Source organism: Cryptomeria japonica, chromosome 11 (assembly GCF_030272615.1).
Source record: "Cryptomeria japonica chromosome 11, Sugi_1.0, whole genome shotgun sequence".
Taxonomy (NCBI): domain Eukaryota; kingdom Viridiplantae; phylum Streptophyta; class Pinopsida; order Cupressales; family Cupressaceae; genus Cryptomeria; species Cryptomeria japonica.
Window position 1 is genome coordinate 156945259 of NC_081415.1, and position 144179 is coordinate 157089437.

The following is a 144179-nucleotide window of genomic DNA, read 5'->3' on the forward strand; positions in this document are numbered from 1 at the left end:
AAGTTATTAACTCATTGAAATTCACGCAGAAAAGAGTTAGTTATTAACCCAGGATTAAAGTTAGTTACTAAGCTGGTTATTCTGGGAAGCCTATAAATACAAGGCTATTTGTAATGTAAAGGGGGGAATCTTACAGAGTGGGAAAACTCTGCAAAATTTTGTAGAGAAACTAAGTGAGATCTTTTGATATTCATACCTTTGACTAAGGGGTTTTTGAACTTGTATATTTTCAAAAACAATAATGAAGAATGCATTAAGTTCATGTGTCTTGAATGTATTCATGAGTTATTGTTGCTAATTTTGTGTATGTTGAATTAGTGATCCCTTTATGTATTGGTGAAATCCATTGATGAAACACATCATTTCATGGTATCTTGATTTGCATGTGCTAGTACAACCTATCTCTTCATGTGTCCAGGTTTATTGTATTTCTTTCATCATTGTTGCATGGCTAACCTTTTTGGTGGTAACCCCTTTTGTGATTGTTATTATTTATGGAATCCTATTTGTTGTTCGTATGTCTTCTAGTAGGGTTTTTGTTATTAATCTTGTTTAAGTTCTTTGTTTTCTCCTTTATGTACTTTTAGGTTAAAAGTACACGAAAATCATAAACACCCCTATCATACGAGGGAGTTGCCCCTCTCAAAGGAAGATCGTGTTTCACAGAATGATCTCTCCAACTATTGGAACATTTGTCATTGCTTATCAGGAAAACAGGGTCGGTTTCAGGTAAACGACCGCAATGACAAATTTGTTTACCAACAAAATAGAACCCAAAGAGCTTCTAGATAAGTTGATAACTGTGCCAGAGAAGGTTGAATGACATTTGCATGTGATTCTTTAAAGATAAGAGACATGAATACTTGTTTTTCAAGTGAATTTTCCATCAACAAAGCAAACCTTTCTGACACCCTACTTCAAGCCTTCCTCTGCACTCCCTAGCTTCCAACCTCTATAGATGGTCAAGTAGGTCCCAAGGAGCCTTCTTCATCACCTCTCATGAAGAATTCATTGTTATTTTCAGCAACAGTTACACTTTCTTTGCGATCCTTTACATTGAGTAATGCATCAACATCTTCCTCCTTGAGTCATCCTTCTTAACAAACCTCTATGGTTAAATGTACTCTAAATCAATTAGAGGTTTTTCATCTTCAACGGGCATTGTCATTTTGAATCCTCAAAAGAAAAGTTTCTCATGATATTATTACAAAATAGGGTTATTGGTTTCTTGTTTGTAAAGCTTAGGAATTCATAAGGGGCCTTTATTGAACTTTCTATTTTTAAAGGCCAACCTAGTACAAATCCAGAAACCACTATGTATTTTTTGGCCTTAAAGGAGGATATATTTGATTTATTGCTTGCTTATTAAAAATTAAGATATATACCCTTTGCACATACCTTTCATGCTGATCAACAAACATCATATAATCCTCGCTACTAGAATATGTATACTGTTTTGATCCTTATATTGGATTCACAGTCTAACAAATCTATTCAAATTTGAAAAATGACATAAGTATTTGAGCACCTAAATACCTGAACTTCAGCACTTGTTCTGTAAGTCCTCATTTGCAAATGTAGGATTTTAGCAAATAACAGAGGCCCAATTGTGCATGCTTGAGCACTAGATGCATCAAAGATTCACAATTAGAATAGGGATCATAAATTGATTTACATGAGCTCCATTTGTTAACACGACTTGTGAAAGCATATTTATAATATTCAATATATTGTACTATTATATGTGGCAGGACATCTACATCTGAAGATTTATTATTCCAACCATATAATTTCTTCTTATGATATTTCTGCCTATTGTGGTTTTGATATGGGTGAGTTGTACACCAATCGATAGATCATTCCAGGATAAATACAATATAGTCCCTAGTTTTTTCAACATCAACATAGCTTCATTGCCCATAGTCCTAGTATTAGCTCTATTGCTAGTAGGATTACATTAATAGATGAACCATTCTACAATACCTGGAATTTTCTATAGCTTAGATACCACCATTGGAACAATAAAACTATACCATGACTGTTTGGAGTTCACATTACTTTTCATGTAAAACTTGTCATGCAGATCTTTTGTAAGTGTTCTTGCCTCACAATCTCCAATTCTTTGCTAATCATCATTCATTAGATCCTTGAGCTTCTTTCTGATGCCCACTTGTTGCATTTATAGTTGCTTTGTGTGATTTTAGTCAACCTGCATGTGACTGTAGGATCTTCTGTGTCTTGAAATGTTAATTTCATTTTAATTGAGTTTGAGGAACTCTTCTTGTTATTTATTCCCATAAAACCTTGAGAGGAATTTGCACTAACATGTTTTATAGCCCTCCATACTTTTGTAATTTTGTCTACTCTGGACTTTGTTAGCTTGATATTTTCCAAGGGTGAGTCTATTTTTCCCCTCTTAGTCTTGATTCTGAAATGTCAACTTTTCCATTTGAGCTCATTGGGTTGATTTATTGTATCCTCTAAAAAGATTGGAGCCACCCCTTCAATTTTACCATGCATGGACAACACACAATAATGCAGACTTGAATCAAGAACCCAGTGAAGGGTTGTTGATTCAAGCAAGTCAATTAAAGATCAAAAGGGATTACAAGAACATAGTAACAGAATTCAAATAAAGATTATGCACCTTGTTTAATCACATGTTATGCATGTCAAGACTACCATCGAATTTGACGTTTGGTGAATGAACACATACTGACTTTGTGTGCAGAAGCTAATTGGAACTTATGCTTAGCCAAGATAACGATCTGATTCCAATATATTTGGTTTATTACTTATTAAAAAAATTTGTTTGGTTGGGATTATGATTTGTAATCCATTTGTTGCTACAAACCTTTTAAATGTTGAAGCTGGAACTTCTATATCATTTGGGAATATTGATTTATTAGCAATAAAAAATTATGTCATGTCCCCTGCACACAAATACTATAGAGTCACTTAACTCTAATAATAAAATGTTTTTAAACACTTTTATAATACCATTATTAATTATTTAATAATATTAAAACATAATATATCTTGAAGCCAACTTAATTTAATAAATTATAATGGTAGTTCATTTTGACACCAACTCAAAGTTGATTTTGTGCGCACCAACTTCCTTTCAAATGTGAAGGTTGATTTAGTCTTGTATGGATTGTCTCAAGATACCCTAAATGAAAAAAATTGTGCTACTCTTACAGTAGCCTAAATTAGAGATGAATATTTTTTTCAAATTGCATAAACTACACAAAGCTAGCAACTAAAGAATTCATCCTGAACAACACAAACCCCGATTATACCCAATTGTTTACTAAATGCAAGGATGATTCTAAATATAATAACAATCAACAAAACGAATTTGTGTCTTTGTAATATGCGTGGAAACCAAATCATGAAGATTACTAAGCATTCAAATTACAAAAAAAATCCAGAAATTTATAATATTCAACTTAAAACAAAAAATGTTAAATAAGCCGATGCTATTAATAAATAATAAGATGAGAGTAAAAGTTTCTATTGGAAAAACATAAACCACAACAACAAAGGGGCTATAGCTTGAGTGACATAGCACAATCAATGACAAGCCCTAGGGCACTTATCAAAAACATCTTATAGTATCACCCATTCTTAAGCGTTCAAGTGTCATACATAATTTTTTAGAGCATCAAATTAAAGCACTCTATAAAGGCCAATGGTGGATAATGTACATATAGTTTTATCCTCTCCTTATATAGCTATCTCTATTTTCGTACCAACATCAAAGAGATTAAATGTTTTCCATAGAGTACATTTTCTTATATAAATATATTTTTTTTCTTTGGTTAGCCTATAATTTTCAGAATGGAAATCATGGATTTCATTTGAACACACATCTTTATTTCTCTAAACATCTGAAACATTTCTCAGAACTTGTAAATTTTCTTAAAATTGATTAATATTGAAATTTTCATATTTTTTGTAAGGCAGTCTTCAATATGTATTACAGAGTAATCCATGAACAAACAAGCTTTGTCAAATTTCAACTTTGACAAATAAGAATGTATGGATTTTGCATTCTTTGCATGATTTAGATCAGTTATGATATCATATTTCTTTATTTAATTTTGCTCCTTGTCTTGTTCAATTTCGTTTTCAAGGTCTATTGTTGGATAGGTATCATTGTTATGTTCTGTGGCAACTTGGTAATTTGTTCTTTGTTTGCATTGAATGTTGCAAACCATGTTTTATGACCATGTAACAATGTTTGTTCATTAGTTCTGAAAGGTACAAATAACATAAGTTTTTCTCTGCAGTAGTTCTCATGATCAATATGTGGATTGTATCTTACATAGCGTATGATCTGTGGCTTTCTCCTTTTTTGTATCTTTGTTGAATTGCTGGAATAGAAAGCTGTATATTCAGCTAGTGATAGTTTGTCAAAAACAATTGGTCTTTGTGTGTATTTTTCTATTGCAGATGTGTACATAATATTTTCAGAATTATCTTGTTGTCTTGCCAATAGCTTAGGGCTTTTCAATATGAAAACTCTATTGTCTAGTGGTGCAATATTTATGAAAATAGTTTTCCTCGAACATTTACGCAATGTCAATGAGAGGGCAATGTGAACAGCTTGTCGACTGGACATTTGTTGATAGTTAAGCACTGCATTACCTAGTTTTCATATCAACTGTATCTTCTCATCCTAAACATAAGTGCATTGTTGTTGCAATTGGCGAAATGCAAGAGATAATGATCTATCTTGTTTTGTCATATATGAACAACAACAAGATGCTGCAGCATATGCATCTAATATAAATTGTGTCTGTATTTGCATACCATAGAGCTGGCACATGCCTTGCAAATGAATTTATCCAAATATCAACTGGGTGTCTTTCTAGCATCACAATTTTCGGTGACAATGTTGATTATAACATTCCGATGTTTTTTTGCTTCGTCTATCTCAAATTCTTGCAAGAAACTGTCAAATATAGTTTCCTTTGTATAGTGTTTATTTGCAAATTGCTTAAAGAAATTTCTTGCTCTATCTTTCATTGTAGTATTAGCAATTGGCAAGGGCCCTAGTATTGTTGTTCTTCTCATGGGGGGCAAAGGGAAACTAAATCGGCAGCTGGAGGTTTTGTACTTTTTACAAGTTTTTGTATGATGATGTGTTTGCATTTTGACAAGATTTGTATCAAGCCATGAGGAATCACATGAAATATACTTGCCAACAAAGTTTTCCGTTTCAGTATCATTGCAATTTCCATATATAGGTACATTTTTTATCCATAGCATAAAATGCACATGTTCATTTCCTCGGTTTTGGAACTCTGTGACAAAAAAGTAGTCCAATACTTTTCCAAATAGCTTATCATTTTTTGACATCATTTTCTGAAATGCATTTGACCCTATGGTTGAAGTAGCAACTGCAAAGTACTAGATTTTTCTTGATTTCAAAGTCTAAGTTCTTATCTTTTATAGTTTCATTGTTCTTAGTCTCTTGTGTGGTAGATATATGTTGCAATGCTTTGCACAATGGCTCCCAAAAGTGCTCAGCACTTGTTAATGTTACGAAAAAAGTTGGCGGTCCTAATTGTCTTATCATTGCAAATATATTTTTACTTGTGTTTTCTAAATAGTCAGGAGATGTCCGAATAGTCCTTAATGATTGAAAGCCCAATGGGGATCGCAATATTTTTTCCAAATTAGCAGGACTATGGACGTCCTTTGCAAGCATCTTTTTACCTTTCAATTCAGCTTTCCTAATGCAAACCCATGCTAGGGAAGATATTTGTTGGATAATAATTTTAATGGCTTTGAAAAAAATATTTTTTGTGTGTGGCAAAGTCATTGTCTTTATGCATGAGCTCCCATTTTGCTATTTTTTGATAGGATAAATTTTTGGTAATATCAATTGGTCGAGCAAGCCCATAAAACAAAGTTGGGAAGTTCATTTCTTCTGAGTGCATATCCTAGAAAATACCAAGAGGTTTTCAACCTTCAGATGGTGCAATTTCAATTATAGTTGTGTCTAGGTCTTTGATTGCATGTGCCTCATTAAACCAATGTATTAGTGATTCAAATATGGGTTCTTCGTCATGTTCAAACATGTCATCATGCATATCTATTTCTATTTTAGTGTCTGTGCATGTGTCTTTTTTGCTTATAAGTAGAGCTTCCCAGTCTTTATTTATTGAGATATTATCTTTTGTATATAGTGGTGTTTTGGATAAAACCTGTTAAAACATTCATTACGTATGCAGGCCTAACATTGCCTTGTGCATATGCATTTTCATATTGCAGCTTTTGTTTCAATTTGACTGCAATTTTTCTAACTTCATCTATTTGTCTAGGCAATGCATGTTGAACCTTATCAAAATCCACAGGAACATTGATTATTGTGCCATTCAAGCCATATTGTGCTCTTTTATATCCTAATTGTCTGATTTGTGCAAAAGCAATATGCAAAGAAACAAGTCTTTCTTCTAGAGATGTCAAAGAATGGACAACATTTATTCATGTATTGCGCCTTATGTTCGTCGGGACAGCGAAATGAGGGATTTTGGCATTTGAGCCAGCTTTTATACATTGTCTGCAAATGGGTTCTCCTATTGTAATTCTTTTCTTGTTGGTTGCAATAGGGAGCAAAGAAAAGGCATTAGCAAATGCATTGTCTGCTTTGCATATGTTTTTATGAAAATGCAACATCTCACAAAGAGCACATGATTGAGTAGTTGTGTCGTTGATGCTTTGCAAGTATATGTTAACAAATTTTTGGATTGCATTATTATGTGTTTGTGCATGTCTATGCTTCTTTACTTGATGGCTAGGTCTTGTCTTTCATAATAGAAAATGTTTACCTAGGGTAGATTTGACATTTTAAACAGTTGGAGCTTTTGGTTTTGTTGTGGGTGGAAATGCATTAGCCTAGAAACATGTGGTTGCATGATTTGCAATGTTTGCTGTTTCAGCTGCTTGTTTGTTTGTTGTGCCTTTTTGTTGCCTACCTTTTTCACGTATTACTGCTTTCTGACATCGCAATGAGCGAGGTATTTCCAAATTTGTGATATGAAAAGTTGTGATTCTTTCAGCTTGTGTGCTTGTTGCAAAGGAAGTAATTGTATTCTTTGTTCCAACATTTTGTGAACAAGTCCGGTAAGATTCATTACAAAATATTGGTTCAAGTGTGCATACATTTGGTGACAATTTTGTATTTCCTTTAAGTGTAGGAGGTGATGCAAATGCAGATGCACTTGTCATAACTTGTACCAAAATAGGTTGTTTTCTATGCATATCACTCGTTAATTGTTGTTTTGCTTGAAGTGGTTCATAATGACAATGACTTGAGCTATGTTCAAAGAAAATCAAGTTAATGTTTTTTTGGGGTTCAATACAATTGCAATAGACCTTGTCTTTGGGTTGTGGAACTGCTTGCCATACATATATAGCTGCATGGAATGTGTGTAAAATCCATAATAAGCTAAATTCAGAACCTTCAAGACTGCTTTCCATATATGGTATTCCAATCTTAGAAATTATTGATTGCAATTGTAGAAGATGATTGTTGTCTACTATAGTAGGTTGGCCAAACATATCGAAACATGCCAAGGCAAATTTGTTTTGTACTTTCAATGCATTCGCTAAAGATTGAGCCATAAATAATCGTAGCGCAATTGCATCAAATCATTCATCAACTAGGAAAGCCACAACAGTGAACATGCTTTCCCCACATGCAGTAGCAAATGTAGGAAATCGACAATAGTCCAAGTGTGTCAAACGCATGAGTAGTTGTGCTCCAAACATAGTCCAAATCGCAATTTGTAATTGGCAATTTTGGTTGCATGTTTTGGATACAATTGTTTGTGCTTATTTTCAAAAAGATGGGCTCATAGTGCCCAATAGTTGGATTTGTATCATGGAAAAGTATTGATATTATAGGATGACATCCATCTTTATTGAAATGCAAATACAAGTTCTTGCATGTTAGAGACCAAATGCATATGGGCATGTTTAGCCAAAATATATCACCCCAAAGTCCAACTTCACTGTTGGCATTGATCTCTCTTGCATAAGGCTCATTCTTCACAAATATGTGTCTATGTCATGTATGTTATGCAAATCGTACAACATTGTTGGGTGTAATTCATGCTCAAGAGAGCTCAAAGCTGTTGTACAGCCATTGTGAAGGCAATGCAAGAAAATGGTTCACAAGGCCATTGTGAAGTTCAGTAGTTGTATATTGACAATGAAGCAAAACATGTACCGTATCAAATAAGCAATCACCTACTTTGTAGTTGAATGATTCAATTCAAAAGCATTGTGTATTGTTTAGAGCTTCGTCAATAGATATGTTTTGTGGTTGATCATGTGTTTTGTATGTTTCTACTACAATTGGGTTATGTGACACATTTTGTGCCTTTTGAAATATGTTTGTAAAGTTGTTGAAGGTTGTTAATTTCTTTCTTCAATTTGGCAATTGCTTATATATAGACCAGCCTGATGTAAGTTGTTGTGAGATTCGGTCCAATATGCCATGTACTTGAGCTTGCCAAGAAATTGCACTTGACATAATAGTTTTTGGAACAAACTTAATTGAGCACCATTCTTGAATCTTGTCTGGGTTGTGTAGTGGCTAAGCTATGGCTTTCAAATCACTTGGTTTTTAGCTAAACAGTTACTAATGTGCAAGTTGTAATTATTACTAGTAGAAAAACTTTTGTGTTGTAGAGTATGATGAGCTTAGGCATTGACAATGCAATTTTGTTTTTGCTTTTTAGAGTGCCCATTGCGTGTGGCATTTTCCCAGCTTTTGCATGCATTTACAATACACCCTTTAAATTTATGAGATTTCTCCATTTAAGACATTTTCCTTTTTGCATGCTTTTGCATGTGGCATAGTTAAATTTATGAGATTTCTCCATTTAAGACATCTAAAAAGAGTCACATGCATTTACAATACACCCTTGTCATTTCTATGTTAGTGCTAATTAAATAAAGTTCATATTCGCTATCTTTTCCATTTAAATTTCCCATTTATAAGTCAATACATACTTAAATCACGTTGAATACAATATTTCTAAACTAGTTATTAATTAATTCAGCATAAGCTTACTTGCACTCTTCCAAAGACACAATGTGTCACAAAACTCGCATATAGTAGAAACATACCAATCCCATGACTTTTGCAATGTACGGTATGATGAGCTTAGCTATTGATAATGCAGTGCTGCTTTTTGCTTGCAGGGTTTCCATTGCGTGTGGCATTTTAGTGCTAATTAGATTGAGCTCCAATTTGCTTTCTTCTCTATTTCCATTTCTCATTTTGTAAGTTAGTACATACTTAAATCACTTCCAATACAAGATTTCTAGACTAGTCAACTAATTTTGCAATATGCTTACAAACATGCTTCCAAAGACACAAAATGTGTCACATAACCTAGTTGTAGTAGAAACATACAAAACACATGATCAACCACAAAACATATCTATTGATGAAGCTCTAAACAATGCACAATGCTTTCGAATTGAATCATTCAACTATAAAGTAGGTGTGTAGTACCCCTACCGTAATCGATCTCTAACCTTGGTTTAATCTTGATTAGTTATCTTAATATAATGATTATTGTCAGATGTTTGATTTAACGCATAGCTATTGATGTGGTTTTCACTCTAGTATATGCTAGTCGGTTAGTGTACCTAGTTCGTGGTATCAACATTGAGCTAACGCTTTCATTAAGTTATTATAAATGTATGCATGTATGATCTTTGGTTGCAGGAAATTTCAGGTACCACGCCGCATGAGTGCGAAGTTCGTCTTCACCTGGATTGCAGGTTTGAGTGTACCTTTTTAATCCTTAGAGTTGGATTAGGTGGTCGTAAGACCCTAGTCGACCTTAGTCATGCTCAAGTGAGCATCGTCAGTCGTCGTCGGTGATCCCTTCTTGTTTGGGTTTGCGAGTCGTCTGTTTGGTTGACCTTCTCGGTTTGCGTGCCTGGTGTGTTTGGTTAAATCGATTATTTATTCCTTAGTAATTATTTTGATTATATATGCGTTTGTGCAGTGAAGATTAATGGATTAATTAATCGAGTTTTCGTTATGCGATTTTCGTTGATATTGGGTTGCTCGTTTTTAATTGTGAGTAAATTCGATTTAATGACTGCTTTTGAATATTTAATGCATCTTGATTATGTTGTTGAAAAAGATAGTTTGGTATTTAATCGCAATAGACGTTTAGTTTGGTATTTAATCGCAATAGACGTAATTGCTTTCTGTTGGATTCTGAAATTTGAAAGATTAAAATTCAGTTAAATGAGGAAATCGATTTTTGATTTGAATAGCAAGTTAATTTGTTGCTAGCTAGAAAAGAATTAAATTTTGAGTATTATTTGTAAATAAAGAATTTTTATTCCAAAAATGGAATTTTTGGGTCAACTCTTCCATATAACCCAAATTTGGGGAAAAATGGAAGGATGGACAAATTGGGAGAAGACTTTGGTTGGGAAGAAATTTTGGAGATTTTGGGAAGGAATGATGCTGGATCTGGCAGGTGGGCTCTCCTTCAGCCATTCCAGGATTGCGTATTAAGGTAGGATTCCGAACTGCCTTTCTTGTTGCCAAATCCAATCTTTGATTGCTTTCAGTTTTAATTTGGATTGTGGGTTTAAATCCATGTTTTAGCTGTGTTCTTCAAGAAAATGCATGGCTGTAGCATTATGTTAAAATGGATTATCTTGCCAGGTCTGGTTTTCTCTTTGTTTAATAAAAAAAAAATGAATTCATTGAGGTGTGTTATTCCTCATGGTTGTTTGGGCGTTTTGTTTTTGAAAGTTTCGGACTGTGTTTTAAATTTAATAGCGCTGTGTTAAACGCTTTTTCATCGAACTGTATATTTTTTTTAAAAAAAGGGAGGGGGATTAATGTTATCATACTGTGCGTGTTTTAATCAAATTTATTATCAAAAACCCGAGCTGGGCGAGTTGTTTTAAACTGGGTTTTGGGGTTTCTTTTGATTTGACTCCGAACTGGGCGAGCTTTTAATTTAAACGAGCTGTGTTTGGGGTTGGAGGGCAGGGAGCGGAGCTCCACCCGCTCCTCCCCCCTTCCCCCGCACGTCCTCCCCCTTCTCCTCAGTTCCCGCCCCACGGTGGTTTGCGATGTGCGTGGCCTGCGGCTCACGGCGGTGGCCGCAGGGCGCCGCGGCACCTGCGGGCACCACCGCGAGCGCCGCCGCCCCTTTCCCTTAGCTAGGGTTAGGGCACGGCCGCCTCGCCTTGGTTTTATTTAAATGCGTTTTCTTTGTTTTAAACGCAGTTCTTTTTAAAATTGTTTTTTTTTAATGTTTTTTTTTAGTAATTTTAAAAAAAAGCATATGATATAAGTAGCATTTTCAATGAAAGATGTTTTTTTTTAATGTATTTTTTTTTAAGCTCAAAAAAAAATATATATAACGTTTTTAATACTATGTAATGTAGATTCTGATGTAAGGTTTGATATCAAATTGTGAATATGTTGGGTAGATCAAATGTGTTATATTGGAAAGATCTTTTTGAGTTTAAACGTACTTATTGCCTATATATATTGTTTGAAGAGTTTAAGGGCATAAGTCATCTGGAAAGGTTAGAAATGAATAATTAACCTTTGATCATTAGAAAACTGAAACGATGTGCTTTTGGGAATGATTATCTTCCTTAGATTCTCTTTTTATATTTTTATTTCCGTAATCCGTATAATGCATCTGGGCTTGAAAATACGAATTTGTAGAGATCAGTTTTAGACCAGTATGTTAATGACGTTTGATTGGAGATTAAATATCTTATTTTGGTTGATTAATGGTTGTCTGAGATTTATTAATATAATTTGGTTTAAAAACTCATTATGGCTTAAATTGCCTATTCGATGCTTTGAACCTTAGGAGTTAGAAAACCAAGAACAACATACCCCTTGATGAGGTAGATAACTGTAATCTGTTTTAGATCTTGTAGAAAACTTGATCGATTCTAATGTTTAAATCAATTTGAAGAAATATTGTCTTTTCTGATTATTGCCTTGCGAGTTTAATTACTGTATTCGCTTTAATTATGAAATGGCATGTTTTGCTTTGTTTAAAAGGACCCTGTCGTATGGATGATTTGGTGTTCCTGTTTCAGTCCTCGATTCCGAGTTGACTATTGTATTGTGGTAGTGTCGTTTTGATCATATCCTCCTTGTGTGTGAGTCGAATGATGATTGTGTGAGTCGTGTTTGACCAGATGATTGTTTCTCTCTTCTTGAACTCCGTTCGTCTGACCATGTGTATTCCTTGGTTTGAGTTCGATGAGTATAGTCTAGTGTCGTATGGGAAGTGGCTTTCGATTGGGGGCCACGCCCAAAGTGGTTGCTGGGTAACCCGTCGAAAGTGAGTCTAATAAGTGATAACCTATCAGTAGATTAGAATGTAATCTCTAAATAAGATAATGTGCCTCACACATGGGACGAGTGCTATCATAGATTTGACATGCTGTGAGAAGGCCTGAAATGGCAAACCATCTTCCTTGTCTTCGCGAGAGGATGCGTGGGTCCACATGAGGCTTGGATGGGCCGGAAGCTCGGATTAGGTTGCTAGGGTGACCCAGTGTATGGGGCCGGGACCTATGAAGACTTGCCATGGTATCCATACCAGGTTGTGTGATGACACTTGTCCCTACGTTCGCTAGTGTGTTGTTGTTTTGTCCTGTTAGGAGTACCTTTGTGAGTCGTCCTTTTGTCTTTGCCCTTGTGAGTGTCGGTTTCATGTTAGACCTTGGGTGGTGATGGCTCAGTTTTGTGGATGCTCTCCTGGACTCTTGTTTTAGCTTTGATTATGTTCAGCTGGATCCTGTTCTTTTCAAGGATCGTTTATGTATTAATTGACCGATGTGGTCGTTTGTATATTGCTTATGTATCGCCTTGATGGCTGGATTGTAAATGGTGTAACCTCTTGTATTCTTAACCTTATTAATTATCAGAGGGGTCTTGCAGTTGAGCAGACCCGGAGATGTAGCCCTTTAGGGGTGAACTCCGAGATCATTATGGTGTCATGTGATGTATTCTCTTATGTTCCTTTATTCAGCTTTATCATGTATGTTTAGCTTATGTTAGAATGGTTAAGTGGATAAATGGAATTAACTATAAATGCTTATATGCAATTCTTTCTTGAATGCCATGTTGATCGAATGCGTAAGTGTTTTAGATGAGATTATCGTAGATGCTAGTATGCAATCGTCTTTTAAAATGCAATAAGTTGGTATATGAAAAGAATGTAACTTAGAGTAATGAATTATACTCAGTTGTTGTTAAGGAATTTAAATATGCTTGGAAAGATCTCTTATGTTATGATGAAATCCTAGTGTATTAGAATGTTAGATGTATGGTTTGTAATTTTAAATGCAAAGCTTGAATGAAAAATTATGAATGGATCTTAAAGGATGAATCCTTGCTTGTGATTTATATTTCCATCTCTTGAAAGAAAATTATCCTGATTAAGAATTATCTCGTTGTTAAGATAATTAGCTTATTGGATTAATTGTGTGAGTAAATTGATTTGTGAAATTTAAGTAATCTCGTTGGGAAACTCTTTAGGTGCTAGTTGATGTCTTCCGCTATGTAATCTGAATCTTCGATATCTTGTTGCATCTTATGTGTTGTAACTTTAAAAAAAAAAAAATTGCACTCTATTCTTTTGTTATGGCTTAATCCCTTCGGGGTTTCCTGGCGGGGCATTACAAGGTGATTGCTTATTTGATGTGGTACATGTTTTGCTTCATTGCCAATATACACCTACTGAACTTCGCAATGGCCTTGTGGACCATTTCTTGCATTGCCTTCACAATGGTTGTACAATAGCTTTAAGCTCTCTCGAGCATGAATTACACCCAACAATGTTGTATGATTTGCATAACATACATGACATAGACACATATTTGCGAAGAATGAGGCTTTTAGCAACAAAGATCAATGCCAATGGTGAACTTGGACTTTGGGGTGATATATTTTGTGTGCAATGGTTAGCGCACTAGCTAAACATGCCCATATGCATTTGGTCTCTGACACGCAAGAAATTGTATTTACATTTCAATAAAGATGGATGTCGTCCTACAATATCAATAGTTTTCCATGATACAAATCCAACTATTGGGCACTATGAGCCTATCTTTTCGAGGATGAGCACAAACAATTGTATCCAAAACATGCAACCACAATTGCCAATTACAAATTGCGATTTGGACTATGTTTAGAGCACAACTACTCATGCGTTTGACACACTTGGACTTTGTCAATTTCCTACATTTGCTACTGCATGTGGAGAAACCATGTTCACTGTTGTGGCTTTCCTAGTTGATGAACAATTCGATGCAATTGCATTACGATTATTTATAGCTCAATCTTTAGCGAATGCATTGAAAGTACAAAACAAATTTGCCTTGGCATGTTTCCATATGTTTGGCCAACCTACTATAGCAAACAACAATCGTCTTCTACAATCGCAATCAATAATTTCTAAGATTGGAGTACCATATATGGAAAATGGTCTTGTAGGTTCTGAATTTAGCTTATTATGGCTTTCACACACATTCCATGTAACTATACATGTATGGCAAGCAATTCCACAACCCAAAGCCGAGGTATATTGCAATTGTATTGAACCAAAAAAAAACCTTAACTTGATTTTCTTTGAACATAGCTCAGGTCATTGTCATTATGAACCACTTAAAGCAAAACAACAGTTAACGAGTGATATGCATAGAAAACAACCTATTTTGGTACAAGTTATGACAATTGCACCTGCATTTGCATCACCTCCTACACTTAAAGGAAACACAAAATTGCCACCAAATGTATGCACACGAACCAAAATTTTGTAATGAATTTGACTGGACTTGTTCACAGAATGTTGGAACAAAAAACAAAATTACTTCCTTTGCAACAAGTACACAAGATGAAAGAATCACAACTTTTCATATCACAAATTTGGAAATACCTCGCTCATTGCAATGTCTGAAAGTAGTAATACATGCAAAAGGTAGGCAACAAAAAGACACAGCCAACGAACAAGCAGCTGAAACAACAAACACTGCAAATCATGCAACCACATGTTTACAGGCTAACGCATTTCCAGCCACAACAAAACCAAAAGCTCCAACTGTTTCAAATGTCAAATCTACCCTAGGTAAACATTTTCTATTCCGAAAGACAAGACCTAGCCATCAAGCAATGAAGCCTAGACATGCACACACATAGAATAATGCAATCCAAAAATTTGTTAACATAGCAAAGCATCAACGACACACCTACTCAATCATGTGCTCTTTGTGAGATGTTGCATTTTCATAAAAAACATATGCAAAGCAGTCAATGCATTTGTTAATGCTTTTTCTTTGCTCCCTATTGCAACCAACAAGAAAAGAATTACAATAGGAGAACCCATTTGCAAACAATGTATAAAAGCTAGCTCAAATGGCAAAATCCCTCATTTTGTTGTCCCATGGAACATAAGGCGCAATACATGAATAAATGTTGTCCATTCTTTGATATCTCTAGAAGAAAGACTTGTTTCTTTGTGTATTGCTTTTGCACAAATCAGACAATTGGGATATAAAAGAGCACAATATGGCTTCAATGGCACAATAATCAATGTTCTTGTGGATTTTGATAAGGTTCAACAAGCATTGCCTAGACAAATAGATGAAGGTAGAACAACTGCAATCAAATTGAAACAAAAGCTGCAATATGAAAATGCATATGCACAAGGCAATGTTAGGCCTGCATACGTAATGAATGCTTTAACAGTTTTATCCAAAACACCACTATATACAAAAGAGAATATCTCAATAAATAAAGACTGGGAAGCTCTACTTGTAAGCAAAAAAGGACACATGCACATAGACACTAAAACATAAATAGATATGCATGATGACATGTCTGAACATGACGAAGAACTCATAACTAAATCACTAATACATTGGTTTAATGAGGCACATGCAATCAAAGACCTAGACACAACTATAATTAAAATTGCACCATCTGAAGGTTGCAAACCTCTTGGTATTTTCCAGGATACCCACTCAAAAGAAATGAACTTCCCAACTCTATTTTATGGGGTTGCTCGACCAATTGACATTACCAAAAATTTATCCTATCAAAAAATAGCAAAATGGGAGCTCATGCATAAAGACAATGACTTTGCCACACACATAACAAATATTTGTTTCAAAGCCATTAAAATTATTATCCAACAAATATCTTCCCTAGCATGGGTTTGCATTAGGAAAGCTGAATTGAAAGGTAAAAAGATGCTTGCAAAGGACATCCGTAGTCTTGCTAATTTGGAAAAAATATTGCAATCCCCATTGGGCTTTAGATCATTAAGGACTATCTGGACATCTCCTGACTATTTAGAAAACACAAGGAAATATATATATGCAATGATAAGACAATTAGGACCGCAATGAAAGATAGAGCAAGAAATTTCTTCAAGCAATTAGCAAATAAACACTGTACAAAGGAAACTACATTTGACAGTTTCTTTGAAGAATTCTAGATAGACAAAGCAGAATACATGAGAATGTTACAATCAACATTGTCACGGAAAATTGTGATGCTAGAAAGACACCCTGCTATTATTTGGATAAATTCATTTGCAAGGCATGTGCCAACTCTATGGTATGCAAATACAGACACAATTTATATTAGATGCATATGTTGCCACATCTTATTGTTGTTCATATATGACAAAACAAGATAGATCATTATCTCTTGCATTTCGCCAATTGCGACAACAATGCACTTATGCCTACGATGAGAAGATACAGTTCATACGAAAACTAGGTAATGCATTGCTTAACTATCAACAAATGTCCATTCGACAAGTTGTTCACATTGTCCGAAAAACTGTTTTCATAAATACTGCACCACTAGAAAGCAGAGTTTTCATGTTGAAAAACCCTAAGCTATTGGCAACACAACAAGATGATTCTGAAAATATTATGTACACATTTGCAATAGAAAAAGACACACAAAGACCAATTTTTTTTGACAAACTATCACTAGCTGAATTACAACTTTCTATTCCAGCAATCCAACAAAGATACAAAAAAGGAGAAAGCGACATATCATATGCTATGTAAGATACAATCCACATATTGATTATGAAAACTACTGTAGAGAAAAACTTATGTTATATGTACCTTTCAGATTTAATGAACAAACATTGTTACATGGTCATAAAACATGGTCTGCAGCATTCAATGCAAACAAAGAGCAAATTACAAATATTAAAAAAAATGTTTAAAGTTTCAGTTATTTGCAATGTGGTTGTTTTCGTGCAACATGTTAGTAGGCCATGAATAGCTAGCGAAGGATAGCATCTAAATTTTGCATTGAGCAATTTAAGATGTTCAAGAGTCCTATCTTTTGTTTCTTGGAAGCAAAGCACAATTGCTGCAAGCAAATCATAGTCATGGGCTATTTCTTGTGTGTGCAATTCAAAGCTACATGTATTCAAAGAGTATATAATGATCTGGTTTGACGGTACTGAAGAAAGGCTCTATTGGAGTTTCCATTGCGCTGAAGTTCGAAGACGTTGCATTTTGTTGTCCACTTTTTGATATACTTTGTAATTTGAGTGTTGCAATTGGTGCATTAGGTAAAATGATTCGATGTTTCTTACACGTGACAAAGCAGTGTAGACAAGACCATGTTGATAGACTTTAGAAGGGTCAAAAGCAAGTGTGTCCATTCTCAAGCTCTGTGCTCTGTGGATTATTTGTGCACATGCTAATTGGAAAGGGAATTGTGTTCGAGTAGCTATTTTTGTACTTGTTTTGACTCTTCTACCAATTCTCATTATTGGCAAAATATAATTTTTGTATAGACTTTGCATTCTTTGGTGACTCAATTTCCCAATTGCAAAGTCATTGAATTGAATCCAAACAATACTTCTTCCTCAATTGTGTGCAATTGGAAAATGTCATCAGCACCATTGACCAATCCATCTTGTGTATCGAGGTTGCCAACAATTAGTTCAACCAAAATTCCTGGCTTTACAAAGATTGTGCCATGTAGTGATGATTTATCATTTTGGAAGTGGGTATTGTCAATGGGAGTGTCTTTTTTATCCACGGCCTCCAATACATAAATCTTATTGGGCAAGTAGTTTAACATTTTCTTGTTGTGCTCATCGACTATTGAGTTTTTTTTAAACAAGTATGGAAATCTTGGATCATTTGGAGGAGTCTTGTAACATGTTGTATTCAAGTGGGAGATGTCTTGATCAGTATGATGACAAGTCCTGACATAGTTCAATATGGAAATGAAATGTTCACTTGTTTCTCTGACTATAGTGTGTAATTTGAAGCATGTGACATTATCAAGCCAAAAAGTCGTATGGCATTTTCTCATTATTTATTGTTGGTTCTTCAAATATCCAAGCATCACATACAGGTTGTGCTTGGTACAAGTCACCAGAAAATATGATATCAATATTGCCAAAGGGTTTTGTTGGTGTGTGTTTGATTTGACAGAGTCTTTTGTCAATGTTGCACAACATTCTAGAGCCAACTAGTGAAGGCTTGTCAATAAGTAGAATTTGTAGTTGCTCAAGTTTTTTGCTTAGCCTATCGAGTGTGTTTGAGTCCAAAGGTAGCAATTTTGAAGAGTTGCATGGTAGATGGAAGATGGAATGTGCAGTAATGCCACCTACATTAAATGCAACTTTTCCTGTGGAAGCTACAATTATGCCTTTCATCTTGAGTGGGTCACTATCTAGTTGCTTATCATAGAATCGATTCATTGCTTCAAAAAGCACTTTAGCTATAAAAGTTTTGCATGTGCTAGCTCCGCCTGTCAAGAACAAGTATAATGGATTTTGAGGTGCAAGTCTTTTTGTCATTAGTACATCTTTTAGTATTGATTGTTGTTCTTTGTTCAATTGTCTTCGTAGCTTGAAATATTCATGGTTACTAAGCAAAAATGGATGGGCTATTTCTGAGAATTATGATTCCAGCCAATATCTTTTTAAAGCTTTTCATTAGTTTGGCTTATTCTATAAAGTTTTAAGCAGAGCATTGCAATTAAATGTTTAAAATTTCCTAGACCTCAAGCATGAATGTTTGATAGTCTCAGAAAATTGTGACAGAAAATTATATCAAACCTCTTTTTTGGCATTGTTTTTGGTTAAATTCAGCGTGTATATTTTCCTTTCTGAATAGATGCACTCAATTTCCCCTTTCATGTTCTAGCATTGGTTTCTATTGCAGAGTTATGAATCAGAATTGATTACAGATATAAATATATAATTATTTGCCTCTTATCACTTTTAGACTTAAAACAGAGAGGACAATGTAGGCTTTTCCTGGAATTTGTCTTCCTCCAAATGGTCTGCTTGTTAGAATGTCACACTCAATTCTCAAACGTTTCAAAGATTATGGGAAGTTATACCTACGTAAATTTTGCATCAGTCTTAAATGCATAAGTAACTTGATCAAGTAGGCCATCCAATCAACATCATGACTGCCTGAGTCATAATCCCACTTAGTAATAGGACCAGTTATACGCAAGCTTCTGTTTCTACTTCTTACAACTACTTGAATTCAAAACTTTTTTCTGTAGATAGCCTGCACTATCAGGCCCACTTTCATTTTGTGGCATCTTTGGTAGGAAAGGAATCATAGGATCTTTCATGATGTGACGTTGGTTGTCCAACAATTATGGTGGAAAATTGTTTGAACACTTCAGGAGACTGTTTTAGCTAAGTATGATCTTTCTAGTGCAATGGATCCTAGTGATGTGGGTATTTCTACAAGGTTGAGTTTCTCTGCTCAATAGATTGTTATGTCTACTAGTGTGAATGTAGACAACCAAATCGAAAGATTAATCATGTGGGATGATGACTTTGTCCTCCTCAAGGAGTTATGAAAATAAATATTGAAAATATTCTAGGGGGAATCCTGTGCATGTTGGTATTGGAGGTATTGGTAGAGATAGCATTATTGAAGCTCAGTTTTTCTTTTTCATATATAAAGGGTTTCACATAAATAACTTCATGGAGGCTCTTGCCATTTCATATGCTATGGAGAGAGGATGTTCTCTTGGATGGACACAAATTATTTCTGAATTAGATTCAGAAATGTTGGTGAATATGTTGAATGAAAAACAATTGGATGCTAGTAAGTGGCATTTAATTGTAGTTATTTGGAAGATTCTTAGCCTAAGTAGCTCTTTTCACTTTGTTGCATTCTCTCACATTCCTTGAGAATGGAATTCAGTTGCAACTTGTTTGGCCAAATGGGCATCTAAATGATTTCAGGGTTGGGATGTTGTGGATAGAGGAGATTTTCCTTTGGATTTATCTCCTTTTTTCGATCAATTAGATGTGGAACATTGGGCTGATCAATTGGTTGTTCTTTGTTGATCCGTTGACCATTTTTGTTTCGTACTTTTCTTCTGTGATTAATAAATTTTTATTCCTTGTGTGAACAAAAGAAGAAAAGAGATCTATAGTTAAATAAAAATTGATATTTTCTTATATATATGAATAACTTAGAGTTGATAATTTAAAATTTATTTGCCATGGTAAGATTGGTGAAAACCAAATATAGTAACTTAACTCTCCAATCATATCAACGTCATGTTATTTAAGTTGTGGTTTTGCATGAAATCTTTTACTAAAGTGAAGTACCTACATAATTTTTAGATTATTAAATTATAATAAACTTGAAAAAATTAATTAATTGATAAAAATATAAGAATACATATGTAAGAATATAAATCAATTTAACTAATTTCTTTTATATCTCAATAAATGTATCTAATCTGTTCATCCCATTCATTGAAATATAAGAATACATTTGTAAGAATAAAAATCAATTTGACTAATTTCTATTATATCTCTTAATACACGTTTACAAACATGTTTGTAAGTTGTTCGCCCTAAGGACATTTTTTTTATTATAGTCGCATGGGATTGGTAGTATTATTGTATTTTATTATTATCAGATTTTAAATATTGACAAATTTTAATACAACTCTGCACAAATTCGTCCATTTAAGTGTAGACATTGATGAAGACCAATTCATCCATCTCTGTATCTCTCTCCTTTAAAGAAGCATTTTCTTCTTCCCAGTCACAAAAAAAGGATAATTCTCATTGGATTAAATACGGTTGTAAAGTTGTTTGGATGTAGCTATGCCTCCTGTAGCAGAAGGGTTCTCGCATGCCGGATAGAGAAAGATATTGAGTTCGAAACTGTGTCTGTTGATATAAATAAAGGGGAGCAGAAAAAACCAGAGTTCCTGGCCTTACAAGTAGGGTACCATCCTTATAATTTTTGGGGGGGTTCATGGTTTTAAAATAGCCGATTTATTGAGTTATTTTGTTAGTAACTTTTATATGTATGATGTATTATGTAGCCTTTTGGAAAAGTTCCGGTTGTCCAGGATGGAAGTCTCATGTTTTTTTGGTAATGATGTCAGTTTTAGATATGTTTAAGCACTATATGGGTAGTCTAAATTCTAGACTATTGGTTTCAATTTGATATATTCATTTTTAATCATAGACATGATTTGGCTTACGTAGATTATCATCTTCCATGTGATATTCTTAAAGTTTGTATTCAAAACTTATGCGAGTATCTTACATAGTTACTTTCCTGTGATACATTTATTGTATGTGTTCAAAATTTAATGGTTAGTATTTCTATCATTGATATAATCACTGTATACATATAGATCTGATCTGATCTGATCTGATTTTGGGTGGTGTGGATCTGAGTTTCTATGAACTGGGTATGTGCAGAGTCAAGGGCTATCATAAGGTACTATGCTGAAAAATTTGAAGGACAGGGAACTTGTCTGCTGGGAAAGACTTTGGAGGAGAGAGCATTTATAGATGTCACGGTAATTGCATTTGCCTGGTCTTCAACCTCAATTGTTACAGGTTGTGAGGCATCTTGGTTGCTAGTCATAGGACTAAGTTCAGGTGCAAGAGTCGCCTTCTTCAACATATATTCATGAATCTATAATGAATGAAAACAGTTTAAGCCATTAAACTAAAGAACTGGAAGGTGTGTTACAATATATGCAAAATCATAAACATGAATTCCCAAAAAATGTTACTAAGTCCAAACGTAAAATTCAAAAACTGCATTAAAACAAACCTCATTAGTTTCTATCGGTCTGAGTTCCCAAACTTTGATGGATGAATCCGGGACTTAATGGCAAGAGCACTCCTTTCTTCCTTACTGTAATCAAGTGACCCAATAGCTCCCTTACGTTTTGTTGGCAAGAATGCAATAATAGCCACCAATGTAGATCAAACTGCGAGAATTTTATTACATTATGAGCAGATGCATAGCAAAACATCAAACATGACATAACACTTCAACCAGTGACTACATTGTCCAAAAATTAATAGTTATGAATCATTATACCATGTCAAGCATCTTCCTTTTTAGTTTCTTCAAAGCAAAAGCATTGAATAGTGATCTAACAGACTAGATTAAAAAGAAATATCCCCATAAGGTAAAGATAAATATTGGACAATTCATTTGATTCATAAGATCATAGAATTGCTTCAAAATTTTCACAAACTAGATTATATCATAAAAATACTAAAAACAAAGAGTATTGCATCTTCACCCAAACTAATTAAAACCTTGATAACCCTCACATTACCTTGGATATTCTGGTACAACCACATTTATAACTTTTTCTGCCATCGTAAAATAAATATTGAAATTATATTTGATTTAGGACTCTCGAGACTCTTGCAATTGCTCTTGCTGTATATATTCTTTATCGTCATTTTTTAAGCTGCTTATGAACTTATTATTGTACATTTTATTCTTTGCAAAATTTTAATAACATCTTCCTTCCCCTTCAATGTATTTGATACATTTAACTTCATGTTAGGAAGCCCATTACATGCAAGTATTACATTTATTTTAATAAAGCTATTTCATTTTATTGATAGGAACAAATAAGAAATAATCAAAAGCTACATTACTAGGTACTGTCAAGAAGGATCCCATAATTGTACTGATATCGTTCTAGTACTGGTACCCATAACTGAACTACAATATCCACAAGCCTGAAAATTTAGGAGTTCTTTGGTTCCGATAAAAACCCACAAATAGTGGACTTATAAGGCAAAATAAAGAGTAGTCATGGTGGTTAACTTTAAAGTAGATATCCATCCCTATCCTATATTTAATGTTGGTTTTAAGCTTGAAACTTACTTATTCAATGGAAATAGGCAAGATAGGATAGATCAAATGCAACATATTCAAATTTCAAATCACTTATGCATATGTCTTTAGGAGAAAAAAAGGTTCAAATAGAAAATATTGAGGAAAATTAGTAGAGAACTCTAAGACAACATGAAGTAAAATGTAATAAAATCAATATGAAGTTTCATTTCTTTAACATATAGAGGAAGGAGAACTTTCCCAAATAACAGCTACAAGATACTAGTGCATGAGGAAAAGCTTAAGGTAGAGCACCTTATTTAGATTGTCATGCTTCAATATCATCTCCAACTCAGAGTTAATCTAGAAGAGAAACATAAACCAGAATCAAAGACATATATGTCTTCTAAAGATTTGAGGCACATGATGTGAGATCCTTTTGTATTATAACCAAATCACATTTTATACCACTACATACACTATTGAACATAAGTTTTTTAGAGTCTACAAAATAGATTAAGGAAGTTTGTAAACCCTACTATGTCGGGGAAGAAGAAATTCAGATCTGGAAAAAGGCTTTTATATCTAGATCACCTAAATTTAAATTAAGAAATGAACTAAGTTCAACAGAAATTGCTCGGAATTGTAAATATGAACTAGGATATACATCTGAATCTAGAATTATTTATAGAGTACAACTATGAACCAATGACATAAAACTTTGTTAACTGATGAAAAGTACAAGTAACTAGCATTTAATTTGTAATTAAACAGAATTTAAAAAAAAAAAAAACTTCATCTTGAATATAGAAAAAGTTGATCAAAGAGTTGAAGCCATTGGCAATTCCGGTGTAAGCTCAATTTGTAGCTTTACTCAATAAATTGTTAGTGGTTTTGATCATTGTTGTTGTTATTGTCATAGTGTATTTAATTGCTCAACCACGTCATATTGTCTAACAGGAGAATGTCAATAACTTTTCACAGTCATAGAGCTCATGGAAATCATTTAGTAGAGGAAAAACCATCAATCGCAGACATGTCCGTTGGTCTGGACAAAGAGTTTTTTAAAGCTCTACTAACAGTTGTGTATAAAGCAGAGCAAATGCAAATTGTGCTTGAGTGTGTTTACTTGTTAGAATTCTAGGAAAATGAAAAAGGTGGGAAGAATTGCCCAAATCATTAGGGTTTAGAAAAAGGGCTGAAACTAATAAAGCACAAGTGATAAAGACACTCATGAAGAGCCTACGAAGAAAAGGAGACTAGATTCTACCAAGGATCCACAAATCATGATAGAGGCATGCTAGCTAGTCATTTTATCACTTAATTTCATCCAAGAATTTATTGAGTGAGATCTTTGGTAATTGTTGCAAATATTAGGAAAAATCTTGGCAAGGATGGGAAAGGAAAGCTTAATCCCATTTTTCTTGAGGAAAGGCCTAACCATGTAGGTTTTGGGTACAAGGGAAGAACAAACATAGATTAGAGAAAACTCTAGTGCTGCCTATACATAAGTAGCTTTGATGGACAAGGATAACAAGCTACATCTACATCAAAACCATCTCAAACCCAACAATCTAATTGCTTATTGAGACAAGAAGGTGACAACTCATACTTGAAGCATAAGCCACCACGTTAGTTTTGCCACTGACATTTTATACCACAAATGTATCTTTGTAAAAGGAGATCTATTTGACATTGTTATGGGATAATTTGTCCTGAGATTTGGTATATTTCAGTGCTTGTATTGTGAGGCGCAAGCCTTACCACTAATGACCCCTCACCATGTTGAATATTGGATCTCTCCTTTCTTCGCCCAACAGATTGGAAGGATGAAGACAGTGCAAGGAACGGTGATTGATTGCAAACAAACAACTTAAAATCCAATTCTTGAGGTCCAGTTTTGGAGGTAGAGATAAACCTTTGGGTTCTGAATTCCTATAAAAGGAATGTGTTTGCACATGAAACTAATATTTTTTAAAATCCTCACCTGCATGCAACACATAATATGTTAATCGCCAATTGCCACCAAACACTACTGTTTTACCACCAACTATCCTATATGCATCTATGTCCCCTCTTGTTTTGAAGCCTTGAAACAACTGCATTCTCGCAGAAGCTGAAAAATTGGCGAATAGCTTTAATCTTTAAAACTCTACAATCGAAAGTCTAAAAAACTTTCTTGCCATTTTGCAACCTAAAGAAATGTGTTTTCTCCAATCAAAAGTCTAAAAAACTTTCCCGCCATTCTGCAACCGAAACAGAGGCCAATAATAGAGTGCCAAAAAAATTTAAACTAATACTGGCCTTAACAAATATGCAACTTAACTAAGGCAACTAGCATCCAAAAATAAACCGTGGGAAATACTAATTCCTGATTGGCTATTCATGCTCAGTTTAATCAATGTTTAGGGACTTTGCCCCTCCGCTATAGTTCCATGCATGGCTGGAACTAATAATCCACAAGTAGTGAAAGATATTTGATAGTTGATCGTACCTTCCAAGGTGTTAGTATCTTATTTGGCATGTGTTTGGCATTCTGGGCCATTATAGTGAGTTGTTATGTAGTCAATATTTGAAATTAGGGAATTGAGGATCAGGGTTGAGGATTAACTCTTCCCTCTTAAGGTATGCAAGGCTTTAGATTAATAAGGATGATGGCACACCAAGAAACAACTATTGAATGAGGAAAGTTTGATAAAGGAAGGGCACTCAAGGAAGAGTTGTTAAGCCTAACTTAAACATGGTATCGAGGTTAAGGGCCAAAAAAATGTATTGAGGAATTGACAGACCTTGGGGAGTTCGAAGTGCCTTGCAAATGGTACTTGGGGATAAAGGCCCGTAACTTTGACAAGAAACACTAGAAAATATTTTATTATATAAAAATAAATTGGATTGTTTGTCCAACTAGAATGAATAGGAATCAGAGATCTTATTGATTATCTTTACTATAAAAACTAATAGACAATTTACCCTGCTAGAATGAATAGGAATCACAGATCTTACTATAGGTTATCTTTACTCAAATAACTAATGGATTGGTTTCCCTATCTGAACATCTGAACAAATAGGAATCATAGATTGTTTATATATAGACAATTGATTATACTATGATAATAATAATATAAAATAGCCATCTAACTTTGAAGTTGTTAGCCCTGGTTTATTCATCCTTACTATTATTATCTTTGTTGCTTTTTAAATGGCTTACTCGCTATGCCATTACGATGATAATAGTAAGCAACACCTGTTAGATCTATGATGTAATTCAATGTTTTGATAAAATTAGTATAAATTTGTAGATAATAAGTTTTAGATTTGACCACTTCAAAGGATATTTTTCTCTTATTTTTTTTTTAATTTTTCACACTGTGTTTTATTTTTCTTGAGAATAAATATTTTGATTTGTGTTAATTTCTTATAGATTGACTCATATTTATGTTTCAGCCATTCATGGCACTAACATTGGATTCATGGGTGGGCCCATTTCTCATGTTGGTATTAGCACTTCTCACAAGCCATTGACAACAGAGGATTACTGAGTTGCATCATCAACTTAGGTTTTTCTTTTTGCCCTTTTTGTTTTCCTTATTTAAAAACTTAGGGTGTGGAATTTTGTCTTTTGCATGTATTTTTATATTTATTTTATTTTATTTTAAGTACTTTTTTGTCAAATTGTTATGATTGACGATCAGCTAGTAGGATTTTCCATGGATGGTACTAATTACAAGGAAGTTGCTATCATTAAAGTTGATGTGTTTGGTGAGGTTGATGTGAATGATTAAACATGAAACCTGGTATGTACATGTGCTTGATGTTTAGATTGTTTTCATGATCACTTTGTGTGACCACCATGCTTTGTTCTGTGTGTTTTTTGTTTATACCCCTCTATGATGAACTTTTAAGAGTAATTTTACAGATTTGGGGTCTTTAATATTGGTATGCATTTCATTACTTTATTTTATTGCTTTGAATATATATGAACTACAATAAAAATTGAGATTGATAGATTAAATCATTTATGTGATAATTTATTACATTATAATATTCTTTCCCTTATATCTATAAAAGATGTCCAACACACATCTATTCTCTCTAACAGATTGAAAACCCTTTTAAAAAACATTTCTCATGTTAACTATGATACAAATAAAATTGAGAGAGAGAGCCTAATCTGCAACAAGTACTCCCTTGATCATAATCTAAGCAAGCAATAACAAATTCAAACATGTTTATTTTTATTTTGCAAAACAAAACTTATCTTGCAGTTTGCAATGCTACAAATATCATTTACATTTAAACTCTCTAAACACTCGTTCAAAATAGTTTTCAATATATTTGAAATTGCAACAAAGAAAACTCTGAAATTAGCCCATAATATTTGTCTACAACAAAACTCTCTATGTCATGAAGTATTAAGAAGGAAAACTGTTGTTCTTTTATTGAAATTGGAAGGAATTGTTGATACAAATCTGAAAATGCTTCTAAAATTTGCGTTACAATGTTCTTCATCTTGAAAGAGCCTAGAAAAGCTACAATACTAGATAAGAGAAGAAAATAACTAGGAAAGAAGATAAAAGAATCCTTGAGAGTAACTGAAGAGAAGCTGATGAAGAACTGTTTGTGCCTCTCCGAAGTGAGCTCTAACTAATTGTCCTTTCTTGCTTCTATCTTTATCTTGCATGATTTATTCATCCTGGGTCGAATTTGGTGAAGAATGAGATAGAGAAAGGCCTATAATAGTTGCAAATGAGAGTTTGTGGGCTCAAACCTCCCCTTGACCCCATGCATTATCCATGTGGCCTCCTAAACCGATGACAAACTATTGCATTATCTTCCAAAATCCCATTTTCAAGCCTCAAATTGAAAGCTCCACCTTTGCTTCCAAATCTGATCATGAACTGATTGTCCGATGCTATCAAGTGGTTGCATTATCCTTGATTTAATGAATGATCTAGGAGCTTGTTGACTTAACCTAGAGTTTGCTTTTGTCTTCTTTTCTCTCAACACTCTTAAATCATTGTCTTTATACTCATTATAAGGCTATGGAATTTCTTTTAAACCTTCTTTTAATTGTTGGCAAAAAGATAAACTAAGATAATATGAGTGTCCCTAAGAGATTTCTCTAAGAAATGGCTTTTATTGGGACTGTTATAACAATATTGCTACTCTATACCCTAGAAGCCTTGTCTTAAATCTTTTCAGTAGTTTTGATTTTGCTCTCTTGTCTTTCTCTCTATCAAAGTCATTGTCTCCTCTTGATAGTACTCCCCTTGCTAGGTATACCTTGAATGGACTGCATCTTTCTTCATTCCTTCATTGTCTTCATAAAGAATGGTCACGGTATTTACTCTTCATTGGTGTCTTTTTCATGTGCCCTATTAAATCAACTTCTATCCTATGTCGCCTGGCTCTTTCTTGTTGTCATTATCATGAGGTCCTTGCTTCTATATTTGCATCATGATATTGAACTTCTTTGAAGTTTGGTAAAGAAAACATCCCTAACCCCTGAATGCTCTGTGACCTTCAATAGCTCTGGAAAAGATACTAGGACAGTGGTTGTTTGCTTTGTTCTTTTAGATTGAATATGGCTATCTCTATTATCCTTTAGACCTGTTGTCACTACTTTGTCTTTGAAATGACTATCCTCTTTATCTCATGCCTTAGATCTAAGGTTAGGTATGCTCACATTTTTGAATTCAGCTCTTTTGTCTTGTAGAAGAAACACTGTGATTTGATAGAGATGTTTTTGCTAAAAATTGATAATCCCCTTAAAGCTTGTGACTGAGCTTTTGAAGTATTGTGTTTTATACATTCTTTACTTGAGCCTTTTTTATGGATAGGCTGCCATTAGGGACTATTATGATTATTAAAGTAATCCTACTTGCTGCTAAAAGGGCTTATCGAGGCATTGATTGCAATGATCTGTGACTAAATTTTTTTTCTCATCTATCTGTGTTCTTTGTCCATTTAAATGCTTAAAACACTTTCACAAGTCTGGTAATTCCTTTGTAGAAGGTTTTCATGGCCCTGAAGTTGCCTTTGTTCAATGATTTGGTGTTACTTTGAGGTTTTGATACTATGCTCTGTTTATTTGATAGTGATGTATCTTTATGACTGTGTATGTAATGATCGTTGATGAACATTTTGTGTTATGCCTCCATGATATCTAGTACGATTGATTGTGTTCTACCACAAATGCTACAATAGTATCTTTATAATGCATCCTCTTTAATATACACCATATACATTAAACTATGACTTCAATCTTTATATCAAATGATTACCATGTGCTCAATCCTTTATGTTCACTGTCAATCATCAATGTCATGAAGTGTACCTTCTTCTTAGAATTGTCTTTTTGGGGCTTTTTATGACTAAGGCTGCCTCTTTATGCCTTGAGAATGAACTACTCTTTACCTCTTTGGATGGTGAATTCTTGATACTTGGGCTCTTAAGCATTAATATTTCTGAGACAAATTCACTCTTGTATTTACTGTTATTGCTTATTCACTTTCAAGTCTTCTCTTTAATCATGAAGAAATTCATTGTCACAACTTTTATATACTGCTCTATTTACTGTTAAGACCTTGCCTATTTTCCTCTCGAATCTATTATTTATTTCAAAGAGACTAAAAAGGACTGCAACTTGATAGTTTTATTGTCTTTTCTTGTAAAAAATAAATGCATACATGTCATTTGACACCTACCTCTATTTTGTGAATCATCTCTGCTTTGTGTATGTTGATTAAGATTAGCATTGGCCTTGTGATTCTTGATGTTGCTACAACCTTTATTCATTAGCACCTTTGGTATTTTAATCTCCAATTTACTTAAATAAAATAAATCAATTCTGCTATTCATCTTTCATTATGATCTAGGGCTTCTCATTGTATACTACTATGATAAACTTCTTTATTGGGTTGTATCATAGGCACTCTATGTAGGCTGCTCACACAACCCTTGCCATTCACATTTGACCTTATCATACTATCTTTATGACTTTATCACTGTATTTTCTCTTTAATAGTGACTGTGCGAGGTCTAGAACAAAACTCTCTGTGTCATATAACCATTGTGAATGAGTATTAATGCTTGTTTAATATCCTTGGACTGACTTTATAGCCATATATGCCTTGAAGTTGATCCTTTTATCCTTTGCTTGAGATTTTTTAGACTTTGAGGGTTGCAACTTTCTCTTTATTTATTGACTTGATTCTTTTTGATGTTATGTTCTTTGTGTTGCTACTACTTCGTGAAATCATGAAGAGACTGTTACAACTCGCTTCAACAACTACAATTTTTCTTAATACATGTAGCCTTCAAGTATATAACAAATCACATTACTGCTAGGATTATCCTCCGTTATGTTTGGGACAAAATATTGCTCTGTATCCTTATCATTTCACTGTGAAGATGATCCATCCTTGATCACATCTTCTTTTTTGACAATATTGACTACTTATTAATGCTCTGTTTAAAAATGCAACAACAATGAACATTGTTCAACTCTTCATTCTTTTGATATAGATGTTGCTCTCTTTGTTTTGGGTAGGGTTATGTCATTGTGTGCTCAAAGGATGCTTTTTTTATAGTGATATATGTGCTTTGTGGACTAGAATGGGTTGTGCTATTGTTTTCCTTGAATAAGTTGACTCATTGCTTGCCAGGGGTTTTCCTTTCATCTTTAATGGTTGCCTTTGACTGTCATTTATCTGTGTACATCTCTGATTGGACTCTCTTTTTCTTGTAGAAGCTTCATATGACTATCTTCACCTTGATCTTGATGTGCTTGTATGTGGAGGCTTGGAAATAAAAAGATGGATTGTTATTTGCTCATGACTTTAAAAAATTATCAGCAAACCTGCCCTATTCCTATGACAATCTAATACACATAGTTGCAAGAAGTAGAAACATAAGATTACATATAGATAGTCCTATTCCTATGACAGTCTAATACAAGTTATCAAGCATTCTTTCCTTCAAGGATTTATACTGTCAAAGGTGTGAGTCCATATTTTAAAACATGTGAACTACTATTCAAGAAATTGTATTCATTCTCTCTTCAATAAATTTCATTCATTCTTTATCATAGATTTTGGACTGATTTTCTTTAAAAACATGGAAACAAAGAGGTAAAATCATCTATATATATGCAAAAATTAATCTTTGTCATGAAACACAAAGAGTGTGTGAATGTAAAAGAAGAACCTGCCTAGAGCTTGCTGAGCCTTTGCATGATATGGTCCTTTGTAGTTGGCACGTGGCTTCTCTTAACCTTTTCATGTAAACTCCTTCATTGAAGAGGCTAACTTCACGCTTAAACTCTTTGAAGTAACCATTTGACTGCTCCTTCATTTTATGAATGCTCTCCTTTACACATCACCCATTATATAGATTAGATGACTGCCCTTTTGTGAATCTTAAGATATTTATTTTTTATGTTGTAGTAGATATGTGAAACTTTGCATGAGAACCTACTCTCAAAAAGACTTCATTCTCATTAAAGAACTCAAAGTAGGCATAAAATGAAGCCCTAAATGCATGCAAAATTGTAATGTACCCCCTTTTGGAATTTATCTTAATTTAGTCCTAAATCAACAATTCTAACTTAAAATGAGATTTGTAATACATTCATAAATATAATTTAATGGATTCTAAAGACATTTTTACTATCATAATGCTAAGAATAATTTTAGAAGATGGAACTTATCTTGATAACTTTCCCTGGTTATGCTGATCATAAACCTCCCCCATAAAATGATTATCATCTTCTTACAAACTGCTCTAGAACCCTTACAATCTCCTCATAAACCTTTCATAAAATTCCTCACTATCTACTCCTATATTATATATTGATTTCCATATGCTCAAAAATCTCTCATTGCACAACTTGTTTCACCCTTCAATGTGGAGCATCAATATAGTATTGGGTCCTTCTAATTGGTGATATGAACTTCTATGACAGAGTCTTCCTTGATCGGTAACGTCAACTCCTCATGCATCCATATTTGGTATTTTTGTTGGCATCCTGGTGCATTCAGATTTGAATTAAATAAATATATAAACTCTTCTACCCATTAGAATGATATTGGTGTCTCTTAAATAAGAATCGAAAATATGTGAATGTGAACAATTGCCCTCACGACATGAGATCACATCCCATATGAAAAGCTAACTGATGTTAATGATTAGTTAATTAAATTTAAGCATTTATTATCTTTCCTTGGCCATGAATGAGGGAATGCTTCTACATGTACCACTTGTTATTGATGAGTATATTTACTTATTAATTATAATCTGATGTTCATAATTAATCATACGATCGGTCTTTGGGTTTGATAAGGCATATCGATTGGTTTGATGCTGCCAACTACAATGTTGATCTATACTTTACCAAGTTGATTATTATTTTCATCTTATAGATGTCATCTTAGGGAATATATTGGTTTATTAGTTAGATCGTTCTCAATGATGATATTAACCTCCATTTCCCTTGGTCCCTCTTGGTGTGTTTGTGTGTGTTACCTGATTAATACTTGACCTTGTCATGAAGAAATCATACCTCTTCATGGTAATCGATGTTTATTATCCATATATTATGATTCGTGTTTTTCCTAGCATTCTCCACCATTGACAAATGAGAGTTGGTTCCTAATATATCTCTGCCCCTCAATAGAATGGTTGCTTGAGAGGGATCACATCTCTTCCAATATCCATCGCACCTTTTAATTATTTATTGGTTGGATATCAATCATCGTTTGTCTCCTTGACTAAGTCAAATCTAACTAGTTTTGATTACATTGTTGCCTTGTCAATATTCCAACGTTGTTTATTGTCCTCTACCACCTCATGTTTGCTAGTATATAACATTCATTCTGAAATGTAGGTATTCTTCCTTTCATGATACGCTACCTTGTGAATCCACTCTTGTTGAATATCAATGTCTATTGTTGAGGGGACAACCTCTAACACCAACAATTTGCTTAATATTTGATATAATAATTAACTTTATTTATTGATCAAAATGAGTGTGATTCTACTATATATTATTTTTTTATTGAACATTTTTTTTTTCTAAACTTATTTATTATTATATTTGTTTCTAATTACATTGTTATGGGAATGAATGTTTACTTATTTATTAATTATTGATCAATTATAGTTACACACTGTTATTGATCAAACATTTAAATCACTATTTTATTAATATGTAATATTTATTTATAATATTTTCAAATATAATATTAATTAATAAATATTATTAAATAATAATATTTAATAAATAAATAAATATTTAATGATTTCAAGTAATCATTTGTTGATAATTTTTATATTAATCAATAATAATTATTTCATTTAGGATATAATAATGACCAAGGAGGGGAAATGACAAAAAATGATGGCTTTCAACTCCAACTTCCCTCCAAATCTCAAAAGATGCTTTTTTGCCTTTATTCAACGTAAAAATACATAAATTTGGAGAGTCAAAGCTTTTAATCAAAATGAGGAGGAAATTTGATGTTTATGACTTGATATATAGGGACTAAAGGTATTTTGACTATAATTTTTTACTCGAAGGAAAAAAATAGGTAACAATTGTTTTAATGTTATTGTTGTTTGGGACTTTTGTTCAGGTTCCTATGCCCTTTCATTCATGTTGCTCTTCTTTAAAATTAGTTGGTTTTTGTTTTCCCATCAATATACTGTAAAACTGATACAAACTCAAAAACTCAAAAACAACTTGTCAACAAAATATATCCATCAAAATAATATCTCTAATATCAACTAATACCAACATTTATATCAACCGATTTGACTATTATACCAACTTAACAGTAAACATTTTCAATCTTGTAAACATCAACAATGCTTAATCAAATATCAAATAAGATCATAACCATAAAAAGCATTCACCACTTGACATAAATATTTATACGTGGAAAACTCAAATAGATAAAAACCACGATGAGATGAGACTCACAAGGATAGCTATTTGAACTCTTATGAAGTTCGCTCGGTTAAGAGCCAAGCCTGTTAAAGTTTTACAATAAGTTCTGTTAGGAACTAATTCCATTCAGGAATCACCCGATTAGAGGATTTTACAAATATGCCTTGATAAAAAGCACAATACCGTGTTAAGAGTAACCTTGTTGAAGCATTTGAGAATCCAAACTAATGGACCACCTTGTTAGAGGATTTAGAAAGTAACCAAGCTTGTTAGAGTTTACCTGGTTAAGGGATTTCAATCTCTATTATGATTATTAGAAAACAATAGGTTTTTCTGATCTATCTAAATAACACTACATCTGCTTGATCAGATCCTTCTTAAGCTTCAAATCTGTCTTTACTCAAATTTCAGATCCATCCTCCTTCTAGGCGATCTCACACTCAACTAATTATGCCAACTTTGCCTATATTAAATAAAACAACATCATCGACCTTAAATACAAATCGCAATAGATCGGCAATAAAAAAAATAATTCTCATCATCGAGACTACAAACAAGTCATTACAATCTTGACTATTAAAAATCATAACAATCTCTTCACATTTAACAAGAAAATTTCAACCGCTCCATGATCACCGCTTCATCAGATTTGTAACTCATCGCTTAGCATTTGATGCAATCCACTTTGCTCCTTTCCAAGACAATCAAATGTGTCAAACTAACTTGAAATCATCTTCATACAGTGACCACATGTGTCACCATCATTACCACTTGATCATCAGATCTTAAACCATCAAACTTGATCGGTAGAGTTTAACAAAAAAAAGGACAGTAGGGTTCACCAGTTACTGAACATAGAAAGGTTTAACCTTATACACCGGTTCAACCTACAAACTACCATATACCGGTTTACAACATCTTCCACAAAGTTTATCATACCAGTTGCAATACAAAAGCAATAACAATAATAACATCGACAATATCATGAATACCATTCACCGGTTTAATTGACATCAATGACAACATATCATTAATGTAATCTTTATGCAAAATGGCAACAATCTGAAAATGCCAACAATCTCCCCCTTTGGCATTGATGGCAATACCAATATCAACACCTTTGATTTGTTGTTGTGAATAGTGAATAGGAATCTTGATTTACATACCAAGTATTCACCATGCCCTTGTTTGTCATCATCCTGTCGTTGGTTCACCTAATCAGACACATAATTATTCTCCCCAATCACATAATTCTTCTTACTAGTTACCAGTTACATAATTCTTCTCCCCCTTTGCCGACAATGCCAAAATCAAAGTAAAAATATGTAATATCAAAATCTCATTGTGCATCAACAAACTGCAACTTGATGCTCCCCCTATGGAATACATCCACTCCAAAAAACCATCAATCCATAAAAATTCTGCAAGTAGTTCAGGGACTGATGCCATCAGCGTCATAATCAACTGACCTCATGAAGAGGCACAACCCCTAGTTGTCTTCTAAGACACTTAAATGTAGTCTTAGGCAGAGGTTTGGTAAAGATAACTGCAAGTTTTTCCTTGGTTGAAACATGTTCTAAGATAACATCTTTACTTTGAACTTTCTCCCTTAAGAAATGATACTTCAATTCAATGTGCTTAGTCCTTGCGTGCAAAACAAGATTTTTTGAAATATTAATTGCAGTAGTGTTATATCACAAAATCTTGATAGGTTCTAAGATCTTCATCTTAAAACCTTCCAAAATGTGCCTCATCCAAATAGCTTGTGTGCAATTCATATAAGTTGCTACATACTCCGCTTCAGCAGTAGATTGTGAACTACAGTTTTGCTTTTTACTACTCCATGAAACTAGTCTTCCTCCTAGAAAGAATGCTCCATCGGTAGTACTCTTTCGGTCATCAATATTTCATGCTCAATCAACATCTGTGTACACCCGCAAATCAAAATTTCCTCCATATGGATACCATAACTCATAATCAACTGTACCTTTCAGATATCTAAAAATTCTCTTGGTTGCTATCAGATGTGCTTCCTTTGGATTCTTCTGAAATCTAGCAACTATACCAACTGCATGGGCAATATCTGTTCGACTGTGAACAACATAATGTAACTTGCCAATCATTGACCTGTATTCTTTCTCATCTACAGACTTAGAAGCATCATCATTGGACAATTTACTACCTGTAACCATTGGAGTTCCAATTGGTTTACAGTCACTCATGCCAAAAGTTTTCAAAACTTCTTTCACATACTTAGACTGAGTAATGAAAATACCATTCTTCATCTGTTGTATCTGTAAGCCTATGAAAAATTTAATTTCCCCTACTAATGACATCTCAAACTCATTCTTCATTTCTTCAGCAAAACTGTTGATCATGACATCATTACCTCCAAATATAATGTCATCAACATATACTTCACTAATCAGTATTGTATCCCCTTCAGACTTGACATAAATGTTGTTGTCACACTAGTTCTTGCAAAGCCTATCTTCATCAGATGTGTATGAAGTCTTTCATACCATGCTCTGGGTGTCTGCTTTAATCCATACAAAGCTTTATGCAACTTGCATACCATGTCTTCTTTATCAATCAATGCATAACCATCAGGCTGCTCTATATAAACCTCTTATTCCAATATCTCATTCAAAAATGCAGACTTAACATCCATCTAGTATACCTTGAACTTTTTGTGAGTTGCAAATGCAAGTAATGTTCTGACTCCTTCCAGTCTTGCTACTAGTGCAAAAGTTTCTCCATAATCCTCTCCTTTTTCTTGTGCATAACCTTTGTAGACTAATCTTGCCTTATTGTGAACTACAACACCATCCTCATTCAACTTATTTCTGAGCACCCATTTAGTACCTATGACAGTTTTGTTTATCGGTCGAGGTACCAAGGTCCAAGTGTTGTTTTTCTCAATCTAATCCAATTCCTCTTCTATTGCCTTAACCCAATGATCATCACCAAAAGCTTCCTTAACACTTCTTGGTTCAATGGTGGAGATCATGCAAGAGTTCTCTCTAACTCTTCTTCTAGTAAGTACTCCAACATCCTTATCCCCAATAATATGCTTAGGACTGTGATTCAGTCTCACATATCTAAGAATAACATGATCATTCTCCTCAGGTTCAACTTCTTCATCATCTTCTTCTTCTGAAATTATCTATTTCGGTTGAACAAGTACATCAAGATTTTCCTTACCAATTTCAGATTTAACTGAATCAGGTTCCAAAAACAAAATGCAAGGATCTTCATCCTTTTTCTTTGAAGTTCTTCCTTCTGAAATTTCAGGACACATCTACACGAACATCAACACTCTCAATAATTCTCTGAGTTCAGTTGTTGAAACACTTGTGGGCCTTACTCTTAGTGAAGTAACCAAGGAATATGCCTTCATCACTTTTTGCTTCAAACTTGCTTATGTAATCACCTCTTTTAATAAATCATTTACTACTAAAGATCTTAAAATAACTAACATTAGGTGATCTTCCATACCAGTATTCATAAGGTGTCTTGTCCTTACCTCTTTTCACTAAAACTCGGTTCATTGTGTAGACCATTGTACTTACAGCTTCTCTCCAAAATGTTTTAGCCATGTCTCCTTGTATCAACAGTCTTAACAGCTTCAACCATTGACCAGTTGTTTCTCTTTGCAATACCATTCTGTTGTGGTGTCCTTGGTGCAGAAAGTTGTCGCTTGATACCATTCTCATCACAATTCTTAGTGAACTCCTCAGAAGTGAATTCACCACCTTGATCTACTCTCAGACATTTAATCTTTTTGCCACTCTCTTTCTCAGATAAGACCCTGAATGCCTTGAATTTCCCAAAAGCTTCATTCTTATCTTTCAAGAATATGTCATCCTTGAACAATCATTAGTGAAGATCATGAAATATCTATCACTTGACATGCTTCTAGTTCTTATTGGTCCACATAGGTCTGTATGAACCAAATCTACCAAGTGCTCCGTTGAGAAGGACTTGCTCTTGAAGGTAGAAGAAGTCATCTTCCCTAACTAACATTCCTTACATAGAGCATTAATCGGTTTGTCTATCTGAGGTAGACCTCTTACTGTCTTAGATTTACTCACTCCAAATTCTATTGTTCTCTTTGTTGAACTTAGGACCTGCTTTCTTCATCATGATCTACAGGATATTTTCCTCAAGCTATTAGGCTTAGAGATCTAAGAGTACCTGAAACCGCTCTGATACCAATTGATGATATGATGAAGTAATAAGTATCTGGTAGAATACTGAAAGGTGGGGGGGGGTGAATTAGTATACTGCAAAACTGATACAAACTCCCAAACTCAAAAACAACTTGTCAACAAAATAGATCTGTCAGAATAATATCTCAAATATCAACTAATACCAACATTTATATCAACCAGTTTGACTATTATACCAACTTAACAATAAACATCTTCAATCTTGTAAACATCAACAATGCTTAATCAAATATCAAATAAGATGATAACCATAAAAAACATTCACCACTTGACACAAATATTTATACGTGGAAAACTCAAATAGGTAAAAACCACAGTGAGATGAGACTCATAAGAGTAGCTATCTAAACTCTTCTGAAGTTCGCCTGGTTAGGAGCCAAGCCTGTTAAAGCTTTACAATAAGTTCTGTTAGGAACTAATTCCGTTCAGGAATCACCCAATTAGAGGATTTTACAAATATGCTTTGATGAAAAGCACAATACCCTGTTAAGAGTAACCTTGCTGAAGCATTTGAGAATCCAAACTAATGGACCACCTTGTTAGAGGATTTAGAAAGTAACCAAGCTTGTTAAAGCTTGCCCGGTTAAGGGATTTCAATATCTATTGTAATTGTTAGAAAACAACAAGTTTTTCTTATCTGTCCGAATAACACTACATCTGCTTGATCAGATCCTTCTTAAGCTTCAAATCTATCTTTACTCAAATTGTAGATCCATCCTCCTTCTAGGCAATCTTACACTCAAATAATTCTGCCAACTTTGTCTATATTAAATAAAACAACATCATCGACCTTAAATACAAATCACAATAGGTCGGCAACATAAAAACTAATTCTCATCATCGAGATTACAAACAAGTCGATACAATCTTGACTATTAGAAATCATAACAATCTCTTCACATTTAATAAGAAAATTCCAACCACTCCATGATCACTGCTTCATCGGATTTGTAACTCATCACGAGCTTAGCATTTGATGCAATCCACTTTGCTCCTTTCTAAGACAATCAAATGCGCCAAACTAACTTGAAATCATCTTCATACACTGACCACATGTGTAACCATCATTACCACTTCGATCATCAGATCTTAAACCATCAAACTTGATTGGTAGGGTTTAACAAAAAAACGGACGGTAGGGTTTACCGGTTACTAAACATAGAAAGGTTTAACCTTATACACTGGTTCAACCTACAAACTACCATATACCGGTTTACAATATCTTCCATAAAGTTTATCATACCGGTTGCAATACAAAAGAAATAACAATAATAACATCGATAATATCATGAATACCATTCACTGGTTTAACTGACATCAATGACAACATATCATTAATACAATCTTTATGCAAAATGCCAACACAATCGATAATTATAAATAATCCTCGCAACATAAGCCCCATTTTTTGCCTAAACTCCTTTTTGGCCCCAACTTGGCAGTAAGTAAAACTAAGGTAATGCGGACAACCGTTGGGTTGGGTCACGGGGATACTCTAGAGGTAAAAAAAAAAAAACATAAACCCCCTTCCTTCGGCTCAACTCCTTCTTGACCCCAACTTGGCAGTAAGTAAGACCAAGGTAAGGCAGACAGACATTAGGCTGAGTCGTGGGGAATGTTTCTAATTTAAAAAAAAAATATTAGCCCACTTCTTAATAGGCCAAAGTCATTCTTTAAGGTTTTTGGACATCTCGTTTTTTTTTTGCATTTTTTTTAGATGTTTTATTTAAGAATTTTTTAATTTTGATCTCAACACTAAATTTAAAAATTACAATTCTGAAAATAAATTTTAACCCCCTTCCTTCGCCTCAACTCCTTCTTGACCCCAACTTGGCAGTAAGTAAGACCAAGGTAAGGCAGGTGAGCCTTGTGCTGAGTTGCGAAGATACTCTAAAAGTAAACAAAACATAAGCCCCCTTCCTAATGTTTTATTAATATTTTTAAAAAAGATATTAGTTGTTACTAAAATAATTATAAATAACCCTCGTAACATAAGTCACATTCTTTCACCTCAACTCCTTCCTAACCCCAACTTGGCAATAAGTAAGACCAAGGTAAGGCAAACATGCATTGGGTTGGGTCATGGAGAATGCATCTAATTTAAAAAAAAAACATAATCCCCCCTTGCCAAGGCCATTTTTTAAGGTTTATGCCTCGTTTTTTTTGCCTTTTTTTTAGTTTATGTTTTATTTAAGAATTTTTTAATTTTGATATCAATACTTAAATTTAAAAATTACAATTATGAAAATAAATTTTAGCCCCATTCCTTCGCCCAAGCTCCTTTTTGACCCCAACTTGGCAATAAGTAAGACCAAGGTAAGATAGACAGGCCTTGGGCTGAGTCATGGGGATACTTTAGAGGTAAAAACAAACATAAGCCCCCTTTCTAAATGTTTTATGAATATTTTTTAAAAAAATATGAATTGTGACTAAAATAATGCACAATTGATAATTATAAATAATCCCAACTTGGCAGTAAGTAAAACCAAGGTAATGGGGACAAGCATTGGGTTGGGTCACGACGATATTCTAGAGGTAAAAAAAACAAAAAACATAATCCCCCTATCTTCGCCTCAACTCCTTCCTGACCCCAACTTAGCAGTAAGTAAGACCAAGGTAAGGCAGACAGGCATTGGGCTGAGTCGTGGGGAATGCTTCTAATTTAGAAAAAACATAAGCCCCCTTTCTGATAGGTCAAAGTCATTCTTTAAAGTTTGTGTCTCATTTTTTTTGCATTTTTTTTAGATTATCTTTTATTTAATATTTTTTTAATTTTGATCTCAACACTAAATTTAAAAATCACAATTCTGAAAATAAATTTTAGCCCCCTTCATTCGCCTTAGCTCCTTCTTGACCCCAACTTGGTAGTAAGTAAGACCAAGGTAAGACAGACGAGTCTTGGGCTGAGTCACAGGGATACTCTAGAGGTAAAAAAAACATAAGCCCTATTTCTAAATGTTTTATGAATATTTTTAAAAAAGATATTAATTGTTACTAAAATAATGCACAATCGATAACTATAAATAACCCTCGTAACATAAGCCACCTTTTTTAGCCTCAACTCCTTCCTGACCCCAACTTAGCAATAAGTAAGACCAAGGTAAGGTGAACATGCATTGGGCTAGGTCGTGGAGAATGTCTCTAATTTAAAAAAAAACATAATCCCCCCTTGCTAAGGCCATTCTTTAAGGTTTGTCTCATTTTTTTGGCATTTTTTTTAGTTTACGTTTTATTTAAGAATTTTTTAATTTTGATTTCAACATTTAAATTTAAAAATCACAATTATGAAAATAAATTTTAGCCCCATTCCTTCGCTCAAGCTCCTTTTTGACCCCAACTTGGCAATAAGTAAGACCAAGGTAAGGCAGACGGACCTTAGGCTGAGTCACGGGGATACTCTAGAGGTAAGAAAAAACATAAGCCCCCTTTCTAAATGTTTTATGAATATTTTTTTTAAAAGTATGAATTGTGATTAAAATAATGCACAATCGATAATTATAAATATCCCTTGCAACATAAGCCCCATTTTTTCGCTTCAACTCCTTCTTGACCCCAACTTGGCAGTAAGTAAAACCAAGGTAATGCGAACAAGCGTTGGGCTGGGTCGTGGGGATTGCTTCTAATTTAAAAAAAAAACATGAGCCCCATTTTTAATAGGCCAAAATCATTTTTTAAGGTTTGCATCTCATTTTTTTGCATTTTAATTAGTTTATGTTTTATTTAAGAATTTATTAATTTTGATTTCAACACTAAATTTAAAAATTACAATTCTGAAAATAAATTTTAGCCCTCTTTCTTCACCTCAGCTACTTTTTGACCCCAACTTAAGAGTAAGTAAGTCAGATGGGCCTTGGGTTGAGTCATGGGGATATTCTAGAGGTAAAAAAAAACATAAGCCCCCTTCCTAAATGTTTTATGAATATTTAAAAAAAAGTATGAATTGTTACTAAAATAATGCACAATCTTAATTACAAATAACCCTTGCAACATAAGCTCATTTTTTTCGCTTCAACTCTTTCTTGATCCCAACTTGGTAGTAAGTAAGACGGACAGAGATTAGGTTGGGTCGTAGGGAATGCCTTTAATTTTTAGAAAAACATAAGCTCCCTAATTAATAGGCCAAGACAATTCTTTAATGTTTGTGTCTTGTTTTTTCGGTATTTTTTTTAGTTTATATATTTTTTTAATTGGTAAAAGGACGAAGCCTGAATATTTTATAAAATTATAAACAGATTACATTCTCCACTCAATGCGAGCGTCAATAGGAAAGAGCAGAGAGAAGAAAACCTTCGGCTTTGCTCGGGACTTTTATTCCGGATCTATGATTCTGAAACAATTTAAATGATAGTGTCCCAATGCATGGATACATTTTACAGCATACTACCTACAATCTTTGCAAGGACTTCCTCCTTTATCTTTATACACGGGCTTCTAGTTAGTACTGCTACCCGCACAATCAAATCTCAACACAACCCTGTAGCATACCACTTCATAATTTATCATTCTAAAAGACATTTCATATAAAATAGAATTATCTTCACTATCCACTATTGCTATTACAGCCTAGGCATCTTTTATATTGAGACATCAAGGAATTCACTTTAATGTTGACTGCAAGACAAAAGATTACCCAGGTTACAATAACCTTGTGACAGGTGGCCTTACCCCATCCCCATTTCAGGAAGATACCTCTTTCAACATAGACCAAATGGATCAATTATATCATAGATGAATCAATTATATCAATTAAAAGGAAAGAATACGCTACTCCCCTAAAATATCATAATCATAATTTTTCTCAAGTTCCAGTCCCGTTAAGTTTCTGCATACAGAAGATATCCATTCCTCTCTACAACTGATATATTTAGCTTAATATATCTATTTATCTGTATGAGTATATTTTACTATATGAAGACTCTGAGTCCCAGAATTCTTGTAGATGTGGAAAATAAGAGTGAAAAGAAGCAATTGATCCTACTTATTTTAGACTTACAATGTTTCCTTAAGAAGACCACACCACAGATCAAAAGTGAAACCTTAGGATATATTATATTTCAATCAAAATTAGCCAGAATGTACCCTAAAATTTAATGTTAAAGGACAAGTGAAATATCTAATTCTAAACCCTGGACTTCTCCCATAAGGCTCATCAACTAACAACCTATATCTAATAGGCCTAAAAACCCATCCCCGGGTCTCTAAACTTACCTTAGACTTAGCCAAAAGAAATGTCTATAAGGGAGATTCTTCTCCCTTCCCATTGTCATGGCACCCGCATGTAGGTGCGCAAGTGATGACCAATCTGGAACCCATTCTACAAAGCACCAAAGCTCATCAAATAATAGGCTAAGAAAAATAAAACATGTCAAAGCACCTCTGCAAGCTAGCAAGATTGCTATAACCTGTTAATCGACCCTATATATAAAGGAACTGGATCCATGCCAACCTGCTAAAATACACAAAATCATTAGTGTTTACCACATTTTACCCGTTATAACCTCCTATATTAAATCAAAATATAACAAAATTTACTAAGTTATCGATCAAAAACTCCCCATCACCCGCATATCTGAGTGCAAAGTTTAACCATATAAACTAGCTAAAATTTACGTTCATACTAATATCCTAGCCTATTAGTTTAAAAGTCCATATACCATACTTAAGCTTAAATATCAAAGTTCTTTACTACCTAATCCTTATTCTTCCATGTCTGGGAGATCAACAGAAGGAGTCACCTTGTCCGAAATCATTTCCTTAGCCAGATTGTCGGAGATATCACCAGCTTTTGCTTTCCCTTTGACCCACGTGGCCTTAATAATTATTGGAGGTATTACCTGGATCCTGTCAATTGGAATGGTTGGCATATCCTTTGGGACCGCATACCCTTCCTAGTTTAGATACTCCGCCCACCAATTTGTATGAGGGGGGTCCTTGATATGATTCCAGATTAGCAAAAACTCTGCATTCCTGCGAATGATGGGAGTTCTTCCCTCAAATAGTGCTTCATTTTTAACAATCAAAATTTGTCTTTTTTGTATGTTTGTCCCCTTATCTCCATAATCCTACCCTGCAATTCCTTCTTAAATAAATATAGACCCAATAAGATCACCTCACTCTTCTAAAATCCTACCCTTAATAGTATTGTCGAGAAAATGGTTGGGATGTCGCAGTTAACACGGTACGTGAATTCATAGCTAAAGAATTCCTCCCCCATAATCTCCCTTGCAACTCTAATCGTGAAATCATCTACCTCATTTAGGATTCTCCACCAGTGTTCCAATTTGATTTCACCTCTAAGTGTCATAAGATGATTATCTCTTGCAAAGAAAACCTTAATGTTTGATTCCATGGCTCTGAGCTTACTCACGCATACCGATTTTCACTGAGTTTTAACTGCAAGGTCCTATCTTATATTGTCGTTCATCCATTATGATTCATGTAAACCTGTCCTCCATCGAACTCAGAGGTCTGTCAATTAATAATTAGATCGAATTATGAAAATTTGAGCAATGTGCCTCGAAAAATATCAGACCTTGAAATGAGTATAAATGCTACCTAAGCCTTACCTTGGAATGATAACCATCGTCAATTGCCTTATAATCATTTCCTCTAAAATAGATTTGAAAGGAATGCAGCTAGCTATGATGCAAGAGGTGATGTTCTCAAGTTAAACTCCCACCTGGCCTTAATAAATGGCAAGAGTTTAAATATGTCATTAAACTTAAGGTGTTGAGATATATAATCTTTGTCCACCTACCATGCCTCCTATCTACAAACCCCTTATAGATCAAGGAGCGAAGGAAAAGGTATGGTCTTTTCAATCTGTAAGGCTACAATCATGATGTTACTATTAATCTATGTAGGCACCATCTACTCCCATATTAGCTAATTCATTAGCCTTAAAATTACCCTCACGGAAGATGTGATTAAATATGATCTTCTTGAAGGCCTTGCCCAAATTTAAAGCCCTGCTAAGCAACGCATCTAGCCTCTAGTTTAGAATGGATCATTTTCTCATAGCATTGATTACAATGATCAAATCCCCTTCAACAGCCAATTTCTCCACTTCTGATGCCATGCACATTTCAAGCCCTTCCACTAGCGCCATGAATTATGTCCTATTGTTAGTTTCAATTGTTGGCATATGAATTTTGCGCGGCCTTAATAATTATTGGAGGTATTACCTGGATCCTATCCATTGGAATGGTTGGCATATCCTCTGGGACTGCATACCCTTCCTTCTTTAGATACTTCACCCACCAGTTTGTATGAGGGGGGTCCTTGATATGATTCCAAATTAGCAAAAACTCTACATTCCTGCGAATGATGGGAGTTCTTCCCTCAAATAGTGCTTCATTTTTAACAACTAAAATTTGTCTTTTTTGTATGTTTGTCCCCTTATCTCCATAATCCTACCCTACAATTCTTGCTTAAATAAATACAGACCCAGCAAGATCACCTCACTCTTCTGAATTCCTACCCTTAATAGTATTGCCGAGAAAATGGTCGGGATGTCATAGTTAACATGGTACGTGAATTCATAGCTAAAGAATTCTTCCCCCAATAATCTCCCTTACAACTCTAATCGTGAAATCATCTACCTCATTCAGGATTCTACACCAGTGTTTCAATTTGATTTCACCTCTAAATGCCATAAGATGGTTATCGCTTGCAGAGAAAACTTTGATGTTTTATTCCATGGCTTTGAGCTTACTCATGCATACCAATTTTCACTAAGTTTTAACTACAGGGTCCTATCTTATATTATCGTTCATCCGTTATGATTTGTGTAAACCTGTCCTCCATCGAGCTCAGAGGTCTGTCAATTAATAATTAGATCGAATTATAAAAATCTAAGCAATTTGCCTCAAAAAATATCAGACCTTGAAATGAGTATAAATGCTACCTGAGCCTTACCTTGGAATGATAACCATCGTCAATTGCCTTATAATCATTTCCTCTAAAATGGATTTCAAAGGAATGCAGCTAACCGTGATGCAAGAGGTGACGTTCTCAAGTTGAACTCCCACCTGGCCTTAATAAATGGCTCCCACGTGACCGGGAAGAGATCTAGAAACCTAGAAAGCGGGGAAATTAAGACACCACTATATAAACATTTCAATATAACTTTATACTATCTATAAAGTTCAAAAGTTTTAAATTCGTATATATATCAACAACTATGTATACATATATATGCACCTATCTCTGTATAATTATATGTATATATATATTGTATTGTATAATTATATATGCACACACACACACACACACACACACACACACATATATATATGTTTAAATATGTCATTAAACTTATGGTGATGAGATATATGATCTCTGTCCACCTACCATGCCTCATATCTACTAACCCCTTATAGATCAAGGAGTGAAGGAAAAGGTATGGTCTTTTCAATTTGTAAGGCTATAATCATGATGTTACTATTAATCTATGTAGGTACCATCTGCTCCCATATTAGCTAATTCAACAACCTTAAAATTACCCTCTCGAAAGATGTGATTAAATATGATCTTCTTGAAGGCCTTGCACAAGTTTAGAGCTCTACTGAGCAACGCATCTAGCCTCCAATTTAGAATGGATCATTTTCTCATAGAATTGATTATAATGGCTAAATCCCTTCAACAACCAACTTCTCCACTCCTGATGCCATGCACATTTCAAGCCCTTCCACTAGCGCCATGAATTTTGCCCTATTGTTAGTTGCAATGCCTACTCATTTATCTCTCCGCGCCACCTCAGTCCCGTCTAAGTTGTGAAGACAACATCCAATGTCAGCCTGTCCTGGATTACCTCTGGAAGCTCCATCAAAGTTTAGCTTAAACCATCCATTCTTAGGTGGTTTCCAAACACAAGTTTCCCTTTTTCCTTTACCTATCTTAGGCCCTGGTCCAATGTAAGGGGGAATCTTCAAGCCATTACAGTGCCCCCTCATCTTTTCATCCTAGAAGGACATATTTGCCTTCCCATGCCAACTCTTCATTACTTTGTTATTCAAAATTTCAATAATAACAACTTCTATTTTATTAGTTAGTTGTTCCCAACCCAACTTTTGTCCTTTGAAGAGTCTCCTATTTCTTTCTTTCCAAAGTTCCTAGATGACAATAGATGGAGAAATGATCCAGAGACCTCCATACGAACACTTAATGTTTCTTATAGGCCAATCTTGAAACATGTTCAAAACAGAGATTGATATTGTTGAACTCCACCCAAGTTTATTATGAAGACAGTTCCAGCATTGAAGTGAGAAATCGTAGGATAATAATAAGTGATCCACATTTTCCTCCTTGCAAAGAGGGCATCTGCTTGGGCCTTCATAACCCCATTTTTTAACCAGTCGACAGTAAGGACCCTATTCTGTAGGGCTAACCAAGAGAACAATTCTGCCTTTTGGAGACAATTTTTATCCCAACATAACTTTAATGGAATGTCACATTTTGGTCTTAGCTATTTTCCAACAAGGAGTCTATAGCCCTCCTTGGTGTTATAGCTTTCGGATTTGGAGCGATCCCACACTAGTATATCATGGCTAAGCTGAAAAGATATGGCTCTCGATTCTAGGATTTGAATCAACCCATCTTTCACTCTAGTCAGAATATCTATGTTATCCAAAGATTTCCATCTCCACTTCTTGGTTATGCTTCCATCTTCTACTTCAATATAATTTCTGACATGTTTTCCCCATCTATCTTCCAAGAGGGTTTGTGTATATTTGAAATTAGCCAACTTGTTGATTATCGGATACCTACCCCACGAGTCTGCCCAGAACAAGGCCTGGTCACCCTCTTCTAGATTCCATGTGAGTTTTTCCAAAATAATGCTTCTGCAATCAAACATGAAGTTCCAGATGCGTGACCCCCTTGGGGGGTTAGTAGTTCTAAAGATGCTCTCAGGGTTGATATTATTCAAATATTTATGATAAAGGATTCTGACCCATTTAAGGTGGGGGAATTTATGCATTCTCCACACTAATTTCGCTTCTAAGGCCTTACTCTCATCCCTCATGTTCTTAGTTCCAACCTCACCAATCTCCTTAGGCTTGCAAACTTTATCCCAAGTCAGTAATGCAAATTTCTTTTTATCTCTTGACCCTTGCTATAAGAAATTTCTTAGGATTTTGTTTAGCTCCTCCTTTTTGACTATCGGAAGGTCAATACAAGATAATTGATAAATTGGCATCGAAGAGAGAACTAATTTTATCATGGTTGCTTTGCCCGCTGAGGAGAGCCATTTTCCTTTCCAGGATTTTTCTTTGGACTTTATTTTGTTGACAATATTTTCCCAAAATTTAGAAGGTCTACAACCTTTAGCTAAGGGTAAGCCAAAATATTTGCATGGTAATTCCCCTACCCTAAAATTCAAAATATTACGAATTGCATATTCCTCATTTATCGGTGTTAAAAAGGAAGATTTTAGATTTTTCAGTATTAATTTCCTATCCTGAAGCTTTGGCATAGGAATCGATAATTACCTTGAATGAGTGTGCCTCTTGTCTCTTGCCAAGGCCATCTAGTATAGTATCATTAACAAACTGATGATGAGTGATGGAAGCCACCTCCCTAGTTATTCTAATGCCTACCAATGACTCCCTATCTCTAACTCTACAAATTGACCTACCCAGAGATTCTGCCATAATGATAAAGAGAAAGGGAGAAATAGGGCCCCCCTGCCTCAATCCCCTAAAAATGTCGAAGAAGCCCTGAGGGTGGCCATTTACTAGGATGGACATTCTAGCAGAGGAGATGCATTCATAAATGAGGTTAATCCATGATTTAGTAAAACCGAAGGCTTCCAAACATTTACAAAAGAAATGTCAATCCACTTTATCATAAGCTTTCTTAATATCCAACTAGATAAGCATACTCGGTTCCTTGTTTTGTTGGATGGAATGAATGACCACTTGGGCAATGATGATACCATAAAAAATAGACCTACCTGGGACAAAACTAATTTGATCTTCACTTATAAGGGGAGGAAGCAATTTCTTCAGTCTGTTGGCGATAGTTTTGGAGATCAGTTTGTAAATAGTATTGCATAGAGATATTGGTCTCAAATCATCAAAGTTGTCTACCTTATCCTTCTTAGGAATAAGGGTGATAAAAGTGTTATTGATTTCCTTGAGCACCTTACTCGATTTTTTGACTCCCTCCAATGCCCTTGTTACATCATCCCCAATAAAATGTTAGCACTTCTGAAAAAAGGCAATTGGGAAGCCATCAAGCCCTAGAGCCTTGTTCGGGTTCATCTGTCTTAGGGCTATTTCCACTTCTTTGGTGAAATTGGCACCTCGACTCTTGTTTTGCGCGTCAATGACAATTTTCGAGATGTTGGCCAGGATAGCATCTCGAGAGCTTAGGTTAGAGCCATCCCAGTTATTTAGAATATTTTCAAAGTACTTGACTGCCTCTACTGCAATTAGGTTAGGGTCCTTAGTATAATAACCATCACTCAATCTAATTTTAGTTATTCTATTAACTGACCTCCTCAGTTTAGTGTTGTTGTGAAAAAACTTAGAATCCCTATCTCCATCACTTAACCATAACTCTCTAGACTTTTGGTGCCAAAAAATTGTCTCCTTAGCCAGTATATCCTCATAATTCGCTAGTAACCTTTTTTTTCCACGAAAAGAGTTTGATCCATCTCATTATTCATAACTATCCTATTGAGAGCACTGATCTCACCCTCTAGTTTGGCCTTTGTTTCAAAGATATTACCAAAGTGCTTTTTATTCCACCTTAGCAGGTTATTCTTAACCACCTTCATCTTGCTAACAACATTAAAAAGTCTAGACCCTATGGTTTCTGACTCTTTCCACCATTGCTTAGTTAGCCCCAAGATCTTGTCATCTTTCAGCCACATCAATTCAAATTTAAAAGGACGCCTTCTAGGTTTGCATTCCTTTTATAATTGATAACTGAATGAGATAATGATCAAAGCCAGAAATAGGAAGGACTTCTGCATCTAGTGAAATAGGGAAGTCGATTAGGCTTCCCCAGATAAGAAACCTATCTAGTTTTTCTGCTATGAAGCTAAAGCCTAAGCTTCTATTGTTCCAGGTATAAGTTTCCTTCGCTGTCTTAATCTCTATAAGACTTGTTCTCTGTACCCAAACACTAAAATCCTTTTCTAATTGTGACCTTGTTTTGATCCCTCCCCATTTCTCTTTTGGGTCCAAGAGAGCATTAAAGTTTCCCCCAATGATACAGGTCTGGTTAGGGATTGTTTTTAGAAATATATTCAGGTTTATCCATGTCTTTCTCTTATCCTTATTTTGTATTGGACCATATACATTTATAAGCATGAAACAAAAGTTATTTTTAATACTTTTAACCCAACCACTCATCCAATGAGCCTAGCTATTAACCATTTCAAAGGAGACCATTCTAGGATCCCAAATTATAGCCAAGCCTCCTTAGGCTCCAATAGCTGGATGTCCTACCATCTCCCTAATGCCTAATTTTTTCTTAAAGATCTCAATATCCTCTGAGTTAAGTTTAGTTTCTTGTATCATAACTATCTCAGAGCTAGTAGATGTAATGCAACGTTTTATGATTCGCTGCTTGTTAGGTGCATTCATGCCCCTAACATTCCACGAGAGGACTTCCATGGCTCCTTGGGAAGGCACTTCCCCTTCCCTGTATCAAACATAGAAGTTAAATTTACCTGGCCTTCTGTAGACCCATCCAGATTTCTCAGTTCTAATAGAGATTTCCTGCCTCTTCTTTTACATTGTTTTGCACAATCTGGGGTTTCCATGCCCCACTCATTTTGATCAATTCCCAAAACTTCCATCTTGAATTCCCCGCCCTCTCCATCTTCGATGCCCAACCCTTCCCCCAGCTCATCCTAATTGCTTGCCTCCCCTACCACATCTTTTAATTCCATAATCCCAACAATTAAGGCTTGTTTTTGGAGTGCCAATTCTTCATCAACAATTTCCTCTATAAATCTATCCATAAGATCATTAATGACTTCATTACAGGCTTGGTTGATTGAATCCTCCTTTCTCTCCCCAATTGACATTTTCTTGTCACATGGTGACATGTTCTCTCTGCCCTTCAGCATCTCAGGATGCCTATTTATTGACTCGTTAGGACCAGCCACCCTTTCAGTGATATTGATTATCTCTACAACCATCATGAGGTTCTCAGGAAAGGGTTCTTAATTCCCACCTTCCATTTTCTTGGTCTCTATCCCTTTATTGAGACCACTCAGAATCTCCCCTTCAATTATTACCAACTCATGATTATGTTCATCCTTATGAGATGAAGGTGTTGATATATTATCATGCGGAGAATTTACCAAACTAGGTTGAGCATATCCCGATAGAGGATAAATCCCATAAAAAATCCAGTCTCATTATTTTCTGTGGGCTTCTCAAGTGCTCGTGGGGATGCAAAGTGAAGTTCCTTATCCAACACAAATTCTCCTTCTTCAATTTCAGAGGCAGGGTTTGGGACAAAGGCATCCTTAATCAATCTGGACGGACACCCAACGCCCTCAGAGCCCTCCTGGATTATGATTGAATTAGCTAAACTCAGGGGCTTTGTTAGCGAAGGTTTGAGAGTTTCAATTTTCTTTCTTACAAGAGAGGAGGGTGATAATTTAAAGGCCAAGTAATTCAATACCAGACCATTGTAAAGTTTAGGTTCTAAATAGTATTTACAATTAACGGTTGTAAAGATGGTTGGCTTAAGCTGAGGTGAGCAGGAGTCCAAATTGATAAGCATTTTAATATCCGAAGAACGACACTAGTTCCTCTCAAGGCCAATAAAACCCCCAAGACAATCATTGATATTAAACAGGATTTGGGCATGCATATTTACCAGTTAACAGCTCCATTTTTAATGATTGCCTTGTACAATCGATAAACAAAAAATCATTAGGGAGGATAGTAATACTTACCTGACCCGCATAAGTCTCTTCCAACCAGTGGGCAATAGATTCTACTAATTGACCTTTCCCACACCATTTAGCAAACAAGCCATACTTTCTGCAATGTTCCCTCAACCCTTGATAAATTTTTTTTAGAGACATATAGCAAATCATCCCGCGGTGTAGGGTTTGCAGTTTCTGGTTTGTTTGGCTTTTTCCAGATAAAGGCACCATTCCTTGATCTTGTTTGAGGCAAACAACGAAGGGTCGATGATGCACCGAGGATAGGGGATTATCTCCCACCCAAGGGGATCAAATTGACACCTGTAGCAAAACTCGGTGTGAATGAGGATATGGGGGCAATCCACACCTTGTTAGATGCAATGATAGTCACAAAGACACTAAGAGGGGGGGTGAATCAGTGTCTAACCGGTTAATGGAATATTTGAACTTATTTAAAACTCTGCAACCCAAATTAATGTACCGGTAAACAAGTAATAATGCAACAAATAGAAATAACAGAGACAGCATAAATGCAAACCATAACACAAGATATTTTGGCGAGGAAACCCGCTAAGGGAAAAACCTTGGTGGGATTTGTGACCCACAATATTTAATCACTGGCCAATATGAATAAATATTACTTACAATAAAGACCTGCACATGTAGGAAGACCAATAGCCTAAAAGTCGCTGCTCAATGAAAGAGTCTCACTAACTACAAAATGGATAATTAAATCCAAGATAATGTATTGCTCAAAATAGCATATGCAATGCTTGATTTAGTACCGGTTAAGCTTTGTTAGAAACCTTAACCAAAAACCTGTCGGTGAATGATATTCACTCACATAACCTATATGCCTTATTACAAAATCTTTTCGCTATCTTCTATACAATACCATTACATAATTTCCTCTCCATGCTATATTAAAAATGACCTATAAGATCTCATACATATATGATGAGTCTTTAGAATACATTATGTCAGCTTACAAATAATTACATGACAATACAATAAACAAAACTTGTCTCATGTCGACTTGGATGCTGGTATGCTTTGTTGTCAGTGTAAACTAGATGTCGATGAATAAACTTGTTATGCTTGCCGATGCCAGTGAATGATGCTTGCATTGCTGGTGAACCTGTAGAATCTTGTTATCAATTGGTTGCCATCAATGACAACATCAACCATTCTCATTAGAGTGTAGAATGCCAACACACCTTCTCTCCAAGATTTTCGCAGTTAAAATTACCAGAGAAACTACCCCGGGTCGCATCAGTTTGAGCCCGTAGTAGCCTACAGGATCTCCTACTTAAGTCATCATGTCAGTCATTCGAATTGTTACCATTGGGTATATTTTCTAGATGCTGCTTCTGGGGTCACCGCTCCTTCTCATGGTTAACCAAAGCAGGGTAAGTAGTGGGTTTTATACCTGTAACAAGGGGAGGATAACTGTTGGTGTAAATAATTATTCATCTTGGATATTATTACACCTTACTTAAGTTTACTTAGGAAATGCATTCATAGTAGTTTGGGTATGAGACACTTGGGTGTTTGTGCCACATTGGGATAGTGTGTAGGAGAATTTCCACCTTTTGTGGACTTATCTTGTTGTTACATTGCACATTCAGTGGGTGATCCACCTCATGTGGAATATTATATTGTTTCTCCTACCTACCCACACCTATTTCCTACCTACCCTTGTTTCTTATTGAGCCACATGTCATGTTTGTGTGCTCACATATTCATATAGCCTTGTCTATATAAGCAGGCTCATATTCATTGTAACGATCTATTGATGATCCAGTTGATCAATATTTTCTCTTGATAGAATACAGTTTATTCTTATCATATATTTTGTTCTCTCTTATTTGTGTTTTCCATTGCCTCTTGATCTTGGCAAAATCTCACATGGTATCAGAGTTGGTCCATGTCTCACATGGTATCAGAGCCATTAGAGTGTCATTGGTTTGCTAATTGAGAGAAATTGATGCTATTTGATATTATGTATTTTGGAACTTTCTATTGCAGGTTATTATTGAAGCTTGATGGGTCAAATCTAAGGTCACCATTGGATTTAGGAGGTCCAAAAAATTCAGTTTTGCCTTTTGTTTCATCCAAATCGGACTTCGGAGGCCAAATTTAGAGGCATTTGAAGTTTGACGCTACGACGAAAATTTTTCAGAAATTATAATTTTGTAGGCATTTTTTCAAATAGCAATATCTCACTCATCCGGACTCGTTTTTTCGAGCAATTTTTTTTGTTTTGGGGTAGAATTTTGTGATCTGTACAGTGGTCCAGGAGTTTTCTGATTTTTGGATACAGGTTTTTCAGAAATCGCGAAATCCTGATTTTTACAACTTTGGAGGCTTCATTTGGGCTCATATGGACTCCTTTTCAGGTGCCATTTTTTTTGAAGTGCATATTTTTTCATCTACTTTCATAATCTATCATCTGTTTGTAGTGATTTTAAGTAGAAATTCTACTTTCTGTATTTGACTATCTTTGGCATATTTGGTACTTGTATTTCGCTTGGATCTCAGTTTAGATCACTAGCAGTATTTGTTGAAGTCTCTTAGATCTCATTTTGAGAAGTTGTAAATTGAAATCAGAAGTCCACTTTGCCTTGTTTTGCAAGTGGCCCATTGTATACGCACTAAGTATAAAGTGCCAAAATCACCATTTTGTAGGGATTTCTTGATTGAGTATTTTGGGGGGGTGTCTTGTGTGATTGTGTCTCTCTCTATCTTGTGTTTTTTCATTTTAGTGCTATGGGTTCTCCTAAATTTCCACTTTTATCTCCTCATAATTATGCATCATGGAAGATTAAGGCATGGAGTAAACTAATGGAAAAATGACTCATTCATTATGTTAATGAAACTATTACAACACCACCTGATCCTAAGGCTGATCCTAATGCTCAAATTGAATGGCTTACTAAGAATGCTATGGCACTTGGAACTCTTAGAAAGTATGTATCAGATGACCTCATTTTTCACATTGATAAGTGTACAACAATTAAAGAGGCTTGGGATACTTTTAAGAAATTGTATGGTCTAGTTGATGAGATTAAGGGCTACAAGCTTGATAGTGAACTCACAACTTTGGATCCCAAGGATTTTGATACAATACAAGACTATGTCACAAAAGCAACTGAGCTAAGAGCAAAGCTAAAGGATTGTGAAATTAACAAAAAGGATGCTCAATTTGTTTATAACTTGTTGGACAAGCTTCCTTCAGAGTATGCAGCCTTTGTATCTAGCTTTCACACCCATAAGTTAGCTCAAGGTTCCCCATACACTTCTCCCTCATTTGATTCATTCACGGAGATGTTGATACTTGAGCAATCTACGTTTACCATGATGGGGATTCTCAAATCTTCAAAGTCACAAGCTTTGGTGGCTAATAAAGGGAATCAAATTAATCAAGGAAAAGGCAAGAATCAAAAGAAACCTAAGTCTAAACCACAACAAGATGGAGCACAATCTTCCTCTCCACAACAAGGTGATTCACCATTCTCACCTAAGAGGAAATCATATAAGGACAATCTTTTTTGTGGATATTGCAAGAAGTCAGGACATGATGAACATCATTGTTATAAGAAAGACATTGATGAGTTGAAGAATCTTCTTGAAAAGAATAGAATCAAGCTACCTTCTAGAATGTCTACATCGGCTTCTTCTTCCAAGGATAAAGGAAAGGATCACTCTTTTGGGACAGATAAAGGAAAGGGACAAGCTCTTTGTGCTACTACAAGTCATGATTCAGGGAGATGGCTTCTAGATTCAAGGGCTTCTCATCATATGGCATCTTCGCAGTCTATGTTTTCTACATTTGAGCCTTGCCACATGTCGCAGATTTTGATGGGCAATCATACATACATGGATGTGATTGGGAAAGGATGTATTGTCATTGGGGATAACTCCTTCAATGATGTGTTGTGTGTACCCCACTTGACAAATAATCTTCTTTCCATCTATCAAGTCACACATGGGGCAACTAGGAAAACTGTGGAGTTCACACATGATTCAGTTATCATTAGAGACCTGGAGAGTGGAGTTATCATTGCGATTGGGGTGGTTGATCATTCATCTCGGTTGTACTCTTTTTCAGATTTTGGTCATATTGATAAGGTTGGTTCTTCCTATGTTTATGATTCAGATTTTAAGGAGAACTTTGGGCATTTGAACTTGGGGATTTTCACATGTAACCCCATTCTTGAGCCTTGAATTTCATCTCCTTCTATTGATATCACACCACCTATTACACTTGATGATGCAGCTAGTGCAACAATTTTGCCTTCTTATGATTCAGTGCAGCGGGATATTTCATGTCTTCCAGCTTCAGTTGATTGGAATGCCTACTTGACAGACATTGCAGGTTTGTTTGTGGACTCCTACATTGCAGATTTGGAAGATACCATTGATGACATTCATCTTCTCTTTGATGAAGATGATCCTTCTTCGATTGTTGTGAGGGATCACTCTGACCCTCTTGTGCATTCTCTACATGATCAATCTTTAGAGGTTGACGTGATTGTGGATACTTTTGTACAACACTTGGAGGAGGTCTCTTTATCTTTTGAGGAGACATATGAGTCTTTGGACATTGTTCTACATTCATCTCCACTAGATCTTAGAGTGCCTTTTTCAACAGTGTGACATAGTTTACCACCTTTGGAGGGGGTACCTTTCAACATCGACATGGGAACACTTGAGCAGTTTTCAGAGATTCCTTTCATCATGAGTACTTTTTCTCCATCTTTCATTCATGGTTGGGGAGACTTTTTGGATATACCTTTGGTTTTGTTTCTTCCTAAGGGGAGGAATGTTGTTCGACGTTCATGGAGCAGTTTTTTCATTCATCTTCGAGCTTCTATCATCGGTGTAGATTCCACATTGAGGGGGGGCTTCCTAGTCTGTCTCTTCTTCTTCTTCTTCTTCTTCTTCTTCTCTCATATGGGGGGGACTTTTTCCTCAAATGGGGTTTTGTCCTCCACATACTTCTATGAGAGTTCTTTGTATCTAGTTTTCATCTCTCTTTTGGGGGAGGGTTTTTTCCCATTGGGTTTTTCTCTCTTTCCCCGCTTTGTGAGAGATTTCCTTGCATTGGTTTTCATGCATTTGCATTTGTACATGGGTACCTAACATGGCCTCGTAATCAGGACCCATCTTGCATTTCTTAGTTGCATTGTAGACTTAAAGTGCATTCCCCTAAGTTGCACTTAAAGGGGGTTGTTGGTGTAAATAATTATTCATCTTGAATATTATTACACCTTACTTAAGTTTACTTAGGAAATGCATTCATAGTAGTTTGGGTATGAGACACTTGGGTGTTTGTGCCACATTGGGATAATGTGTGTAGGAGAATTTCCACCTTTTGTGGACTTATCTTGTTGTTACATTCTACATTCAGTGGGTGATCCACCTCATGTGGAATATTATATTGTTTCTCCTACCTACCCACACCTATTTCCTACCTACCCTTGTTTCTTATTGAGCCACATGTCATGTTTGTGTGCTCACATATTCATATAGCCTTGTCTATATAAGCAGGCTCATATTCATTGTAACGATCTATTGATGATCCAGTTGATCAATATTTTCTCTTGATAGAATACAGTTTATTCTTATCATATATTTTGTTCTCTCTTATTTGTGTTTTCCATTGCCTCTTGATCTTGGCAAAATTTCACATGGTATCAGAGTTGGTCCATGTTTCATAATAACGACCCAAAATTCCAAATTTGTTCTCCTGAAACCTATATGCAAGAGAAATCGATATAAGTTTTTGCCACATTTTTTGCTTTACTATCAAATTTCACTTCTTGCGAGCCATTGTTTAGAGATTTTTAAATGATTTTTTTAGTTTATGTTTTATTTAAGAATTTATTAATTTTAATTCCAACACTAAATTTAAAAATCACAATTCTGAAAATAAATTTTAGCTCCCTTCCTTCGCCTCAGCTCCTTTTTTACCCCAATTTGGCAGTAAGTAAGATCAAAGTAAGGCAAACAGGCCTTGAGCTAGGTCACAAAGATTCTCTAGAGGTTAAAAAAAAAACATAAGCCCTCTTCATAAATGTTTCATGAATATTTAAAAAAAAATTGAATTGTTACTAAAATAATGTGCAATCGATAATTATAAATAACTCACGCAACATAAGCCTCTTTCATTCCCCTCAACTTCTTCCTGACCCCAACTTGACAATTAATAAGACCAACGTAAGGCAGACAGACGTTGAGTTGGGTCGTGGGGAATGTCTATAATCTAAAATAAAACATAATCCCCCCTTCTTAATAGACCAAAACCATTCTTTAAGATTTGTGTCTCATTTTTTTTTGAATTTTTTTTAGTTTACGTGTTATTTAAAAATTTATTAATTTTGATCTCAAAACTAAATTTAAAAATCACAATTCTGAAAATAAATTTTAGCCTCCTTTCGCTCCAGCTCTTTTTTGACTCCAACTTGGCAGTAAGTAAGACCAAGGTAAGGTAGACGAAACTTGGGCTGAGTCATGGAAATACTCTAGAGGTAAAAAAAAAAAAAAATTAAAAAACATAAGCTCCTTTCTTAAATGTTTTATAAATATTTTTTTAAAAGTATGAATTATTATTAAAATAATGCACAATCAATAATTATAAATAACCTTCACAATATAAGCCACGTTCTTTCGCTTCAACTCCTTCCTGGCCCCAGTTTGACAGTAAATAAGACAAAGGTAAGGTGGACAGGCATTGGGTTGGGTCGTGGGGAATGTTTCTAATTTAAAAAATATATAAACCATTTTTTAATAAGTCAAAGTCATTTTTCAAGGTTTGTGTCTCGTTTTTTTTGCTTTGTTTTTAGTTTATGTTTTATTTAAGAATTTTTTAATTTTGATTTCCATACTAAATTTAAAAATCACAATTCTTAAAAATAATTTTTAGGCCTCTTCCTTCGCCTCAGCTTCTTCTTGACCTCAACTTGGCAGTGAGTAAGACCAATGTAAGGCAGACGATCCTTGGGCTGAGTCACGAAGATACTTTAAAGGTAAAGAAAAAAGAACACAAATCCTTTTACTAAATGTTCTATGAATATTTTTACAAAAATATGAATTGTAACTAAAATAATGCACAATTGATAATTATAAATAACCCTCGCAACATAAACCCTATTTTTTCGCCTCAAATATTTCTTGATCTCAACTTGGCAATAAGTAAAATCAAAGTAAGACAGACAGACGTTGGGTTGGGCCGTGGGGAATGCCTCTAATTTTTAAGAAAAAAACATAATCTTCATTTCTTAATAGGCCAAGACAATTCTTTAAAGTTTGTGTCTCATTTTTTTTTTGCATTTTATTTTAGTTTATGTTTTATTTAATAATTTATTAATTTTGATGTCAACAGTAAATTTAAAAATTGCAATTCTGAAAATAAATTTTAGCCCCCTTCCTTCACCTCAGCTCTTCTTGACTCCAAATTGTCAGTAAGTAATACCAAGGTGAGGCAGACAGGTCTTGAGCTAAGTCATAGGAATACTCTACAGTTAAAAAAACAATATAAACCCCTTCTTAAATGTTTTATGAATATTTTTAAAAAATTTATGAATTGTTATTAAAATAATGTACAATCGATAATTATAAATAATCGTCACAACATAATCCCCTTTCTTTCACCTCAACTCCTTCTTGACCCCAACTTGGCAGTAAGTAAGACTAAGATAAGGCGGATAGGCATTGAGCTAGATCGTGGGGAATGTCTCTAATTTAAAATAAACCATAATCCTCTCTTCTTAATAAGCCAAGACCATTTTTTAAGGTTTATGTTTCATTTTTCCTTGCATTTTTTTTTAATTTAAGTTTTATTTAAGAATTTATTAATTTTGATCTCAACACTAAATTTAAAAATCGCAATTCTGAAATTAAATTTTAACCCCCTTCATTCACCTCAACTTTTTTTTTATCACAACTTGGCAGTAAGAAAGACCAAGGTAAAGCAGATGGGTCTTAAGCTAATTCACGAGGATATTCTAGAAGTAAAAAAAAAAAAAACATAAGTCCAATAATGCACAATCGATAATTATAAATAACTCTCGCAACATAAACCCCTTTTCTTTCGCCTCAACTTCTTCTTGATTCGAACTTGATAGTAAATAAGACCAAGGTAAAGCGGACAAACATTGGGTTGGGTCGTGGGGAATGCTCTCTAATTTAAAATAAAACATAATCTCCCCCTTTTTTTAATAAGCCAAGACCATTCTTTAAGGTTTGTGTCTCATTTTTTTTGCATTTTTTTTAGTTTACGTTTTATTTAAAAATTTATTAATTTTGACCTCAACACTAAATTTATAAATCATAATTCTAAAAATAAATTTTAGCCCCCTTCTTTGGTCCCAACTCTTTTTTTACCCCAACTAGGCAATAAGTAAGACCAAGGTAAGACAGACAAATCTTAGGCTGAGTCACAAGAATACTTTAGAAGTAAAAAAAATATAAGCCCCCTTTTTAAATGTTTTATGAATATTAAAAAAAAACATGAATTGTTATTAAAATAATATACAATCAATAATTATAAATAACCCTCGCAATATAAGTCTAAGCCCCCTTCTTTCGTCTCAACTCATTCCTGACCCCAACTTGGCAGTAAGACCAAGGTAAGGTGGATATGTGTTGGACTCAGTCGTGGGGAATGTTTTTAATTTAAAAAAAAATATAAGCCCCTTTTTAATAAGCCAAAGTCATTTTTCAAAGTTTGTGTCTAGTTTTTTTTTGCATTTTCTTCAGTTTATGTTACAAGAATGTTTTAATTTTGATCTCAACACTAAATTTAAAAAAACATAATTTTGAAAATAAATTTTAGCCGTCTTCTTTCGCCTTAACTTCTTCTTGACCCCAACTTGGCAGTAAGTAAGACCAAGGTAAGGCAGACGAGTCTTGGGCTGAGTCACGGGAATATTCTAGAGATAAAAAAATAAAATATAAGTCCCATTTTTAAATGTTTTATGAATATTTAAAAAAAAAACATAAATTGTTATTAAAATAATGTACAATCAATAATTATAAATAACCCTCGCAATATAAACCCCCTTCCTTCGTTTCAACTCCTTCCTAACCCCAACTTGGCAGTAAGTAAGACCAAGGTAAGACAGACATGTGTTGGACTCGATCGTGGGGAATGTTTTTTATTTAAAAAAAAATATAAGCCCCTTTTTAATAAGCCAAAGTCATTTTTCAAAGTTTGTGTCTAGTTTTTTTTTGCATTTTTTTCAGTTTATGCTATAAGAATGTTTTAATTATGATCTCAACACTAAATTTAAAAAATCATAATTTTGAAAATAAATTTTAGTCGTCTTCCTTCGCCTTATAGCTTCTTCTTGACCCCAACTTGGCAGTAAGACCGACCAAGGTAAGGTAGACGAGTCTTGGGCTGAGTCACGGGAATATTCTAGAGGTAAAAAAATAAAATATAAGCCCCCTTTTTAAATGTTTTATGAATATTTAAAAAAAAAACATGAATTATTATTAAAATAATATACAATCGATAATTATAAATAACTCTCGCAATATAAGCTCCCTTCCTTCGTCTCAACTCCTTCCTGACCCCAACTTGACAATAAGTAAGACTAAGGTAAGGCGGACATGTGTTGGATTCGGTCGTGGGGAATGTTTTTAATTTAAAAAAAAATATAAGCCCCTTTTTAATAAGTCAAAGTCATTTTTCAAAGTTTGTGTCTAATTTTTTTTTGCATTTTTTTCAGTTTATGTTATAAGAATGTTTTAATTTTGATCTCAACACTAAATTTAAAAAATCATAATTTTAAAAATAAATTTTAGTCGCTTTCCTTCGCCTTAGCTTCTTCTTGACCCCAACTTGACAGTAAGTAAGACCAAGGTAAGGCAGACGAGTCTTGGGCTTAGTCATGGGAATATTCTAGAGGTAAAAGAAAAAAATATAAGTCCCCTTTTTAAATGTTTTATGAATATTTTTAAAAAAAATGAATTGTTATTAAAATAATGTACAATCGATAATTATAAATAACCCTCGCAATATAAGCCTCCTTCTTTCGTCTCAACTCCTTCCTGACCCCAACTTGGCAGTAAGTAAGACCAAGGTAAGGCGGACATGTGTTGGACTCGGTCGTGGGGAATGTTTTTAATTTTAAAAAATATATAAGCCCCTTTTTAATAAGCCAAAGTCATTTTTCAAAGTTTGTGTCTAGTTTTTTTTTGCATTTTTTTCAGTTTATGTTATAAGAATGTTTTAATTATGATCTCAACACTAAATTTAAAAAATCATAATTTTGAAAATAAATTTTAGTTGCCTTCGCCTTAGCTTCTTCTTGACCCCAACTTGGCAGTAAGTAAGACCAAGGTAAGGCAGACGAGTCGTGGGCTAAGTCACGGGAATATTCTAGAGGTAAAAAAATAAAATATAAGCCCCCTTTTTAAATGTTTTATGAATATTTAAAAAAAAAAACATGAATTATTATTAAAATAATGTACAATCGATAATTATAAATAACCCTCGCAATATAAGCCCCCTTCTTTCGTCTCAACTCCTTCCTGACCCCAACTTGGCAGTAAGACCAAGGTAAAGCGGACATGTGTTGGACTCGATCGTGGGGAATGTTTTTAATTTAAAAAAAAATATAAGCCCCTTTTTAACAAGTCAAAGTCATTTTTCAAAATTTGTGTCTAGTTTTTTTTTGCATTTTTTTCAGTTAATGTTATAAGAATGTTTTAATTTTGATCTCAACACTAAATTTAAAAAATCATAATTTTGAAAATAAATTTTAGCTGCCTTCCTTTGCTTTAGCTTCTTTTTGACCCCAACTTAGCAGTAAGTAAGACCAAGGTAAGGCAGACGAGTCTTGGGCTGAGTCACGGGAATATTCTAGAAGTAAAAAAAAAAAATATAAGCCCATTTTTTAAATGTTTTGTGAATATTTTAAAAAAAAACATGAATTATTATTAAAATAATGTACAATCGATAATTATAAATAACCCTCACAATATAAACCCCCTTCTTTCATCTCAACTCCTTCCTGACTTCAACTTGGCAGTAAGTAAGATCAAAATATAAGCCCCATTTTTAAATGTTTTATGAATATTTAAAAAATATATATGAATTGTTACTAAAATAATGCACAATCGATAATTATAAATAACCCTTGCAACATAAGTCCTCTATTTCGCCTCAACTCCTTCCTAACCCCAACTTGGCAGTAAGTAAAACCAAGGTAAGGCAGACATGTGTTGGACTCAGTCGTGGGGAATGTTTTTAATTTAAAAAAAAATATAAACCCCTTTTTAATAAGCCAAAGTCATTTTTCAAAGTTTGTATCTAGTTTTTTTTTGCATTTTTTTTCAGTTTATGTTATAAGAATGTTTTAATTTTGATCTCAACACTAAATTTAAAAAATCATAATTTTGAAAATAAATTTTAGTCGTCTTCCTTCGCCTTAGCTTTTTCTTGACCCCAACTTGGCAGTAAGTAATACCAAGGTAAGGCAGACGAGTCTTGGGCTGAGTCACGAGAATATTCTAGAGGTAAAAAATAAAATATAAGCCCCCTTTTTAAATGTTTTATGAATATTTAAAAAAAAAAGTATGAATTGTTACTAAAATAATGCACAATCGATAATTATAAATAACCCTCACAACATAAGCCCTCTATTTCGCCTCAACTCTTTCTTGATCTCAACTTGATAGTAAGTAAGACTAAAGTAAAACGAACAGGCGTTGGGCTGGGTCATGGGGATTGCCTCTAATTTAGAAAAGAAACATAAGCCCCCTTTCTTAATAGGCCAAGGCAATTTCTTTAAGATTTATGTCTCTTTTTTTTTACTTTTTTTTTTAGTTTATGTTTTATTTAAGAATTTATTAATTTTGATTTCAACACTAAATTTAAAAATCACAATTTTGAAAATAAATTTTAACCCCCTTTCTTCACCTCGGCTCCTTTTGGCCCCAAATTGTCAATATATAATACCAAAGTAAGGCAGACGGGTCTTGAGCTAGGTCATGGGGATACTCTAGAAGTAAAAAAAAAAAAAAAACATAAACCCCCTAAATGTTTCATGAATATTTTTTTAAAAAGTATGAATTGTTACTAAAATAATGCACAGTCGATAATTATAAATAACCCTCACAACTTAAGCCACTTTCCTTCGCCTCAACTCCTTCCTGACCCTAACTTGGTAGTAAGTAAAACCAAGGTAAGGCGGACAAGCATTGAGCTGGGTCGTGGGGATTGCCTCTAATTTAAATAAAACATAATCCCCCCTTCTTAATAAGTCAAGACCATTTTTTAAGGTTTGTGTTTTGTTTTCTTTGCATTTTTTTATTTTTTATTTTTCAATAAAAGTAGACAAGCCACTAAACTTTTTTACTATATTTAATAATTTTTACAACAAGTTCAAAAGGCATATCGGTAGGAAAGAACCAACAAGAAAACCTCTGATTATTGCCTAATGTATAAACCAAACTATACTATCTTTACAAAATAGTTGTCACATATCCAATTGATCATTTAACCTGTCTAAACTCATTCATTTGAAAGATACAATGAGGTCCCATAGGACATTTCTTGATACAAAAGTTCATCATCTGGATATATCCAACAAAACATAAGCTAAATTGATTACAAAATGAAGAGTTGGATGTCAACAAATATCTCCTCGAAAAAATCATGCAAAGACACCAAGAAGCCCATATGCTTTTACCAAGTGCGGAGCAAAAACATTCTTCAACCTGACTTGTCAAACCTGAATTTTATACCAAAATTGTCCATACCCGCATCAAAAAATCATACCACATCTCCAAGATATCATAGAAAAATTATCAGATATTGTATAACCAAGACCTAGTGCCTTCAGCAAGGGGATCATTAGCTGCATCCGGAGGAGGAACAACCCTTAGAGGGAATTTCAGTCGTGTAGGAGCAAAGAACAGAAAGCTCAAAGAAAGTAACGAGTGCAAAGCTTCAAAAACAACCCAAGCTTTATCCACAATCTGAGAAGGAACCCAATTCACAAGAAACTCCATACATGCTCGGGTATCATCCATGGTATCACATATCAGCCTCATTTTTAATTCAAACAATAATTGACCATACCATCTAAAAGCTCATGACGAAGAAGAAAACCATCGTAATAGAAAGACTTTTGCATTTTTTTTTAGTTTATGTTTTATTTAAGAATTTATTAATTTTGATTTCAACACTAAATTTAAAAATCACAATTCTAAAAATAAATTTTACCCTCCTTCCTTCGCTTCAGCTCCTTTTTTACCCCAATTTAGCGGTAAGTAAGATCAAGGTAAGTCAGGCAGGCCTTGGATTGAGTCACAGGATCCTCTGGAGGTAAAAAAAACATAAGCCCCTTTTTTCGCCTCAACTCCTTCTTGACTCTAACTTGACAATAAGTAAGACCAAGGTAAGATGGGCAGACATTGGGTTGGGTCGTGGGGAATGTCTCTAATTTAAAAAAAAACATAAGCCCCCTTCGTAATAGGCCAAAGTCATTTTTTAAGGTTTGTCTCTTTTTTTTTTGCATTTTTTTTAGTTTATTTTTTATTTAAGAATTTATTAATTTTGATCTCAACACTAAATTTAAAAATCACAATTCTGAAAATAAATTTTAGCCCTCTTTCTTTCGCCTCACAACATAAGGCCTCTTCATCCGCCTCGGCTCTTTCTTCACCCCAACTTGGCAGTAAGTAAGACCAAGGTAAGATAGACAGACCTTGGGTTGAGTCACGAGGATACTCTAAAGGTAAAAAACAAAACATAAGCCATTCTTAAATGTTTTAAAAAAATATGAATTGTTACTAAAATAATGCATAATCGATAATTATAAATAACCCTTGCAACATAAGCTCCTTTCGCGTCAACTCCTTCCTGACCCCAATTTAATAGTAAGTAAGATCAAAGTAAGAGAGACAGGCATTGGGTTAGGTCGTGGGGAATGTCTCTAATTTAAAAAAAAAAACATAAGCCCCCTTCTTAATAAGCCAAGACCATTTTTTAAAGTTTGTCTCATTTTTTTGCATTTTTTTTTTGTTTATGTTTTATTTTAAAATTTATTAATTTTGATCTCAACATTAAATTTAAAAATCACATTTCTAAAAATAAATTTTGGCCCCCTTGCTTTCTCCTCCCAACATAAGCCCCCTTCATTCGTTTTAGTTCCTTCTTGACTCCAACTTGGTAGTAAGTAAAACCAAGGTAAGACAAACAGGCCTCAGGCTGGGTCACAGGGATACTCTAGAGGTGACAAAAAAAAACATAAGCCCCTTTGCTAAATGTTTTATGAATATTTTTTTAAAAAGTATGAATTGTTACTAAAAGAATGTACAATCAATAATTATAAATAATCCTCGCAACGTAAACCCCCTTCCTTCGCCTCAACTCCTTCCTGACCCCAACTTGACAGTAAGTAAAACCAAAGTAAAGGCAGGCAAGCATTGGGCTGGGTCGTGGGGAATGCCTCTAATTTTAAAAAATAAAACATAAGCCCATTTTTCTTAATAGGCCAAGGCCATTCTTTAAGGTGTGTGTCTTGTTTTCTTTGATTTTTTTTTAGTTTATGTTTTTGTAGACACCCAAAAATGGTCAAACGCTTGCGAGGTCATACTTTAACATTTACGCATTGCCTCATTTTAGGTTTTTGCATCGCATTAACATTTCTCCTATGATTCGCACTTGGTCTTTATCATTTGCGAGCATCGAGTCATTCTTCTACATTCTTCAATCATCTCGTCCTCAAATTTGGTCTTGTCGACAACACTATCCAGTCATGATTTTGATCGATTTTATCCTGTTGCATCAATGATCATGCTTATTTCTTATCATTTTGGACATCGTCAAATCCTAATTAGGGTTTTGTCCTCCTGTCAATCTTGCGATCGATTTGTCATCAATTGTTGCTCTCTTATCAATCTTATCATCAATCTTATCATTTTGGACATCGTCAATCCTAATTAGGGTTTTGTCCTCTTTTCAATCTTGTCGATTTATCATCAATCCTTCAATCTTGTCATTTTAACGATCGATTTGTCATCGATCGTTCTCATGTTCAATCTTGTCATCTTGCGATCAATTTGTCATTGATCGTGGTCGTTATCAATCTTGTCATTTTGCAATCTATTTGTCATCGATTTTTGTCCTCTTTTCAATCTTGTCATTTTGCGACCAATTTGTCATCGATCGTGGTCATTTCCAATTTTGTCATCTTGCAATCTATTTTGTCAATCTTGTCATTTTGCGACCGATTTGTCATCGATCATTGTCTGTCTCAATTATGTCAATTTGGATCAATTTGTCATTGTTCCTCGTCAATTGGCACATTTTCTCAATCAAATCATTTATCGCACTGGTCATTTATCAATTCGAAATCATGACATTAATTATCTTCAATCAAGACCTAATTGTCATTTTCGCATTTCTAATTCGTCTTCTAGGGTTTTATGATTTATTCATTTAACCTAATTTGTCATTTTCTTCCTCTAGGATTACTAAATTATTTATTAATCCTAAGTCTTCTCATTACAATTAAATCTTTATTTAATTGGCTAATTATTCTTCCTCTTGTAAATTAATTAATAAATGACAAATTGTTAATTAATTTACCTAATTTCTTCTAGTTCCTAATTTCCTATTTTTCCATCAATTTCTAATTCCTAATTTTCATCAATTTCAATTTTCTAATTTTCTTAATTTCTAATTTCTTTTCCCTCCTATTTCATCTCCTAATTCTATGGGAATGACATTTCAATTTGTCATGAATTGTTATAATTGATAATCAATCAATTTTGACATAGAATGTGTCATAATTTGTCATCAATTATCAATCAATCAAATTGTGCATGGAAAATGCATAATTTGTCATGATTTGTCATATTGATTTGCAATTTCCATTTGAATTGCATCATGCCAATCTTGTCATTTATCCAATTCTTCTATAAATTGGATGATTTTCAATCAAAGCAAATCCTAATCCCGAATCCCTATCAAACTATCGAATTTATGCTTCTAGTACTCTTGAGCTTTTCATCAATGTCAATCTTGCTTTCAATTGTATGTGCACTTGTAGGTGAGATCCACAAATCCATTTGAAGAGGAAAGAAGAACAATGGAGCCGCATGGAAGAAGCATCCAAATCATCATTTGGTTTGCATGATATTTGTTTTGAATGCTTTGTTTTTATGTCTCTATTGAGTGTGCTTAGGATTAGGTTCATTGCAATGAGTGCTCTTATGATTGGGTTATCATGTCTAGTGTTTTGATTGATCTACTTGTCTTTGATGATTCCTAATTCCGATGCTACAGTTTTATTTAAAAATTTATTAATTTTGATCTCAACACTAAATTTGAAAATTACAATTCATAAAATAAATTTTAGTCCTCTTTTTTCCCTCACAACATAAGCCCCCTTCCTTCACATTAACTCTCTTTTTATTCCAATTTGGCAGTAAGTAAGACCAAGATAAGGTAGACGGGTTGTGGGCTAGGTCACGTGGATATTGTAGACGTAAAAAAAAAAACATAACCCCCCTTCATAAATGTTTTATGAATATATAAAAAAAAGTATGAATTATTACTAAAATAATGCACAATTGATAATTATTCTCCCGCCTCAACTCCTTCCTGACCCCAACTTGGCAGTAAGTAAGCCCAAGGTAAGATGTGCATGCATTGGGCTGGGTCATGGAGAATGCTTCTAATTTTTTTTAAAAAAAACATAAGCCCCCTTCCTAAATATTTTATGAATATTTGAAAAGAATTGTTAATAAAATAATGTACAAAAAAAAGTTTACTCACCATAAAAATATCATTTAGAGAGCATAAAAATTTCACCATAATTATTAAAAAACACATTTTGACTCAACATATTAACACATATTAACACTATGTATTCTTTTCAAAAACCTATTTTAAATTAATCAAAACATATTAACACTATGTAAATAATTTTTATTATAAATAAAACAAAATATATTGTGTCGTGTTGTGTGTAGTATTGTGTGTATTTGTGTGTTGTGTTGTTTTGTGGTTGTCTTAGATCAATTAGGGGAGGCCAAACAAGCTTCCACCTTCACGTGGTTGGCCGTGCTAGTAGAGAATGTTTAGAATAATATTTTGAAGCTAAAAGAAGGTTGTGTAAATATATTTTTAAGAAATTATAGTCTTAATTATAATTAGTTCGTTTATCATTAGTAGTGTAAGAGCCTTATCTCAAACTCTAATAAGAATATATTGGTGATATATATAAAACATGATTTTTTTTATTACAACATCTTAGCATATTGTTTCCTTATTGCCTTTGTGGCATATCACTACGTGTGCCTATGATGCACGAATAAATAATATTCTATATAGTTCATATTATATGAATGTTGAAATTCTCAAAGTAAATTTAAGAAAATGTGAATTCAAAAGTGAAAATAAAAGTACATTTTAATTATTCATCATAGTTCTAGTTATAATTATTTCATTTATCATTAGTAGTGTAAAGACTTTATCTCAAACACTAAAAAAATACATTAGTGATATAAAACATGATTTCTTTTTGTTATGATATTTTAGCATATTGTTTCCCTATGGCTTTTGTGGCATATCACTATGTGAACATGGGATGTATGCGTGACTTAACCACTATGCATACCTATGATTTGTGTAAATAAATTATATTTTATATAGTTCATATTATATGCATGTTGAAATTTTCAAAGTAAAATGAATTGTGATTTCAAAGGTGAAATAAATGTACATTTTAATTATTCATTATTACTCATATAATACTTTCCTTTATCATTAATAGCATAAAAATCTTATCTCAAACACTAAAAAGAACATACTAGTGATATAAAATATGATTTCTTTTGGTTATCACTATATGAACATGGGATATATGCATGACTTAACTACATGTGTACCTATGATGTGTGTATGAGCTACCTTGTGCTAGTCTAGACAGGTTTTTGCTAGTTGTAAGGAGGTGGTAGAAGTTAGGATCCACTAAATCAAATGTTTAGCAAGTTGTTGACATATCATTAATATCTTTATGTTGTATTTCGAAAGGAACACCTTGGATACGACAACTAGTATGTGATGTTTGTCTTGTCAACATAGCTAAAAATGAATCTAGAAGGATGAAACCTACAATGTAGTGTGGGATGCCTTGACATTCATATTTCTAGTTGGGATGTATTTTGAGGGTGAATATTAGTGAACCAAGTAATGGTATGATGCATACAATAAGGTTGCATTCACTTCCTATTGTCAACTGAGCACCATGTGTGAGTTAATCACTGTGTATACGTATAATAATGGCCTCATTTGTTATGTATTGTTATATTTATGTCATTTCTAGTGATCATAGCATGTAGTATGGGGTACTTGTCTTGTCATCAGAAAAAAAAATTAACTATGAAGATGATGGGATCCTTGGTTTTAGTATAGGTTGAATTGAGGTTCCTCTTTCTAGTTGGGATACACTTAAAGGCTTATGTGCTAGTGAACTAGGTAAAGTAGACTCAAATATAGACACATATTCAAAAGTAAGCTCTTGCTTAAGTGATAGTAGAAACAACCCTTATGTAACTACACTGGCAGACTATGTCACAAGGTGTCATGTGTTACCAAAAAGGACAATTCTTCTTGTTGGATATTAGATTGTGTCAAAGGAGACATTCTTTGGCTAATAAATAGAAAATTTCAAGTCATTCTCATCAAATATGTTTAACTCTACAAACTTTTTACTATTGTTATAGTGGAATTCAACAAAACTTAGGGAATAATGGAAATTGAAGCATTAGGTTTCTTGAAGATTTAGTGATAGATAGGTGAAAGATAACTTTTCATTCTCTCATTCATGGATTGACTATTGTATCACACTTATTTCAAAGTTGTGGTTAAACTATATTGTGAATGCTAGGTATGTTAAACTATTCCACATCATTCGAAAATTGAGTCACTCGCAACTGGTTGTAATGGTTGAAGAAGAAATGAAGCATACATACAATAATGGTTGAAAACAAGAATGTAAATAAAGTGGTTCTTAAGTATAAACAAACTTTTATAAAAATAGATAGACTATACCTTAAAGAGTCTCTCTAAGTAGGATGATTATACTCAATTGTTTCAAGTAGTAAAATTTGGTTGGATGTCGTCTATTTTGGAGTGGCCCATAGGATGTTCATTTCTTCAAAATAATATATTGAGCATGCTTTCCTAATTCTTCATTGATCTTCTTGAATTTTAGTCAGTTGTTTATTTGACCCACTTACATAGTTTGTGTCAAATGCTTTCAAATCAATCGCAAACTAATGGAGCTATGACAAACAAAGAAAGAAGAGGAGTGGAAAATAGTGTATGTGGGAGAACACCATGTGTGTAAAACCTTGCTCACATGTTAAGCACCTTTTACACAAGACTTAGTTGTAGATTTTTTGGATAAAAAGCGATTGTGTTGAAAGATATTACTGAGGGCGAGAAGTAGATGCTACTATATTTGGACTAGTGGAGCTCAACTTTGAGGAGGAAGTCTCCATTGAAGATAAGTTTGTAAGAGCCATATTAGAACTTGGATCTCCCAACCTATTCAAGGATCTTGAACTCAAAAGAGCTAATAAATTAGATCATAAAAAGCTTGAAATGTGCTTTGAATTTGAATCAATCTAAGACCCCCAAAGAGTCATATAGATGAGCACAAAGTTAGGACATACCACATTGTGGATGGACTTTGTGTGAAATGAAGGCATTAAGATAGATAATAGAAAGATTATGAATTAAGACCACATGATCAATCAACTAAAAAAAATCATGCCATAGAAATACATAATATATTTATTTAAGAAATTCTAAAATCTAGATGTCAAATAAGGAAAAATTGTTAAATCGACTATAGACTTCAATAGTTAGACTAACCATTTAAAAGATGACACAAGGGAAGTCTCTAAGTATATCAATATTTTTTTTCTATTCATTCAAAATAAAATATTTCACATTCTATACAAGAGGCCCATCTAGTAGTGCTCATAGATGAGTTTTCATAGAAACAAAAAAAGCATGGAAAGAAAAGGTATAAGAAAAAAGGTTAAACATGGTAATGGAAGACAAGCTTATGAATAGAAATAAGTTATGTGATAAACATGATGATGGAAGAGGCCAATTAGGACCAGCTCAACATGTGAATCAGATTGTGCATGAATTGGGTTGCATTTAATGACGAATAACATTTTTTCTATCTGTATTCTCAAATTCCTTTCATCAAACATGAAATTAGGATTTTGATCAAGGGATTCTTATGCAACCAAATAATTTTTGTACAACTAATCAATCGACTCATCTTAGCCTTCAAATCTATATATTATGAACGAAGATCTACAATATTTTCTCTTTTATTATCTCAATAACATTGAAAAAAAAACTTGGCAATGTTCCTTTGCGAATCTTGAGTTAAATATCAAAGTATTGAATGTATAAACCTTCAAGGCAGTCCAGTGAATATTTTCACTTGAAATAAATAAAATATTGAGTTCATTCACAATGGTATGTTTTATTCAAAGCCATAGAGGAAAAGGAAGTTGCGCAGGAAGGGGCTTTGGAAGAATGTCTTAAAATACTCTCAAAACAATGAAGAATGTGAGACAATTTTATCTAGAAAGAAGAAGAGATAAAAATGTGATATTTTTAATGATCTGTCTGCAGGTCTGAGTGATCTGAGAATAACACTGAGATTTTTCTAATAGATCCTATGAATTTAATGTTCATTAGATTGGTCATATATTGAAATTTTGGTGTTATTAATTGTCATCGCTCAGTACATGTGTTGGTAAAAATTGACGTCAATTTGACTGTCATTAAATTGTTTAATTCTTCAATTGGACACCCATATGATCATAATCACCAAAGATATTCATTTAAATTCGACGCCCATTTAACTATCATCTGTAAAGTATGAGGTCAAATTTGACATTCATTTATTTGTCATCTCAAAAAAAGAGTTTGAATTTGATGTGTTCAAACATCATTTCTAACTTTAGTGAATTAAATTTGACTAGCATTTAGTATGTCAAGGATAAATCAGTTGAATAAATTTGATATTCTTTTGACAGTCACACAAATATTAGAAGTTAAATTTGATATTTGTTTTTTATTAGAGATAAAACAGGTTTTGAGGGGACCCAAAACCCCTTACAACAAGTTTTGAAGGGACCTGAAAACCTTGGATTTTTTATGGATTTGAAACCCAAAATAGAGAGTTGCCAAAGGATTCAACATTGATAACCAACAACCCAAACTCAGCCAAGCATTGAAGAGTCAAATTTGATGTTTATTTGGTTGTAGTGTACACATTTGAAGGTTAAATTTGATAGACATTAATCTTTCATGCATAGAATTAATTGGGCCTAAATTTGATGTATGTTTAATTGTCATCGATTAGAACTATATGATAAATTTTATGCTCATTTTGTAGTCACAAGTAGTAATATAAGAAGTTAGATATGATGTTGGGTCGACCATCATCTCAAAGATTAACATTTAAAAAATACCTTATTGTTTTTCTTCTGTCATCCATTTAAACAAATTGAAATGGAGTTACCTTCAAATTTTGTACTCTAAAATTTAGATAGCTAGCATGAAATTATTTGTTGTCGATGTAAAATTTATTACCTTTTCTATTTTTGTTGGTCATTAAAATACTGATTATTTTTATTTATGTTGGAAACCAATAACATTGAGAGGGGGGTGAATCAGTGTTATACCAGAATAGTAGATTTTAGCCTTAACAAAACATTCATACACCAACCGGTATACCAGTATAAACAAAATTGAAAGAAGTAATGTAACCAATAAGCCAAACACATAAATGAGAATCATAACACACAGATTTATACATGGGAAACCTCAAAAAGGAAAAACCACGGTGGGGTTTGTGACCCACAATATCAATTCACTGGCCATATGAAGAGATGTTACAATATATGATGGGCTTGCACTTGTAGAAAGGCTTACAACCTAGAGCACACTGCTCAATCACAATAGGAGCCTCACTGACTACATAACATACTAGACAACAATCCAGAGAAGTGTGAATTGTTAAAATAGCATCTCCTATGCCAGAATACATTTCCGGTTTAAGCTGTTTGTTCCGGTTAAAACCCTAAACTCTTTTACCGGAATAACCCTTACAATGAATTCCTCACATACATAGTCTCTTAGAATGATTTTGCATCGTATTACATTTCCATGTCCATACTCTCATTTCAAAATGATCTATCAAACTGACCTATATACCCTATATAATTTTTATGTCTTATATCATCTTACAAAGATATATGAAATAACATATTACATGTTGGCTAGATAACATAAATGTATAAGCATTGAAACAATTTGTTGATGCCTGATCCAAGATATGTCTGTTGGCTTGATGATAATTGTAATGAATGACTTCATATGTTGTCATTGATGGAACATGTACACACACACATATGTTTGTCTACCGGTGTTATTTCAAAGTTATTTGTTATTATATTCTACTAGTATTAGAAGTTTTGCTTGTGATGGTGTCAAACCGGTACATGTCGTCAACCGATATATATAGGAATGTCCCAACACCAACTTGAAGATCCAGCGGAGATTATCAAAGAAGCAATGGAGGACAATCAATTTATATGTTGATAGAGGTTAACTCCAACCGGTATCGGTGTTCCAACCAGTACTCATTGATTGAGTGATGAGTTATCCTAACCGACAAATTTTGGTGGTATTTTGTGATGAGTTATGTTTGATTGTCCAGATACACTACACCTAGGAAATTGTGATATAACTCCTAAGGCCGACATGAAATCTAAATGTCTATATAATGACATTATGATGAACTATTTTGTATGTATGATGAGATATGATATGAGATGATTTGATGCGAAGTCAGAAGAGTTAAGTCACGGAGTATGTTGGTAATGCAGTTGTGAGTGCGCAAAAGAGGATCTATTCAAGCAAGTTGTGCTACTTCTAGATCACACCACCTATTGTTTTCTTATCACTACAACAATCAAATCCCCTAACCGGGTAAGCTCTAACAAGCTTCATTGTACAAATCCTCTAACCAGGTGATCCATTAGTTTGGATTTAGAAATCCTCTACTGAGGTTACTCCTAACAAGGTACTACCTTTAACAGGGTATAGCTCCTAAATAAGCTTTGGGATCTTTAACAGGATTCGCTCTTAGCAGAGCATGTTTGTAGACCTTAACCGGTCAGTTACCTATTACTGCAGATAGTTAACTTGTGAGTCTCATCTCACCGTGGTTTTTCCCATTTGGGTTTTCCATGTATAAACACTTGTGTTATGGTGGATGTTTTACTTATTGTGGATGCACTAATATCATTTTGGATTACATGCATAATGTTTAACAAACTTGTTAAGTATATCTACCGGTCAGTGTTTAAAGTAGTATTGTTTTTGGTGTCACTGATTAACACCCCCCCCTCTCAGTGCTTTATAAGTCTATCAATTGGTATGAGAGCCTAACTTCTTTAAGGCTTAATAGATTGGAAGGAAACCCTAAAGCCACCATGGGGGATATGAGCTACTTTGAGTGGCTAGAGTGCTTGAAGCTACCAAGGATGAACTTAAAACCCTAAGGGTCAGATTCAAAGCTTCACGAGTCAAAAGGAGAGAGCTAACTAAACAACTATTGGAAATATCTGATAATAGTTCTTCAGATGAAGCTAACATTGATGCATTAGCCGAAGAAGTTGAAAAACTGAATGGTGAAAAGCTAAATCTGAGAAGAGAGTTAGAAGCCCTAACTATCTGCATGGGTCAAGACCTGGAAGCTAGGAGGGTAGCTGAAGACCTTGTCAAAGAGAGAGATCATGAGATTGCCAAGATCAAATGAGATAATGCTACTTTGCATGAGCATTAGCATGCAAGAAAGAAGAAAAAGAGGCCTTACAACTAGATCTTGAAATGGCATCATCTCGTAAAGAGACTCTTTCAAAACACAATGAAGATCTTACCAAAGAACTCACTGAGATTAATGGAAAGTTGGAAAAGTTCAATAGAAGTTCTACCATGCTAGATGAGCAGATTTAATCACAAAGGATGAAAGGTGATACTTCTGGACTTGGTTTTAACACATCTGAGAAAGGAGAGTCTTTTGGAACCAAAAGAAACATTCACAAGGATAAAACTGCTCCCAAGGCTAACAAGCCTACCGGTAAGAAAGTTTTTAAACCTATTTGTTTTGTCTATCATAAGCTTGGACATATTGCAAATGTGTGTAGAAACAAACCCAATGGAAATACAAGCTACAATGCAAATACTAGGTATGTATCTAAGAGATTTGAAGGTCATTGTTTCACATGCAAGATGTATGGACATAGATCAGTTGAATGCAAATATAGAGGAAATAATCTAGTACCTCACATGAATCCAAGACCTAATGGCAACTAGATGAGAACCTATGATAACCAGGGTAACATGAATTGACAGAAACCCTATGTCAATTGGTTTAGTCTATTTGAAATGGAAAAGGTAACTAATGTCATTTGTACCATTTGTAACAATTATGGTCATGTGGCTATGAATTGTAGAAGGAGAATTGGAAGAGGCAATGCAGGACCTTGGAGATCATCTGGAATGGCCTGCTATCATTGACATAAACCGGGACACATGGCAAAGTTCTGTAGATCCAGAAAGAACAAACCGGTTAATCATTCTAATGATCAGAAAGGAAAGCAAAAGGTAAATGTTGAGGAAACCAGAGAAGAGATGAACCGAATCTGGAAAAAGAAGAGCAATGATATACCTGCAGAAAAACCTAATCCTTCACCTAGTGTGGAGAATCCTGCACCGGTGAATTGAGCCTTTCAACAGGGCTAAGGAGAGCATAGCGATAAATCTACTTCCAGACCCCTTGAAAGATGAGTAGTAAGAGAGTTTGAATTTTGAGTTGTTATGTGTGAAATCTTGATATCTTTTGTCAATCGATTTTTCAAAAGTTCATCAACCAGTTTTACACCTGTTAATATTGTATGCATCGTTAAGTGGTGTATTAGGGTTTGTAACCCTAGTGGCTGAGCATTTAATGCAGTTGGTAAAAAGGTTAAAAGCGAGTTTTACTTTGTTATCTTTACCCTAAATGCATTCGAGAGAGAATTCTTGAGCACTTGTAGAATAGAGAGAGAATTGCTAGCTAGTTTTTGTTGAATTCGTGTTGTGATTTGCATGATTGAAGTTGATTCGAAGGTTAGTAAAGGCTGAACTAGTGTGCATTTGAGAAATCAACTAGTAACTAAGGCAACACATGTGAATTGAGTTATTTCTTTGTAAATCCTGTTTCAAATCTAGATTATCTGAAATGGCTTCATCATCTAAGCAAGTAGAGAGGTTAATGATCACATCAGAACCTATGGAGGTTGTACAATCAGAACGGATTGTGTCTTATAATGCTTTATCTCAAGTTCCTGACAAAGTCATTCTAAAAGGAGATTTGTCTAGCTAAATTGATTGTAAAAGGAGATTTGCCTAGCTACTTTGATTGTAAAATTGAAGATTTGGGATCATTGTCAATTTACTCTCACTTGAAAACCCTTTGCGATAAGAGTGGAAAAATTCAACTCGAGTATATTAGGGTTTATGAGAAAGGTTTTCATAATGCAGCTTATTTTCTTGAGGATTTTGAAGAGGAACATATCCGAATCATTTTGAGTCATGTTCATGGTGAGAATATGTATTTGGAAAGGACGCACACTATAACCAAGGAGGCTATTCAAATTGTGACTGGTTTTTGGTCAACAGGTGAAGTGCCTAAGTTATGGCAAATTTCTAAGGAGATGGTAACCACTTTAACCTCATCAACCTCTGATGGGCGTGCTTTTTCTATTAATAGCATTAAGGACCCAACAGTTAAACTGGCTACTATGGTTATAGGCTACCAAATATTCAATTCTAGTAGAATGAACAGTGTACCATCTATAGTAGTGCATATTGCCTATAAAATGATTGTTGAGAATGAAAATTATGACCTTTGTGAGGCCATAAGAAGTCAATTAATGTTGAATCTACAGTCAATCAAGAAGGACATCAGTCTGAAGTTCAAGTTTGGTCAGTTACTGATTGGTCTATTCTTTTACTTTTAGAATTTCCTACCAGGAATTGGTGATATATAATGGTCTAAAGACCTACCGGTAACCACTCAGATTAAGAACAACATTAAGGTTGTTAAGAACACCTTCTCGGCCGCAATGAACAAATATTTCAATGAATTTCAGAAGAAAATGAGTATGAGGGTAAAGCTACCTGAGGATGTGGTGAAAAACTTTGCTAAGGACATCATTTTCACAGTCACCACTGATTTCTGTCTGATGGAAGCTATTGAACCGAGAGAAGATGAAATGGAAGACATGAGCTATGAAGTCAATTATGACTTATTGATTGGTTATGCCAATAACCTATTGGCATCTCCAATGGACAAAAAGAAGAAAAGATTGGATACCGTTGAGGAGCAAACTGCAAAAGTTGAAACCAGTAGTGCTCCAACTAGTAGTGGTAAAGGAAAGAAGAAAAAGGTTGAGCAAGCGCCTCCAGTGACAAAAAGTACTAGAGTGACACGAAGTGTCCAAACTAAAAAGGAACCGACACCTAAAGTATACATAAAGAAGCAAACTGCAACAAAGAAAAGAGGTCGACAACTGATTCTTCAAGAAGAATCTAATGAAACTAATACTGAGGAAGAAACAAAGAAGGTAAAGGCAACTGGAAAGAAGTCCAAACCAGTTGAAGCCACCTCTCAGCAGACTATTCCCATTAATGCTTTGTCTTACAAGACTATGACTAATTTTGAGAGAATGGTAAAGACATTGGGAAGAAACAGATTTGATAATGTCAGAGAATATTTTGATTCATTTGATGAAGATTAGAAGGAACAAACTGTTCAACAAGTAATCAGCTATTTGTGTCATTACAATTGATTACCTCATGATCTTAAGAAGGATATTTGTGATTCTTTATATACCATTCTTTTGAATAAATGGGAAGAAGTTGTGAAGAAAGAAAAAGAAATTATTGATGATGTGCTTGTGCAATATTTTCCTACTTTGTCAAAGGACGAGTTAATTGTATTGCTTGATAAACACAAAGCTCAATTTTGTTTTAAGTCAAGAAGATTGAAGCTACTTTGTGGGAAGGTGAAACCTATTGAAGTTGATACTCATTAGATAGCGAAGGAAATTCACAATATGTGTAAATTGATAGAGTCCCAACAGGATAATGAGCAAGATATTGTTGATCTACCAGAAATGGATGAGGAAGAAATAGTGCAAGTTGATATTGTCTATCCTATCAAGAAGAAGGATGACACTACTTCCCAACCGGTAATATTTGTTGATGATATTCAGGATACAATAGATCTATCTGGAAACATCATTGCACCAGATATGCAGTCTCCTAAAATTACTGATTCACAGGTGTTAGTCCACCTGTAAGTTTTCCTTTTTAAAAAAATATATTCCAATTTGCGGGTTGTCTTTTTGTGCCTTTTGTTTCCATCGGGTCATTTGTTATCTTCGTACTTGAATTGTTGAACTTTTTTTCTTTTTTTTTTTCAAAAGGTTCAAAGGTTCAAGGTTCAAAGCACAATTTAAAATAAAAAATAAAAAGTCAGTTGTTCTGGTCTTTAAATAAAAAATAAAAAGTCAGTTGTTCCGGTCTTTGTCACCAAAATTTCAAACGCGTTCACTTGGTCTTCGGTCATTGAAGTTTTGAACCCCTTGAACCAAATTTCAAGTGGTTCTATGGTTCAAGGTTCAAAAATGCCTTTTTTTAGTGGGTCGCGGCAATGTATTGTTATATGACGAGTGTGAGTCTTTCTTTTTATGTTAAGTTGATATGCGGTCTTGAACCTTGAACCAAATTTCAAGTGGTTCAAGAGGTTCAAGGTTCACTTTAATTATTCCTTTTCTTTGTTGCTCGTTCCCGATGTTGTTTATGTGTCGACCGTTACTGTTTTATTACTTAAATGAACTTGAACCATTCAACCTTGTGTTCAAGTGGTTCAAGGTTCATAAGTCCTTTTCAAACTAATCCAAAAAGCTTTTTGGTGGAAATAAAAGCGACGCGACAAGAAGGAATATTCCTTTATTCGGCTTTTTGAAATTATAAATGTGGAAAGTAATCATGAAATATCAAATTTCCTGTGCGGAAGTGATGGGTAATTAAGAAGGTGGCAGGTTTGTCATTTCACCATTACTTTGCACGCTTGAGTAAATCATGATGAAGCATGTACAGCCCTATTGATATTTGCCCGTCTGGTTAAAGGAAGTTGTATGAGCTTATTACCGTATTTAGGAAGGTCACAGTTGCCTGACTTCAATTAGTTGGAGGCACCGAAGGTAAATCCAGCTCTGTTCTCCGGAAGAATTTCCAATTTTCATGATGTTATCGGGTAAGTTTAGTTGTCTTCTCCTATGTTGTGTTTCTTTGTGCACTGAAGTTTTATTAGTATAGAAAAGGGGAAGATCTGAAAAATTGTTGGGCTAGCATATTGTATTGTTGTTAGAATTTCTTGGTTAAGGAAATAGATAGTTAAAATGAGGCCTATGCTGCCAAAGCTTGACCGAACCTCATGTTTAGTGAGTATCTTGCGAGAAATGCAAGACACCTCCTTAGTTCATGTAGATTTGGGGAATTTCCTTCAAAGGACTAAGAATCCTCAAGTTGGGTCGCTAATGGAGAAGATAGTTAAGAGTGGTCTTGTGGAAGCTGATGCATTTCCATTAGCCGCGTCATGTCCAGATTTAGTGTTGGCTTGTATGAACAGATATGATTCTGAGAACAGATGTATCAGAACTAGTGATGGTGAAGTGTTAGTCCATATTAATAGGGAAAAAATGATGGTGACAATGGGTATTTTGCATAAAGAGGAGTATGAGAATTGGACCATTGGAAATTCATACACCTATTTCTCAGAGAAGAAGAGCAAGCACAAAAGTGTAATTGCAAGAAATTGGCTCTTGAGGGTTAAGAAAGGAGGATCCCGACTACCCAAACCCTTAACCAAAGAACACCTCATCACTGAGGTGCGGGACATTGTTGTGCTTTTAAATAGAGTAAAAGGGAATTCACATTCCTTCTATTGGGAATGTTGGATGTACTTTTTCATCCAAGTGGTTCTATCTGGTGACAGATTTCTGGATTGGTCTCGGGTAATTGCGGAGAGGCTTCACGAAGGGCTAAGCAACTTTGTGGGTATGAGTGGGTTTTACATGTCTTCTTACCTATTTTATATTTTAGCCTACACAAAGGATTGGCCTGGATTACCCAATGAACCTTGGATTGATGGAATGAGGGTTTATGATTTTTACCCTTTGCTACAACAACAGAGATATGTTGAACAAATAGGCAAATGGAATGGAGTCTTTGCGAGAAGACTGGCCTTTGAACTCTAGGGTGATGCCAACAAGAGAATGTCTGCAGAGGCTATGGAGTTAGTGAGTATTTATGGAAGCTTCTTTATCCAGTTTCCACGGTTTACTTGCATACGGGTAGGTGGTTTTGAAGGCCAACCATTCAAATTGCCTAGGTATGCCTTTGATAGCTTTGTACTTATAGAGGTGAGCAGGCAACTAGCCCATATAGATAAAAGACTAGGGGCAAAGGGAGAATCTGAGGTGGTTTTTCCCATTGAGCTTGGGTATTACAGCTGCAAATCGGTATCAGATGCTTTGAATCTGGAACTGGAGTTCAAAAGGATGAATTTGCAGCCATATGTAGCTAGGGGAAGATTTGATAGCAAAGTTTATGCAAGGGAGAACCTTAACATAGATAGTCATTTCTGCCATGAACCCCAGATAGAAGATTATTGGGAAAATTGCAAGGATGAGCATGAAGTGAGAAGGAGGTTGTGGTCAAGATTCACTTTGTGGCAGACAGTTGTCTTGAGGCTCCCAATTAATACATTAGGTGTATTGGAAGATACAAAGGAAGATGTCCTGGACCCTAAGTTTGGTACTGAGATTGAAGGGAAACCGATTCTAGAAATTGACTGGAACAAAAAAGAAGATGATAGCATTCAAACAAGGACCTTCAATGTTGTCAAGAGAATAGAGAGATGGTTGAGGAAACTGAAATTCAAGGAGAGTCCTTCCATGTCCCCACACGAATCAAGAAGTGATTCACACATCCTGGTTCAATCTCCTATTTTTGCCACTAATAAAATTACTGATATTGCAGGTGTCTCAAAGCCTGTTGTAGAGAAAATACCACCAAGAAGGTCAAGAAGGTTGTCATCCAGTCTTACAGCTGCTTGAGTAACCTAGTTAAGAAGTAAAAAGAAGAGTAGAGAGCCTATTCTGCAATAGGTCATGGTGGATTTAGACCCCAGTGAAGAGCCTCAACAAATAATGGACCCACAGGATCAAAGTAAACCTGGGATACAAGAAGTGGATACAAATGAAGGGGTAGGAACTCAACAGGATCCCATGAATGCCCTGGTAATCGTTACCTCTCGAAATACACAGGTCACCCCGCCACCTAAAGGATCTACCAATGCTCCAAGATGGTTGGAAGTCACCATTGGAAAGAAAAGGAATGTGGTGCTGGTCACCATCCCATTGGAGGACATGGTTAGTAAATTCTTTGGAAAAGCATTAAAGCCCAACAAGCTCAAAACACAAGCAATGCTTGATGTGGATGACACAACATGACACTAGACAGCTGAAGTGGCCAAGCCCATTCTTGGGAGAGATGCAGATAAGGCCACGGAGGAAGATTTTACTATGCAGAAAATAGATTTGGGCGTCACATCAAGGGTCGTGGATGTAAAACATTTGGAATCTTCTACAAAGAGGATAATCTCCAGGACTTGGAAAGATGAAAAAGACAAGAGAGAAATGAAACAAATGGTCGCACAGATGGTAGAGTACATCAATGCTATTCATAATCCAAATCCTCAACCATTGTCATAGATACCAGTGTCATTTGACCCTAAGTCTCCAGCAAACCAGAAGATGCTTGATCAAGTTCAAAGGAACATGGTAGTGACGGAGATGTTCAACAAATGGTTGGATCTAATAATTCAACAAGGATTGGAATGTATTACTAATCTGGTCAAGGTTTATAAAGATGTAGAAACTGTGAGTAAAGAACTTGAGCTGGAGACAGTCGCCTGGGAAAAGGAAAGAGTTAAGTGGGTAGCGGTTCTCGCACAAATGAATGATGTTCAGAAGTATGGAATGATGAAGTTCTTAGTTGAGAAACCAGTGGAGAACCTAGATGATAATGCTATATGTGTCAAATAAAAATGTGGAAAGGCGCAACTCAATCATCAAGCAGGGCCATGAAGAATCCACTAAGCTACTCAGGGGACTAACTGATTTGGTTGACACTATACAGAAGGACCTTAAATGTATTGATATCCAATTGATGAAGGAGGGAGCAAAGGTGATTGAGGAAGTTGCAGACATGATTAAAGTCTTTCAAGATAGAGTTCATTCCATTTAGACCACAAAATCTTTGACTATCGATGACTTTTTGAAAGTAGCAAGGATTGAATCAATGCTCATTGTCTGTTCGGATCACTTGGAGGTTCACAAAGAGAAGGTTATGCAAGTGAATATGGACAAGGAAGTGTGGAAGCAGAGGATCATACACATTGGCCTGCCCTATTTCCAAGTTATCCTGAACTTTTTGACCGCACACCTATAATGGCGAGGATCTGCAACAAAACAGGACAAGCCCATAACTTCATCAGTTGCGGTAGACGCTTAGTTATGCTACAATGAAATGTCGGCTTTTCAGCGGCTATTAGTTTAGCTTTCTTTTGTTTCATCTAAACGGTTTCTTTCACTGAAGTGAAAGTAAATGTTATTTGTTAATTATGTAAAAACTATGGCATGGTGGCTATTTAAGCTGAAAAGCTTGCTTTTGAATAGGTTCTGAAACTGTGATTTTGGAAACAATAGAAGAGTTTTTTATACGAATTGTGGAAAATGAAGTAATGACTGATTATTAATGGAATGTTGAGACATCTTTGAATCTGTGCATTCTGAGATTCATAATTCTTCCTAGATTGTTATGTGGGCATAATTTAATCTTATAATCGGTTATCTCTGCATTTCTTTTTGGTTCATATTTGTTATAGATTGTTGGATGACTCGCATGTTGTTAATCAACTTGATCGCCCTTGCCCTGTGAAGCATGAGAGAGTCTCGATTAAGCTGCTATTTTCTCGTGTTGAGTTCCCATGTTGTTTTGAATGTATGTAGTAAACATATGTTAATCAGAGCCTATGAACTCCTCTTTGAGCAATTTCTCAGGAAAATTTAGGCGTTTATTTGTGCAGATGGATAAATGTTGAAGCCTTTTCAATAATTTCCTGTTAAAAGTGTTATAAAAAAAAATCAATTGTACAGTTAATTCATTGTAAATCATATGAGGAGCTGCCCTCTAATGCAGAGGTTGAATTATCATCAATTCTTCCAACTGTTGGTATTTTTATTTCTTTCTAAAGGGTAAAACGGAGTCACATTTTGCTTAAGAAAATAATAATTATAATTTCAAGGAGACAAATCTGTTAACCAACAACAAGTTAATACAGTAGAGATACCAGCAACTCAACCGAGTGTGGATATTCCACCCCCACTGGTAAATGATCAACAAGTGAAACCCCAACTCCCACTGGTTTCACAGGCTACTCAGGTGGAACCTACTGAAAAAGTTGATAAATAGACCGCTTAACAGGAGAAGGAGAAAGGACAAGAGGAAGAGAAGACTACTAAGGAGACATCTGCTGAACCGGAGAAGGCATTAGTCAAACAACAGCATGATCATGATGATGACTCATTTGGCATCAAAGGGCCAATAAATGTTGATAACATGAGTGCATCATAATTGTTGGAGTTTGCAAAAAGTGATGCAATCTCAAACTCAGAAGAAGAGGCTTAAGGATCAGAGAATGGAAGCAGAAACCATTCAAAGTGTTGTAGATATTTTGTTAAGCCTTCTACCAGAAACTACTATAGGGAACTTGTCAACTCCCATTGGCAAGCTTGGCCAGTTGGTTGTTGATGCCTCTGACCAACTTAAGTCCCTTGAGGAAGCAGCTTAGACCTATGCAAAGAAGAGCTACAGGAAGAAGCAAGGAGAACAAATCATGAAGGATATTGATATAGGGAGAATTGCCTCATTGCTGAATAAAGATCTATTAAGAAAAGCTATTGAAACAGGAGGGAAAATTCTTGCATTTACATCTAATGTTTCATTTTTTTATACCGATATCAATCAAAGGTGAACAAAAACCAAGCAAGAACTGGAAAGGATATGTCATGCTTACATACCTTTATAAGATTCAATTTTAGCTTTTGGCAAATCTATGGATGATTTGAAAAACAAGTTAGATGTCTATGATTGTGAACAGGCAAAAAGACTCTCATCTTTGAAGGAGTTGAAGAATTTACTTAGACCAAAAGTGGACATGTTACAAAGAGCATACAAGAATGTAGAAGCAATTTTGGCTACTCTAGAGACGTGTACACTTGATTCAATGGAAAAAATTTATACACAGGTCATGACTACAATTGAGCTCACTGAAACCTTGCTGGAGACATGGGAAAATGATTTTTCTCAATTGAGGCATACTTTTAGTGACATTTTTCTGAAAATTGCAATGAACAATCCTTAATTCAGACTTTCAAGTTTTGTATATGTAAACTTTTGCTGCAAATTGTTGCTATATGTGTATATATTTTACTTTTTCAATTTGGCATTGTTGTCAAACGGGGAGTAGAAATATGTGTGTGTTGTGAAAATTTTATGTATTGTTAAGGGGGAGTAGGAGTAAAAATATATGTGTACAATTTTTGTAAGCACACTTAGCTGTATAATTTGAAAATTTTCTAAGTGTTGCCATCAATGCCAAAGGGGGAGATTGTTGGCTTGATGATGATTGTAATGAATGACTTCATATGTTGTCATTGATGGAACATGTACACACACACATATGTTTGTCTACCGGTGTTACTTCAAAGTTATTTGTTATTATATTGCAACCAGTATTAGAAGTTTTGCTTGTGATGGTGTCAAACTGCTACATGTCATCATTCGGTATATATAGGAATGTCTCGACACCAACTTGAAGATCCAACGGAGATTATCAAAGAAGCAATGGAGGACAATCGGTTTATATGTTGACAAAGGTTAACTCCAACCGGTATTCATTGATTGTGTGATGAGTTATCACCGGCCATGATGAGTTATTCTAACTGATAAATTTTGGCGGTATTTTGTGATGAGTTATGTTTGATTGTCCAGATACACTACACCTAGGAAATTGTGATATAATTCCTAAGGCCGACATGCAATCTAAATGTCTATATAATGACATTATGATGAACTATTTTGTATGCATGATGAGATATGATATGAGATGATTTGATGTGAATACAAAAGAGCTAAGTCACAGAGTATGTTGGTAATGCAGTTGTGAGTGCGCATAAGAGGATCTATTCAAGCAAGTTGTGCTACTTCTAGATCACACCACCTATTGTTTTCTTGTCACTACAATAGTCAAATCCCCTAACCGGGTAAGCTCTAACAAGATTCATTGTACAAATCCTCTAACTAGGTGATCCATTAATTTGGATTCACAAATCCTCTACCAAGGTTACTCCTAACAAGGTACTACCTTTAACAGGGTATAGCTCCTAACAAAGCTTTGGGATCTTTAACAGGATTCACTCCTAGCAAAGCATGTTTGTAGACCTTAACCGGTCAGTTACCTATTACTATAGATAGTTAACTTGTGACTCTCATCTCACCGTGGTTTTTTCCATTTGGGTTTTCCACGTATAAACACTTGTGTTATGGTGGATGTTTTACTTATTGTGGATGCACTAATATCATTTTGGATTACATGCATAATGTTTAACAAACTTGTTAAGTATATCTATCGGTCAGTGTTTAAAGTAGTATTGTTTTTGGTGTCACTAGTTCACCTCCCTCTCAGTGCTTTCTAAGTCTATCAATGTTGGCCTCGAATACCGATGACCTTTGTTATACCATGTTGGCCTACATTGTCGGTGACCAAAGAAATATTCTATCCTGTCGATGTCAGTGTCGGTGTAGAGTCTGTGAAGTGCCTATCGGTCCACCATATGAAGCCGGAACCCAAAATCGTGTTACCATCAATGACAACATAGTGAAACCAACCAATAGAGTTTCAATTGCCAACAATCTCCCCCTTTGGAATTGATGGCAACACTCATGAAAAATGGTCATGGTTTCAACTGTCGGTTTTATCCTGCCCTGCTCCTCCTAAGCTGAATATGCAAAATACTCCAAAATCTTTGTAACTCCCCCTAATGTATGCAACTCTTCATTATTTTTCAAATGTATACTACTCCCCCTTTGAAATCAATTCCCAAAAAAAATTGTAAAAAGAATGTCAAAGAATAAGTATTGTACACTGAATACCTCCAAAAATGTCTTACCAGAGCTTGACCAATTTCAAGATTTTCGGATAAGCTTTCTCTAGTAATTCTACATAAGTATCCTAGCCGGTTTTGAATGTGTCAAAAATGGATACAAGACCACTCAATAAATATGCAAGTGATTCTTTCTCATTAACTTTTGTCAGTGTGGGCTTTCCTAGCATATCCATGCATTCCCTCTTATGTACACAAAGTGAATCCAATCTTGGACTCACCAAAACTCTGATATTTCTGGCTCTCCGAATGATCTTGTCTTTTTCTTTTTCAAGAGAAGAAATTTGGTTCTCCAAAGTCAAAATTTGTCCATCAATAGATGTCTTCAGTGAAATTAGTCCATCAAAAGAGTTAGCAATATTAGCAATTTTCTCATGTAACTCTTGTATCCTTTTATCTACATTTATTGTAAGGATCTCAGTATTGCAACATACCCTATATATGTTAGTACACTGTTTCAAAGAATTTTCAATTAGAATAAGTTTCTCCTCAATCTTCTTCTTCTCTGTCTCAATGATCTAATCAAAAGTGGCTCTCTTAGCCAGACTTAATCTTTCAAGTGCTTGTCAGTTGGAGATCTGTTGTAATGATTGAAAATCTTTTGAGATGTGCTATGTGACTACCTTAAGCTTATCGGAAGGGCTTTCTTAATTCTCAATCTTACATTTTGGGACCAATCTCTACAAAACAGTTATTGACTGATCTATTATCCCCTTGTCTATGGATCCCTCCATCAATTTTTGAGCAGTCATCATCATCAATTTTGTGGGACTCATCTATGTGATAGTTTTCTTTTCTAATAGAGAAGTGTCAATTGTCAATAATGATGGACTCACAACTGGTACCTTATCGGATTCCCCTGTTTTCTCTGGTAATTTATCCTTTATTGCTTCCTCACTTACACCACTTGGTGCAATATGTGCACTCGTTGGTTCCTCTCTAGGAACAGTATCCTCAACCTGTACATTAGTATCTAGAGGACAATTGTCCTCAATGTTAGTATCTTGTACAATACTCTCGGCATTAACCTGTGTCTCAGTATGTGTCTGTACATTTGTGTTAATCAATGGCTCAATTTCCAATCTCTTGATATTCTTCAAAACTGTGGGTGGGGTACCCATAATCCCTTTTCCTTTCCCTTCAACCGGTGTATCTACAGTCTTAGTTTTGGTCTCCGGTGAAGTAAATCCTCTGTGTTCTCCCAAAAATTTGATCCAAGCCTTTTGTATTTCCTTTATTACTTCATTCATTCTTCCTAACATCAAGCTAGTTATTCTATGTTTGTTGTTAAAAACCTTTCTATCTGAAGCCTCAATTGTTTTCTCCATTTCATCTGGAGCTATAGTAACATAGCTAAAAGTTCTTGCATCTTAATGTGTTTATCTTCTTGCATTGTAGATAAACTTCTAGCCTCTAACATGTTATATAACTCTACCGGTATTTGATTTTTTATCTCAATTAATGCTTTCTTATAGATATCTAAATATAACAGGATTGCTTCCTCTACCTCTCTCTATTCATCAACCTCTAATTCATCATAATAAAACTTAACATTCTTCAGCATACCATCTTTAGTTATTTCTTCAACAATTTTTGCACAAGTCTTAGGTGGTATTATAGTTACATTACCAGTCTCAAGTGCCAAATCAATGTCACTCTTCTTCCTCCTTCTGGCAGTACTAGATGCAGTTGTTGGTGTGGCCTTAGGTGCCTACTTCTATGTTGGTAACTTGATGGTGACCTCCCTAACCGGTTGTTTCTTTGCTTCCAATTTAGGTTCTTCTGGTTTCTTCCTCACAACCCTTTTGAATGCTAATGGTGTGTTATCTTCTGACTCAGAATCTGTAGTCATAGGTTCAATGTGAACTACCGGATCCTTACTCTTTCTTCCTTTCTTCGGGACAACATCAATGAGTGCCTTAATGTCTTTTGAAACCTCCTGTACAAATTTGCTTTCCTTCTTGTTTTTCACTTTTATTCCGATTGAACTCAGTTTCAACCTCAAGAGTCTTATGTTGTGCAGTTCCACAAGGCTTCTCTACCTCATCTATTTCTACATCTAGTAGAATTTTTGCATATGCATCAAGGATTAATGCATCTACCTCATAGCCCATTTGTGCTATCCAAATCTTTCGGGGCTTGACTGCCTCCATGAGGGTCTCATCTTTCTTAATCATGAAACATATGTCGGTAGAGTATTTCTCTACTATATGCTCAGGTACTCTTATTCTAGACCTCATAGATTTTTTAAAAGCTTTGAAGTAACCCCATACCTTATCATTTTCCTCAGACTTCCCAATGCAACAATTGATTGTTTTAGTTGCCTTCCTATCGGGATGTCAAAAGCTCATTACTTCCTACCAAAACTGGGAGTATCATTCAGAAAATATAACATTAAGCAGACTAACAAGTTTCCATACCATAAGGTGCCCTTCTTCTCACTTTAATTTTCTCTAAGTTGATCAATAACTCTTCAAGCATCCAGCCACAAAGATCTAACTTGATATTATCCCTCATCATCCTATATGCAGCCTAAATACATTAACTAGAAACTGAATTCAGTCTGTTTGACTGAGTTACCTTATATCCAATAACCATGCTTCCAAATTTGATGTCGATGTCGATGATAGTGCTCACCTTCATCGATCTCTTGGTTGATGTGGTGTCGGTGATCTTCCTCACGAAGTCGTTTGATACTTTCTTATCTGGATGTTGCCCTATCGATGACTAGCCAGTAATTGCTCTGATGGCTTCCTTAGTGATTTTATAAGGTCTTTCCAGCCATATGAATTCACCATGTACTTTTCTTAGTACATATCTGATTATTTCATCCTCAAACTCTGGAATATCTAGAATATTTGTGAACCCTAGATCTTCAATATGTTGATATGTCGGTTTAATCTTACCAGATTCTCCCATGAGTTCATTCATATACATTCCTTTGATCTTTGTAGTGCCTAAGTCCTCTATATGACAATGAATGTATGCCCTAACATCTACATATACCATAGTTCCCTCTGGAACACAAGAAAATGCTCCAACGGAATCTTCCTTGGTAGCCACATGTGGATACCGTTTGAAAATTGGCCTGGGGTGGTCCGTAACCTTCACTATAGTTGGATTTGCAACAAAAATAGGAACAGAAGACCGCTTTCATGATTCAAGAAAAATACCTTTGACCTCTGTTGGTGAAAACCTTCAACAAGTCCTTCTAGACGCCGATGTGATCGCTCAAGAAGAAATTTGATTGTCTCTAAATAGCCTTTGATCGCACTAAGTCACTTTGAATCGCTCTAAATGTTGGGTGATTAATGATGAAGTGTAAACGACCTTTTATCCACCAAGAAAAACCCTAATCTTCCATTGATATAAATTACTGTCGGTGAAAAATACCGGATCTCACTCTGAACATATCAATGCCGGATAATCATCTCCAATATCTGGAACATCTTACAGAATCTCTTCCAGGGGCATATGCATCATCTTCCTGAATTTTGCCTACCCCTAAGGCATTAGCCTTAGTTACTAGATGAGCTCACTACCGGTGCAGGAGCAACCTCTTCTGTCAAATAGGTAACCGGGACATTCCCATCTAATGATTGCTCTTCAGTCTTCCTAACCCATCTCTGAGTGTGATTATGCTAGATTTCACTAACCTTCTCTTTTCCTTTTTCATTTGATCCTCCATTATTAATCGATGGATTTCTGCTTCTACAAAACTTAGCAATATGTCCAATTTCATTGTATGCATAACATGTAACATTGTTCTTTTGAATTGCTTTGCTAAAACCGGTGAAATTGCTCGACCTACACTGATTAGCCATATGTCCAAATTTTCCACAAGCATAGCATTTTACATTCATTCAACAATCTTCTATTTTATGACTAATTTTATTGCATTTAGAATATTTACCGAGAGCAGAATCAGGGTTTTGTTTTGCTCTGTTTCTACATTGTCTAGCCATGTGTCCAAATCTATTGCAAACAAAACATCTACCATTGAATTTATAAGCATTGAATTGTCTTACCGGTGCCTTATGATTTTGATCATCCTTAGCAGTACCAGAATTCTATCCTTGCTCAAATCCAAGTCCACTGGAATCTCCAATCTACCTTTGTCTCTTCAATAAGTCATCAAGTTGTGCTGAGCTGATCTTGAATTTTTCTTTGTATTCACTTGCAGCAATTAAATCTTCTCTTACTATCATCATTTGTCTCTCAAGCTCTTGCTTATTGCTTTGGGATTGAACCAAATCAATCCTCAACATCTCATTTTCATGAATCAACCTACCACATTCTTCAAATTTGTTCTTCAGGGATACAACAAGACTTTCTTCCTTTTTCTTTATGTCCTCAATTTCCTTAGACGTCCTCATAGTCATAGTTTGGATTTTCTTCATAATCATGTTCTCCTCACTCATTTTCTGACATTGTTCTTTAAGTGCATTTTTCTCTTCATCTTCCTAATTTTGCAAAAGTTCTTTCCTCCTAGCTTGAACATATGATAGTCTCTCTTGTAGTACAAGAATGAATTCCTTGGCAGAATTCAACACATCTTGTAGCTTTAAGTTCTTCAACCTTTCAGCGTCATAATCTTCAAGTGCCATCTCAAGCTACTTCTCCAAAGCCATATTCAATTATTCCAGTTTCAAGATCTTCCTCAAGTTGTTAAACTTCCTCTAAGGCACAAAGCTTTGATACCAATTGTTGGAAACCATTAACGCTGAGAGGGGGGGATGATCAGTGTTATACCAGAATAGTAGATTTTAGCCTTCAAAAAAACACATACACCAATCGGTATACTGGTAAAAACAGAATTGAAAGAAGTAATGCAACCAATAAGCCAAACACATAAATGAGAATCATAACACACAGATTTATACATGCAAAACCTCAAAGAGAAAAAACCACGGTGGGATTTGTGACCCACAATATCAATTCACTAGCCATATGAAGAGATATTACAATATATGATGGGCCTGCACTTGCAGGAAGACTTACAACCTAGAGCACACTCTTCAATCACAATAGGAGCCTCATTGACTACATAACTTACCAGACAACAATCCAGAGAAGTGTGAACTGCTAAGATAACATCTCCTATGCAAGAAAACAGTTCCGGCTTAAGCTCTATCTATTTTGGTTAAAACCCTAAACCTTTTTACCGGAATAACCCTTACAATGAATTCCTCACATACTTAGTCTCTCGAAATGATTTCACATCATATTACATTTCCATGTCCATACTCTCATTTCAAAATGATCTATCAAACTGACCTATATACCCTATACATTTTTTTATGCCTTATGTCGGCTTACAAAGATATATGCAATATCATATTATATGTCAACCAGATAACATAAATGTATAAGCATTAAAACAATTTGTCGATGCTAGATCCAAGATATGTCGGCCTCTAATATCGATGACCTTTGTTATACCATGTCGGCCTACATTGCCAGTGACCAAAGAAATCTTCTATCGTGTTGGTGCTAGTGTCAGTGTCGGTGTAGAGTCTGTGAACTGGCTTCCATTACACCATATGAAGTTGGAGCCAAAAATCATGTTGCCATCAATGACAACATAGTGAAACCAACCAATAGATTGTCAATTGCCAACTATCTCCCCCTTTGGCATTGATGGCAACACTCATGTGAAAAATGGTCATGGTTTCAACTGTCGGTTTCATCCTACCCTACTCCCCCTGAGCTGAATATGCAAAATACTCTGATACTCCAAAATCTTTGTAACTCTCCCTAATGTATGCAACTCTTCATTCTTTTTCACATGTATACTACTCCCCCTTTGACATCAATGCCCAAAAAAAATTGTAAAAAGAATGTCAAAGAATAAGTACTGTACACTGAATACCTCCAAAAATGTCTTACCGGAGCTTGACCAATTTCAAGATTTCCGAATAAGCTTTCTCTAGTAATTCCACATAAGTATCCCAGCCGATTTTGAATGTGTCGAAAATGGATACAAGTCCACTCAATAAATATGCAAGTGATTCTTTCTCATTAACTTCTACCGCTATGAGCTTTCCTAACATATCCATGAATTCCCTCTTATGTACACAAAGTGAATCCAATCTTGGACTCACCAAACCTCTAAACTTTTGGCTCTCTGAATGATCTTGTCTTTTTCTTTTTCAAGAGCAGAAATTTGGTTCTCCAAAGTCAAATTTTTTCCATCAATAGATGTTGTCAGTGAAATTAGTCCATCAAAAGAGTTAGCAATATTAGCAATTTTCTCATGTAACTCCTTTATCCTTTTATCTACATTTGTTGTAAGCATCTCAGTATTGCAACATACCTTGTATATGTTAGTACACTATTTCAAAGAATTTTCAATTCGAACAAGTTTCTCCTCAATCTTCTTCTTCTTTGTCTCAATGATCTGATCAAAAGCAACTCTCTTAGCCAAATTGAATCTTTCAAGTGCTTGTCGGTTGGAGATCTACTGTAATGATTGAAAATCTTTTGAGATGTGCTCTGTGATCACCTTGAGCTTGCCGAAAGGGATCACTTCATTCTCAATCTTACATACTAGGACCAATCTATGCAAAACAGTTATTGATTGGTCTATTATCCCCTTGTTTGTGGATCCGTCCTTCATCAATTTTTGAGTAGCCATCATCATCAATTTTGTGGGACTCATCTCTGTGATAATTTTCTTTTCTACTAGAGAAGTGTCAATTGTCAACAATCATGGGCTCGCAACTGGTACCTTACCGGATTCCCCTATTTTCTCTGGTGATTTATCCTTTATTGCTTCCTCATTTACACTGGTGGCTTCTCCACTTGGTGTAGTATGTACACCTACCGGTTCGTCTCTAGGAACAATATCCTCAACCTGTACATTAGTATCCAGAGGACAATTGTCATCAATGTTAGTATCTTGTACAATACTCTCAGCATTAACTGGTGTCTCGGTATGTGTATGTACATTTGTGTTAACCGGTGGCTTGATTTCCACTCTCTTGATATTCTTCAAAACTGTGGGTGGGGTACCCATAATCCCTTTTCCTTTCCCTTCAACCGGTGTATCTACAGTCTCAGTTTTGGTCTTTGGTGAAGTAAATAATCCTATGTGTTCTCCCAAAAATTTGATCCAAGCCTTATGTGTTTCCTTTATACTTCATTCATTCTTCCTAACATCAGGCTAGTTATTCTGTGTTTGTTGTTAAAAACCTTTCTATCTGCAGCCTCAATTGTTTTCTCCATTTCATCTAGAGCTATAGTAACATAGATAGCTAAAAGTTCTTGCATCTTAATGTGTTTATCTTCTTGCATTGCAAATAAACTTCTAGCATCTAACATGTTATAGAACTCTGTCAGTATTTGATTTTCTATCTCAATTAATACTTTCTTATAGATATCTAAATATAACAGGACTGCTTCCTCTACCTCTCTCTATTCTCTTTAGTTATTTCTTCAACAATTTATGCACATGTCTTAGGTGGTATAATAGCTATATTACCAGTCTTAAGTGCCAAATCAATGTCGCTCTTCTTCCTCCTTCTAGCAGTACCAGATGTAGTTGTTGGTGTGGCCTTAGGTGCCTGCTTCTGCGCTGGTAACTTGATGATGACCTTCCTAATCGATTGTTTCGTTGCTTCCACTTTAGGTTCTTTCGGTTTCTTCCTCACAACCCTTTTGAATGCTAATGGCGTGTTATCTTCTGACTCAGAATCTACAGTCATATGTTCAATGTGAACTACCAGATCCTTTCTCTTTCTCCCTTTCTCCGGGACAACATCAATGAGTGCCTTAATGTCTTTTGAAACCTCCTATACAAATTTGCTTGTCTTTCCTTCTTGTTTTCCCCTTTTCTTCAGGTTGAACTCAATTTCAACCTCAAGAGTCTTCTGATGTGCAGTTCCACAGGGCTTCTCTGCCTCATCTATTTCTACATCTAGTAGAATGTTTGCATATGCATTAAGGATTAATGCATCTACCTCATAGCCCATTTATGCTATCCAAATCTTTTGGGGCTTGACTGCCTCCATGAGGGTCTCATCTTTCTTAACCATGAAACATATGTCGATAGAGTATTTCTCTACTATATGCTCAAGTGCTCTTATTCTAGACCTCATAGATTTTGATGAAAGGTTCCAATTTTTTATTAGATTTTGATTGGATTGTTGGAGTTGGTTTAAATATTTTGGATTGGATTTGCTGGATTTTTGGATTGTTCTTCACTTGTTTTATTCTTTCCTTGGTTGCAATTTCCTGGTTGGAGCTTTTGTATCTCCTCTACATTTTCTTGTGAAAATTGTTTGTGAAAATTTTGCTTTCAATGTGACTGTTTAATGATTGATTGAAGGAAATATTTATGTTTTTAGTTGCAATTTCAGTTTGTGGAAGATTAATTTACGTTTCTAAGTTTTTATGTGAAAACTGGAAAATAGACATTGCCAAGAATTTTCTCTATTACATAATTCTTTATGATTTTGAGTCTTCCCTTCCCTAAGATCCTAATGGCCTTTAGAATGCCTTGTAATTTTTTTTATGCTTTATGGTGATCTTTTACACCTAGCCGAGTTGTTGTGTAAGTTTGGAATGGCTCTGTGCAGTTCTGAGTGAGTTTGTGATAGGGAGATGCATGGGAGGGATGTCAATCTCTCTTTGTATGTTCATAATGTTTTATTTATGTGTTTCCTTGGTGTTATTTCATCCTCCTACATCTTCTGGGAGTGTATTTTCGTCTATTGAGAGTCCTTATCCAATTATGGAAAGTTTCATTATCTCTTTTGTCTGTTTTATTTGATTTCTAAATTCTGGACCAAAAACACTATAGTTTGACTCTAGAATGCCAAAGTATGGCCCCAAAATGCCAAAAGATGTCATGGGAGAGCTAAATTGTCTCCCAGATGCGCCATTTTAGGTTCTAAAAGCCCTGAACTACTCTGGGTTGTAGGTTTTGTCAGTTTTGGTCACTGTGATTGATTTTTCTGATTTTGGGCATTTACTAGAGGCATTTTATGATTGCATTGAGTTCCTTAGAGGTCTTTATGATGTTATCTTGATCATTACTTGATATTTTTGTGCTCTAATAAGAGGATTTCTGCCTTACTTTTAAGGATATTGTCCATACGTTGAGTTGCTCTGGAAAGAGGAAGAATGCATCGTTGTTGAGGAATGTTTGTGAGAGCTCCAATGGGATGTTATTTCCTTACCTTTGAGGATTTGAATTTCTTTGGATTAGTCTTTGATCTCATGTTTATTCTTTGGTTCGTTATTGCATTTCTTTGGTGGAGGCTCTTGCTCAGTTTTTTAGCACATGTTTCATCTTATACTTCAGATTGTATCAATGATATTGTGACTATGTTTATGTCATTTGTGAGCCTTCATGATGTTGTTAAGATGTTATTTGTGTTTTATGTTTTCACCCCAAGGTATTGGTCCATGGTTAGGGAGATTGGGCTCTTGCATGTGTAGGACCGAGGTCATGAGAAATAGGCTCTGAGAGGTTCCTAGATAGGATGCTTAGGGTCTAGACCTTTCATGGAAGCATATGAAGAGTCTATGTTTAATTGCAAGTGATAACCATAATAATTGATTAGTGGTTTTGGGTAATTAGTAATTCACTTAAACAAGATAATGAAGTCAAGTTGTATGCCCCAATGGCGAGTCCCGAGGAGATGGTTTTGGGATTTATGGTTGGGAACATCATTGGAGCGGGACCTCCCTTGTTTGGCTCCAAGGTGGAGGTAAATTCCACATGAGGATAGCATGTGATGACACTCTTCCTTGCATGTGTCCATTATCCTTATGCCTTTGTTGTTGATTATGCCTCTAGGACTTTATTTATTTATGATTATCCTTTTGATGTGATTTGATTGATTGTTCTTATTTGTTAAATTGTGGATTTCTTGTTGTGTCCCTTTGTTGCTAGGTGTCAGCCTAGGTCTTGAGTGTGAGTTGTAACCCCATGTCATCTCCTAGCATGGGGGGTGGTTCCTATTTGGTTCCACATGATCAGGTGGTTTGATGCCTTCTTCCATTGGGATGTTCTTCATTGGATTATTGCATGCATGGATATGGATTTATATTATCTCATTATGTGGATGGATCTTGGAGCATATTCTATGTAATTGGAATTGATATCATGTGTTTTGTATCTAAAAAAAGATGTAATAGTAAAGTAGACTATGTAATCAGTATCATGTGAACATGTGTATTAGGACTTTTAGTAGGTTGATTCCAAAATGAGATGTAAATGGATATTCAATTGTGTATGTAATTCTAGATCAGAAGGAATTATCTTGTGTGTATCTTGTGGATGGTAGTGGTTATGTTAATGATCATGTATTCCTTGATTTGAAAGTTGTTAATCCTTATTGGTAGTTATCTTTGGAATATGGAAATGAATGAGTAGTTGTAGATTTGTATGGGCTCTATGACTCTTCATTATGCGGAGTTGATTCCTAGGTGTTGAGATAGTATATTACATAATGATGACATTGTTAATGTAAGAGAGATTATGTATTCTTATGCCATGTTTTCTTATGTAATAGGACAAGATGATGTAGAGAATATGTTCTTGCATTGGAATAAAATGATGTATTCATTTTATGGTTCATTTTGTAAGAATGTTCATTATGTTAAGATTGAGATCTTATGTTGGATTAGGTAATTGAATGATTAGATATAGTGCATTCTTGTTGTATCATATGGTCCTTGAATTGGTTTAGAGACATGAGATCCTAATTAGAAAGAAGATTAATACTTGTTGTAATAATCTTGCTTCTATATATGGATAGTAATCTTGATGAATTGTGCAATGGATATTCTTAAGGAAATGGTCTAGTTCCATTTGTGAGGGAAGGATATATATAGATTCATGATATGATAGATGACTAATGGAACATATGGGAGTTAGGAGCATTTGATTTGGTATTTTAAAATGAACTTAGAAAGCTATTGGGGTTATGTAGATAGCCATCTGATAACTCATAATCTCATGAGAGGAAGAAAGTAATTAAGTATAACTTAAAGGAAATGAATGTTAATGAATTTATGATGTGAATGTGTAATGTGTTGTTGCTAGTGAGTAATGACATTGGAATACCCTGGGCAAAAGAGTAAATGGATGTATGTATGTTTTGAGATGAAGATGGTTATGATATTATTTCTGCTTGCGATATATGTGGCTATTATTATGGTTATATCTAAGTTGTTTATGCAATCATGATATGTTATGATTCATACATAGGAGTAATGGTAGATTTATAAGATGCATTGATAGATGTTTTGAAAAAACATTGTCTCTATTTGTTAGTTAGATTAGTTATTTACTCTAGGGTATTTTGGTGGGCATTACATTTGATATCAGAGCTCATGTTGCAAACACTAGGATCTTTGGTTAAGGTTATTGCTCTTATCCTTGCATGGTGTGCTATGATGTCCTTTTGACTTGAGTTGTTCTTGAGGTTTGTGTTTGAAAAAGGTCATTGGAATCTTGGAGATCTTACATGTCTGTGCTCTATGTTTTCTCCTTAATTCTTCTTAGAAAATTATAATTGTGAGCAATATGTGTATTCATTTCTTACGCAGGACTTCTAGATGCAAGAGATGTCTATATGATTCCATGCGATCTTGTTTTCTTTGTAAGTTTTGGTGCTTACCTGAATATCAAAGGTTATTTTCCCTATATAAATGACTGTGCTATAAAATGAGAGAAAATTGCATCTCTTCTCCTCACTAATGTTATGTTTATCAGATTAGCTTGATACATGGAATTCCTAATGAATAGTAAGATGAAATGTTTGTATCATGTATATAAGAATGATATAGAGTAAATCATGAGGTGAAATTGAAGAACTTATATGGGATGCATCTATATATAAGTAAATAAGTAGTTTAATGATGCTCTCTCTTCCCTTTATTCTCCTATGTAAAATGTAAGGAAGTTAACTAGTGAAGTAAGGGTACCAAATAAAACTATCAGGTGTTTATATATGTGTGCAATTCTGAATGTATACTATAACATGGTCTTTTATCCTACTATTTCGTTAAACTATCATATCTTTCAATAAGGGCTTGAAATTTCTAACTGCATTTGTAATGTTACGAGACCTCATGAAAGGTTGAATTTGCATATCTTAGAAAATGATGTAAGTAGTTGCATGTTACGATAAATGTGGTATGTCTAGAAAATTCAAATTGTTCATGCATAATTTTTGTGTGCATACGTTAATTGTTTGGTAGTGTTCTTCCTTCCTCTTCTCTCCATTTAGGTAAAAGACTCATAGTTCTTAGGAGTTTATTGATATTAAGAAGAAGAATTGAATACTCATTGATGAAATATGGTATTGCATATATTAAAAGAAAAGTTTGGATAGAATAAATTTTTCTTTGAAGATTTAGATTTGCGCATTGCATCCATGATTTTTATTTTAAAGAAGAGTTAGTTAAATAGAATATCTCTTGCATGAATAATGTAGAAAGTTTAACGAAATAGTAGGGTAAAACACCATATTATAGTATACATGTTGAATGAAGTAAAATTGGCACATTGCATGTATAGTTTAGGAAAATAAGGAAATTATATCATTATGCCTTTGCTTGGTTTGGTAAGATAAAAGCCTTAGATTTGTGAAAGAGTTGCGTTGTTCGATTAATGGATAGATCAAAGAAAGATGCTATCTCTTTACCTTATTTGAATTTTAAGGAAGTACTTGCTCAATGAATTCTATTATAATGGATCGATAATGAATTGAATGAAGTTGTAATGTGTTCCTAAAGGACAATTTTCCTTGAAATGTTAGAAATATTTAGTTTATGAATAATAATAGTTAAGGATTGATGGAAGCAAGTTTGAATGGAATAATGTAAGCATGTATCTGAATTTGTGTGACATTTAATGGGAAGTGGATATAAAGTGGATTTAGGTGAGGCTATGATACCTAGTTTCATGCTTAATATAAATAAATTGGTTGGTTAATGGTGTTTTAAGGAAATGATCATAGGAGATAGGAGTAGGAGTAATAAAAGTTTGATATTAAATTTTGTTGGAGATAAAGTAATGAGATCTATTTCTTATGAGTAAATTTACTTGTGTGAATATATGAATTATTAAATTGTTTAATGCCATCATGTAGGACATTCTAATCATCGATATGCTAATTATTGTGCTCGAAGAGAAATTGTGCATGTTATAGTATATCTTGAAGTTTTGATATCTATTTCTATTATAACTTGGTTAATGTGGTCATTTCATAGATGAGAAATCTTGAACAATAGTCATGATATTAGTATATTTCTTGTGTGTATACAAGACACTTTATCTCTTCCTAGAATATGTCTCCTTTCTTAAAGGAAAATTGTCTAGAATTTTGTAAAGATTGCATTGCATTAAAAATGATAAAAGGAATATGGATATATAGATAAATTTATGGTCTCAAAATGTGTTGTGTGTGTGATCTCTACCACATTGAGGGCATTGTATCCCTGGATGTTGTGTAGTAGTTACTCCCTTTGGTGTGACTGATATTGGTCACCTCGTGATGTGGATTTGGATGAGTTGGCTATGTTGCCTTTAGTAATTTGTGATTTGTGTGAAGCATCATTAAAGTTAATTTGATTTTTGGATTTCCTTATTCTTTTCTCATCTATTTTGTTCTGTATGGTGGCACTTGTCACATTTTATTTCTTGTTGATTTCGCCTGCAACTTTTTGTGATTTAATGTTGGATTTGATGATCGTTTTCTTTTTGGACTTTCTCTTATGTTGTCGTTGATAATGCCTTTTGTGGTCATTTTGTATGTTGATTCTTGTGGGCCCTCATTTTGTGTGAAGTATTTTCTCTATCATGTTCATTTTGAACCTCTAATGGTATGTGTAAGGGAGGACACCGCAGAGAAGTGCACTAGACTTAGTGAACAATTAGATAATATTGATATTAGTTGAGTAAATAAAATATGTGTATAGAGTAAAATGAATTGGTAGCTTCTTAGACCTTATGAAAAGTTAGATAGAAGTACATTCAATTTTGAGGAATTTGTGATATATGAATTAGATAAATGCAAAAAGGAACTATTGATTTCATATCTTCAATGAGTGCTTATGTATATATATCATGTATAATTAATTGATTAGAGTTCCTTAGAAGGATTTAATTAGATGAATGATGCATTGAGTGTTTTTATCAGATCAACATAGCGTAAGTGTGGTAGAGACTTAGAAGTTTGAATATTGTAAATCTTATTTTCACTTAGGATTTAATAACCTATGCAAAGTAATTTATTTGTTGTGGCAATTCCACTAGAAAGAGCACCATAGATTCCATCATGTACTTCTTGTAGTGTCATAAAATTGCAACCTTTGCAATTTTGACCGTATTTTAGGCCCTCACCTTTGCGACTGCATTTCCCTACTCTATTGGGACCCCTCTCTGCATCACCTTGAGACCCTGTCCAGGCCCCAAAATAGGGCAGGACAGGGGCGTGGCGCCCCTGTCCTCCCTCTTAGGGTGGACCTAAGATGGGTCCATCTAACCCTTGGACGTAATTTCTCTTCGGGACTTAAAGTTCTCCTATGTCGGCTTTCAGTGAGATGAAAACAAATTCCCCTAAGCAAGTATAAAAGGGGATTCAGTCCTCTCATTTGCATAAGCGAAGTTCATCATAAGTAAGCATAGGCAAAAATATACATCATCAAGCGTTCAAGTCTTCAAGTCTTCAAACATTTCCTTCTTCATGTGTCTTCTTCATTCATCCATTCGAGCAACATTACAACATTCATTTGCAAGCATGTGTGGGTGTTAGGGTTTTGTCATGTTACATACCATTTCATGTAACACTTTTGATTACATTCAAGAAGCAAAGAAATCGTCATCAATAAATTGCAGATCTACAAGGTATACATTTCAATCATTTACATTTAAGCATTTGCAAATACTTTTTTTCAAGGTTAATTTCTCAACCAGGGTTTGATTGAGGCAAACCCCTATCCACGACCCTTCTTCCCTTCTTTTTTGTGTCTAGGTTGCAGTTGCGCAGCTGTAATTGTAGGTTTGGGCTTCATTTGTAGAGATGGAAAAACCCTTTTTGTTTCACGGATTTTTTGGAGAACCGTGTGCACTTTCAATACGGTTCTGATGACTTTTCTCCAAATTTGCAGGGCAGATCCGTATCAATCTAAATATCTCATATCTTAATTTATAGCGTGATCCCAAATAGGTAGCTCCTCATTTCACCCATTTTATCTTCATTTTCTAAATAGTCAACAAGTCAACTCTTCTATTTACAAAAGAGGGTAAATTACATTCCAACTCTTGTAATTCGCTTGGCATTCGCATCCTTATTTCCCTTGGATTCAGATCGAGTGGATTCAACCCCTGTTTTGAATGTAAAGTATCTCCCAAGTGAAAATTATCCTAGTGATTTTCTTTCTCTCTCCTAGGTGGGTAATCACTAGGGTTCAATTTTCCACTTTACATTTTGGTGAACCCGATGTCCTACATCTTAATTATGATTTATTATTTGTTAGATCTGAATTATTGCAATTTGAGCTTTCAAATTTCATATCTAAGTTTGATCTTTTTGCAAAATTTAGAGGTTAATTGCATAAAAACTCTAATTTTTCATTTTGAGGAAATTAAGCTTGTGAATTATAACATTTTGGTTGCTTGTTTTAGATTTGATTTCTATTTCAAAATTGCAATTCAAATCTATCTTTTCATTCTGAAAATTAAGTGGTTAAACAGTAAAACCCTAATTTTTAAGAATCTCCTATTTCAACCTTTGACTGCTAATTTGACCTATCTAGACATCTCCAAATCAGCTGTTTTTTGGATTCTACAATAAAATCATAATTTCTATCATCCCTGAAAATTTTGAAAAAAGTTGGTTGGACTGTGTTGAACTTGCACACGATCCCTAGCTTTTTTCCCAAAATTTTGGGACTCGGAATTGACTATATTTTTCTGCTTAAATCCAAGAAATTGGCTAATTTTATCTTTTTTAAAACCTCCTAAGGTCAAAAACAAATTTAAAATTGAATGTTTGATTTTCTTGCAATTTACAAAAAATCTAGATTTGAAATTGAATTTATGCAAAACTGGGATCTTACTTCAATTTTCAGATTTATCATTGTTATCAAATTTGTCTTCTTGCCTAAAATTCAAATTTTCAATTTCCCTCCTTTTCCCAAAATTCAAAATTTCAAAATACAATGGTTAGGTCCTAAAACCCTAATTTTCAAATTTAATTGGATTTTATGCAAATTTCAATCAATTTCAACCAATTTCAGTCTTCTAAATATTATTCAAGGTGGCCTTATCCATTAGGTTTGACCTTTTTCAAATTTACAATTCAATTTCTTATCTTTTTCAAAACCCTAATAAGGTCCTATTTCGACATTCAAACTTTAATTTCACCTATCTAGAGACCGTAAAATCAATCAATTTTTTGAGGTTAGCTCTCAAATCTTCGTAGCTTTCATCCCTAGATTTTCTGAAAAAGTTGGGAGGATCGGGTGCACTTTCAACCTGGTCCCTAGCTTTTTTCCCAAAATTTTGGGAGACTATTATAACTATATTTGTTTGCTTAAATCCAGAAAATTTGTTGATTTTGTCAAATTTTGATCCCTGAAAATTTCCGAAAAAGTTGGAAGGACTAGGTGCACTTTCAACTTGGTCCCTAGCTTTTTTCCTGAAATTTCGGGAGACTATTATGAATGTATTTAATTGCTTAAATCCAAAAAATTGGTTGCTTTTGTCAAATTTTGATCCCTCTAAAATAAAATAAAAATCTCCACTTCCAACATTTCAATTTTTAAGATACAGTTTAAAATTAAGTGGTTAATTAAGAACAACCCTAATCTTAAATTTCAAAAAATTAATTCAACAACTTTCAATTTTTAAAATTAAGAGGTTTTTCAATAGACCCCAATTTTAATCTCTTATCCTAATTTCCTAAGAGGTTGCATTATTATTATTTCAATCAATTTGTTCATTTAATTGAATAATCATTTTTTCTATAATTTTGAATTATTCTGTTATTTTTCAAGTCTCAAATTTCAATTTCAAATTTGCAATTCAAATTCCATTTTCCCTCCTTTATTCAATTTTCTATGCATGTATGGGGTGAACATTATTATGGTTAAATGACATATGATTTTCTTGTTTGATCATAAGTGCATATGGAGTTCTTATATTATTTTCCTAATTCAATTTCAAGTTACATTATAGATGTTCATGATATTCCCTTTCATGCAAATGGTGATAGTTTAGTTCTCCCTTTGATTCATACCTATGATTTACCCTTTCCCAAAATTGATCTCATTAATGAGAGCACATTGATGCAAACAGGAAATATGGACACTTCTTTCAAAGATCTTCCTCCTAAAGATGAATCTTTGGAGAATTGTGTTCCTTCTTCTCCTAAAAATTACCTCCCTCATAAGGATTATTTGGTACAAGAGGATGATATTATGGCTACTTATCCTAGTGATACCATACCTTCTTTTCATGATCTTCCCTCTAAAGATGAATCATTAATTACATATGATAGTTCTTTTCTTAATGAGTGTCTTGAACATAAAGATACCTTAGAACAAGAGGATGATATCATTTCTTATCATAATGCTCTCTCTCCCAAAAATCAAGGGCCTAATAAAAATCAAATCATTTCCATTCATGTTCCTAGGAAAACTAAAAATTCTTCCTGATTATCAATGTTGTGCCTTAAACATATACTAATGAGGTAGTTGATGAGAACATAAGTGAAGCATCATATGCTTTCTTAGTTCCTACAATCCTCTCTTCAATTCACTAAAATACACCATCTCCTACCAAATAAGCTCCTAAAAAAGATCTCTTAGAGATGTTGGCAATTTGAAGGAATTGATTATGTGTTGCATTGATGTTTTGTCATTGATGGCAACGCCGGTTGTTTTGGTTGTTTACCGGTTTTCGGTTGGTTTCGGTAGAGTGGTTGGTTTATGATATTGATCTGGTATGCTCCAATATGCTTTGGTTTATGGAATTGATTTGGATCTATCATTCATGCTATTCAGATGCATATCACGATCAGTTGGTTTGGGATTTGATGACTCAGACACTATCATTTGTTCTAGTAAGCCTTTTGGTCACCAGTAAGGGTTTTACCGACAGAGCTTTGTTGAAGATCTTTTGATGCACATGATAAGTATTGTTGGTGTGGCTTCTAGATGGCTTTTTGGATGTTGTTGGTTATCATGTTCGTGTTCTTGTTCATCAATGGTGTTGGATTTGGTTTATGGCAACCTATTTTGGGTTCAGTGTTATCTAGGTTATGGATCGATTTATGTAACATGTTGGAGAATGATCCTGATGTGTTACCAACGGGATTTAATGATTGGTTTAAACTGTTTTTGGCCTACGCCGACTTGGTTGATCATTAGATTGTGGGTTTATGTTATGAATTTATTGTATTATCTTTTAGGTGGCCGACCTAATTGTTTAGGTCCCAAGTTGGTATAAATGTGTTGTAAGATCTCTTTGCAGATCATGGTTATGGACATATGGGCATATGGGTTAATGAGACATAGGATTATCTGTGTGTGAATAATGTTGTCATCGTATGCAAAAGTTTTGGTCAATCATAGGTGATCGAATTGGGTTGGTAAGAGAGGTTTAGGAGATGCTATCTTTGCAGTTCAATCTTCTTTCTGAATTATAGTCTGGATTTATTTTGTAGTCAATGAGGCTCCTTTTGTGGTGAGCAGTGTGCTCTACGTTGTTGGCCTTCTTGCATGTGCAGGCCCCTCATATTGTAATCACATACTTACTACAGAAGTATTATCTGACTGTGGGTAGGCTTCCCACCATGGTTTTTCCCTTTACTGAGTTTTCCACGTATAAATCTTGGTGTTATGTGTTCTAGATGGATGGTAATTGTTCTGTGATTTATGTTTATGTTTAATTGCTAAAATCAATTATTCTGGTATTTAGTTTATGTATTCCAGTATTGAGTTTATGTGTTCTGGTAATAAGGATTTGAATGCTTAAAGTTCTATAATCCGGTGACAAATGATTCACCCCTCCTTTCAGTTGTCCTCTGGTTTTCTGAGCTGTCTAATAAGAGGATGATTTGGGGACCTTATATTTTACTCCTACCTTTTCTAGAAAGTCTAAGATGTCTGAATTTTATATTCCAAATTTTTCTCTTAACACAAATCTTGAAATTGATTGGGCCTCTTTAAACTTCAATCTCATTCCCCCTAAGAGTGAACCCTCTTTTGAACATACACATAGATGCAATGGAAAAATTGTTGGCATTTGCATGAAGATTACATTAATGATATGTTATGTTGTCATTGATGTCAATTGAACCGGTGATGGTATTTATGATATTGTTGATATTGTTGTTATTATTGATATTCTCTTGTAACCGATAGGAAGAGCTTTGTGGAAGATGTTGTAAACCAATATGTTAGTATGTGAGTTGAACCGGTAAACTGGTGTATAAGGTTAAACCCTTTCTATGTTATGTAACCAGTAAACCCTACAAATTGTTTTTGTTAAACCCTAACCGATTAAGTTTGTTGAAATGGTTATGTTGGTTTAAGATCTGATGTTGAGTGGTAATGATGGTGACACATGTGGTCATTGTATGAAGATTAGTTCAGATTGTTTTGGCACATTTGTTTGATTGTCTAGGGAATGAGAAAAGTTGATTGCATCTAATGCAAAGCACGTGATGAGTTACAAAGTCCGATGAAGCGGCGATCATGGAGCGGTTGGAATTTTCTTGAAGAATGTGTATAGATTGCTATGTAAATCCAACGGTCGCACTTGAACCGATTTGTTTGTAATCTCTATGAGAGAAATAGGTTTTTGTTGTGTTACTGACCTAATTGATTTGTATTTAAGGTCGATGAAGTTGTTTTGTAAAGGTGCTGGCAGAAATCAGTTGAGTGTGTGGTTGCCTAACCGGAGAATGAATCTGCAATTGGTGTAAAGGCAGATTGAAGCTTAAAAGGATCTAATCAAGCAAATGTATTTAGACAGATCAAGAAAACCTGTTGTCTTCTAACAATTACAATAGAAGTGAAATCCCCTAACCGGATAAGCCCTAACAAGCTTGGTTACTTCTTAAATCCTCTAGCAAGGTGGTCCATTAGCTTGGATTCTCAAATCCTCTATCGAGGTTACTCCTAAAAGGGTATTTTCTTTTTATCAAGGCATTTGTAAATCCCTTAACCGGGTGATTCCTAACAGGATCAATTCTTAACATGACCTATTGTAAAAGCTTTAACAGCATTGGCTCCTAACAGGGCAAACTTCAGAAGAGTTCAGATAGCTATCTTGTGAGTCTCATCTCACCGTGGTTTTTACCTATTTGGGTTTCCACGTATAAATATTTGTGTCATGTGGTGAATTTTTTTGTGTTTATGATCTTATTTTTTGATTTGATTGACTGCTTAAATATTCTGATAAGGCATGATAACTGGAAGCATTGAGAGATGGAATATGTTGGCATATGATTAAGCATTTGGATGTTTACAAGATTGAAGTTGTTTATTTTTAAGTTGGTATAACAGTTAATCGGTTGATGTTGAGTAATCTTATGAGTATTGATCTTGACAATGAAATTTTATTGATAAGTTTACTTTGTGTGATTGAGTTTGAGTTTGGGAAGTTTGTATTAGTTTTTTCAACCCCCCCCCCCTCTTAGTAATCTATCAGATACTTATTCTTTCATCATACCATCAATTGGTATCAGAGCGTCTCAGGTCCTCTTTAACCTAAAGCCTAAACAACTTGAGGAAAAGATCTTGTAGATCATGATGAAGAAGGAAGGCTTGAAGTTCAATAGAGAAAACTATAGGATATGGAGTGACAGAATGAAGATTTACATCAAGAGTCTTGGAGTTCAGTATTGGGATCGTGTAGAAACTCGGTATGTTGCACCTACTGGAACTCTTACTAATGATCAGAAGAAAGAACAAAAAGAAAATCATCAAGCATTGAAGGTTATTATAAGTTCCCTATTTGATGCTGAATATGTAGATGTTCGTGGTCTTGATACTACATATGAAGTATGGAAAAAACTTGAAGAGATTTATAGTGGTGATGAACATGTTAAGATTGCTAGTGAAGATATTGTGTTTGTAGCTATTAAGGAAGAGATCAAATCAGAAGGCACTAGTGTCCAGGATGGATAACTCTGATGATTGGAACATTAATAGTGGTTGTTCACATCATATAACTGGTGATCGGAGCAAATTTCTTTCCTTGAAGGAATTTGATGGCGGTGTTGTCAGACTTGGCAATGACTCGCCCTGTATGGTTAAAGGTAAGGGAGTTATTTCTCTTAATGGGAAGAGCAGTGCTAATGATGTCTATTGGGTTGAAGTTCTAAAGCACAATCTTCTGAGTGTGGCACAACTTAATGATAGAGGATACCCACTGGAGTTTAGAAATGGTATGTGCAAAATCTTTGACAACAAAGGTGAATTGATTGCAACCAGGAAACAAACCAGAGGTAATATGTTTCATCTTAATCCTAAAGTTAGCAACTGTTTGATTACAAAGATAGATGATAGCTGACTTTGGCATAGGAGATTTTGTCATATAAACTTTGATAACATTGTTAAGGTGAGCAAGTCCAAGATAGTAAGAGGTCTGTCTCAGCTAGACAAACCGAATAATGCTCTTTGCAAAGAATGTCAGTTAGGAAAGATGACTTCTTGAACTTTCAAGAGCAAGTCCTTCTCAGCAGAGCACTTGTTAGATTTGGTTCATACATATCTATGTGGACCAATAAGAACAAGAAGCATTCAAGGTGACAAATATTTCATGATCCTCACTGATGATTGTTCAAGGATGATGTGGGTCACATTCTTGAAGGATAAGAATGAAGCTTTTGGTAAGTTCAAGGCATTCGGGGCCTTAGCTAAGAAAGAGAGTGGCAAAAAGATAAAATGTCCAAGAACAGATCAAGGCAATGAATTTACTTATGAGGAATTCACTAAGTACTGTGATGAGAATGGTATCAAACGACAACTTTCTGCACCAAGGACACCACAGCAGAATGGTATTGCAGAGAGGAACAACCGGTCAGTGGTTGAAGCTTCTAGGATAATGTTGATACAAGGAGGTGTAGCGAAAACATTTTGGAAAGAAGTTGTAAGTATAGTTGTCTACACAATGAACTGAGTTCTGATGAAAAGAGGTAAGGACAAGACCCCTTATGAATATTGGTATGGAAGATCACCTGATGTTATCTATTTTAAGATATTTGGTAGCAAATGTTTTATTAAAAGAGGTGATTACATTAGTAAGTTTGAAGCTAAGAGTGATGAAGGCATATTTATTGGCTATTCCACCAAGAGTAAGGCCTACAAATGCTTCAACAACCGAACATAGAGAATTGTTGAGAGTGTTGATGTTTGGATAGATGAATGTCCCGAAGTCTCAAAAGGAACCTGTTCAAAGAAAAAGGATGGAGATCCTTGCATTTTGCTTTTGGAACCTGAAACTGTTAAATCAGAAACTGGTAAAGCAAATTCTGATGCACTTGTTCAACTAGAACAAATAAATTTAGAAGAAGATGATAATGAAGAAGTTGAACCTGAAGAGAATGATCATGTTATTCCTAGATTTGTGAGACTGAACAATAGTCCTGAGGAGATTATTGGGGATAAGGATGTTGGAGTACTAACTAGAAGGAGAATAAGAGAGAACTCTTGCATGATCTCCACCATTGAACCAAGAAGTGCTAAGGAGGCATTTGGTGATGATCATTGGGTTAAAGCTATGGAGCAGGAATTGGATCAAATTGAGAAGAACAACACTTGGACCCTGGTACCCCGACCGGTAAACAAGAATGTTATAGGTACTAAATGGGTATTGAGAAACAAGTAAATGAAGATGTTGTTGTAGTTTGCAACAAGGAAAGATTGGTGAAACTTTTGCACCAATAGCAAGACTGGAAGGTGTCGGAACTTTACTTGCATTTGCAGCCCATAAGAAGTTCAAGGTATACCAGATGGATGTTAAGTCTACATTTTTGAATGGGATGTTGGAATAAGAGGTATACATAGAGCAACCGGATGGTTATTCTTTGACAGATGAGAAAGACATGGTATGTAGATTGCATAAAGCTTTGTATGGATTAAAGAAGGCACCCAGAGCATGGTATGAAAGGATTCATACACATCAGATGAAGATAGGATTTGCAAGAACTGGTGATGATAGTAATTGTTCATGGTGAAAATGGATACAATAATAACAAGATTGAAAGGCTAAATGAATTCAACCACAAAAACTCTAGCCTAACAACAACAAAGATCCACCATAACATATGAAGATTACCTAAGACAATGTAAATAAAACAAAATCACAAAGATTATACCATCACATGTCCAATAGGGTTTTGAATCTCCATTCTTCCTATCTCCATTGATCTTGCTTGATATATTTGCTCTCAGATTTTATGTGCACAAGAGCTCAATAAAGAACGGAATGTGGTTGCAAGTAGGATCGTAATGTAGTCAATTGATCAAGTTGTTAGCCATTAGGCATTAGGGTTTTATAATGAAGAAGGCATCTCCTTAAATAGAAGACACAATATGAAATGGAGGGATAAGATTGAGAGGTGTAAAAAGGAGGTCGGCTAGGATTAGAGGGTAGGTAGAAGAAATAATAAAATAATGAAAGAGGTAGGTAGTGTAGGAATTAAGAGATGAATGACATGTGTCATGGGTAGAAAAGGTTAATGAATTAATTAAATAAATAAAGATTTATTTAATTAATAGAGAAAATGAGATAATTAAATAAATAAAATATTTATTTAATTTAGGAAAAGGATAATTTAAATAAATAAATGTATTTATTTAAATGAGCAATAAGGCTAGAAGAGGATAAATGAATTAATTAAATAAATAAAGATTTATTTAATTAATAGAAGAATTAGGCTTAAATAATTAAATAAATAAAATATTTACTTAATTAAACATGACAATTTTGGGTGTCTACATTTTGCCCCTCTTTGAGACAATGCGGCTTGTCGCGTTGTTTCAAAGAAGATAAGATGGACTGATACAAAGTTGCCCCAGTATAGGAATGATATGCCCCCTCGAGAGATTGGATGAAAATGTCTGAAAAGATTGCAGACAATCTCTCAATAAGAAAGAAAGAATGGACTGACTGAATAAAGTGACAAAGTCACGGGATGAAGAAGACTGACTCGGGAAATGAAGACTAAGGCTAGGATAGGCTATAAGATAGACCATGGGCAAAAGACATCCTCATTGTCATCTACACCTTCTCGAGATCAAAGTGCAGAGCGAGAAAAGAGCAGCAGCAGTCAGCAGTGATGGCCTTCGTGCACAGATTCGATCGCATTCGACGATTTCAGAGACCAGCAGAGGCAGGAGAGCCAGTAAGTACCACCAAACCTCCTCGTACTTTGACGCATTTACTTTTGTCATTAATGCATGCTAGGTAGGGAAATAAATGTGCTTAGAAATAGGGTACAAAAAAATCCAAAACCGTGTAACCGCGTCTGCGTCGGTGTCAGGCGCGTCTGTGTCGGTGCCAGGCACGTCTGTGTCTGGAACCGCGTTTATGTCAAATGCGGGCGCGTCTACGTCATGCAAGGGTGTTTGTGTTTCAAAGTCACGTTTATGCAAAATATAGGCACGTTTATGTCATACAGGTGCGTCTGTGTTGTTTAGGCGTGCTTGTGCAGTCTGTAGGCACGTTTGTGAGTTAAAAGCGCATTTATGTCCAAAAAAATGCAAGGTTTTGTCTTGTAGGTCAAATCAGTAGTTCTGTGATGAACATATGCTGTCGATTGGATAAGCTTCTAAGAGGATACACTCAAGCAGGTCCTCTAGGGAAGACTAGGATAGATCAAGGCACTTTGTGATGAACAGGGAGCACCAAGATAGAGTACTTTGTGATGAACAAGGAGTACCCAAAGTATGAGCAGCACTTTGTGATGAACAGGGAGTGCAAATGTGAGTAACACTTTGTGATGAACAGTGAGTGTCACTAGGATAGATAAGCATATGCGTTTAGATAAAAAGTAGCATTTTGTGATGAACAGTGAATGCCACCATGACTGACATGATTGATTTGCTTGACTGCAGGAGTACTTGCCTATGTTGGAGTCACGAGAGAAATTCCCGTCGACTCAGAGATTGCGACCTGAGCTGACAGCGGAGGAGCGAGCTGCCATCGAGGAGATGGGCTTGAGACATGTGCTATATGTGCCTGAGTTTCGGGCAAACATGGGACTGTTGACTGCACTTGCCGAGAGATGGCATTCTGAGACATGCACTTTCCATTTGCCGATGGGTGAGATGACAGTCACCCTTAAAGATGGCTACAGGATTTTGCATATACCGATTGATGGAGATTTGATTCCATATGATCGTGACGGAGACAGGGAGGCATTGAGACGGGTGTTTCAGGACCCCGGCCTAGAGATGAGGGCAGGACACGTGGCCTGGGACACCATAATAGCCACAGGACTAGCGCTGTCGGCAGTGATAGGAGGAGCTATCAATGGGTTCCTGTGTCCGGATAGGGCGACACAAGGTTTGGCTGTGGGCTGGGGAGGAGCACTGGAGACACTGGTGACGCAGCACACCAGATATGCTTGGGGACCATGTGTGTTGGCCCACTTATATTATGAGCTTCACCAGTTTGTATACCATGGGTCAGTGGGATTGGGCTGTGGAGTGACACTACTGCAGGTTTGGGCGTATGAGCATCTGCCTATTACGCGACCGATACACTTCAGGGGTAGAGGTCATGGATGTAGTTTTGTTCATTTATATGACATGATCACATCGCAGCCGCGGATTGGCAGGTTGGAGCATTGGCGGCGAGTGATAGATGACATTGATGTAGTCATCTAGAGACCGTATCTGGGATGCGAGGAGTGGGAGGATGATGTAGTGGAGCTGCCCTACACCTTCCGGAGCAGGTACCTGATTGGGCGGACGCCCTATATATTAGAGAGACAGCTGGTGGACAGGGTATGCAGGCAGTATGGCAGGATCCAGAGGATGCCATGAGGCTCGGGTATGTATGCCCGTATAGTTAGGGATCAGGCGCAGTTTGGGCCTTTATTGTCATATGATCAAGCGCTGACACAGCTGGCAGAGATGGTGCCCCTACCCTGGGATATGTGGCCGGAGATTGAGGATGCCGGGATGGATGCAGAGTATGCAGCATATTGGGCAGAGCATCCATTCCCCTGATTGACAGATCCAGGAGAGCTACTGGAGGGAGATGGAGGAGGAGACGATGATGATGATGGTGGAGGTGATGGGGGTCGAGGCTGACGGAGGCGGAGAGGAGTAGTTGGGGAGAGGAGAGTGGCACCTTGAAGGGAGGGTGGACAGGAGGGACAGGCCTAGGTGGTGAGGGGTCACGGTGGATTGCCCCTACAGGTACCAGCAGCACAGGGTCCTAGAGCACAGGGACAGAGACATGGACAGGTACAGGGATAGGTGCCAGTACAGGCACAGGAGCAGGGACGGAGACAGGTACCGGGTCCTAGGCATGTACAGAGACAGGTACCCATTCAGGCACCAGTACAGGTACAGATACAAGTGCAGGGGCAGGCACCCATAGAGGGAGAGCCACAAGCAGAGGCAGAGGAGGTGGATCCAGAGGAGGATGAGTTGATTGAGCTCAGGGAGATCTGCCAGGGCCAAGCAGATGAGATACAGGATCTGGAGAGGGAGAGAGACTGACTTAGGATGAGGCTCAGGGATACTGAGCGGGAGAGAGATCAGACGATTCAGCGCTACACGGAGGCTGAGACAGCGCTGAGGGCAGGGAGGCAGGTGACGGAGGACGCAGGAGCAGGCTATGCATATGTCCTGCGAGCAGGAGAGGAGATTGCCTACTGGAGGGACCTTTATTATGGTGCAGTGCCAACAGATCAGCGGGCGAGGAGCTTCCATAGACCATCGCGGACAGCGACAGCTATGGGAGGGAGCCGGAGGAGACAGGCATCGAGTGGTGGGGTTATGGGTCCTCCACCACCTCCAGATAGAGGGGACAAGAGGGATGATCCTGGGGCAGGTCCTTCGAGGGCTCAGATTCTGTCAAGGCTAGGCGGCTCTGAGGGAGGGAGTTCATCATAGCCTTAGAGGGCTCCCTATGTATCAGTGTTGTACCATTTTTGTATTGTAGACACCTATGGATGATTTTGTAGCCATATGATTTTTTGACATCATTGTATCATGACACTTTTGATTATATATATGAGATGATTCATTTTTGCGGTAGCTATATGCATGTGTACCTATGTGATGAGATGTTTCATGATGTATGTTTATGATATGGATGCAAATATGTACATGATGCAATGCAATATTTTTGTTCTTTTATGTTTTATATGTGTATGCATGATGCAAATGTGAATCTATGTAATGCAGATGAATATAATAATGTAAGTGTAAATTGTGCTAACAGGTGTTGTGTGCAGGATGTGATGCAGTTGTGATATCTATATGTATGTGTGAAATGCTTATATATGGTAATGCAGGTGCAAACTACATGAAGTGCAAATATTTTTGGTGTGTCATTATACTCAGTCATGTGATAGCAGGCTATGCGGACTCAAGAAGGACGATGGAAGTCAATCAAGAAAGGGATGGAAGATATAAGATATGAAAGTGAAAGAGCTTCTTGTGCGTTATCATCATTGAGCTTTATTATGGCAAGTAGGTTATGACAATCGAGGAATATGTTCGACCCAGAAAGTCATTGTACTTGTTAGCATGGAGATAAGACAGTCACAAACAAGGAATGCCCCAGTTCACACTAGACTCACAGTGTCCTCATATCCTTGGACAAGTCATAGCATTACTAAGAGACAATCCACAGACAGCAAATGCAAATAGGTGACGATACCCCATCCTCGCCTTTCTAGTCAAAGACATCCTGGAGATAGAATCTCTAATCAGAGACATCCTGGAAAAGCTAAAAGACATGTCACCAAAAAGATGAAATCAAAAGAAAACCAAGACCCGACACCAACATCCACTATAGTCCTCAAGTTTAGTGTCTCTTGTCACTTGTATAAGTCTTATTTGATTGTGGTCACAATGTTTACTTTCACAAAAAAGGATAGATAGCACTAAACCATATGTTGTCTGAGTCTATTGAAAGATTTGATTTGTTGAAGCTCATTGTTGCTGCTGTCTCATCTAAAACTGACTGAATCCATGAAGTTGATACTTTATTGCGGAGAAGATGAAACTTTATTGCGGATCTGTGATGCGAATGTTGCTTTATTGTGTATTGTGCGCGAATAGACTGAAGGAAGCTGGAAGAAACTGTACCCCTCGAAACATGTGATGTTCTCAGTTCCACACCCATCACTAGACGTAGGAATTGCCTTAGCCATAGATAGGATCTGATTTATTATGGATGGAAAGAGAGGTTTATTATGAATGGCTAACCAATCTTGGGTAGAACAATAACAAGCCATGATGGGAATGGGTAAGTTTATTATGGATGAATTGGTCGTGAGTGTGTGCAAAGTGAAAGGATGAAAGTGAATCCTGAAGGAGGGAGGAGAAATGTCTCTACGCATGGCGCTGGTGACCCATTTTTCACCATGGTACTTGCCCAAGGCGCCACTAAAGTGGTTTTCACCGTTGGACGAAATTATTTCTCTTTACTTTTTTTGATTTTTCAATGTTTTTTTTTTTTTTTTGTGTCACAAGGCGCCTGTTTGCCAGGTTTTCACCAAGTAACGATTTTTTTTTGTTTTTATAATTTTTTTGTATTTTTGAATTAGGATATTCCGAAGAGCTATGTGTAGAACCTGCGAAGGTGCATGTTGTTGATAGGATCCTCCAAAGGTTCACCTTCAGTAGTTGAGAGCTGATATGCCCCAGATCCATAGGCTGCTGTAACGATGTAAGGACCAAGCCAGTTTGGTTCGAACTTGCCCTTCTTCTCTCTGTCTTGCTGATTCTTGGGGTTTTCTCTGAGAACCAAGTCATTGACCTCAAATGTGCGAGGCTTGACTTTGTGATTGTAGCTATGATTCATTCGTTGTTGGTAAGCCTTGAGATGATTAAAAGCAGTTTGTCTCCGTTCATCCAGCAGTTCCAATTCTTGTAAGCGAGAGACCCTATAGTCTTCATCAGTGATGATGTTTTGCAAAGAGACTCGTAAAGAAGGTAACTCAACCTCAATAGGCAAGATGGCTTCAGCGCCGTAGACAAGTGAGTATGGTGTAGCTCCTGTAGGTGTACGGACACTTGTGCGGTAGGCCCAAAGTGCAGGATTGAGTTGGATATGCCAATTACGGCCAGTGTCGTCAACTGTCTTCTTGAAGATTTTAAGGATTGTTTTATTAGACGCCTCAGCTTGGCCATTACCTTGGGGGTAATACAGTGTGGAGAAACGATGGGAAATATGAAAGCGGTCACAGAGTTCACGAACATCCTGATTTTTGAAGGGACGCCCGTTATCAGTAATAATGGAATCAAGAATACCATATCAGCAAATGATATAGTTAAGGATGAAGGTAGCAATCTGTTTTCCAGTGACTTGTGTGAGAGGCATGACTTCAATCCACTTTGTGAAATACTCTGTGGTTGTGATAATGAATTTATGACCATTGGAAGAAGGAGGGTGAATCTTGCCTATGAGATCAAGTCCCCACTGACAAAAGGGCCAAGGAGATGCAAGTGGTTGTAGTTCTTGTGCTGGCGCATGTATGAGGTCTCCATGAATTTGACATTGCTTACATTTCTTGACAAACTGATATGAGTCTTTTTCCATATTGGGCCAGTAATATCCAGTCCTAATGAGTTTCTTGGCCAAGGTAGGACCACTAGCATGCGGACCACATATCCCTTCATGCACTTCATGTAACGCAATCTGAGCTTCGTCGCTTTCTAAACATCTAAGAAGAGTGCCATCAAGACCTCACCGGTATAGGATATCAGCCAGAATGACATATCGAGAGGATTGGCGAATGAAAGTGCGACGTTGGTTATTTGATAGATCAGGAGATAGGGTATTGTCGCGAAGGTATGTGAATATGGAACCATATAACTGGGATTCAGGACCAACAACGCATATCATTTCAGTAGGAGTGATCTCATATGAAGGAACCAATAGGTTGTCCACCAAGAACTCATAGCAGGTTTCATTTTGAGGTAGATCAATCAATGAAGCAATTGTAGCCATGGCATCTGCAGCACGATTCTGCTCTCTTGGTATCTGCTCAAAATCTATCTTTGTGAAGTGTTGTTTCAAATCATCCACCATTTGCTTGTAAGGCATTAATTTTTCATCTTTTATTTGGTAATCATCAGTTGCTTGACAGATGACAAGTTGAGAATCCCCAAAAACACGAAGTTCCTAGATCTTCCACTGAACTGCAATTCGTAATCCAGTTGTTAATGCCTCATATTCCGCTATATTGTTAGTGCAAGGAAATGATAAGCGGTATGATTTTGGTATAGAATCACCTTGAGGAGTTATAAAGAGAATACCAGCTCCTGCCCCATGTTGTGTGTATGAGCCGTCAAAGTACAGTTGCCATGGCCTTGCATGTGATATTGTTAAAATGGATTCATCTAGAAATTTGGAATTTAGAGGAACATCATCAATCATGGGGGCATTTGCTAATTGATCCGCGATGGCTTGTCCTTTTATTGCTTTTCTGTCCACATACTCAATGTCGAATTCAGTCAGGATCATTACCCATTTGGCTAGTCGCCCAGTAAGTGTTGCTTTATTGAGAAGGTATTTTAATGGATCAATTCTTGCAATCAACTTAGTCTTATGAGTGAGCATGTAATGTCGTAATTTCTGTGAAGCAAAGACCACAGCGAGACATGCACGCTCGATTGGTGTGTAGTTTAGCTCATATCCCACCAATGTGCGACTGATATAGTATACGGCCTTTTCCTTGCCGTCAGCAATTTGTTGTGCTAGGAGTGCCCCCAGTGTTGTTGGAGTAGCTGATATGTATAGTAGCAAAGGCTGATCTGGAACTGGTGGCATCAAAACTGGCGGATTCAAAAGATAATCTTTGAGCGTCTGAAAAGCTTGTTGACAGTTATCATCCCATTTGAACTTGATATTTTTATGTAGTAGGTGCTGGAAAGGATTACACTTATCTGCAAGTTGTGCTATGAATTTTCGTATAGACTGGAGTCTCCCTTGTAAGGATCGAAGTTGACTGATATTTCTAGGTGGTGGCATGTCCAAGATAGCCTTGACTTTTGCTGGATCGGCTTCAATTCCTCTTTTGGACACAATGAATCTTAGGAGCTTCCCAGAGGTTACTCCAAAGACACATTTCTTGGGGTTTAATCTTACTTTGTATTTTTCCAACTGATCAAAGATGACTGAAAGTATATCCAAATGTGTATCTTTGTCTATTGATTTACCCAAGAGATCATCAACATAATCTTCCACGGTTATGTGCATGAGATCATGAAAGATAGTGGTCATTGCTCTTTGATATGTAGCACCTACATTTTTTAGCCCAAAGGGCATGACATTCCAATAGAAAGTTCCCCAAGGACAAGTGAATGATGTTTTGTGTTGATCCTCGGGTGCGATCCTTATTTGATTATAACCAGAAAATCCATCCATTAAAGATAACATTTCATGACCTGCTGTGAGATCAACGATCAAGTCGATATTTGGTAATGGGAAATCATCTTTTGGACAAGCTTTGTTGATGTCTCTAAAATCTGTACATATTCTGATGTTGCGATCTGGTTTACTGACAGGTACTAAGTTGGAGATCCATTCAGGATAATCAATTGGGCGTATGAATCCGACATCCAGTAACTTCTCCAGCTCTACTTTGACTAATAATGCCACTTGTGGATGCATTTTTCTTAATTTTTGTTTCACTGGCTTTGCCCCCGGTTTGACTGTCAAATGATGCATTACCAAATCTGGATCTAGTCCAAGCATATCAGCGTATGACCATGCAAAATTGATTTGTCGTTCCTTGAAGAAACTTATGAATTTTGACCTTTCGTACTCTGTCAATGATTGAGCCAGGAATATATTGTGTGGAACCTCTTCTGTACCAATGTTTGTTTTGATAGTCTCGTCTACCAACATGGATGACTTTTCCTCATACGACGCTGGGAGAATGTCGAGCCTTCCATCTTCGGGTGCCTCAGAGAGGTTTTCGCCCTCAGATACGTCCTTTCTTTTTACTTTTTTGGGATCAGAGAGCGCCACAGTGTGGTTTTTGCCATAAGACCCTTGATTTGTTCTTATTTTCACATTTTTGCGACTGGAAGGTCCGACACCCTCACCAAAATATGCCATGTTGTTGAGTTCTATAGTGTATCCTGCTTTATGGTCCCCAGGGGGAAGATCATCTCGTAGGCCAAGATAGTCAAAAATAGCTTCATCATTTTGAAATGTGTCAAATTGTGCTAGTCCTTCATAATCCCAGTCAATGAGTTGGTGGTGAACAAGGGGAAGGCCTTTAATGTTTTCGGAGTTTGCGGGGCTAAGAGTGAAGATGTGGTTATATTCGGGTATATCGAGGCAATCGTCGAGGTCATCGATGGCACTCTCCTCATCAGTTTCGATCGCAAGCGAATCTAAATTGTCATCACTAGTAGCGCTTTCTGGGATAGGTGTTCTCATCCTATGTGATTTCGACCTAGTTACTTGAGACGAAGACTGTGCGCAATCCTCTTGGGTTGTTTCTTGACCAACTCTGAATTTTTTGTGGGTTCATCTGGCTCTCTGAATGTCTCAGTGAGCTCATAGTCACTAGAGGATTTGTCTGAACCCCATTCCCATTCATTGGAATCTGTGGAATAGCGATCCTCTTGTTGAACTTTGGCAACTTTGATTTGTGATGCCCTTTCTGTCCTTTTAGTGTGGATCTTGGAAGTCAGAAAACCAAGTCCCTTCAAGCATTCCCTTTTTACAGTCAATTCAGGTTGTAAGTGCTCCATAACGCCTTCTTTGCGTAACCCAAGAGGGATTTTTCCATCATACCCAAATTTTTGTAGAATCTTGAAGCCTTTGCCATATTTCTCATAGGGTATATTGATCTAATCTTGTGTGTCATCTTCAATGCCTTTGTAGAGCATTTGTATAAACCTTCCTCTTCCAGTTCGCCCCATCTTTGAAAGGTAGTAGGATCCCATTTGAATACCATGATGGATATTTGCTTGTTAGGATGTGGCCTTCCATATTCTTTTGGAGAGCTCATGACTTGTCTTAAATACATGGTCTGATTTAAAGTGTATTCTCCCATGCCTTTGTCCTGAAATTTGCCTTTAAGTTCACCTTGTTTTGATGTCGAAGGTTTCAACGACTCAAGGTCAATGTATGCCGAAGAAGGAACAACTTCACGATTACTGGGAATGATGGTCTCAATATGTGATCTCAAGTTATTGCAATATATGAACGGATTAGGATCACCGTTAACTGTTACCTCGACTCCATTGTGAGGAAACTTAATGCATTGATGATATGTCGATGGGACTGCCCTCATTTCATGAATCCAAGGACATCCTAGCAATATATTATAAGTGAGATCCAGATCTAGGACCTGACAAACCACATCCTTTGTGACTGGCCCAATTCTTAGAGGTAAGGTGACTGTGCCCTTGGATGAGCACTCTTCATCATCATATGCCTTGATGGTGATTTGATTTGTTGAATTCATAGCTTTATCGGAATATCCCAATTGTTTAATGGTGCTTAATGTACAAATGTTTAGACTAGCTCCTCCATCTATCAGGACTCGCTTTATTCGATGTTTGTGTATGAAGGCTTCAATATGTAATGGTGCATTATGTGGCTGACTTACGGAGGCGTCATCGGCTTCTATGAATGTGAGGGAATGTGGAATGGAAAGGTATCCCACCATGGCTTGAAACTGGTCCACGTTTAGATCAGTAGGAACGGTGGTGTCTCTCAAGATTTTGTCAAGAATAGCTTTATGAGCGGGGGATATGCGTAAGAGCTCAAGGATGGAGATGAGCGCGGGTGTCTTCCCTAACTATTCTACAAGGTCATACTCAGGTTTGGTTGATGAAGAAGTGGTATTTTTAGTGGAGGCACCTGGCAACGTAATTTTACCTCGACGAGTTGTAACATGACATTCAGAGGTAGGTTCGGAAGAAGATCCAACACCTCTTAGGACAATCTTGGGTCTCTGAGGAGGATTCTCAGGATTTTTGTTCTTGATGGTACTAGTAGAGATATGATTGTCCATCGAGATGTGATTGATAGTTGAATCATAGTTATAAGGTGCTCTAGTATAGTTGGCCTGATCATCTGTGACTTTGGCTTTTCCCTTGTCATGCTTTGGGAACGGTTCCTTAAACATCTCATGTTCTTGATTGGATGAGTGTCCCTCAATCTCAATATCACCTCTATCAATGAGATCTTGCACAATGTTCTTCAGTCGATGGCAATTTCCTGTCTTATGACCCTTGCTCTTATGAAATTCACAATAATCATCATCATTCCACCAATTTGGTTTGACCTTTGGTTCATATGGAGGAAAATCTGGAACTGTGATCACTTTGTTTGCCACAAGCTTTTTGAAGACTGATTCAAGTGGTTCTCCCAATGGGGTGTACTTCCTTCATGGTCTAGAAGTTGTTTGAGTATTCACTTGATTGTTTGTAGAACTTGATCCCGAAAAGATGAATTTGGGTCGCACTGTATTGGCATCAACAACACCATCATTGACTGTGTTCTTGTTTTTATTCCAAAATCTCGGCTTGTCTTTCCCTTTAAAGTCATCTTTGTTTTCCTTGAATATCTTAATGACTCCTTGTTAAATTAGGACCTTTTATGTTGCTAAGCCTTTTTCAATGACGTCCTTGAAGGTGGACAAACAAGCTTTCCTTAGATCATAGCCAATGTCTTTGTTAACATTTTGAGTGAACATTTCTACCATTTGTTTTTGTGGAATTTCACAAGAGCATCTGCTGGCTAGATTTCTCCATCTTTGTAAAAATGACGCAAAAGACTCTCCCTCTTTTTGCTTGGTATTGCACAAAGTAGTGATTGATATGTCTGTCTCTATATTGTAGGAGAAATGTTGAATAAATGCCTCTGCTAAGTCACCCCATGACTTAATACTAGGTGGGAGTTGGGAGAACCATTCCATAGCTTGATCACCTAAGCTTTGTGGGAATAATCTCATCAAATATGTCTCTTCTGCTGCTACTTCAATGCAAGCTGTGAAAAATTGTCTTATGTGTGCCTTAGGATCCCCTTTTCCTCTATACTTATCAAATTTAGGTGTCACAAAGTGTGTAGGAAATGGAGGCATTGGAATGCTCTTGTCGAATGGATAAGGACATATGTCTCTCATTGTGTATGTTGGCTTCGGTGTATTTATGTCCTCCATTTTCTTTTGTAAGTCCCTGATTTGTTGCTCCAAATTGCTCTTAGGTGGAGATCGACTTCTTGGACCATACCCCATGCTTGAGGCACCAATTGGAGGAGGAGCTTGTTGCATATATGGATGATATTGATCATACACATGTTCATATGGAGGAGGTCTATAATGATGCTGCCTATATGGACCACTTGGTATAGATTCATGTTGAGGAACACCATATCTATTTTGTGCATGTATACCATACTCTACAGGCATGTCATGTTCTAATGTGTTGCCCCCAAATTTGACACAGGGTTTCTTTGTGTCCAAATTTTGAGCATACCTTTGAATGTCCAATTGTTTTGGTTGATCCATAGCTTGAGCATATCTATCTACATAATATTTCCATAATGGTCTTCGAAGGTAAGTATCATACGTTTGAGCATGTGTATGTGGGACTTCTGGTTTTTGAAGCAAAGCTGATGGTGATTCAGGTACCATATGTGGTCCTCTATTTCCTCCACTATTAGGTCTCCTTTGATCCATGTTGGAGTGAGTTTGTTGCAAAGGTCGGTTTTCCATTATTTGAGACATGTCAAAATCATGAGGTATCTTGGCTCCACTTTGTGCCATCATGTGTAAGAAGTATTGTCTATCCCTCCTCATTATTTCTTCAACTAATTGATTGAAATGGGGATTCATAATGGATTCTTCTACATCTGCTGAATGTATTGAAAAGTTGTCCACATTGTCATTGTGTGTAGCATTGTTGTTTGTAGTGTCTGTGTTTTCCACATTTGGAATGTTTCTATAGACATCCATGTCAGGTAATGTAGTGTGCTTAGGATTGAAAAATAAATCGTTGTCATACTCATAAGAACTCATGTTTACGGACTCTTGAGCCTCTTTAGTTTCTCTCCTAGATTTTTGAAGACGGGTTTCAACCATGAACTAGGTATTGACCAAGATGTGAGAGACTAGATGAAAAATGGAAAGAGTATGGAAGACCAAGAGTTGTATGGAGTGTAAATGAATCTGAGGTGTACTCGCAATGTCCAAACTGTAAGACCAAGTATGTATGTAGTAGAGTAGGTGTGACTTCCAAAGAGAGGATAGTTTCTCTTGATGAGGTAAGTTGACCTTGACTCTAAGTAAGACCAAATGAGACCCAAAGGTAAGAAACCTTGATGAGGGACCACTTAGCAAAGTGTTGTTGTATGTAGTGTGTTGACAAAGTATGATGAGGACAAGCAAGTGACCTTTTGACTCAAGTTTAGACAAGTATGAATGTAAAATGAGATGTGAAGCAATGATGGACTATGTGAGACCCAAAGACAGGTTGAATGTTAGATGAAACCTGAAGAAACAACCTAGGAAGCTCAAGTATTCTGAAACTGATTTCTTTTGTTTGCTAGACTCTGAAATTTTCTTGCAATTCTTGACATAGACGCACCTGTATACTTCACAGACGTGATTCCCAGACACATACGTGTCTCTGTTCGACACAGACGCTGTTAGACACACAGACGCTATTATGCCCTTCACAGACGTGTTTAGATGACCCAGACGCGGTTAAAACAGACACAGACGTGTTTCTGTAAACTTTGTGCAATTTTTTCCAATCTGTGAAGTCATTTTGTTGTGACCAAATCTGACTGTTTGACTGTTTTTTTTTCGTGACAAGAGGACACAATATTGATGAGGACTCAATGTTTGCAAGTGTTTAAACTGACAATGACTCCAAGAAAAGTGTGTTGTTTGATGTAAAATGTTTTGCATACACTTGAAGACACAAAAGACACAATGTTTTGTTGTTTGATTGTTTGAATGTTTAACATAAGTCAAGCACAATTCTTATGGCTGGTCAAGACAATAGTTGTTGATCCCACATAGGGTTTTACCCCTGAGGCTACACTATTCAGAGCGGATACTTAGATGCTTGACCTCACTGGCTCCACCCTCGACACTCACTTCTCGAGTCAGTCAAGCATCAGTCCCCATGAAAACTCCCCATGGCGAACTTTGTATCTCTACTAAGAACCGTATGTGTGTGGGCCGCTACCAGAGGTCCGACCTCCTGCCCCAACAACTAGAAGGATTTGGGCTTCTAAAACAAAAAGGTGCTAGTAAGGGCATCTACTCGTGTGGCCATACATGCGGCACTTTCAGCTCTGTAAATACAGAAGGCTCCCAGCTGGTAGGGGTTACGCCCTACAAATGATCAAATAAATTTGATCAAACGGGTTTATGGGGAGACATAGTGTCGGTATGAACTAATCAGCACACGTTATTCATAGTTTTCACCATGAATACATTTGATTATAGTGGTCCGAAAGAGGTGGGTTTTCCTCGCTACCACTTGGGTTATTCTCTTCTCACTAGTAGTCCTAATGACCACACGGGAAGACAAGCCCTCTAAAAATTAAACAAAAAGAGCCTATTGCTCAAAACACAAAAGACAATGATTCAATTTTAGTGCGCCAATGGAAGTGTTTCCTAATCTATGAAACAAGGCACACAACAAAAATTCAAAACCCTAGCCAAGGACCTGCAACAAAAGTTGTTAGTAGTTTGGGTTATTTGACATAATCACCCCTTCCTGCAAACACACAAGTTAGGTACATTTTTAAAAACCCAAAAGACTTTGTGACATAGGGGCCTTCAACAAAACGTTTTTGCTTCCAAGACAAGCTGCACCAATTTAGTTAGCTAGATTTGAAAGGGTTAGTCCAAAAATAAACCAGATCTGAAACCCTAAGTGCGAAATCTGAAAATTGAATCAATAAAAATTTCAAAATTTCGAAACAGTATATACACAGATGCTGTTACCCTCAACACAGACGTGTCTGGATAACACAGACGCGGTTTTGTGATGCACAGACACGCCTAAAAATCACAGACGCTCCTTCCAGACACAGACGCGGACAAAAATGACACAGGCGCGTTTCTGAAACACAGATGCTTTTCTCTGAAACCTGCAAAATAAAATTTGTCGAAAACACAAACGCGATTCCAGATTCCACAGACGCGCCAGAAAATCAAAGACGCGATCTGAAAGTTCACAGACGCGGAAAAACCTAAAATGCTATTGAAAAATGTCCGATCTGCAACTTCAAAAACGCAAAATTTGCAACAAAGAGGTTAAATGCAAAGGGACAAAAGTCCCACCGGGCGTGCCAAAATGTTCATGGTGAAAATGGATACAATAATAACAAGATTGAAAGGCTAAATGAATTCAACCACAAAAACTCTAGCCTAACAACAACAAAGATCCACCATAACATATGAAGATTACCTAAGACAATGTAAATAAAACAAAATCACAAAGATTATACCATCACATGTCCCATAGGGTTTTGAATCTCCATTCTTCCTATCTCCATTGATCTTGCTTGATATATTTGCTCTCAGATTTTATGTGCACAAGAGCTCAACAAAGAACGGAATGTGGTTGCAAGTAGGATCGTAATGTAGTCAATTGATCAAGTTGTTAGCCATTAGGCATTAGGGTTTTATAATGAAGAAGGCATCTCCTTAAATAGAAGACACAATATGAAATGGATGGATAAGATTGAGAGGTATAAAAAGGAGGTCGGTTAGGATTAGAGGGTAGGTAGAAGAAATAATAAAATAATGAAAGAGGTAGGTAGTGTAGGAATTAAGAGATGAATGACATGTGTCATGGGTAGAAAAGGTTAATGAATTAATTAAATAAATAAAGATTTATTTAATTAATAGAGGAAATGAGATAATTAAATAAATAAAATATTTATTTAATTTAGGAAAAGGATAATTTAAATAAATAAATGTATTTATTTAAATGAGCAATAAGGCTAGAAGAGGATAAATGAATTAATTAAATAAATAAAGATTTATTTAATTAATAGAAGAATTAGGCTTAAATAATTAAATAAATAAAATATTTACTTAATTAAACATGACAATTTTGGGTGTCTACAGTAATATTTATCTCAAGTCTGAAGGAGATGAAATACTGGTCAGTGAAGTATTTGTTGATGATATTATTTTTGGAGGTAATGATGTCATGAGCAACAGTTTTGCAGATGAAATGAAAAATGAGTTTGAAATGTCTTTAGTAGGGGAAATAAAAAATTTCATAGGCTTGCAGATACAGCAAATGAAGAATGATATTTTCATTACACAATCTAAGTATGTGAAAGAGGTTTTGAAGACTTTTGGCATGAGTGACTGTAAACTAGTTGGAACACCAATGGTTACAGGTTGTAAGTTATCCAAGGAAGATGAATCTAAGTCTATTGATGAAAAGGAATACAGGTCAATGATTGGCAAATTACACTATGTTGTTCACAGTAGATCAGATATAGCCCATGGGGTTGGTATAGTTGCTAGATTCCAAAAAAATCCAAAGAAAGCACATTTGATAGCAACCAAGAGAATTTTTAGACATCTGAAAGGTACATTTGACTATGGATTATGGTATCCAATATGGAGAAAATTTTGATTTGAAGGTGTACACAGATGGTGATTGGGCAGGAAATGTTGATGACCGGAAAAGCACTACCGGTGGAGCATGCTTTCTAGGAGGAAGGCTTGTTTCATGGAGTAGTAAGAAGCAGAGTTGTACTTCACAATCTACTGTTGAAGCTGAGTATGTTGTCACTTATATGAATTGCACACAGGCTATTTGGATGAGGCACATTTTGGAAGGTTTTAAGATGAAGATCTCATAACCTATAAAGATTTTATGTGATAATACAAGTGCCATAAATATTTCTAAGAATCCTGTTTTGCATGCTCGCACCAAGCACATTTAATTGAAGTATCATTTTTTGAGGGAAAAAGTTCAAAGTAAAGATGTTATCTTAGAGCATGTTTCTACCAAGGAGCAGCTTGCAGATATCTTTACCAAACCTCTGCCTAAGACTACATTTGAGTGTCTTAGAAGACAACTAGGCGTTGTACCACTTCATGAAGTTAGTTGAGCATGATGTTGATTGCATCAGTCCTTGAATCGCTTGCAGAATCTTAGAAGGATTGATGTAGAAGTGGATGTATTCCATAGGGGGAGCATCAAGTTGCAGTATGTTGTTGATGCACAATGAAAATTTGCAATTACATGTTTTACTTTCAATTTGGCATTGTTGTCAAGGGGGGAGAAGAATTATGTGACTGAGAAGAAGAATTATGTGATTGGTAAAGGGAAACCAATGAAAAGTTGAAGACACATAGAGCATGGTGAATACTTGGTAATGTAAACCAAGATTCCTATTCACCAATCCACAACAACAATCAAAGGCGTTGATATTTGTATTGCCACCAATGCCAAAGGGAGAGATTGTTTGCATTTGCATGAAGATTGCATTAATGATATGTTATGTTGTCATTGATGTCAATTTAACCGGTGATGGTATTTATGATATTGTTGATATTGTTGTTATTATTGATATTATCTTGTATAAGGTTTGTTAAGGATATAGCTTCATTCAGATTGAAGCAAGTAATATATAACGACATTGAGTGAAGGGTCATGTCCCTATAGGGTCATGACTTTACGTGGCATAAGCCATGTAGAAGTCATGCCTCTACATGGACATGACTCTTCATCTTTTTATTTATAGGCATCAACACTTGCTGTGAACTAAAACCAATAACCGTGGCAGTTTCACGAACCAACAAGCTGACGATATTATCATAGAAGATTAATAGCTAGAGTTTTATATATATAGATACACACACACACACACACACACACACACACACATATATACATACATGTGTGTGTGTGTGTACACACATCAGAGGTAAAACACATTCATTGTAGTGATCTTATTAAAATCTATCCTCACTACATATTACCAGACTATTGTATTCTCTATCTCTGATCTAAATTCCTTAACATGGTATCAGAGCCATGTATGTAGAGAAATAATAAAATAGTGACACCTCTTTTCTAAAAAAAATTCAAGCTTGCACTCAGAATCAAAGGAAAAACAATCATGGTGAACAGTGTTAGAGTGGAGGATAGACTTGAAGGTGCATCCAACTTCGTCTCATGGAGAATTCGAATAATAACAATTCTTCAAGAACTTGAACTAGATGCATACATAGAAGAAGATACTAAGATGCCTGAAGACGAGCCAGAGAAAACAACCTGGAAAAGACACAACAATAAGGCTAAGAAAATCATAATTGATGTTGTTAAAGCTCACATTTTCCCAACCATCTCAAAATTAACTATAGCTTATCATATGTTCAAGACCATTCAAAACTCATATGAAATAAATAATGCAAGCAGATTGCTCACTTTAAAACATCAATTAATGCATATCTACATGAACAAAGGAGAAACAATCACATCCTATTTCACGAGGATTTCATAATTAAAAGACCAATTGTCAACTATTGGGAATAATATAGATGATATGGATCTATCTCTAATAGCACTTAAGGGATTACCATCCAGTTGGGAATCCTTTATTCAAGGCATTAGTGCTCGTCTGACACTACCAAAATTTGATCAACTCAAGAATGATTGTACTCAAGAAGAACCTCAACTAATCACAAGAGGATTGGGTCCAAACAAAGGGGGAGAAATTCAAGCACTACATGCTAACACAAGCAACAAAGGGAAGAAAAGGAAGTTCAAACAAAAGAGAGGAAATAATCACAAAAGAAAAGACTTTCCAAGATTCAATGCTACAAGTGTGATAAATTTGGACACACTCACAGGTTCTGCCCAGAAAGAAAGAAAACTCAAGCAACCATAACTGAAGTCAAGGAAGTAGAGAATCCTCTATTTTTCTTAGCCTTATCAAGCGAACTAAACTCAAACAAACATATGTGGATAACTGACAGTGGAGCATCTCGACACATAACTGATTTTAGAGATCAATTTGAAACCTTTGAAGGCCACTCAACTGAAGAAGTTACAATATGAGACAATTCTACCTATCTAGTGAAAGGAATTAGGACCTGCTCAATTCAATTAAGAATGGTAGTTACATTACAATTGAAAGATGTTCTCTTTGTACCAAGTATCAAAAGGAATTTGGTCTCTATTTCAAGACTAGCTGATCAAGGATATCATGTCACCTTCCTTGAAGATAAAGTTCTACTCTGGCCTAAAAACTCTAACATAAAGAATGCCATTCCTATAGGATCTAGAGATGGTAGTTTATACAAATTATGTAATACTAAAAAACAAGCACTAAATCATGAAGTATCAAACTCTAATGAAATTTGGCATAGAAGATTAGGACATCTTTGATTTAGTGCCCTACCTTCTATAGGAAAAATTACCACAGGATTACCCAATCTAAAATCTGATCATGTTGGAACTTGTAAAGGATGTGCTATAGGGAAGAACTCAAAAGGGTCATTTCCCTTAAGTGAACACAAATCAAAAGTTGTACTAGAACTTGTCCACACTGATTTGTGTGGTCCAATGTCATTACCATCACTAGGGGATTCTTGTTTCACGTGATATTTGTTGATGATTACTCTAGGAAAACTTGGATCTATTTCATAAAACTCAAAGAATCAAATGAAGTGTTATTGAAATAAAAACTAGGAAGAAAATAAAAACTCTAAGATCAGATAATGGGGGTGAATATATCTCTGAAAATTTTAAAGAATTCTGCATTTCTATTGGGATTAAGAGGGAGTGTACTGTACCTTATAATCCTCAACAAAATGGAGTTGCAGAAAGAAAAAACGGAACCATCATCGAAGCTGCTAAAGCCATGATGCATGATCAAAATCGACATATCTCATTTTGGGTTGAAGCCTCAAATACAGATGTGTACATTCAAAACAAATGACCTCATTCAATCCTAGAGAATATAACACCCGAAGAAGCCTTTACAGTAAATAAACCAGATTTAAGCCATCTAAGAATCTTTGGTTGCTATGTGTATATTCACGTTCCTAAAGAAAAGAGAACCAAACTAGAACCCTCTGGGAAGAAAGGCATATTTGTTGGCTACAGTGAAACCACTTGAGGATACAGAGTCTATATTCCAAGACGAAGATCTATTGAAATCAATAGAGATGTCAAATTTGAAGAAGATGTTGCTTATAAACTATCTCTAAGTGCAGAAGTTGATCTAACCCCAGAATCAAATGAAAATCCTACAATTGAAAATCAAAGGGAGAATAGCATAGAAAATCATGAACTTCAATCACCTAATTTCGAGAATGTTGAAAATCCTAACAACAAGAAAAGAACACTATGGGCAAGAAAGATGATTGAAGAAAATAATGCGGAACCCGATGAAATCTTTAAAGAGAATAAGAAAACAAGAAGTCAATCATGCTATGTTGCACTCATGACCGAACTTACAAAATCTGAACCATCAAATGTTGAAGAGGCTTTAACATGTCAATCTTGGAAAGATGCAATGATTGAGGAATACCAATCTATATTAAAAAATGATGTCTGAGACATTGTACCTAGACTAAAAGACAAATCAGTTGTCTCATCAAAGTGGTTATTCAAAATCAAATATGCCCTAGATGGTAGTATTGAAAAACACAAAGCCAGATTCGTTGCCAGGGGGTTCTCTCAAAAGGCTGGAATTGATTACAAAGAGACATTTGCTCCAATTACTTGATATACTTCTGTAAGAACCATCATTGCCATTGCAGCTTCCAAAGGGTGGAAGATACACCAAATGGATGTGAAGACCACATTTTTGAATGGTGTTATTGAGGAAGAAGTATATATAGAACAACCTAAAGTCTTTGCTACACATGATAGAAATCTCTGTGTGTAGACTAAAAAAAACTCTTTATGGCCTTAAGCAAGCTCCCAGGGCATGGTATGGAAGGATAGATAGTTATCTCTCCAAACTAGGATATTCCAAAAATAAAGCAGACTCTAACATATACTTCAAAATATCAGATGGTGACATGTTAATACTTGTTCTCTATGTTGATGACTTCTTGATAACAGGAGAAGATCGCCTCATTGCAAAATGCAAACAAGATCTTGTGGCTGAATTGGACATGAAGGATCTAGGTCTACTGCACTATTTTATGGGCCTAGAAGTATGACAAAAAGAGAATTATATTTTCCTAAATCAAGGAAAATACACCACTGATATCCTGACCAGATTTGGTATGATAGATTGTAAGCCTCTACCCATTCCAATGGAAACAAATCTTCATAAGCTCAAAAGTGAAGCAGCAGATTCAAAACCTACAGATCCTACATACTATAGACAAATTATTGGATCTCTTATGTACCTGGTAAACACTTGCCCTGATATTTGCTACGCTACCAATGTGTTAAGTCATTTCATGTGCGAACCTAAGAAGATTCACCTAATGGTTGCTAAGCATATTCTGAGATACTTGCGTGGTAGTTGCTCAGAGTTCCACTGAATCCAAATATATGGTTGCCTCCATGGGAGCACGTGAGGCAGTATGTTAAGGAAATTGCTAGTTGGACTATTTGGGAAGCCCCTAAACCCCATTATGATTCACTATGATAATCAAAGTTGCATCAAACTTTCTGTAAATCCAATTTTTCATAATCGATCGAAGCATAAATAAATCCCATACCATTACATAAGAGATATGGTAGACAAAGATGTCATCAAATTGACCTACATCAACACTGAAGAGCAAAGTGTCGACATATTCACCAAACCTCTTGCAAAGTTGAAAGTGGAGTACTTTAGAGGTAAACTTGGTATGTCTAAATTATAATGGAAATTTTTGATATTAATCTTAATCATATGTAATTGATATATTCATGAATATCTTGAATGCAATATTGCATGTATGTGTTATGTCATGGAAGGTGATGAACTTTCATGTGATGTGAGAGTAAGATCACTATTGTAAGGTGATGACTTTCACAATAGCCTAATCTGTTATCAAGATTGACTACATTAAGTTGTTGTCCCGAAATGTGCCGGAAATCCTGATACTAAATTTGCTATGATGAGTTATTGAATTATTATCATTAAATGATTGTTCCGAAATATGTTGGAAATTATGATAACAATCATATCATGATTGACTACATTAATTTGTTGTCCTGGAATGTGTCGGATATCATGATACTAAAATTATTTCACCTGTGATAATGACAATGTTACAATTGTCACTAGAATCAAGGTTGTAATCTAATAAGACTTCAAGTAGTTGTTGTCCCAAAGTGTTGGATATTAGATAATCCATATCTCTGAGATGTGAAGTATTTCACTAGTAAGTGTTACTGAGTGAATGATCATGTCAAATGAATGTGTATATCTAGAATGTTGTTCCTTAAAACTTAATTATGAAATTCAATCATCTTTTGCTAAGAGGGAGTGTTAAGGATATAGCTTCATTCAGATTGAAGCAAGTAATATATAACAACATTGAATGAAGGGTCATGTCCCCATAGGGTCATGACTCTACGTGGCATAAGCCACGCAGAAGTCATGCCCCTATGTGGACATGAGTCTTCATCCTTTTATTTATAGGCATCGACACTTGCTGTGAACTAAAACCAATAACCATGGCAGTTTCACAAACCAACAAGTTGTCGATATTATCATAGCAGATTAATAGTTAGAGTTATATATATATACACATCGGAGGTAAAACATATTCATTGCAGTGATCTTATTAAAGTCTATCCTCACAACATATTACCAGACTATTGTATTCTCTATCTCTGATCTAAATTCCTTAACAAGGTTAAACCCTTTCTATGTTATGTAACCGGTAAACCCTACTAGTTGTTTTTGTTAAACCCTAACCGATTAAGTTTGCTGAAATGGTTATGTTGGTTTAAGATCTGATGCTAAGTGGTAATGTTGGTGACACGTGTGGTCATTGTATGAAGATTAGTTCAGATTGTTTTGGTGCTTTTGTTTGATTGTCTAGGGAATGAGCAAAGTGGATTGCATCTAATGCAAAGCGCGTGATGAGTTACAAAGTCTGATGAAGCAGTGATCATATAGCGGTTGGAATTTTCTTGAAGAATGTGTGTAGATTGCTATGTAAATCCAACAGTCACACTTGAACTGATTTGTTTGTAATCTCTATGAGAGAATTAGGTATTTGTTTTATTACCGACCTAATTGATTTGTATTTAAGGTCGATGAAGTTGTTTTGTAAAGGTGTTGGCAGAAATAAATTGAGTGTGTGGTTGCCTAATCGAAGAATGAATCTGTAGTTTGTGTAAAGGTAGATTGAAGCTTAAAAGGATCTGATCAAGCAAATGTAGTGTTATTTAGACAAATCAAGAAAACCTGTTGTCTTCTAACAATTACAGCAGAAGTGAAATCCCCTAATCGAGTAAGCTCTAACAAGCTTGGTTACTTAAATCCTCTAGTAAGGTGGTCCATTAGCTTGGATTCTCAAATCCTCTACTGAGGTTATTCTTAACAAGGTATTTGCTTTTTATCAAGGCATTTGTAAATCCCTTAACCAGGTGATTCCTAACAGGATCAGTTCTTAACAGGACTTATTGTAAAAGCTTTAACAGACTTGGCTCCTAATAGGGCAAACTTCAGAAGAGTTCAGATAGCTATCTTGTGAGTCTCATCTCACCGTGGTTTTTTCCTATTTGGGTTTTCCACGTATAAATATTTGTGTCATGTGGTGAATCTTTTTGTAGTTATGATCTTATTTGTTGATTTGATTGACTACTTAACTATTCTAATAAGGCATGATAACTGGAAGCATTAAGAGATGGAATATGTTGACATATGATTGAGCATTTGGATGTTTACAAGATTGAAGTTGTTTATTGTTACTTTGGTATAACAGTTAACCGATTAATGTTGAGTAATCTTATGAGTTTTGATCTTGACAATGAAATTTTATTGATAAGTTTACTTTGTGTGATTGAGTTTGAGTTTGGGAAGTTTGTATCAGTTTTTCAGTTTACTGGTTCACCCCCCCCCCCCCTCTCAGTAATGTACCAGATACTTATTCTTTCATCATACCATCAAAATTGCTTGAATGTGAGTGAAAAAGTCATTAGAAATCACACTTTCCTTTATCAACATCTCCTTCTCCATTGTCTTGTAAATCTACACGTTCTCAATCTAATTTTGAGTTACAACAAGAAAATGTGTTGACCAATCTTCTAAATTCCAACCTAATATCTCCTCTTTGTCCTAAATGAAGAAGAAAACATAAACAACATTCTCAAAATTCTTCTTTTTGTAAATATCATCAAACCCATGGCCATTCTACTAATGAGTGTCAAACTTTGAAAACACAAATACAACATTACATTGATTCGGACATGTTAAAAATAACACCTAACAATGAATGGCATATTCATCATGATCATTTAAAATAACATTCAAGTTCCTATTATGTTGTGTTGGCAATTTGGAGGAATTGATTATGTGTTTCATTGATGTTTGTCATTGATGTCAACACTAGTCGTTTTGTTGTCTATCGAGTTCGGGTAGAGTGGTTGGATTATGATGTTGATCTGGAAATCTTCTCTAGTATGTTCTGGTTTGTGGAATTGGTTTGGATTGGTTATTCATGTGTTCCTAATGCATATCACATTGAGTTGGTTCAGGATTTGATGATCCAGAGGCTATCATTTGTTTTAGTAAGTCTTTTGGTTATCGGTAAGGATTTTACCGATAGAGCTTTGTTGAAGATCTTTTGATGAATCTGATAAGTGGTGTTGGTGTGGCTTCTATAAGGCTATCAGGATGCAGATGGTTATCATGTTCATGTTCCAGTTGATCGGTGGTGGTGTATTTAGCTTATGGCGACCTATTTTAGGTCTGGTTCTATTATGTTAGGTTATGTACCAGTTTATGTAATGTGTTGGTTGATGCTCTAGATGTGTTACTGAATGGATTTATTGATTGATTGATGTTGTTTCGGTCCTAGGCCGACTTGGTTTATCATTGGTTTGTAGGATTATGTAATGGATTTATTGTATTATCTTTTAAGTGGCCGACCTAATTGTTTAGGTCCCAGGTTGGTATATAAATGATGTAAGATCTCTTTGTAGATCATGTGGGTTATGGGATTATCTGTGTGCGAATAAAGTTGTAATCATATGTAGAGGTTTTAGTCAATCATAGGTGATCGAGTTGGATTTTTGTAAGAGGTTTCGAGCTTAACCGAAACTGTACTTAGGCATAGGAGATGTTATTCTTGCAGTTTCCTCATCTTTCAAGATTGTAGTCTGGATTTATTTTGGAGTTAGTGAGGCTCCTTTTGTGGTGAGCAGTGCGCTATAGGTCGTTGGCCTTCCTGAATGTGCAAGCCCCTCTTATTGTAATCACATACTTACTGCAGAAGTATTATCTGACTGTGGGTAGGCTTTCCACCGTGGCTTTTCCCTTTACCGGGTTTTCCACGTACAAATATCGGTTTTGTGTGTTGTGGATGGATGGTAATTATTCTGTGATTTATGTTTGTGCTTAATTGTTATATCTGTTATTTTGGTAAAAGGTTTTGTGTGCTTAAAGTTTAATAATCTGTTGACAAATTATTCACCCACCCCTCTCAGTTGTCCATCGGTTATCCTAACAATTGGTATCAGAGCCTAGTCCTCTCTGCAGAAGCTTAACCACTTGAGGAAGATCCTATGGCATCTAATAGTTCATCTGCAGCTATTTTCCGAAGAGAAACCCCTAATCTTGATTCAACAAATTATAGAGTATGGAAGATTACGATGAAGGCTCATTTGAGATGTATTGGGAAAGAGATTTGGGAGATCATTGAGAAAGGTTATACCCCTTATAATCCGGCATCTGGCAATCCTCCTCCGATAGACTTGGATAAGAACATTGAAAATGACTATAGAGCTAGAGAATCTCTCTTGAGTGCACTTTATGATCATAAAATAATGGGATTAACTAACCAATCATCTACAAATGTTATATGGGATAAGTTGGAGACTCTGAATGAAGGTGACCCTACTATTAAAATTGTTAAACTTGATGGTTACCGGGTGAGGTATGAGAACCTAAAAAATGGAAGAAGATGAAAGGATTACTACTTTTATGGAAAGAGTTAATGAAATTGTTATGGGAATTCAGTGTTGTGGTGGATCCTTGAGCGAAGATGAGATTGTTTCTAAAGTATTGAGAGATTTTCCATTGACTTACAAGATGAAGGCTACTACAATTAATGAGCTGAGAGCAATGTCTAACACCTCTGTCAGCGAGGATACTTTGGTTGGAAAGTTATCTGCTTTTGAGCTTGAAGAATTTGATCCTCAAGGACTTGCAAAGTTTGAATCTTCTTTTCATACGTCTACATCATCAATCGGAAAGAGTGATTAGAAAGCTTTATATGCGAAGGAATTGGAGGAAATGAAGAAAGAAGATGAAGAGTTTGAGAAACTTGAAGCCCTATTTTCTAGAAGAGTACCTAAGGGTCTGGCAGGAAGTAAGTATAAAGGAAAATTACCTTTTAAATGTTTTGCATGTGATAAGATAGGTCATTTTACATCTAGATGTCCTGAGAGGAATTCAAGATTTGAGGAAAAAGCTAGAAGATCTTTTAAGCCTAACTATAATTATTAGAACAAGCATAAGTACGAGAGGAACAAAGACAAATCATGCTACTATGTCGATGAGGAAGGTGTGATTGATTCTGATGATGAACCGGCACAAGATTTGGCTAGTGGATCCGGTAAAGGAAAGGAATGGGTATTTTTGGCTATGAAGGAAGATGCTCTGAAACATGTCATTCAAAATGAGGAGAAGGCCCTTGCTGCTAAAGTTGAAGACAAGGATGAATGGGTGATAGATAGTGGATGCTCACATCATATGACTAGAGATAAAAAGAAGTTTCTATCTTTGCACGATTTTGATGGTGGTCTGGTTAGATTTGGAGATGACTTGATCAGAGGAAGATGAACTATATCATTGGATGGTAAGCATAACACTGATAATGTTTATTATGTTGAAGGTTTAAGGCATAATCTTTTGAGTGTAGGATAGTTGGTGGATAAGGGATTTCAATTACAGTTCAAGGATGGAAAATATAGAATTATTAACAGATCTGGATTGGAGATTGCAACCGGTACTTAGACTAAAGGTAACATATTTCTTTTGAAATTCGGTGAGAAGACATGTTTAATTGCACAAATTGATGAAAGTTGGCTATGGCATAAGAGGTTGTGTCATGCAAATTTTGATTGCATTGTAAAGATCAGTTCAACTAAGGTTGTTAGAGATATACCTAAGATTGTGAAGCCCTATAATCTGGTATGTAAGGAATGTCAAATGGGAAAGGAAGTCAGAACTTCATTTAAGAGTATACAAGACAAATCTAATGATGTTCTTGATCTTATTCATATTGATTTATGTGGTCCTACTAGAATAAATGTTTTTTAGGGTGATAGATATTTTATGCTAATCATTGATGACTATTCTAGAATGATGTGTGTTACTTTCTAAGGGAGAAATCTGAAGCCTTTTTAAAGTTTAAGATCTTTAAAGCTAAATTTGAAATAGAGATGGGGTTGAAGATTAAATACTTAAGGTCTTATCAAGGTGGTGAATTCACATCCAGTGAATTTAATAGTTATTGTGAGAAGCATGGGATAAGGAGATAGTTGTCTGCACCTCAGACACCTCATCAGAATGGTGTTGTGGAAAGAAATAACAAAACTATCTTGGATGCAGCTAGAACTATTATGATGGAAGCTAATCTACCTCATATCTACTGGAGAGAAGCTCTTAACACGACGGTATATACATTCAACGAAGTTCATATCAAAGGAGACACTGGTAGGATACCTTATGAGTTATGGTTTGGTCATAAACCTACAGATAGGTATTTCAGAATCTTTGGTAATAAATTCTATGTTAAAAGAGATGATTCCATTGGAAATTTTGATCCTAGATGTGATGAAGGGATATTTCTTGGTTATTCTAATGAAAGAAAAGCATATAGATGTTATAACAAAAGATTGCAAAGAATTGTGGATAGTGCTAATGTCAAGGTGGATGAGTTGTACAAAGGTCAAATCAGAACTTATGAGAGAGGACCAGAAGTGGAGATGATCATAATTGAACTAGTAGCACCTGTAATGGAACATAATGTTGAACTAGTTACCCCAACAGTATCAGAAAATTCAACAATAACTGAAGATCGGAGCAGAGAAACAAAAAGTCAAAAGACTTCTAGGTATGTAAGGTTAAATCATTCATAAGATCATATCATTGGAGACAAGAACAATTGAGTGATGATAAGAAGAAGGTTGGAAGCTGATGAAGTATGTTTAGTTTCTCAAGTTGAACCAGTATCGATTATTGAAGCTTGTAAAAATGAATGCTGGATGAGAGCTATGGAAGAGGAATTAGATCGGATAGAAAAGAACAACACATGAACTTTACTTACCCAACATAAAAATAAGAATGTTATTGGAACTAAATGGGTCTTTAGGAATAAATTGAATGAGGATGGACAAGTTGTGAGGAATAAGGCTAGATTGGTATGTAAAGGATATTCTTAGAAGGAAGGAATTGATTATGATGAGAATTTTTCTTTGGTAGCTAGGATTGTGAGATTATTTCTTGCTTATGTTGCACATAAGAAATACAAGGTTTATCAAATGGATGTTAAGTGTGCATTTTTGAATGGAGATCTTGAAGAGAAAGTTTATATTGAGCAACCTGATGGATTTTCACTTCCAGATGACAAAAACATGGTTTACAGGTCAAGGAAAGCTTTATATGGATTGAAACAAGCCCTTAGAGCTTGGTATGCTAGATTGGACAAATATCTTTTGAAGCTTGGTTGCACTAAAGGTAATGCTAATAGTAACTTATATTATAAGATCACTGATAATGACATATTGATTGTTAAAGTCTTTGTTGATGATATCATTTTTGGAGGTGAGGATAAGTTATGTATGGAATTCTCTGATAATATGAAGAATGAATTTGAGATGTCTATGATTGGAGAGATGAAATTTTTCTTAGGTTTGCAGATTGCTTAGACTGATAAAGGTATTTTCATATGTCAAACTAAGTATGCTAGAGAGTTGTTGAAGAAATTTGGTATGGAAAATTCTAAACTGGTTGGTACTCCTATGGTTACAAGTGAGAAATTGACAAAAAAAGATGCATCAGCTCCAGTAAATCCTACAAGGTATAAATCTATGATTGGAGGTTCGTTATATTTGACTTAAACTAGACTGGATATAATGAATGCAGTTTGTATTGTATCAAGATATCAGAGTGACCCTAGAGAGAATCAGGAGAGTGCGGTGAAAAGGGTTTTCAAATATTTGCAAGGAACAACTGAGTATGGTTTGTGGTATCCTAAAAATGACGACTTTACACTATGTGCATATACAGATGCAGACTGGGTTGGAGATGTTGATGACCAGAAGAGCACATCCAGTGGAGCTTTCTTTCTTGGAGATAAACTTGTTTCATGGATCATCAAGAAACAGTCATGTACTTCTTTATCTACTACTAAAGTTGAGTATGTTTCTACTACTACTAACTGTACACAAGTTCTATGGATGAAGCAAATGTTGAAGGATATAAGGGTAGATTGTAATGAACCGATAGTTATTCACTGTGATAACTCTGCTGCTATTGACATATCGGAGATTCCAATATTTCATTCTAAGACTAAGAACATTTATATCAAGTATAATTTTTTGAAGGAGAAGGTGGAAGCAAATGAAGTTAGATTGGTTTATGTGAACACTAAAGAGCAGATTGCATATATCTTCACTAAACCTTTGCCTAAAGAATCATTTGAATACTTCAGAGTCAGATTGTGGGTCTCTGCCCCTTCGGTAGAGAATTGACTAACATCAGTCTAGTATGCATTTATCAGAGCTATCGTTCATTCTAGATTGATGTGTTGGTGCTACTACTCAGGGGGAGCAGTCAGGTATGTGGTTCAGAGGATTTATGAATTTTATTTGATGTTTATGTCAGATTTATGGCATTGATGTCAAAGGGGGAGAGATATATATGTGAAAAAAAAAGAGATCATAGCTTAACAGGGATATCATTCATAGGGGGAGTTTGGTCTATTGGTTAAGAACTTCATTGTCATATCATCTTGGGGAGATTGTTGGATGTCTTCCTTTGGGGGAGACTTGTTTGGCATTTCTTAGCACTTGGATGTTTTTCACATCTAGTGTTGCCATCAATGCCAAAGGGGGAGATTGTTGGCAATTTGGAGGAATTTATTATGTGTTGCATTGATGTTTGTCATTGATGTCAACACTAGTTGTTTTGTTGTCTATCGGGTTCCGGTAGAGTGGTTGGATTATGATGTTGATCTGGAAAGCTTCTCTGGTATGTTACGGCTTGTGGAATTGGTTTGGATTGGTTATTTATGTGTTCTTGATGCATGTCATATTCAATTGGTTCAGGATTTGATGATCCAAAAGCTATCATTTGTTCTAGTAAGTCATTTGGTTACCGGTAAGGGTTTTACCGGTAGAGCTTTGTTGAAGATCTTTTGATGAATCTGATAAGTGGTTTTGGTGTGGCTTCTAGAAGGCTATCGGGATGCTAATGGTTATCGTGTTCGTGTTCCAGTTGATCGGTGGTATTGCATTTGGCTTATGGCAACCTATTTTAGGTTTGGTTCTATTTTGTTAGGTTATGGATCGGTTTATGTAACGTGTTGTTTGATGTTCCCAATGTGTTACTGGCTCGATTTATTGATTGATTTATGTTGTTTCGTTCTTAGGCCGACTTGGTTTATCATTGGTTTGTGAGATTGTGTAATGGATTTATTGTATTATCTTTTAGGTGGCCAACCTAATTGTTTAGGTCCTAGGTTGGTATATATATGATGTAAGATCTCTTTGTAGATCGTGTGGGTTATGGAATTATCTGTGTGCGAATAAAGTTGTAATCATATGCAGAGGTTTTGGTCGATCATAGGTGATCGAGTTGGGTTTGTGTAAGGAGTTTAAGACCTCTGATATTGAGCTTAACTTGAACTGTACTCAGGCATAGGAGATGTTATTCTTGCAGTTCACTCATTTTTCTGGATTGTAGTCTAGATTTCTTTTGTAGTCAATAAGACTCCTTTTGTGGTGAGCAATGCGCTCTAGGTTGTTGGCCCTCTTGCATGTGCAGGCCCCTCTTATTGTAATCACACACTTACTATAGAAGTATTATCTGACAATGGGTAGGCTTCCCTCCATGATTTTTCCCTTTACTGGGTTTTCCACGTACAATTATTGGTGTTATGTGTTATGGATGGATGGTATTTGTTATGTGATTTATGTTTGTGCTTAATTATTATATCTGTTATTTTGGTAAAAGGTTTTGTGTGCTTAAAGTTTCATAATCTATTGACAATTGATTCACCCCCCTCTCTTAGTTGTCCACTGGTTATCCTAACATGTTGCTCCTCACTATGTGACATAGTTAGCCTACCTATTGGGGACTTCTTGTCATTTACGGTGGTACAATTTTAGGTGCAATCATACTTAGTGAGAAACATAATAGTCTATTTATTCTTCCCTCTATGCTTGTGGGGCAAGAATATTCCTTTTCCTCTTTCTAAGGTTTCACTATTTTCTTTATGGAGTACATTATTCATAAAACTGATGTCCTTTCTTGCATGGAGTTCTCCTTCATGCAAGCACATGTCTATTCCATGAGTGGGACTTCTCCTTGCTTGAAATGGCACGTCTATTATGAACAATCTCTCCTCAAAGAACTTTCATGAACCTCCTTCTTTCTCTCTCTTTGCAAATTACCTCTTCTATTGTATTATTCATAACTTGATGTCCTTTCTTGAATGGAGTTATCCTTCATGTGAGTGCATGTTTGTTCCTTGGTTAGGATGTATTCCTTGCTTGAAATGGTACATCTCTTGTGAGTATTCTCTCTCTAGAAGTTGTGTAATTATTCTCATTGTCCTACACTTGGGGGGCATTGATGTCTCTCCCTCTCTCTTTCTCTAAGGATCCACTCTTTCCTATGTTGTGGATGGTGTGAGTTTTATTACTTGATGTCATTCCTTGTGTGGAATTGTTATTCACTCAAGGGTTATCTCTTATACAAGAGGTGTAAGTCCTTGATTACAACCTCCTTCACACTTGGTAATGTACATCTATAATAAATTCACCCATCCCCATTGGGATAAAAGCGATTCATCCTTCATCAAGAATCCCTTTCACCTCTCCCAGATTTACTTTCCATTTCCAATCAATAATGTATGAGTAATTATTTCTTAGATGAATGAAGTAGTGGGTTTTGAAAATGGCAGATAGATCTTGGCAGGGTTTCAGACGCCATGAGGGTTTGGGTTTCAACTATAGTGGCAGGCTCAATGGAAAATGGCCTAGGAACAGGAAATGGAATCGTGGCTATTTCAGAGACAACCGCCCAGAATTCAGAAATCAGTCTTGGCCATGGAAGGGTCCAGAGACTATGTAGCAAAGGAGGATGACAATAGGTGTTAATAAACAAAATGACAAGGAATGGAGCAACACAAAATTTGGAGGGTATGAGGCTCTGAACAACCGACAGAAGGTGGATTTCAAGACGATGCAAGCAAAATTTTGGAAGCCGAAGCCTTCGAGGGAAGCTACAAAAGTTTTAAAGGTATGCCCAAACTCAATCTACAATAGAGTCCTGAATATTGAAATCTCAAATGAAGAATGGTGTGGAAATATCAAATTTCTTAATGAACATGCTCTCTTCCTAGAATGGGGGGCTCATGGTCATCTTTGTCAAAAATTAGGGCATGGTGTGATTCTATTTGGGGGGAGGGTGTAGAACTGAAAATAATAGAAAATGGTTTTTTCCTAGTTATATGCATGTCTAGTATGGATAGGAATTGGATTCTTGACAATGGACCTTTCTTTATGGATGGAAAATGTTTTAATATTCTCAAATGGAAGCCAAACTTCAACCCAAACATAGAAACCATCAATAGGGTGTCATTATGACTTAAATTTCCAGGGTTGCCTCATGAATACAAGAACACAGAAACCCTAAGGAGGATAGGGGAAAACCTAGGAATTTTCAGAAAAGCTGAGGAATTTATAGACCCTACAAATTTCAATATGGTCTTGCGGATATGCATTGATTGGGATCTGATGCATCATTTATCGAATACCCCATAAATCAAAACTTATGTGGGGATCTGAACACAAAAGGTGGTCCTTGAATAAAGGATGGAATCATGCTCAACCTATAACT

The 144179-nt window shown here is 35.5% G+C and overlaps 1 long non-coding RNA gene across 1 annotated transcript; it reads left to right on the forward strand.

The window, feature by feature from the left end:
• The first annotated feature begins 10342 nt into the window (after positions 1-10342).
• Positions 10343-99514, forward strand: LOC131066089 (uncharacterized). The gene is made up of 4 exons (XR_009111570.2): positions 10343-10568; positions 21792-21892; positions 26626-26738; positions 99296-99514. It is a non-coding gene; the product is annotated as an uncharacterized LOC131066089 (long non-coding RNA).
• The last annotated feature ends 44665 nt before the right edge of the window (positions 99515-144179 follow it).